Source organism: Gymnoscopelus microlampas, assembly GCF_963454915.1.
Source record: "Gymnoscopelus microlampas genome assembly, chromosome: 8".
NCBI lineage: Eukaryota > Metazoa > Chordata > Actinopteri > Myctophiformes > Myctophidae > Gymnoscopelus > Gymnoscopelus microlampas.
Genome location: NC_139945.1, coordinates 41,022,274 through 41,144,169, shown reverse-complemented (window position 1 = coordinate 41,144,169; position 121,896 = coordinate 41,022,274). Strand labels below are relative to the sequence as shown.

The 121,896-nt window shown below is 40.7% G+C and overlaps 3 protein-coding genes across 3 annotated transcripts; 2 read left to right on the top strand and 1 right to left on the bottom strand.

Annotated features, from left to right (window-relative positions):
* Positions 1–16,551: 16,551 nt before the first annotated feature.
* Positions 16,552–75,075, top strand: LOC311050591 (roundabout homolog 2; the record flags this gene model as incomplete). The annotated part of the gene is made up of 26 exons (XM_084064676.1): positions 16,552–16,609; positions 27,898–28,224; positions 37,628–37,785; positions 37,995–38,115; positions 38,838–38,976; positions 40,516–40,643; positions 45,079–45,203; positions 47,192–47,363; positions 49,283–49,488; positions 51,835–51,916; positions 52,120–52,288; positions 55,163–55,329; positions 55,859–55,980; positions 56,573–56,789; positions 57,498–57,616; positions 60,358–60,529; positions 61,244–61,462; positions 64,385–64,430; positions 65,002–65,132; positions 66,867–67,136; positions 67,334–67,472; positions 68,380–68,702; positions 68,986–69,102; positions 70,592–70,771; positions 74,087–74,214; positions 74,643–75,075. The coding sequence occupies 26 exons, from the start codon at positions 16,552–16,554 to the stop codon at positions 74,652–74,654; spliced, it is 4,047 nt and encodes a 1,348-aa protein (XP_083920802.1). The 3' UTR covers positions 74,655–75,075.
* A 36,500-nt stretch (positions 75,076–111,575) lies between these two features.
* LOC311049820 (lens fiber membrane intrinsic protein-like) lies at positions 111,576–113,736 on the top strand (the record flags this gene model as incomplete). The annotated part of the gene is made up of 4 exons (XM_084063683.1): positions 111,576–111,750; positions 112,961–113,110; positions 113,198–113,332; positions 113,465–113,736. The coding sequence occupies 4 exons, from the start codon at positions 111,576–111,578 to the stop codon at positions 113,518–113,520; spliced, it is 516 nt and encodes a 171-aa protein (XP_083919809.1). The 3' UTR covers positions 113,521–113,736.
* Positions 113,737–113,861: 125 nt separating this feature from the next.
* LOC311049819 (heat shock cognate 70 kDa protein-like) lies at positions 113,862–121,018 on the bottom strand. The gene is made up of 9 exons (XM_084063682.1): positions 120,887–121,018; positions 119,108–119,318; positions 118,816–119,021; positions 117,456–117,608; positions 116,396–116,951; positions 116,075–116,277; positions 115,624–115,822; positions 114,819–115,051; positions 113,862–114,376 (listed from the first exon to the last, which is right to left on the bottom strand). Exons 2-9 carry the CDS (start codon positions 119,310–119,312, stop codon positions 114,167–114,169), a joined length of 1,965 nt encoding a protein of 654 aa, XP_083919808.1. The 5' UTR covers positions 119,313–119,318; positions 120,887–121,018; the 3' UTR covers positions 113,862–114,166.
* Between the last annotated feature and the right edge of the window lie 878 nt (positions 121,019–121,896).

The window sequence follows — 121,896 nt, the reverse complement described above, 5'->3', positions numbered from 1 at the left end:
GTCGCATGACGCAACTATCTTTAACAGCCTTGCTGAAAACTGAAACAAAAGCTGGTCTCCAACTTTCCATCAAACCTTACGTTGTTTTGTGACTTTTGATAAATCGTGCCGTAATTAGCTTCTGAATACAAGAACACTCTCCCCAAAACACCCTCGCCCCGGATCAAATCCGGCGACCTCAGAACGGTGAAAGAAAACGTGGGGGCCTCACTGGTATGTCACGGTTCTATATGGGTCTCGTCCGACAGCTCTCGGTACTGTTTGGGTCCGGACCTCAGATTTCTAATAATAGCTCAGGTCCATTCGGCTCCGGGAAAAATGTCACGGGTCCATTTGGGTACGGGTCCGTGAAGACCTCTACTTCAGACCTCTCAAAACAAACTGGTCAGGTTACTTCTTGGCCTCACACCTAGAACTCACCTAACCCTTGCTCATTATGCTAGGGTGGGGATGGCTCAGGGTAGAGGACAGAGTACAGCAACTTGCAATGGGGTATGGTCTTAAAGATACTCAAGACTACAGGGACACCTATGTACCTGTCAAACTACTTCAATAACGTAAAAGACAGACACAAATTCATTCTACTGCTATGCCACCAAAATGTGGAATGCCGTACCAACAGACATCAAAAAGTGTGACGAAGGACCCTCCTTCAGAACCGCCATAAAAGAGCACCTGTAATTCTGTAAAGTCTAAGCGTAACACCAGAAATGACCCCCCCCCCCCCCCCCAACTGTTTACTGTAGCCTACACGCTTTATCGCTACTAGTGTTGATGATGTCTTGTATATTATTGTATATTATGATGTGTCTTTATATGTCTCGATGCACACAGGACCACAATGGAAACAAGCCCTTAGGGCTTTTTGTGTTATCCTTTACAACATTGTATAATTTTACCACTGTACTAATTGCAAATCTGTAAATAAAATAAAAGAATACAAGAACCGAATGGGGGCGACTGTGTTTTGGGGCGAGCGTTCCGGTTACCCTTCTGTGCATTCAGGATTTTATTCTCCACACAGTTTCACCACGGAGCTTGACAAGTCTGGATATTTATTTTTTACAAGTTATCTTCCATTTATTTATTAACTTTTATAAAGGTCGTGCACAACAAGCTCTCCAAATCAGTCACTCTCAATGGGAAAATATAAGTCGTGCACTATTGTCTCCCTCACGGCAAGTCGGCAACCGACTACAATGGCACTGGCAGTGTTTCAGTTTCACAAACATTTTATTTGCCTACCTTGAAAAACCCATAACAATGTCAGGATGATGACGCGAAGTCGTCTCCGTATCTCCATTGCGCAACATCCACCGCCTGATCTCTGGGAGATCCACGGGATCCACAGCTCAGCTTCGAAGTTGACAGCAGCTGCAGCTCAACGCGCTATTTAACTTCAGGTAGCTGAACTTTAGGAGCAAAAGCAGTTCTTATGTTTTTCTAATTCGGCCATGAAGATGGTTGTAATAAATGTTTACTGTCCCTTTCCTACAAACAATAGATGGCATTGCAAAGCAATCGTACGACCGCCTACACTAAAAAAGTCACTTCGACACATGACTCGTATAAAGTAAACAGTGAATTTACTGCTTCAACAACAACCAATTAATTTGGTCTGTAGCCTACCTACTGTAACTAGTAGTCAGTGTCAGTGGTTCGCAGAAGCTCCAGCCCTGCCGTGCGCTGCGCATGGAGTTTATCCACCTGGATGTGTTCAGGAACGCCCCCTTGCACGCTGATTGACAGCTTGCCACCCAACACCCAAACACATGGCACTCAGGACCACAATGAAATTAAGCTCTTGAGGGTTATTGTGTTTTATTATCCTTTATGGTTTTATCCTTTTAACAGATCTGTATAACATAAGTTAACGTATGCATTTGAATAACAAACCGGTCGCCCCAAAACACCCTCGCCCTCGACGCCCTGAAGGAAATCCGGCGACCCCCGAACGGTCGCCCCAAGCCAAGCCACTTATATGGCCGTCACCCCAGAGGTTCGGTCCCATCGCCCCCGCAAACCTTTCCATGTCTTTCTACACAGAGGGTAATTATAATAATGTGCTTTTCTGTCTTTTTCTTCTTCTGTGCAGTTTGTGTTTTTCCCCCCCTTTATTGCACTGCTGGTCCCCTTGTATTAGCCCCTTGTATTATAAGCTTGTATTATTTTGTATTGTCCTTATTGAACGTTTAATGTGTGCTATTTAATGACCCCTTCCATTAAGGAAAGGGTTCCAAATAGTGCTTGGCAACGTGTTGTCACCACGGGGAGGCGGGGGGTGTGGCATAGTAGCTGCAGACATAAGGGGGTAAGAGCGGGTAAGAGTCAATTATGACCCCCCAAGATGGCTGCCGCTACCAAGTGACACTTGTTGACGCCCCCTTCAGGATTTTTTGCTACGCACTATAAGCCTATTGGCATACAATCAAAACCTAAAGTAAAACTTTTAAGCAGATGCGGTGTTACCCGTGGTGTTACCATGAGGAAAATGTCATTTGCCTAACAGACGTAACTCGAGGGGGAAAATACCTTGGGCCCTATTCTCGCCGGTGCCTTACCCATTATCCCTAAACTTTTTTTTCTATTTTTTACTATTTTTAAAAGCAATTTCAAATTGCCAATCTACAAGCTCATAACGTGTCAATGTATATCGGCTAGTTGAACTATTTGAAAATGTTTTTAAAAATATAAAAAAATTGCAAAGAAGTTTAGTGATAATGGGTAAGGCACTGGCGAAAATAAGGCCCATTGTGTATTAACCTCAGAAAGTTGAGGGCAAACTGCGAGGATTTCGCAGTGAAATTATTAGGTACATTATTCAATGATTAACAAGTGGACTAACAACAACAGAGGTGACGGCATCGGTCGATCTGCGATAACATTAAAGTACAGAGGATAATTTCACAGCTTTCCTGGAGCAGATGCACAGGTTAGCCCTAGAATGTCTGTCATCTTACATACATTTCATGTATCCAAATACACAGCAATAGATCGGTCCTATCACTGCCGACTGATCTCCGCTGCATAAATCTTCTCTGCACTGCGTGTCACGTAATAATAATTTCCTAAGACTTGGATTCAGATATTGTCCTCTAGTTTCATATCCATTTGAAAGTTGTGCCAGAAAACATGTGTTTGGTAAAATACCTCCACTTTTTGTACGAGATTCATAGGGACAATTTTCTCTCCAGGTGACGAGGACGGACCCGAATTTTTACAAAAAAACAAATTTAAAAAAAAAAGTTGATGTTAATAGTCCATTCTTACACCTACGTTATCAATACACATGGTTAGTTTTTTTTTTGCTTTTAACAAAAAAAGTTGTGAATCCTTGTCTTAGACAAGGGTGTTTTCTGGCAGAGTGTAAGTTTAGATATAATAAAATAGTATAGATACATAGTATAAATCTTATGTAATTCATATATATAAATCCTTTAAGAATATATTTTCACAAAACTTTTTTTTAAATTTGTGTGTTAATAAATAATAATTTGAAATGTTTTGGTAGGACATGATTTGTCCCAATTCTCAAGAATTGGTGGGTGGGCGCACACACACACACACACACGGTATGTACGTTTATTTTATTATTTTAATCATGGTGATGCAGCAGACTACCACACCTCCTACATTAACATTGGATATGTGCACTTTGCACTAGGCCTAGCTGTCACTAAATTTAAATATGTGGATAAAGCCTTGTGTTGCAAGCAGACTAGGGTTTCTGTTTCAAGTTTCAACATGAAAACACAACACACTCTGATTCTTGTAAATAATTAAATAAGTTAATAACTCACATTATACTTGGGGTGGTCCTCTCTTTGCATATAGCCCCTGTGCCAGTCTGCCAGAGTAGTTTGGAAGGGTGGGAAATTAATAACTTGTGTAATATCGGTAATACAGTAATGTTGTATTAAAAAATATCTTTAATTCTTTGTTTTATAATGTGTCTAATGACTTCACTCTATAATAAAACACTGTGAGCTAGATTTAAGGGCATATTATGCCTGTGCCATTTAGCCAGATTAAATAATAAAACGATGAAGCACTCACCGTAGAACAACATTCAAAGACACTTAAGTAAAAAGTATTGTCAACCAAATTATCATGCATTACCTGATACATTGCAAAGTTGAATTTAAAAGACTAGGAACAGGTAAAGGTCCCCATGGGAATTTGCAGACTGTTTCACAAGAGAACAAGGATTTTACATTGTAATGTTGCATGCATTAGGTCCTGCTCACAGCTCATAAATGGGTTGTCAGGTGAAATATTTATGTCTGAGTCCATGTGTTTTTTCCCCGTAATGGAATGTAATGGATTTATAACATGGTATTGAAACTGTCGCATTCCCTGGCAGGTCTGCTCTCACCTTAACCTCAAACAACCGTCAGGTCTGCCACAAAACCTCGATTCAGCTGCCTCATCAAAACACAAGAGTAGGTTTAATAACTCCCTGGCACAATCCTGACTTATTCATGTTGTTCTCTTGCTTTCCTATGTTTGTGGGCGGCAGTGGCTCAGGGGTAGAGTGGCCGGGTAGAGTGAACTGGAAAACAGCAAGGTTCCCAGTTCGATCCCGGGCTGGGGCACTCCCCTAGAGTTAGTGTCGAAGTGTCCTTGAGCAAGGCGCTGAACCCCTAATTGCTCCCGATGAGCAGGTTGGTGCCTTGCATGGTTTCCTCCGCCATTGGTGTATGAATGTGTGTGTGAATGGGTTAATGGCACAATCAATGTAAAGCGCTTTGGATAGAAGCGCTATATAAATGCACCATTTACCATTTGTTGTGTGTTTGCTGTTCTTTCTTCTTCTTCTTCTTTATCCATAGTACACCCTGGAGGTGCATTTGGGTCAATTACTACACTCTTCGGGTTAAATTAATACTGAGGATTTTACTGTATAGCAGAAGTATTAATTTTATGCAAAGGCAGAATAGAGGTCAAATTCGAACACCATGGTGCAGATTAACTGAGCCTGACTGAATTTTGTAACTAATTTGTAATTGTAACTAATATCACTCTTGTCAAATCACAAGACAAAACAAAGTGCAGATGGGCCTGCTGGACATGTTCTTATTGTCATAATTTAATATCCTTGATTCTCCTTTAGCATTAAGAAATTGATTAATAGTGCCACAGTGTAAGTATGAATTATTGAACAACTCATGTTGTTAAATAGCCAAAGTAATTTATTGTTAAATAATATGGCTGCATAATTATTCATATTGCATAATAAGACATGCACGCCAAATATTCCTTCAGCTGCTGGGAAAGATTTCAATTCAGATCCTCATGAATTACTCACAATCAAATCCCCTCTGCTGTTATAATTTAGTTGTTGACATTTCAGTAGTAAATACCTTTCTTAAGACAATTGCTTAAGATTCTCTAGATTTTCCAATTAAATCAATGGTTATTAACATGATTAAAAAAACAAATAATTAGGATACTGGTCTAAGAATTGCTGTGTTCTGTGCCCATTTTGACTTATCTGAAGATAATTATGTGGCATACACTCCCTGATTACTTCCTGAACACAGCAATTGTTAAAGTTTTGGACAGTAGTTCAACTTATCTCAAAGTCAGGTTGTAGAATATGGACCTTGACAGCCCACTCCATGATGGTGGCTGGCCTTCTGTCTGATGATACCTCTTTGTGTGTTGCTCTAGCATCTGCTTTTACTGTTTAAAAACGACGTATAGCCTACTATGCAGTAGCATTACAACCTACAATTTAGGCATTTAGCGTATGTTCTTATGCAGAGTGACTTAGAAAGTGCAATGTTGGAGTAAAGCACCCTGTACCCTAAGTAGGCCTATGTCATAAAAGTGACAAAAATGCGCACCGCTTCCTAGTCAAATCGAAGACAATAATAATGACTACTTTGCCTAGTCCAGAGAAGCTCTACTTTTAACAACATGGCACAGCTACAGAGTACAGACTACAGTACTAAGTATAGCCTACTTAAGTACTAAATTGATAGACTGAGTACAATACATTGGATCTACCGGTATACATTAATGCCATCTAGTGGTCAACATCTTAAATTACTGTTTAGAGGGCATTAGTTGTTATAAAAAATAATAGGTTAAATAAATAAAAATACACAGAACCTTTGTTCGTTAAGCAACCTTTATCCTGCATATTTGACTTCTTGTTTCTCCTTTTGCCCTTGTGCTGTGATTGACCAGGTGTTCTTTTTTCTTTTTAAGATTTCTTTTTGGGCTTTTGTGCATTTATTTATAGGACAGTAGACTGACAGGAAATGGGGAGAGAGATGAGGAGTAACATGCAGCAAAGGTCGTTGGGATCAGGACTCGAACCCGTGACACGCTGTCAGGCTGGGTGCCTGGACCTCCACGCCACGGCCCAGGCCGACCAGGTGTTCTTCTAATCTAACTTTATCACTCTGCATTTTTATAGGTTTGGATGAAATCACGAGAAGTGGACTATGGGACATAATCCTTTAGGCAGCCAAAAAAACTATTGCTTGTATTCCCTCTGTGTGGAGGCTCTAATTTAAAACTACTGTAATACAAACAGCTTTCTTCGCCGGTCAGTACCTTATAGCTATAATTGACCCTTGAGTGATAAATGGATGTACCTGCAATAATCAGCATACAGCTGATTCATAATTGACTTCAGTATTATTACCAGGTATAGTTCATAGTAAATACAGTCAAACAGTATACATTCAGTGAAAGCTTTGACTCAAATGGGCAGCGGTGGCCTAAAGATTAGAGGAGTGACAGTGCTTTGGACCAGAAGGAAAAGTGACCCTTCCCGCAATACCCACTGCTTAAATGCTCTTGAGCAAGGCACGTAACCAAAGCACTTCCAATGGAGTTGCTTCAGTAGGCCAATAGTATACAACTGATTGTACTGGGCAGCTCTGTGGGAATGTGTTCGCTGTGTCTTTGGGGCTATTTGGAGGCATAGCCATTTTCATGAATGTACCACTCACCTGGTCTGAGAAAAGGGGGGTGGACAGTTCCTGGCAAGCAAATCGGTATGGCCGAAAACAGTCCGCCTCCTTTAGTTTCTGTTTTCGGAATCAGTTGGGTCAAATAGTGCTGGCATCATGTCTTTGGGGCTGTTTGGAATTGGCATTGCCATTTTTATTAATTTACCACTCACCTGGTCTGAGCAAGTCTTCCTGGCATGCAAATCAGGAGCTGGAGCTGGTATCGCTGAATACATTCTGCCTCCATTCCTTTTCGGAATCAGTGGGGTCAAATAGTGCTGGCATCGTGTCCTTGGGCTGTTTGGAGTTGGCATAGACATTTTCATTCATTTACCACTCACTTGGTCTGAGAAAACGGGGGCGGGCAGTCCTGGCAAGAAAATCTGTATTGCCGAAAACAGGACTGGTAGCCAACTACGTCACCTAGATAGTTGCACTATTGGAAATACGTATAATATTTCAACTAAGATACCTGATTACATATGTGACTCGTTTCGTTGCACAACGGTTCGTTGTGCAGATAAGAATAAAGGCAGAAACGGGTATTAGCAAAAGTACAAAAGATATATGTAATTAATATCTCGGAATCGTCATCATCCTCAATCATAAGAGGATGCTTCCAAAGACGATAAAAGTACGATAGTGGATTAACAACTCTCTGCCAAAAGTAACTAGTGTGATATCTTTTTATGGATTTTAGTATCTACCAACAGCAAGATGCATCCACCACACCGTTCCATCCACCGTCCACACAGGCTGTTGAGATTTTGCAAATGACTGAGAGCCCAACTGACTGATAAATGAATGGGTCCTTTCAGGAAGTGATTTTGTTTCTTTTGTTCAACCTACAGTAACAAACTAGTTATTTTGAACAAATTGCCCAATTCCAACAGTACCACCAAGGCTCGTCAAAATAGTAACAAGTTACTTTTGGAAAATAGTAACTGTATATTACTCAAAACGTGAAAGTAATAAGTTATATTACTAGTTACTGGAAAACTTTTTTTTTTTTTTTTTTCTCCGTTAAACTACTTTAGTTACTTTCCAACACTGCTGTGTATACATATGGGCCAGTGCTGGGGTAAGGGGGAGATGGGCAGGCCGAACGGCCCAGGGCAGTGGCACCCCCATAAATCACAGCACACCAAAGCAAAATAACAAAAAGGGAATTAGCAACACAAATGAAAAAGGAGGTTACCACTACCACTGGGGCGGCCGTCACCTGTCCCCAGCACCAGCCCTGAAATGTTAACAGTAGTTAGTAACGCACAGTGCAATATACAGTATTGAAATGACAATTCAGTTACCAGAGGTAAAGGATGGCCTCTGCTATAGGGAACGGGCTTAGTGACGTCAGAATTAAGATTTGCGGTTAACTCCGCCCACTTTCGACGCCATTTCGCAGTCTGACCAGTTTGACGTGCAGCAACGTCAGACTGTTAGTTCTATGCTTCTTGTCTAACAAGCAGCAAATACTTGTGACAGTGGTGTATAGACTGTGTACATTATCTTACATCTCTCTTCTATCTCTAACTTGTCTGTCACTCTAATTTAGCAATGGGACGACGGTGCTGAGTTGTCGGATGCAATAGCAAGTGTTCAGACGTTGGAGTTAAAATGTACACATTTCTAACTTGAAAGCAAAACTACTGAGATCAGATGTCGGAGATATCAAATTAATGTCATATGGCTGATGAAATAACATAACCTTCAACAACATTCCAAAACACATATAAGCATATAAACATCTGTTGTGTTGATGAGACTCGCAGAGCTTGCTAGTGGCCAGTGGCTAGGCTAGCAACATGGGAAGTTTGCGGACGTAGTAGTTAAATCTGGCATTAAAAATGTTTTAATTTCTATCGAATATCGTAAATACAAGGAGATTGAGATAACAGTTGAGTTTTGTTTCTATGTGTCCAGTCTTAGAAAAGTTGTCTAACGTAGCTCACGGTGGCTGAGTATAATAGAGATTCTTGTCTGTCTGTCAGACGGACCCCAGGATAGAGATAACACTTGCAGAAAGGTTGTTATTTTGAGAGAGAAATGTCCCGCAATATGAATACATTTTGATATGTTTTATTTTTATGGTAACTGTATAATCAGAATATTACACTCAAGGTTTATCATATTATTGACACAGTGCTTCCTTATGTCGTCACAGTGAGTGAAGACTGCAAAATGGCGACCGGAACTACGCAATTCTGGGCGAGTCTCCGCCCTACGCCCGTTCCCTATTCACCTGTTTCCTAGGCTGTGTGTTTTCCACTTCCTGTCGATTTCATTGGATATCATTGGTCATCTGACCAGTTTCATTGGATTTCATTGGATCAAATCGACAGGAAGTGGAAAACACAGCCTAGGAAACAGGTGAATAGGCCTATATGCCCGGTAGTCTCCACAAAATAACACTAAAACATAATAAAGAAATGATAAACCTAACCAAACACTCTGGCCGTTAAGCCAGAGCTTGTAGACCCAGGCGACAAGGGATGGACAACCATTAAACCACATTAGGCAATATCAAGCAACACAGTTGCTTGATATTGCCTAATGGTGGTCACAGTTGTCTCACGTCAAGGTAGGCCGTTTGTGAATGGGAGGAATGTGTCTTTGGGGCTGTTTGGAGTTGGTATAGCCCTTTTCATTAATCATTACTTTACCACTCACCTGGTCTGAAAAAATTGGGGCGGACACTTCCTGGCAAGCAAATCTGTATTGCTTTCGGAATCAGTGCGGTCAAATAATGCTGGCACCATGTCTTTGGGGGCTGTTTGGAGTTGCCAACTTGGCATAGACATTTTCATTAATATAGCCTACCACTCACCTGGTCTGAGAAAAGGGGGGCGGATACATCCTGGCAAGCAAATCTGTATAAAGTAGGAAACATTCAGCTACACCAGCTCATATGTTGGCTCTATATGATTCTCCATCTGTCTACACTTCCAGCTTTTGAAACACCACTCTTCTCTTTTTCACCAGCAGTCTAACCCCCCCCCTTTGGCTATGACCAAAGTTTGCGGGCACTGGGTAGGCAACGCGGCTGGTGGAGACCTGTGCGAGGAGCACACTTTTGTAGGTGTGTGTGTGTGTGTGTGTGTGTGTGCGTGTGCGTGTGCGTGTGCGTGTGCGTGTGCGTGTGCGTGTGCATGTGCATGTGTGCGTGTGGGTGAGACAAATCTTTTGTCTGATCCACAATCCAAAGCGGAAGGTGGTGGTGCACCCATAAGCTGGACATCAACTGTGGTAATACTCCAAGAATAAGAAGGAGAAGAAGTCTGCTGTTCAGGTATGTCATGCATATTATACCTCTATGATGTCATGTAGTTTAAGCTGAATGATTCCCTTGGACTGGCTTGTCCACATTGTAGACTACATATATTGAGTTCATTTGTCAAGGTCCTATGGGCTTTGTTCGTTGGTCTTCAATAAAATTCTACTTTTCAAAAAGCATGTATTCATTCACTTATGTGATATTAATTATAATGTTTACATGCAAGAGAGTCCATTGTGCCCTGGAAAGGCCTTCATTTATGTGAATGGGCCAGTAGAGGGAGCCAGCATCCTGAACATGCTGTAAAGTAGGTAACATTCAGCTACACCAGCTCATAATGTTGGCTCTATATGATTCTCCATCTGTCTACACTTCCAGCTTTTGAAACACCACTCTTCTCATTTTCACCAACAGTCTAACCCCCCCCCCCCCCCCCCCCCCCCTTCTCTCTCTTTTCAAGATGTCTATCTTTTCCAATAATTTTTTGACAACACCCAAATGGTTGCTTATGGTGCTACACACAGCTGAGCTTAGTCCATCAGACCAGGACATGGATTTACAAAATGCCTTGACTGCAAGCCACGATGACATAGGGATCACAGTAAATAAACCAGAGCTTTCACCCCATTATTTGATTGTTTGTTTTGTCTAACTCAGACATGTCCAAAGTCCGGCCCCGGGGCCAGTCGTGGCACGGGAGCAGATTTTATATAGCCCACGGCTTCCTTCCTAAAATGTATTATTTAGGGCCCGCCAGTAATAGTCATGTGAAATTCATACATTGATGTTTCTGAGTGCTTTTAAATTACCGTGGGCAGATAGGCTTTCTCAGTAGGATTTGTAATGATTCCTAACTGTTTGTTCCTTGGTTACATTTGGCTACACTATCGTTTTGACAAAAGACAATTTATTGGACTGTTAATATAATAGCAATGCATTGAATGCAGTGGAATGCTGGAATTGTTTTTGCTTTTGTTTAGTTCACAGCACAGATGAGTGGCTTACATTTGGCTACACTGCCGACAAAATACTTGATTGATTGATTGATGTACTTTATTTAGTAAGACATGAGAACAGTACATGACAGTACATAACAGTACATGGAAGTACAAATTCGCAATACAAGGTCTACTAAACTGGATAGCTCAGTTAAGCACGTAGCTTGTTTAAGATGAGATCCCCACGCACACAAATCATGATGACATATAAGAGACCGACAGATATACACACTACTATACAGAATGTCATACAATCAGTTTACAGGTTACTGGTATGAAGGGTGAAAAATATGTACAAAAAAAGAAAGAGAGAGGGGGGGGGGGGGGGGGTAGGTTAGGTTAGGACATGGGGTAGGTTAGGACTTGGACAGGGGCCATTTTTGAATTGCAGCCTCCTGAAGGTGTATCTTTAGGGCATTTTTGAAAGTGAGTAGGGTTTTACACTCCTTTTCTCCTTTTGGTAGGGCATTCCACATTTTAGATGAATAGCATGAGAAAGAGTTCATTCCCTTTGTTGTGCCAAATCTGGGTTGAACATGGTTTGTGGAGCTGCCTATGGTGTTATGATCATGGACTTGATTAACATTTTGGAAGTATTTTGACAAATACAGGGGGATCCCAATGTTGTGGTGTATCTTGAAGACCAGGCCCATAGCAAGTTGCTGTACTCTGTCCTCAACCCTAAGCCATCCAATCCTAGCAAAATGGGCATGGGTTAGATGGGTTTTGTAATTGAGGCCAAGAAGTAGCCTTACAAGTTTGTTTTGGGATGTTTGGAGCCTTGTTTTTAGGGCCTTGGAGGTGTTGTGATACCATGAAGTGCATGCATAATCATAATGACCTTGTATGAGGGCCCCTACAAGAATCTTCAGAGTATTCTTACTGACTTTACGAACAAGCCTCCACATCCTCCGTGTTATTTTGTGGACCTTTTTGATCGTCTTTTCAGCGTTTTTGTCACCTGAGAGGTTTGCCTCCAAGATGGAACCCAGGTAGGTAATTTCCTCCTTTCTTGTGATAACATTTTCACCCACTTTGATCGTGAAACTCTCAGCCTTTCTAAGGTTAGGGTTGGACCAGGTGTAATGAGAGTTTGTTGTCGGAGAGCCAGATGCAGATCTTGTTGAGTTCAGTGCTGAGAGTTTTCTCAACCTGCAGCCTGTCCCTGTCCGAGACCAGCAGAGCCGAGTCATCTGCGAACAGGAACAGTTTGCAGTCGCAAGCTGAAGACATATCATTCACATATATCAGGAACAGTAGTGGTCCTAGTATGCTTCCTTGAGGAACACCACAAGTCACTGGGAGGGGAGGGGACTGGGTGCCGTTTACTTCCACCACTTGCTCCCTCCCTTCCAGGTAGGATCTCATCCATTTCACCGACGTGTCATCAAAGCCTATTGCTTTGAGCTTATTGATCATGATTGGGTGATTAACGGTGTCAAAAGCCTTCTGGAGGTCCAGCATGACCATGCCGCAATATTTGCCCTTGTCGACATCTTGTTTGATAGAGTCGTTCAAATAGAGAAGGCATGTGTCAGTGGAGTGGTTTGTTCTGAAACCAGATTGGAATTCGTAAATTAGATTTTTTTCGGCAAGGTACTTATCAACCTGTTCGTAGACTATTTTTTCCATGACTTTCGAGATGGAGCTAAGAATAGAAATAGGGCGGTAGTTGCCAGGGTCTAATTGGTTTCCTTTTTTGTACAGAGGGGTCACTCTTGCTTTTTTGAAGTCAACTGTAGTCAAATAAAATTGTTGTATGCAATGCTATGGTCCAAAGGCACAGTATAACAGCAGATACCGTCGGACCTAAGGTATTTACTATTTTCTCAAAGATGGCCAGATCTTCATGAAATGTAGACTGCCCTTAAGATATATCTAAAAGGTCAAGGGCCATAATATCTGAGATTGCCATATCTTGTTACCTTAGCATAGTTTGAAAAGATTGTTTGAAAGATTGCACTCAGCAGGGTGCACTGATATTTCTCACAGCAATAAAGTATAGAGGAAGACAAATGAGCTCTCTAACATAAGTGGCAATTACTGCCAGATCTAGCCTATCTGCACCAAGCAATCAGTTATTGAATGTGTGGAGACTGAGATGTCATTCAAAAGTTCTATAAAAAAATCTATAAAGGTGTACATTTTTCTCTTAGGATGACTCAGAAGCAAAATATCAGCTTATTTTTGCAATATAAAAAACAATACATGCAGACTCATTAAATATTTGTGTTCAGTGTATTAGTTGAAGCAGAAGCCTGGCCTCCTCCAAGGCTAGCAAGGTGGACTCATCAGTACGGCAAATTGAATATAGTCCTATGAAATTAGAAATTATGCAAATCTCCTCACAGATCTGTGTGTTACTATGCAAAACACAAACTCAACCTGTCTAAACTTTGTGATTAGAGTGTGAGGTTTAAGAACATGACAAGAGAGGATGTGCATAATTGCCAAATATTTCTCCTTCCACTGCCAAGTCTTCTGAAATGAAAAAACCTGGGCTCCAAGCCAAATGTTGCTGTGCTATTTGTTGCTTACCTTAGCACTCTAGTGTATTTGATGTAAATGACCTGCTGTTTAGCTGTGTGCTGCAGTGACACTAAACCTAAAAATATAACTCCTGGAGTCCTCGAGGCTAACTGAAGGTCCTTTACACTTGCACAGACAGAAGACACAAAAACATGCACATAAACATGCAGAGATAGCAGGATGACAAAGACTATGTTCTTGTGAATAAGAAATCGGAGAAAGTGGCTACCAGGTCAACAGCCAAGACCCTTATACATTCAGACCTACAGTATGTGTGAGATGATAAGAGCTCAGTGGAGGCAATTCGTTTACAAACAAGAATTCAAAGACTCGACTTGAAATCAATGCCATTGATAGGGTTAACTTTAGAGGTTAATTGTTTTGTCAATGAATTTGTTTATTTTTACTTTGGTGTTATGAGATGAAGCCTGGTGGTAGAAGTCAGGACTGGAGGGAAAGGGGGGGGGGGGTAAACTTAAATAAAACACTCCTTCATCTGGCTAAAGTTTGCTTTCACATCTCATAAGTAATGAGTTACATTCTTCATCTGAGAAGACTTATATGGATGTGTACTCAGTTTCAACGAGTCCGCTGTGGTCAACAACAGCGGCATCCTGTTGCCAATGATTCTTGGGTCACACTTCTGCGAGACACCTCTATTCTTACACTGATTTTGCTTTTGTAGTCCTTAATAAGGTCCACTCTTCCAATGGCGGGTGAGATTAATGCCATTGTGGCCTCTATCTCAATGTCACGCCCTGCAAGGCTGCGACAGGCATCTGGACCCCTTCTTCTGTTCCCCAATTTCCACTCCCATTCCAAGTGAACAAAGGAAGAGCAGGCGCTGGGAGCCCCGCAGCCACTCTCCATCATGTTGGACTCTCAGAGAGATTGACACAGAGACAATACAGGGAGGAGAGACAGAGGGCAGTAGTGCAGGAGAACTGGTCTGGGATGGGGGTGATGAGGGGGTGAGGGTGGAAGCATGGCAGAGTGGGTGAAATGGAGCCCATACCCCTGGGGAGCAATGTGTCCGTCTCCCCAGAGCCAGCCCAGGCACCGGAGACCCCACCGGAGCCAGATTGTGGATCAATGGGAGAGAGGAGATGGTGTGAAACAACAGCTGCTTAATAAATCACCACAGGATCTGACAGCGGATGTTCAGAAGCGAGAGTGTCGAGGCACAGGAAGACTGTTGACGTACAATATGATCTTCCCTTGGTAGCAACACACTGAACGAACAACAAACATGAATAGGGATGAGGCCGGTCATTATGTTGATTACATTAAGGATTTTTAGTGTTATATATTTCAATGTTTTGCCACCCTCTGCAAGCCTCTGATAATCAAGTGAGGTGGTGAAGGGTGCTAGAAGACCTGTATATTTCAAATGGCTCCCAATATACGTATGTATGGTGGTAGCGTATATGAATATATGTATGTGCTTGTACTGTATGTGTGTACGCTGTGTGTATAATGTATGTGCATACATAATTTATCATTTCATGCTGACTAATTGACTAACCTATCCCCCCAACCTATCCTAACCTACCCCCCCACAATAAATGACATTAATGATGATAATATGAGTATCTTCAGGTTGCAATAGACAACAAGAGCAGGCACAAGCCAAATATAGCCAGTTGATTGAACAGTCTATAGTCTTTAGTTTTGTAGAATATTACTTGTTATTGTTGTTGTTGATTGTGTCTATGCCCCCCCCCATCTCTCTCTCTCATAAAAGTACTCACATTTTGTACTTAAATAAAAGTATCAATACTGCCATGTAGAAATACTCTGTTACAAGTAAAAGTGCAGAATTCAAAATTCAATACTTCAGTAGAAGTACAAAAGTATTGGCATCAAAATATACTTAAAGTATCAAAAGTAAAAGTACCCGTTGTGTAGAATGTCCCATTTCAGGTTTCAAATATACATCTTACAGCAGATCTACAAGCTCACAACGTGTGTGATGCAGCGTGTTGTGAGCTTGTAGATTGCTATTTTAAAATGGCCAAAGTTTAAATAGGGCTGAAGTGGTTAATGTAGGCTGTGTGTTGTAATAATCCAAATCCAAAAATGTTTTTCTAATAATTGTAGGCTACTGGAGTAAAAAGTACACTATTTGACTCTGAGATGTAGTGGAGTAGAAGTGTAAAAAAAAGAAAAGAAAATACTCCAGTAAAGTAAAAGTACCTCAAAATTATACTTAAGTACATTTAGTTAATTACTTTCCACCACCGCTGTCTCTCACAGATGTCTATGTCTCTTTAAAAATAAATTGTCTCCTGTAAATTGGCGAGGATTTGTTGCGGATAGCTTGTGCTCAGCAGTGTGGCTGGTGCTCAGCTCAGCTCAGCATGTGCATCGGTTGCTACTGAGGCGCAGCCTACAACAGACACATGGGAGGAGGGTGGACAACCTGGATCACCGCGACTTTTTCGGCGTCTCTGAAAAGATCGGCTCATTATTTTGATCTCAATGCTCTTGTTCATTAGTAGGCTAATGTTGTTTTATTTCCCCCCCCGTGATTTAAGGACGTCCTCAAGGATGCGATCGATGTGATGCTGTGTCTGCAGATCATAGGCTACGGAATTCTTTTGGGCGATATTTCCATGGGGTCTGTGCTGAAGTTTTGTGTTGAGTGATTTCATCCGCTTTATAGATTGAGGCATCAAGGCAATATATTTGGCAACACATTTGAAACATAAGACAGTTTGATTCGTGTGGGCTGTGGATGGAAACCCATTGAAACGCAGTGGATTTGACACCCGGCAGTACTATGGAGATGAAGTTTGGAGTTTTTCTGGTGTTTCTCCCATTCATCCCTATCGCCTCAGGTAAAGTATGATTAAACATCTACTGAAACTTTAGTCTTGACATATATGCCCTAAAAACAATTATATGTTTAAATGTCAATTAAAATTAAAATGTGCTTTGGAAACACTCTCTCTCTCTCTCTCTCTCTCTCTCTCTCTGTGTGTGTGTGTGTGTGTGTGTGTGTGTGTGTGTGTGTGTGTGTGTGTGTGTGTGTGTGTGTGTGTGTGTGTGTGTGTGTGTGTGTGTGTGTGTGAGAGAGAGAGTGTGAGAGAGAGAGAGAGAGAGAGAGAGAGAGAGAGAGAGAGAGAGAGAGAGAGAGAGAGAGAGAGAGAGAGAGAGAGAGTGTGTGTGTGTGTGTGTGAGAGAGAGAGAGAGAGAGAGAGAGAGAGAGAGAGAGAGAGAGAGTGTGTGTGTGTGTGTGTGTGTGTGTGTGAGAGAGAGAGGGAATAGCCTAATGGGCTATGTAGGAAATTGGACAGTCAAATACAGTAGCCTATACATTTGTCCTATACATAAATGTCACTATAGCCTTGGATCAAGACTATATCTTAGATGTATTTTATTGATTTTGACATTTGCATATCATAGATATGAAAGTAAAAGTCAGACTCGATAAAATACATCTATGATAGTCTTGATGCAAGGCTAAATGTCAGACAGTATCAACAAGTCTAATTGGTATTGAATGTATGGCATGCAGTGCACACACACCTCCTGGAGCATGGTAGAGCCTGCACTTCACTAATAATAATGATATGAATGCTGGAATACCAGGATATGTGTGCCTGGGATTTACTGAAATTTGGGGTTTAAACCCTAATTTCCGTTTACTTTTGAAGGATTATACTATGTAACCATTATTTTAATAACAGCTTAAAAGCACAAGCCCTAATCCAAGCACAAATGGAAGGATATAGTCCATATGAGATGTTTTATGTTCAAATTAATTTTAAAGATTGAAATGTCACAAATTATGCATTATGAAATTGAATTCTCAGATATAAAAGTGCTAGTTCATAATGTTAAATTGAATTGACCAAAATGTATATTTATTTTGTACTAGTGAAAAATAAATAAACAGAATACCTTTTAGCTACCCTTCCAACAAGGATTGTCAATTAAGGAAAACTAATCTTGATTGGAACTTGAAGATACATTTGGACTGTAAACATCTATTACAGTACATAAATGTATGTAAATGGTGCATGTTACCGTGTTTTTTAATGAATGGTGAAATTAGTCCACTGAATAGCAAGGCCAGTTATCACATCATCATGTGCATTCTCCATGTTTAGAGATTTGTATTCCCTTGATGTGCGCTTTTGAGGTGAATGAATAAAACAAAGTATAGAAAAATAAGATGTTCGCCTAATTAAGAGGGGTGTTCGAGTGCAGTACTGTATGTGCTTCTGTAAATGAGTCTGTGTGAGTCATTGCGAAATAGTTGGTCAGAGGTGTGTGTGTGTGTGTGTGTGTGTGTGTGTGTGTGTGTGTGTGTGTGTGTGTGTGTGTGTGTGTGTGTGTGTGTGTGTGTGTGTGTGTGTGTGCGAGAGAGAGAGAGAGAGAGAGGGGGGGGGGTGTCTTTCGATAAAACTCCTCCACATGGGAAAAGGACAATTGCCTGGCTTCATTGAGAGTCACACAGCAGTTCTCAGGCGTGATATTTGAGCATTTCAATGCAATCATCTGGACCCTGTAGCTCATACAGCACACACACACACACACACACACACACACACATACACACACACACACACACACACACACACACACACACACACACACACACACACACACACACACACACACACACACACACACACACACACAGATACATTCATGTCTGAATTGTGATACAAACAGGCTTATCTGAATAATTGAAATCAAATTAAAACAGCAGATGTGCTTGATGTTGTTCAAATCAGTGCTAAACAGCCGTAAACAATGGTCCAGCCTCTTCTCCTCCATCACTTAGTGATAAACATGGCTGTAGGGTGACTAAAGCCTCCAACGACCTAGTTGATGACATCGCCTGTAAAACCACAGCAGAGACCATTCAAACCATGCCTGATGAACAGGCAGGGGCTTGAGTCATATCGTGGAAATGAGTCGTGTTACTTCTGGTACAGAAGGACATGGCATCATCAGATTAGAATTAGATGATGAGCAAGAATGCTTACCAAACACAGGCTGCAAGTCTTTCTTTCTCCAGCACATACGTACGTTGTATGTTTATGTTTATGTTTATGTTTATGTTTATGTTTATGTTTATTAAAGGATCCCCATTAGAGTCACATGAATGAGCCTCTAGTCTTCCTGGGGTCCTGAACAGTACAGTAGTAATGCAACGAAATCTAAAGAGAACACTTATGAAAGTCACAGTACTGTAGTAGATCTCATGTTGAAAGCTTTCTGGCACTTCTAATTCCAGAAACCTCTGTCCCGGTGGTGAGGCCAAAATCTCTTCTGCCCGGTTCTCCTCAGTGCCTGGAGCAATTGATCTGAATTTGCACACAGCCATTGACCATTACCATGTGCACGGAACAGCGGAACCCGTTTTTCAATTTCCCCAACTGTCAGCTGTTTATTAGCGTTTTTCTGTAAAAGAATGTCGCCATGGTAACGGCTGCTCAGCTGTGGGATGGCCCTGCAAGCTATGGGATGAATGGCTCCCGGGTTGCCAGATCATGTGCGCATATCCCCCCACGGGTATGGACTAGTTATATAAATTAACTGAATTTGAAAAGAAAATAATAAATCCCACTGGACAGATACCACTACTAAAGCCAAAGTATAAATTAGGTTTAAGATAAGTGGTCCACAACTCATGCATGGTAACTCAGGTGAATAAATGGGATATTTCACTTTCAAAACAAATGTGGGTCATTTTATCGTCTACTCATGCTTTTGGGAGCACCCCGGACAGTTTTTAAGTTGTTTGATTCAGTATTTAGATATTTGATATTCATTTTAGCAGACACGCCCCCTTCCTATACAAACCCATTGTAACTTCAAACTCCATTTTAACCATGTTAGATTCATCGGAAACACCCGCCCTTGGTTTTGGTGACTGATATTGCCCTTCTAATACGTGAGGAGACGGTGTTTTTTCAATTATTTTTTTAAAATGTTTTTTGGCGGAAAGTAACAAATTAAATATGTTTTTTTTCAAATTAATAAATGAAAAAAGTTATCAAAAAAACACGGCCCCTCACGTATTAGGAGGGCAGGATGAGTCACCAGAACCAAGGACGGGTGTTTTTGATGAATCTAACTCTAACATGTTAAAAATGGAGTTTGAAGTTATAATGCGTTTGTATAGGAAGGGGGTGTGTCTGATAAAATGTATGTCAAATATCTAAATACTGAATCAAGCAACTTAAAAACTGTCTGGGGTGCTCACAAAAGCCTGAGTAGAAGATAAAATAAATTGTGTGTGAAAGTGAAATATCCCTATAGTAAGCTTAGCTTCTGAGTCTCACAATCACTGGTGGACCTGATGATTGTATCATCAGGTAGCAACTTATGAGGAGAAATAAGCTCAGGATCGGTTCCAGAGAGTTCATCTTCATCTCCCAGTCAACAGTTGACAAAGCGGCAGTCCATCCCTGGCCCATGGTGGTCAACAACATGATTTGAAGCAAAGCAGGTCGCTCACCCTGTGTTTTTAATGTTTTCACGCATTAGCATGACTACAGTACACTTCTGCCCCTTGGGAGGAGGAGACTGACACTGGGTTAATATTTGTAAATATTAATTAATAAAAGTGCCCTCATTATGTAATGTCATAGCTGAGAGCTATACACCAAATATAGCCTAAGTCAACTGGGCTGTAAAGATGCGATCTTGATTTTCCCCTTAACTCCAACCCCCCCAACTCTCCATGTTAAATAAAGCAGAAATATAGGAAAAGCCACGAGCAAATTATGTGGGTGTTCGTCAGGGTTTGCAATTAAGGCCAATGTAATAACTTGTCTATCAGCGCGACATGCGCACTAATAGGCTTTCACATGACAGTTATTGCTTGCTAGCTGTGGCTTTTTCATTTTCTCCTTAGTTAAATATTATGTTTTGTTTTGTTTTTCAAATTGTTATAATCATTAAAATGGATGCTATTCATCATTCAACAGTATGCCACATAGTCATGAGATACAGTGATTGACAGAGTTATCACAATTTTTGTAAACAATATGGTTTGTGAAAGGCAGAGGTAAATGAGTCAAATTGTTTCACTGAAAAAGTTTCAGCGTGTTATTAACCCTTTCAATCCAGGAACGTATCTGTGTCATTTTAGATTTATTTGGCTATTCAAAAATAGCAGATATACAAGCTCATAGCGTGGCACGAGTGCCGCGCAATGAGCTTGTAGAACTGCTATTTTTGAAAAATCGTTGAATCTTTGAATATATATATATATATTTTTTTTTCTTTTAAAGCGAACATTTTTTACTCAAATCTTTGCTTCTGGGGATTCCTTCTAAATCCTTTTTTTTTTTAAACTTATGTTCTATATATCATTGGTTCTCAAACGTTTTCATGTCAAGGACCACCCAAAATGATATGTATTTGGCCGCCGACCCCACCCCCAGAAGCAAAGATTTCATACGTTCGCTTAAAAAAATATATATATATATATATTCAAATGTTTGCACAAGTTTTTGCACAATTCTTTAAAAAAAAATGCAGATCATAGCTCTATGACTATGAGCTTTGAACTATGAGCTTGTATATCTGCTATTTTTGAATAGCCCAAAGACATCTAAAATGACACAGATCCGTTCCCGGATAGAATGGGTTAAGCTGATAAAACAAGAAACTATGTTGCTTTTGAAGAAGGAACACACATCTATAATTTGCAAGGATCACTGACAGATAGTTATATAGTTAGTTGTATGATCATTTCACATATTCCTCCAAGAACATTGGCTCAGCTTCACAATATCTTTTAGACGTATTCTTTTTTACACAACCTGAATCTTCAGCGGCTGACATATCCTTGAGAGTGTGGTAGAGAGTAATCACTTTGTGTGAGGCGACGGCACTCATTCACAGTGCTCCTCCACAGCGGGCGACAGTTCAAGGTTGCCTGCTATTAAGCCTTATGGATGATCGTGACTACTGCTCCCTTTTGCTCAATACTGAGAGTATCTATCAGACCTGTGGCAGTGATTTGATGTGTGCAGTGCTTTACGTTCTAACCTAAAGGAAGTACTGTAGGCATTATGTTATTACATTTATCCCCAATGAAGACAGGCATGTCTTGCTGCCTAAAGGTTAGAGGAGCGCCCTTGTTGCCGGAAGGTTAGATTTCGGTTCGGTTCGATTCCCCGGACCGGTGGGAAAATCTGGGTGGGGAAGTGAATGGTCACCACTCACCATTCCCCCAACACCGCTGAAGTGCCCTTGAGCAAAGCACTGAACCCCGAACTGCTCCAGTGGAGCTTCTTAGTGGCCAACAGCATAAGACTGTGGTTGTACTAGTCAGCTCCCAGGTTTTTAGCCGCATGCTTGCAGCGGCTCTGTAAACAGCACTAGTCCTAGTCCGACACCCGAGTGACATTTAGTGACACCTAAGTGTCATTGGCTGTCCTGGCTGTCCTTCACACTTCACGCCAATGGGGAGACGGTACTTTGAAGCACCCGCCTCTCCTCCTTTGACACCTATTTGTCATTGGCTGTCCTGCCTGTCCTTCACACTTCCCCCCCTTTAAGCCAATGGGGAGACGGCGCTTTGCAGCACCCGGAGACGGCGCTTTGCAGCACCTGCCTCTCCTTCTTTGCAGCAGAGACAGAGAAAGGGAGATAGCCTCAGGCCGGAGGGTTAGCCTAAATGCTAGCGTGCTTCATTACACCTAGTTTGCCTATTAAGTTATTATTTGGCCATGTTCACACTGACTTCAATCTTAGCTATTGTTGGGAAGACCCGTGTGATGTTGCCACCACTTATATAAAAAACATTAGAGCTAGGGTTGCCACCCGTCCCAAAACATTAGAGCTAGGGTTGCCACCCGTCCCTTACAATACGGAATCGTCCCGTAATTGGAAACTAAAAGACGCGTCCCGTATTGAACTGATACGGGACGCACTTTGTCCCGTATTTTAAGGTCGGGGAATCAATTTGCTTTTCATTTGAATGACAGGGCGATTTATGAGCTGTCCTGTTTCTCTGCTGTGTTACTGGGAGACTGGGAGCGCAGTTAGTCAATGTTGCCAAGTATAGTGAGAGAAATGAGCCAGGCGACCTACAAAAACAAGCCAAAAACTAGCCAAAAACAAGGCAAAATTTGTCCACAAGTTGCAGGAAATAAGCAGACTTGGCAACGCTGGCTATAATGCCATTGTCTGGGAGTGTGCTCAGCAGCTCATTACTCAAAACACGACCAATGACAATAGCGCTTTCACGTTGCTAAGATACGGTCTGTGCGCAGCTGTGCCTTGCGGACAGCGTCAGTGGAGATGTTTACAAAGCAAACTGTAAACTTTTTAAAGTATGTCGATAATGTCGGCGTATGTTTTCTGTGGTCCATGGTGGACTGGCTGACATCAGACAAACAGCATGCCTCATGAGAACAACATATCAAAAATATAAGAACCCAAAGGACCCAAGCACAAGTGTCACAGTTCTTCATGAATGAAACATCTCCTGAGATCGATTCGGTATGGGATATTACATCTTATTTATCTGGTTGTGTTTTTAACAAGATGTCAGTATTTCTATTTACCTGCCCTAGCAGGCTACATATTGGCTGCTGATATGGGCATAGTCTAGGCTATTTCAGTAGACTAATAGTAATATGGTTGATTGTTTATTAATGTTGAGTTTTTAAAGTCTAATAAATAAACATGTATTTAATATATATTAATCAATATAATTAAATAGTGTGCCCATTTAAAGAACAACTTTTATGTTGTTGTTATGCTCATCTGGAAAAAGGAATTCTTCACAATGGATTATTATTATAACAGCTAATAAATACATAAATAATATAATTCATAAATACATAAATGCATTTAAATACTTAAATACTTAAACACAAATACATAAATAATATAATTCTTAAATGCATAAATACATAAATAAATACTTAAACACAAATAAATAAATAGTGTTCAGACAACAATATAACGATTTCTATGTATTTTAGGGGTTTGGGGTGCTGTTTTTTTTATTATAAATTTCATAGATTTCTATGGATTTCAGGAATGCTCCCCCAAAATAATTAAAATAACATAACCCTAACCTTAACCCTAACCTAACCCTAAAACCGAAATAAAGTAACCCCAAAAATGTTCAAAATCCGCGCAAATCCGCGAAAAACGACACATGCGAAAATCCGCAAAAAACGACACATGCCGCTATGTTGTTATGTGTGTGTCTGTCTGTGTGTTTCTATGTTGCTCAAAATGAGCTCTTGTGCTCAGCTACTACCCTGGGTAAATAAAGAACAAAAATAAGTAAATACTGTACCTCAGCTTTTTAATCACACCTTCTTTTTAAACTTTAAAACCAAATTTAAATCAGAATTACCCAGAATCTTATTTTTGGACAAATCATGTCACACCATTACTTGAATATCTTCAAGGACCTACTATGCTAAGCTATTTATTTCATTCTATTGAGCATATGAAGAACAAATGGGTCGTGATCATTTGTAGCTTTGTAGAGGTCTCTGTGATCACCAGTGACATGTTTTTTTTCCTGGGTTTTTCTCTCTTTCACACGCATGGTTCATAATGATTCTGTCACTGACAGGTTTTTTCAACCACAGCACTGTAATCTTCCTGTCATGAATCAAACATGCTCCTGAATATACATTAAAGCATCCATGCACAGGGAAGGTGTTCTTGTTATATAGAGATTTCAATGATTGCACACTCACAGGGGAGTTGTCATATCGCAACCTAGAGGGGCTTAGTTTTCCTGGAAACGACAGCTTTCTATCTCTCGCCATTAAAAACAAAAACAAAACAAGCTTTTTGCCCCATTTCTAGTGTGGTTTAACCCACTGTATTGTATTAACCTTCATAAGCAGCCCTCCAACATTGGTACTACAGGGACGTGGACACCTTTCTTCACCCTTAGCAGTTGTGTGTACCTTTCCAGGTACAGAATAGGCTTTGCATAATTCTGTTAGAATAGCCAGGCTTTGTTTGTAGGTTATACAATTCCTTTTGAATCTGAGACTCCAAGGACTCCAACCATATCATTATGTTGTCCTATTTTAGCAGAATTAGAATAGAATAAAAATCCCTTTTGATTACCAAGGTACAATGATTGTACTGAAATTTGTCTTGGTGACAGTGATGCGGACAGAAATATTGACAACTTAAATAGTTTAGTACATATTACAGACACATTACACAATGGTGCAAGGATAACGTGATGTCATTTATCCTGGTAAACAAACAAGACAATTCTGAGGATAATAGCAGAAAGATGTTTTTAATGAACATCTTTCTGCCAATTTCTATTAATCTTGTGTCAGTGTGAATACATTTCTTCAATTAATGTATTCTTAACCCCCCATTTTCAATGCCGCAGAGGTATAGCAAAACAACATAATTGCCACCAGAAAGACTGCTTTCAGTCAGACTGCTTACCTCTGCCAATGCTTTGCAATTCGTAAGGCTAATGAGACCACAGCTTTTTACTGAGGTATCACAGAAAAGGTTGGTAAAATGATCCATATGTTGGTCTGAGATTTGAGGTTAGCAATCGATAAGTTGGAGTTTGATGGGGGTCGACACTGACATTTCTGACCTGGGAATACTGGTGGTCTCTAAGTAGATGTAGGCAGAGACTTCCCCTGTGTGAGAAACCAGAGGAGAAAGGAGAGAGGGAGATTTAATTTGTGCATCCAGGAGAGAGAGAGATGTGTGCATCAGCAAAAGGCTGATGCACATATGGGAGTAGATCCTGACTGTAAGTATGGAACTTGAAATTGGTCCTTCCTCCTGAACATCAGGTATGCCATATTCAGAACTCCATTTCCTGAGGCTATACTCTAAAAAGACCACAACTTAATATCAGTTGAGTTAGGACAGTGTTGGTCCAGGGTGTGAATGGGGGTAGACTCTTGAGTGTGGTCCTTCCTGTTATATCCAAAATAGCAGACACTACCACAGAAGTGTGTTGAATAGATCCTTACTTTACTCATTACATAGCAGTGCTCAACTACGTCAGCATGCATTGCCATAAACAAAAGTCACAAAATTAGAAAAGGGCACTCCTCTGAGCTCAAATCGCCAATATGTGAGGTTGTGTCATGATGCAAGGGGAAAGAGTTTTTTTTTTATTGTACGACCTTTGATTCAAGAGTTACATTATAGGCCAAAACATAAAGTGGTTATAGCGCCACCATGAGGCTGATTAGAAAATTGCCTACTGGGAATGTGCATGCAAGATTTCATGGCGATCAGTCCAGTCCAAGATTAAATCAAATCAATTCACAGAATACATAAATCTGCTTATAGCTAAAAGTGAGGATTACTCCAGTTCCAGATTTAAGTAATGCGCCAGCAGCATGCACAACATGTAGCCTACATGTATGTCATTAGGTTAGTACTGGCGTTGGTTTCTCCTCACCATACGATTCTCATAATGGAGTATTTTCATCTAGTCTAGATTATATACTTTAAAAAAGACCAATGCCATAATCTGTGACATGGTGACATTTGACAATAGTTTTGCTGTCTGCCCATCTGTTCTTTGAAATCAGACAGAAAGCAGCATTTTTCGCCTATTTGAATAATTCATTTTCTGACCTTAGCAGATTGTTAGAGACATTCACTCTTGCTCTCTAAAAGCTTAGCTGAGGCCTTCAGCTTGACATAGTGCTTCTTTCCCCTCATAGCAGAGGGGAGCAGTAATGGATCCCCAGAGAAATGTATATGGAAGCTATTTGGATCTTGCTATCTCATTCTCTCAACTTAGATCTTTCCTCTCTCATATGTATCAGTCATATCTCTCTGCCCATCTCATTCTTGGCTTCCCACTACGCTTCATGTCCACTGTGCAGAAATCTTGACGGGCAAAGACTGGTCATTACCATTTCATATGGGTAGTTGAATCCCCTGCTGAAACCTCTATCTACTGTGGAAATAGCTTTATGAGGATTGTTACTATTGCATACCTTGAATAAGAAATGGTATAATGCTATGAGTTCAAAGCTGTACAAAAATATGACATTTTAACTTGATGGAACTAACAGTAATCTCACTTACAGTATGTTTTACTTTGCCAGTAGTAGCCAAATCCACCCAATGTGTTTCCACTAGTTACTCCTGCATGGCACAAGGGGCGTTCCCGTGCAAAAGTTGCTATCTTCGGACACAGCCTTATCCCTAAAACACCTGCGCTACCCGTTACATTATGCATAGGTGCCGTGGTTTGGGCGTTACATTAATAAAACCATGCCACATGCCGTTGCCTTTAAGAGAAGACTGTGCAAGCCATTATCCCCAGTGCAATGTTACTCTCTCTCCCTCTCTGCCCATGGAAGAGCGACGTTGCCTTGGAATACATTTATATTTGATACACAGAATTATCACTAACACATTGGTGGCTAAAGAGAACTTTAAATTACAGCAATCGCTTGTGTTCTGGATTAATTAAACAAAATGGTCTGGTGTGGTTATAGCAAACACAGATCATACGACATTTTATTTGTCTTTGATAAGCTTAACTGGCAACTGCTGATAAAAACAATTTATTGACACACATTTGTAGTATCGCCATCCAGAACCTTTTCATGCTGTTCTGTGAGCATCCATGTTTAGGCCAAGTACAGCCGTACTGATTCTACTGTAGCCACAAACTGCCGCATCTTGAGGTCATCTCCCATCACAGATTTCCACAGGCGACCAGGGGCAGGTTGTGAGTTTGTTAATCTGGGAGAAGTGAACATGAGCACAGATTCTTTTGCCCCATAATTACATAAGTAAATAAATATTGGACTCATGTGTCACAAGCCAGATATCTTCCAAATATTCTGACAGACAAATGAGGAGGAAATTAACTTTGTTAAATACCTGTCTCAACACAGTCTTGTGAGATCTGACAACACTAATCACAGGACGTTTGTGAGATACTTAGGAGACCAGAAGTGCATACCATTTCATACCATTGGTGAGATTTGAATTAAATAATTTAGCAACTGAGGACCTTTTATATGGTCAATGAGCTGCAAGGGTGGCTGTCGCCCCCACCCATTGCAGTGGGAAAGCAGTAAGTAATGAGTCTGTATTCATGAATGACATGCAGTCAGCCAGATAGCTAATATGTGTCTCTATCTCTACCTCCTCACAGCATCCCGGACAAGGTTTGAGGACAGCCCACCCCGGATTGTGGAGGATCCCTCAGACCTGATTGTATCCAAAGGGGAGCCTGCAACCCTCAACTGTAAGGCAGAGGGACGTCCCATGCCTAATATAGAGTGGTACAAGGATGGAGAACGAGTGGACACAGACAAGGATGACCCACGTTCCCATCGTATGCTTCTGCCCAGTGGCTCTCTGTTCTTCCTACGCATCGTACACGGACGGCGGAGCAAACCGGATGAGGGCATCTACACTTGTGTTGCCCGCAATTACTTGGGAGAAGCCATCAGTCGCAATGCTTCCCTAGAAGTTGCCAGTAAGGCATTGTCTTTTCTTGTCTGTAATCAAAATCTGTGACTATTGGTCATATTCACACTGTGGCCATTTATATTTTATCGGGGTGGGTGGGAAATCTGGTTTCTCACCTACTGTACCTATGACGCGAGAGCAAAATGGCCACCATGTGAATATGGCCAATGTGTGATGATTTCTATGACTGTGTGTGTATGTGATGAGAGATCATTCATGTGTGCATTTACAGTATATTAATGTGTTTATTCTTCAGCACTTTGCTTTTGTGAATATTGTATTGTTGACAAAAGAAACTATAGTACAGCAAGTAAATGTGTATCTAAATGGAAGAAAACAGGGCTCTTATTTGTTGTTTTTGTCGCGCAGTCCAAGACACGTGCCACTGTCTTCCTTCCCTCTAATTGTGCCAGTGTGGCGTGACCCTAGGCAGAACATGCAGCTCTATCTGGCATTGGGAAATGGATTAGTCACTGTGATGATTGGGAAAAGGAGCATAACAGATTAGTGAGGCAGAACTGTCCCTGTTTAAAAACACAAAATAGCTAATTGAACATGCCTTATTTTCCACAAGAGTGAGAACCCACCCACCCACTGGCTGTGCTGTGTAAGTGCTCATGGCTGGCTGACCTCATCTGTTCAAAAATAGGGGCAGACTCCTCAGTGATGTATTGAGATTTGTAAGCGGCTGCAGCTACCTCCAGTATTGCAGCTGGGAGAAGAAATGAAGCATCCCTTCCCTTCTAATACTGCTCCTTCAAAGTCTGACTGATGGATTCTCCTTCATGTGCAGCAACTGAAGACTACAGTGTCACATCAGTAAAAGGTTGATTCGCCTGCAGGCACAGAGTGACGAACAGCGATAACGAGAGCTTGTTGTGGCCTAATCTTGATGACTATGGCTAGTTGGGGCATATGCTGAGACAGTATGGTGTTGGTCTTAGACCCCCCACCCCCCCTGCCCTTTGTGTGTGGTTGTGCTGACTGTGGGGTAATTAGTTCATGCTGCCAATCAGTCTTGCAAAAAGGCAGAGGGGTGGGTTGAAGTTACTGTGTGTGTGTGTGTGTGTGTGTGTGTGTGTGTGTGTGTGTGTGTGTGTGTGTGTGTGTGTGTGTGTGTGTGTGTGTGTGTGTGTGTGTGTGCGTGCGTGCGTGTGTACGCGCGCGTGTGTACGTGTGTGCATGTGCGTGTGTGAGAGTGTGTGTTCAATGAGAGTGTGAGTGACAACAGGTGGACAACTGCCCCATCCCCTCTGCTGACTAGTAATTAATACCATTGCATCCGTTAGACTTTGTGTGGCTTAGAATACTGAGTAGGAAATAGCTTTGCCAACAATACTTTTACTTTAACCAGCTTATAAGACCTTTAATGCCAAGACACAATGACTAATTATGTGTTCTGGATGCATGTATCACTTAAATGTTCATCTATGAGAATGTTTACATTCTCTGACATGCTTTTCCAGTTTGATACTTACCCTTAAATGGTTTGGTCTCATGCTGTATAATACTGTGTATGGTCATGAAAGATGTTGACCCCTGAAACATGCCCCCCCACACATACGCACACGCACACGTGCACGTGCACACGCACACGCACACACACACACACACACACACACACACACACACACACACACACATGCTCGTTATAGAGGTCAGTTAATTTAGCCTCTCAAATACGTTTGAGAAATTCAATTTAGATTGATTATGATTTCAGCAGAGCTCCACTCAATCACTTTGAATCATTAGTGAGCATTAGTCCACAATTGCATTTCAAGTGATGTTTTGGTCCTGTGTGGGTCCTCAACATGCGTTCTTTGCATGGTCATTGTTGCTCTCTTCTGCAGTACCTCACAAATAATATCAGAATCAGAATCAGAATTGTCAACCTTTATTGCCAGTGATATTTATATTTTTAAGTGGCTGCAGCTACTCCAGTGTTGCAGCTGGGAGAAGACATGAAGCACAGTGTCACTTCAGTAAAAGAGTAAGAGGAAAGTATAGGAGGGAAAGTCTAGGAGGAAAGTACAGGAACATTTCAATTACGTACAACTATCAACTCACAATATAAAGATAAGCATCAAGGTTCAAGTTCAGAAATAGCTAGAAACTATAAAACTTCTAAGACCCGTTGACTTACCCAGGGCTGCTTAAGTTATGTTTCCGCTTCCTACATCAGGTGGTTAAACTTTGTGCATTTGTGGAGCCCTATGGGTCTAAGTGAAATCACCTTTGACTCTGCATTGTGTAGAGATCGGATGATGCATCCATCATTTTTGGCAGTTTTTGAAACAAAATAAGCCCATCCAGCTAACTTTAGAAGTCAATTGTAGCCAGTCAGAATGGATTTTTCTACGTCTATGTGGGGTTGTGGTGTGTGTTGTATAGGGGCACGCATTAATTATTATGAGTACATCAAGTGTACTCACACAGACGGTAACAGTATACTGTACATCCATAATGGAGCTAACTTCACTTAGGAATGCCACCAACTTATTTCTATATCTATGTTATTATTCTACTTCTCTGTATGCTGCCAGTGACCAGCTGATCGGCTTGGTTGTTGAAAAGCTCAAAATAATGAGATATAGGGAGTGGATGGAAATCCTGTACTCTTCCTAAAACATTTTTGCGCCCTGTGTTTTGACTTTTACATAAATGGTAATAGTATCTATTTCAAAGACAGGAATGCCTTTATTCGATAAGAAATAGGCACATGCATTGGCTGGATTAGAATAAAGTAGAAAGAATAATTGCTTTAAAATGCTTTGGAGCCAATGTTTTACTTTCTCTTCATCTGGGATTAGGAACTAATAGCTGCTCTGCTATAGATTGTTTCTTAATTGGATCTCTTCTTCTTTACTGTCTCCTTTTACTGGGTACACAGAAAACTCTGAAGAACTTCTGCAGACATTATCCATGATGGAGGAACAATAAGCATCAGGAGTAGCAAATATTGGGCCCTTCGCTGTATGTGACGTGTTTGTGTCTAACCCCTTTGGAAAGCCAAGGCACTGAGAAAAATTGCCCTGTAGTCTCCCTTCAGACCTCCATCAACACAATCAGACAATGACTGGATTAAAGCAATTTCTCTCCTTTGCAGGCAAAGCCTTCATTTGCTGTGGCAGTATCACATCAATGGCATTAGAACAGCTCTCTAATGGTGTTACTCTTACTGCTCCGGGAAGACAAAAGAACAATAGATGCCCAGCGGCAGGTTCACCTTGAGTTCTCAGAATGTGTACTTCTAATGTCCCGGCCATGCTCTCAGCCATGTGCACACAATGCCTGGGACCCTTCAATTTATTCGATCTATCCTTATTAGCTCTTTGCCTCCCACACTCGCTGTCACTTCTCCATGAGCACTGTTCCGTTTTCTCTGTCCAGTTATACGCTTGTGCCCTGTCATTCATGCCTCATCAGCAGTCTGCTAATTGTTCAGTACACTTAACTGGCTCTTTGGATGTCAGGGTTCAGCACATTTCGTGCCCGATGAAGGTCTTGCGACTGAAACATTGCACACAAATTAAAGCCATAGTAGAAGAGAGGACAGTGTGTGGGATTCTGTTCTTTTTTCACATTGAGACTTTTATAGAAAATGCCATTGTTTCAGTGTATAATAAGTGTACTGTGCACTCTCTTACAACACTCAGACATGGCACTGCAGTTCGGCCGTGGCTGCCAAAAGAAGACAATTGTATTATTATGATTACTCTTTCCCTCTCTCTACCTACTCTTCTAAAAACACCAACAGATGGCCTTTTCACAGTCCTAAAGCTGTGCTTTGCTTAACACTTTATAGAGATAAATGTCAACTTGAAAATGGTGCGATGAATATTCTGAGTGAGATTAAATCTTTTAATCTGTATATCCCTGTAATATCAAAGTTATGGAAATTAATGGCTGTGCTCAGAATAGTGCTGCTGTACAACAGACAGAACCATTACAATTGTAATGATGAAACCATCTTTGGGATTAATTTAGATTCGCCTCGCCATTATTAAAACTCACAGGCGAGGAGGTTATGGAAATATGAGTATTAGTCCTTGTCTCCATAGAGCACTCATCAGACCTCAGCCCTGCATTATGGACACGTTTAACTGGCCATTTTGGCAGGTATGCAGAGCTGATGATGATACAGGATACTTGGCTACTTTAAAAGCATGGTTTTTCATACCAAAATACTTGATCTTACATAAATAGTAACAGTAATAGTAATAAATAGACCCAAACTGCACACGACACGACACAGGCATCTTTCTTGCAGGAGTTATGGCAAGTTGCCAGGACCAATATGGCAACAACGTTGATGTAGGATCCAGCGGCCAATGCAGTGTCTATGTATATTGATTATGTCTATGGTTACAAAGTAGGAGGGAAAACACATGGTATGACTGAGATGATTTCTCACCAGTTTTGAGGCTATACTCCCTCGCCGAAAACACGCTTTGCTTACTGTCCCCTTATGTCTGAGAAGTGGCTGTTAGAGATAGCCACTCTTAGAGTCTACTATTTCTGACAACATTAGTAACATTAGTATAGATAGGGTGACCATAATTAAAAAAAAATGACCCTTAATAGCTTAAAAAAATAAAATAGCTGATCTACAAGTTGTGAACTTGTACATGATCTATTTTAGCAATTTTTGACAATTTCTTTAACATTGTTTTTATTGTACTTTTATTTTCACCTAGTGTTTTCATCAGGATGGGGGACAGTTATTTTAGCACTTAGCACACCTAGTGACTGCATCATTCAACAGAACAGAATATGATAAACATCTATAAACACTCAAAACAATTGTTGTTATTAACTGCGGGGAAAACCAGGACTATTTGGTTGTGAATGTTGAAAACCATGTCATTTTAGTGTTATAGAGCTTGTCGGGACTAGGGACACCCAGTTTGAAATCAGTACAATCCAGGACAATCCCGGGACATCTGGTCACTCTACAATTGTGGTGGAATAATTGTGTCACAACACCACCTGACTATAACTTTCTTTAGTATGACAAGCGTTGAGGGAGTGGGCCGGAGTGCGTCACGTTTACATCACAGTGAGTCACACTGCTTCAAAAGAGTTTTGCTGCTGGTATTGCGCAGTGTTTGGGATAGGGTGATCTGAGCCATAACTCTGCTCTGTGTCACGTGTTTCAACCCTCAAATGTCCCACTTTCTGCAAGACTCCCTGCCCTGGGAGACTGGGACTTTGGAATTCAGCATTAAAGGCCTGTGTGTGTGTGTGTGTGTGTGTGTGTGTGTGTGTGTGTGTGTGTGTGTGTGTGTGTGTGTGTGTGTGTGTGTGTGTGTGTGTGTGTGTGTGTGTGTGTGTGTGTGTGTGTGTGTGTGTGTGTGTGTGTGTGTGTGTGTGTGTGTGTGTGTGTGTGTGTGCGCGTGCGTGTGTGTAATTTGTATCCCTGGTTCTTATAATGTTGATGGCAGGTTCAGGGATTAGCTGGCTGTGCCCATAACTTCACTCCAGTCACTATGAGTAAGAAATAAAGGTATTTTTGCGCTTATCTCACCAGGCCTTGCAGACAGAGGTCTAAAAATAATGTAGCTCTTTCAATTAGCTCCTCTCTTGCTCTGGGAAGCATTTGACATGAGCAGCCAAGTGGACAGGGTCAGGGTGTTCGGCGAGACTTAAGGGAGGACTGTCCCGTCCCCTGACTCTGAGAGTGTAAAAATGTACCCGTAATTCACTCTGAAGCATAATTTATACTCCATTGTATAATGGTGTCCCTTGCCGGCAATAACTGATTTTAAAGCTAACTACATACTGTAAAGCATTGCAACAATTATTTTCAGCAATACACACGGTGGTCCAATACATGATAAATTAAGCTTCAGAGTTTGGACACTCTGGAATCTGTGCACCTTTCCAGGGGCCCCTTTTATTGCATGATGTCCTTTTGTTGCGATGTTTGAGGGTGATTGAGACGGGGTGTGGTGGTCGGTTGAGGGGTGCTGTTTTACCCTTTAGATCAGTGGTTTTCAACCCTTTTTATATCAAGGTCCATTATTTATTCGGCATTTGAGCCACAGACCACCGTTTGATGAGATACGATTTTGTCCACAATTCCATGCTGTATTGATATTGGTACCATAGGCCAACGGTAATCAAAATAACAATTCTTTAATTAAGTAATGCAGTAATACTTTAACTCTTGGGAGCGTAACATGAAACCAAATGGACCCGTAAGGGTTCATTTGGTTTAATTTTACACTCTCAAGAGTTAGAGATCTATAAGGGTCCATTTGGTTACCAACTCTCCATCATCTAGCCGGGGACCACCTGGAACCCTCTCAAGGACCACTGGTGGTCCCTGGACCACTGGTTGAGAACCACTGCTTTAGATAGATGGACAGATGTCCAGGGAGTAACTGCCTGTGCTGTGAGCCTTTTCCCAAAACAAAGCCTCTCTACCCCAGGGACTACTAAATCCTAATTCATACCCCTATTTCCATATGTGGACATATTAAAAGTAATTGAAATATTGATGTTGTTTTAATAAGAAGTGGGTGTATGCGCAAGTGGTAACATCTTCTGAGTATACTATAAATAGGTTGGATCCTAGACTTCATAGGCTAGTAGGCTCAAGTAGATATTACACTTGAGCCACTAAAGTCCTATACTTTGTTGTACTTCAAATAACAAAGATAGCTGATCTACAAACTCACAACGTGTCACAATGTTTGATGCGTTGTAAGATAGTAAATCTGCTGTTTAAATCTGTTTTTGAAAATCTAAAAAAAAATATGTTTGGAAAATGTTGGCTCCGTATCAGAGGGGCAAGCTGAAGGGGAAGGAGGAGGAAGAACTGGCGGATGATCACCTCAGTCCTCCTGGGCTGAGTGAAATCTATTTGAAATATTCATGTGTGTTTACCCGAGATAAGGTGACTCTCTACTAAATGACAGCCCTCAAACAAGGCAGGAACATCTTTTTTTCTTGCTAGACAATATGATGAATTCAGTCCTTGTGGAGGCTAATTCATGCAACCATGTCGCTCGCCTAAATTGAAATATTAACAATTGAAGTATGCCATTTTTATCAGGCGAGGCTTTTGGAAAGGGTTCTTGTGTGACAAAGTCTAAATTAAACCTGAGTGTGAATATGGGTGCTGTGTTAAAGACGCACTGAAGTGACATTTTCGGTCATTTTATTTTGAAGGTTCAGCCTGAAACGTCGGCTCAACGACTCTAAACCAATCAGAAGGTCCCATCCCTTCAGGCTATTGGACGTTGGATCTCAATCACTTCAGCCGTGTGCAACACGGCTAGTGTTTGTTTACAAGTGAGAGAGAGACGGCCAGTGAAGTACGTTTGCTACTACCTGGCTTATTTCTAACCTATAATGTTTTCAGATACATATTTTAGTGTGCAGATGAAGTTTAAAATGAGTAATACACTCTTCTTCAATGAGATTCAAAACGGAGTATCTCTGTAATTCGATTGTTAAGACGTGACGTTGCGCCCCGCTAGAATAACTTCCGGGTCCAAGTGTTTTAATGTTAATAATAATAATGTTAAATCATAATAATAAATAAATACTTTGTACTTCTATGATATTAGCATTAAGACCCTTATTAACCCTCAATGGTTCATTTCTGAAAAAGGAGGTTATTGTAAAAAGATTTACGGGTTCCAACATGTTGTTTACAATGAAGAGTGGACGGCGCTGGTGCCTTTTGGACCCGGACGTGACATCGGACTACAAAATTACGTCAGACTTAAGAACCGAATTAAAATCAGCTGTGTTTGAAGAACGTGCAGCTACAGTATGGGAATCAAACAGGTGCATGTAATCAAGATTCATTTATTTTCATGAAGGCTGCGTTATCACGCAGCACGTTTTCGTTTACAGGAAGTAATTAAGATTGGCTTTTTAGGGACTTTAGATGTAAAAATACACAAAAATGGGTTTTTTTCATTTTTTTGGGCATCTATTGTTAGGTATGCCCATATGATGACCACGGATATGCTCTAAAAGTGTGAAAAACATATTTTTCATTTCACTACACCTTTAAGCTGTGGATAATTGAGTGGATAGATAGTACAGTTTAGAGATAGATGACACATAAAAGGCTACAAAGAACTTAGCATGGGCTAACCATGATGATGATTGACATAGCACTAATGTACAGCATACATTGAGTGACAAATATACAAAAAATACTGAGTCCAGGTGTGTTGATTGACAGGCAAGCACTTAAGTTGCTCTAACATGTACGTTGCAAAGTAGCCTGTCACTAAAATATTCATGAAGGTATAAAGGGGAATTTACTGTACATTGATCTGTTATCCTGGAATACTGCATTCTGCCAAAGGAAAAATCTAATTTTGTGACACACACACACACACACACACACACACACACACACACACACACACACACACACACACACACACACACACACACACACACACACACACACACGTACGTGTGTACGTGCGAGAGAGAGTTTGAATGAACGAGCAACATTTTTGTCGAGTTCCGCTCAGTCTGCTAGAGTTTCGAGTTCATAGTTTGGCTTTCATCTGCACTTTGGCTCAGTGTCAATCAGCACAGCAGATGAAAACATTTCAAAGGTCATCGAGCAAAGCATCTCATTCTGTCTTCATTTCCAGAGAGTGAAACGTTCAGGGATGACATGAGAATACAGAGCACCTAGCATTTATGCCTACCTGCCGGCTGCTGCATCTGTATTTTGCAGCTGTGTGAGGTTGTGTTGTTTTTTAGATGCAAAACCTTTCATTAAAGCACTGGGAAGCCTTTTCTCTCTCTCTCGCACAGGTTGAATTATGAATGCTGCGTTATTTGTTTACTCTGTCGGACTGAGAGGTGTGAATTATTCATTTGACAGAAGCGACAGCAGGGTAGGACATAGGCATACTGTAGGAAACATTAAAACAGCGCAGTGCAACATCACCATGGATATGAGAACTCATGTGCATGCAAATAATAATTGACCCTCAGTCAGTGAGATTATTTTAGTCATCTAACTCAAGAAAAGAAAAAGCTATGGAACCAATCCTTCTCTTATGAGTCAATTTGGTTCCATTTATACACCCTTCGGAGTTAAATGAAAGGGATATCTCACTTTCAAACATGTTTGGGGTCTACTCAGGCTTTTGTGTGCACGCCCAGACAGTTTTTAAATTGCTTGATTCAATATTTAGATATTGGATATTTATTATATCAGACACACCCGTTTCCTCTATAAACCCACTGTAACTTCAAACTCCATTTTATAACCATGTTAGACTCATTTAAGTCTAACATTAAAATAACCCCAAACATGAAAGCGAAATATCCCTTTAACACCGACTGTGTTGGTGTAAAGGCAGTGTTGGACAATGTGTGTTACATTTGTCTCTGTTTCTTACCATTTGTTTTATCGCCAGTCCTGAGAGACGACTTCCGACAGGCTCCAGTTGATGTGGTGGTGGCAGCGGGTGAGCCTGCTGTGCTGGAGTGCGTCCCCCCACGTGGTCATCCCGAGCCCACCGTCTCCTGGAAGAGGAATAATGCCCGCGTCAGCGCCAAGGATGAACGGATCTCTGTGAGTTCACGTCGGACATGGCCTGAAAATAAAGTTCCGCATTTTGAATACATGCCATTGTGATTAGAGAAAAGCTACACAAGCTGACACCCAGAAAAAGTCAAGCCAAATGTTTTTTTGAAAACCTCTACAAATATATATTTATCTGACGGTTACTGTAGGATAGCCTATAGGCTGATGGGCTTAATTCACTCACTGCCGCTTTTCAGATGCGTGGGGGCAAACTGATGATCTCTCACACCAGGAAAAGTGATGCTGGCATGTATGTTTGTGTGGGCACTAATATGGTGGGAGAAAGAGACAGTGATCCTGCAGAGCTGGTGGTGTATGGTGAGTCATATCTTCTATACCTCGACCTTACTGTCGGGCAGAAACCAGCTAACTCATTTTTTTTCATAAATCAGTGCTATTGACCAAGCTAACTCCACCAAAGGGGGGTGGAGTTAGCTGGTTTTGCTGAGTCCAGGCTCCACCCCCTTTTGATCTCAAACCTCACTGTGAGCTTGAGGTCCATTCAGCTGTTCTTATCAATGATGAACAAAACCTCCTAACTCCAAACATTTTGGAGTTAGCTGGTTTCTGCCCGACAGGAGAGATATGTTTTGTTATTTAGATTAGATTTTGCTTGACCACAAGAATGTTGTTTAGATTGTTTAGATGTTATTTTGCTAAATACCTAATTGCAAATTGTCCTTCACGCCTTACCTTGTTGGTTGACTGAGGTTCATGCTTACTCTGACCTTGCACTTTTGCAAGTCGCCCCAAATATGAGATTTAGATTTTAATTGTAAATTGAAATGTATATGTAGATATGTTAAATCGATGCAATGTATTGTGCATTACATTATTGTTTGTTCGTATTGTGTACAACTGTAGTTTTTCAGTGTAATTGTGTGTGTGTGTGTGTGTGCGTGTGTGTGGGTGAGTGCGTGCGTGCGTGCGTGCGTGCGTGTGTGAGAGCGTATACGTATCTCCAAATGTAATCATGCATGTGCACATTCAGTATGCACATCTATTTGTGCATCTGGTAAATCATGTTTCCATTACTGCAGAGCGTCCCGTGTTGCTACGGAGACCAGTGAACCAAGTGGTAATGGAGGAAGACACCGTTGACTTTGTGTGCGACGTCCATGGAGATCCCGCCCCGACAGTGCGGTGGCGCAGAGAGGAAGGAGAGCTACCCCGGGCGAGGTAATATTGGCATACATACCATATGTATCTGTGGTGTCTGATGTGTCATCAAACTGACGCAAGTAGGGATATATACTGTATACTAATGCAAAAATCATGAGTGTTCATTTAACTCTGGGAGTGTACAAATGTAACCAAATGGACCTGTAAGGGCCCATTTGGTTACATTTGTTTTGTGATATAATCACACTCTACAAAGTAACTAGTAACTAAAGTGTTCAAATAATTGTAGTGGAGTAAAAATACAATATTTACCTCTGAAATGTAGTGGAGTAGAAGTAAAAGTGTCGGAAATTGGAAATACTCCAGAAAGTACAAATACCTCACAATTGTATTTAAGTACAATACTTAAGTAAATGTACTTAGTTACTTTCCACCACTGACTCACTGAGGACTTTTCTGCATATAGTATTCACCAGAGATGAATTCTGTGTCAGAGTAAAGGATGTGGCCTAGAAAGCGTAGAGTAATTACCTAATAATTCATGTCTGTCTACCAGTTAGGCGATGCAGATTCACTAATGAAAGACTAGAGAGGATTCATTAGTTAGCAGGACCCTCCTGAGACTAAGCAACTTTGTGGTCAGTGTTTAAATGTGAACATAACATTTTAATGTAGGCTAAATTCTTAAAGTTAGTTTGAGCTCTTTGGTGATCCCCGAGAAGCCTTAATCTAGGTGTGTGTTGGTGCAAGGATGTCAAAATTAGAGAAACCTGCACACTCAGAGAAAAGGAGCATTTCCAAAGATGTCTACCGATGCAAAAAAAAAAAATGTGGATACGGTACAGTACATGTACTGTACAAACATTACACGCTAAAGATGAATTGCTTGCTATGGTTCTGATCTTGATGTATACTCAGTAAGAGGGCACTCTGTATGTATTTTGTTATTTATTTTTCTATATATGTATATATGTTATCTGGGTCAAACCCCTGTAGACTATTGGTTAATTGCCTAATGATGAAGTCGATAAATTCATATAACTGAGGGTGTGCAGCTTGTCACTAGAACTGATGATGGTATAATATACCGAAACATTTTCTTTCTCTCACTTTTGTGTTACAGCTTTTTTTTGTTTTATTACACGTGTTGTAATGACATTTCTTCTTTTTATCGTTAGACTTAACCCGGAAATTCTCTCATTTTGACATACAGTATATATGACCATATGACCATATAATGTGCTAGATTGCCATATGAATAGTCATACAAACATGGAAATGAATGCGCTTCTGGCTTTGTGTACATACAGTGTATTGAGATTTGGAAATGATTGTATTTACATTCCAACATCAGAATATCAAAATCAGCATCAGTTGTGTAACAATCTGGGAACCCATTGGTAAAAGAAAAGGAAAAAAAGATTGAAAACCTGTCTTGAGAGATGACTGTGTTATAACACAATACAGGCGACAAAGAACAAGACCATGTATCTTTTTAACATGTAACGTGTCAACGTGCACTTTTCAAGACATTGTTGAACACAAATTCTTGTAAATATACAGGATTGTTCTTGACGATCACTTTCTGCCTCCCAGATTTGAGATCCGGAATGACAATAGCCTGCGCCTGTTCAAAGTACGACAGGAAGATGAGGGCACGTACATGTGCACGTCTGAAAACAGTGTCGGCAAGACCGAGGCTTCAGCCATGCTGCAGGTCCATGGTAAGAAGCACATAATACATATTGTATTGCCTAAATTGTACTCCGTCCTCCTAAGACACCGTCCCGTGCAGCAAAGAGCAGATCTACAAGCTCACAATGTGCCACCATTACAAAGCGTTGGGATTCTCCAGATTGGCAATTGTCGGCGCGGGACACTGTCGTACGCCAAAGTGTAAACCAACCTTATGTGAAATGCAAAGCATGTACAGCAGCGAGCACAGGCACAAATACCCTGAGATAGGCAGAAATGTCCTTGTTTAGATGAAGGCAAGTTCATGCATAAGTCAATGCCAAATTACACTGAAACACTAATATGCTTCTACCGATTTCCTGGTCAAGGCTGGCTTTGTTTGTGTGTGTGTGTGTGTGTGTGTGTGTGTGTGTGTGTGTGTGTGTGTGTGTGTGTGTGTGTGTGTGTGTGTGTGTGTGTGTGTGTGTGTGTGTGTGTGTGTGTGTGTGTGTGTGTGTGTGTGTGTGTGTGTGTGTGTGTGTGTGTGTTTGTGTGATTCTCTGGGCAGCGGTTCCACCAGGAGCTTAATGCTAAACCGTATGGATTACTCTATCTGACAGATGTTTGGAAGATAGTGTGCTTTAACAAACTGCCAGAGAGCAGTCACAGTATTAATAAGAAAAGTCTCTGTCTCTTTCTTTCTTTCTGTCTGTCTGTCTGTCTGTCTGTCTGTCTGTCTGTCTGTCTGTCTCTGTGTCTGTCTCTCTCTCTCTCTCTCTCTCTGTGTGTCTGTCTGTCTGTCTGTCTGTCTGTCTGTCTGTCTGTCTGTCTGTCTGTCTGTCTCTTCCTCATGCTCGCGCGAACACGCATACACACACAAGTCTGTTTCTGCAGTATGTCTGTTTCCTTTGCTGTAGTGGTCTGGGCTGACCTCATCCTCCATTGCTTTTATCACTCCATCCATCTTCCATCCATCATCTTCCGCTCATCCGCTGTCCGGTTGCGGAGGCAGCAGTTCCAGCAGCGAATCCCAGACTTCCCTTTCTCTGGCCACATCAGGCAGCTCGGCCTGGGGGATCCTGAGGCGTTCCCAGGCCAGCATGGGTATATAATCTCCCCACCTGGTCCTCGGTCTGCCCTGTGACCTTGAAAAAAACCTTCTCAGCTCACAGAACTATAAACCCTCTCTGCTCTAGTTATAATACATGACTAGCACAGAAGTGCAAATAGCAAAGCACTGCCCGGGTTCAGATCAGGGAGACCGTTCGTTCCTCCCAATCACACCCCTACAAGTGTCCCGATCATTAACCATGTTTAATAAGAATAGGATCGAACCCCTCCATGAGTTTGGTTCCAGAGCCCCTGCTGTGCATAAAGATAAGCCCCACCAGATCTAGCTGGTAGCGCTCCACCTCTCACACAATATCAGACTCCTTCACCCACAAAGAAGTGACGCTCCACATCCGCAAGGCCAGCCTCTGCCACCCAGGTCTGGCCCGTCGAGGCCCCCCCGCCTTCACTGCCACCTGTCTGGCTGCGCACCGGACCCCAACGGTTCCTCCCATAGGAGGTGGACACACAGGATGGAGAAACGTCCACTTCGCTTTTTCGGGCTGTGCCTGGCTGAGCTCCGTGGCTGACCCGGCCACCAGACGCTTTCTGGCGGACGCTCCTTCTGGCTCTGGCATCAAATGAGGGCCCTGGGCTTCCTCCGGGCAGGGTAGCTTTGCTCCTTTGTTGGTTGTCTATGGAGTATTTTTGATCCATTCTTAGTCTGGCCATGGGAGACTCCACCAGGAGTACCGGGCTCCAGACAACACAGCTCTCAGGTTCATAGGGACACACAAAACTCTGATAATGTGATGCTTTCCCGAAGAGTTTTTCCCTTTTCTTTTTTAAGTCAGTGTGTAAATTAAATCTGTACGTGTACATTAACAAGTGCTTTGCTGTTCTTTGTGTTTAATTCCATTCCACGCTGTTCCAGCTGTTACAGCTTTGTTGTTGCGTGTTTTACACAGAATTTTCACCCCTCACCATAATGTTTCTCATTGTGGAAGTACAAAATAAACCAAACATGAAAATATATAATAAAAATTAAACAAAATTACAAATGTTATTTTATATTATTATTTGTTAAATAAATAAATAAATAATCAAATATATCAGACCAACCACAAGGTTGGATTTCCCACCAGTTATTGAGTTCTTGACAGAGTAAGGCACTAGGCTTCAGACACTTTAGACTTAATGTGCACCAGATTAAGCTTGGGTATCAAACACATCTGGTGTATTTACACGTATTAAAAGGAAGAGTTTGATACCCTGTAAATCCCTGTCCAGTTTGTAAGCAGTTAAATGCAGCTGGTAGGCTGGAGAATTACATTTAAATGTGTGAATCCTTTTCAATTTAACAATTGTATATTTAATAAAAAGTCTGACTACATTACAGTATATTTTACTTATAAAAAAATATACATATATATATATATATATAATTACAGATTTTGATTTTGCAGTGAGATTACACTGCAAAATCATGTGTACATTTAACTGTGTGTGTGTGTGTGTGGGGGGGGGGGTGGATGCACAAAAGTAACCGCAAAGGGTGAAATGCTCCCTTAACTGCACTTCCAAGCAAATAACACCTGGGTGCTACCGTGCCATTTGCATGTATTTATATGAGGTAATATGCAATTATGAATACATTTGGTGCCAAACTGGCCCCTCTCTATGCAAATGAGCTTCAACGCAAAAGAAAAGTCTAATCATGCAGTAAGAGTGAAAAGTATTAGCATCTTCAGAGAGATGGTGGTAGCTGAACTGAAGGGTATCATGGCTAGACTTTCCAGTGATCATGGCAGCAGTGATTGTAACCGCAGGTGACGGCATCGTCAAGCCAGCCGTACTGAGTAGAGGGGTGTCAAGCTCGTTTTAGGTTGCAGGCCGGATTGGTCAAAAAAGGATTCCTTTGTCTGTGTGTGCGTGCTGCACAGACTGAAAGGCACAACATTTCAATTTGTGGTGTGTAGTGGTGTGTGTAGTTCGTTTGACTTACGTTGGAGTGATTGCCTCACTGAGAAAAACTACCAGCAAAATGCCTGCCAAGTGGGGTCAACCACGGCACTTCTTTCCTATTGGCTGACGCCCAGTCAAAGTTCGCCAATGTCTTCAGACGTGTTGAAAGCATTGCGTCAAAACGCTGCAACCGGATGCTCCACCTTCTTGCTCACATAGAATGGAAGTGAACGGGAAGTTGATGCTTCTAAAGCCGTGCCCTAATTGAAATAAATATATACAGTAAGAGTATAGCCCCTCTTCTCAACCAGCGTGTATCAGGTTAGGCGTTGTAAAACATTGTTTTTAGACTAATATTGCCAATGACTATTGACTAATAAAGTGTACAGTTTTGATTACTACACTGGCATTGTCCATTTTCAGGCTTTTGCTAGGGCTACGTAACACCTAGGAACCAGGTCCACAAACAGCATTTCTGCTTACCTCATGGATAATTGCAATCATATGAAAAACAAAGGCAAATTGCACTCAGCTGCTGGTCATTGAGATAGGGCAGATAGATGCAAGTGATGCACAAGGACAAGGTGTTATCAGCGACTGCTCTTCTTTGCAAATGTGCCCCTTAGAGTGGCACAATGGACTTGTGAGGGTCTGAGTTCAAAACAAAAACAAATCCTGTATACTTTAAAAAAAGAACAGATGTCTCCTGAGGTGACCGGATGGCCAAGTGGTCAGGACGGATATCATATACAGTAACAAAATGCCTTGATCAGCGACTCCCTGGTTCGATTCCCGGATGGACCATTTGGGGCATGTCATTCCCCTTCTCTCTCCACATTTCCTGTCTCTCTCTACTATCACTGTCAAATAAAGGCTTAAGAATCCCCCCAAAAAGAACACGTCTCTTCATATCAAGCTGACAGTCTGCAGCTCTACTCAGACCGTAACTCAAAATAACTAAGTAAATGTCATGAGAATGGCATTGCATTGAAGTGTGATGATGTGCAGGCTCAGGGAAAAGGAGATGCACCATTGCACTACTCAATAACGTGACGATGAGCAGGCAGATTTATCACACTATATGGTCATAGATCAGCCATTCAGGAAGGCTAGCAGTGTGTTTCATCAATAAAGATATGGTGTAACTGAGTGGTTATTGATCAAGCAATGGAATGATTATGCATTTAAAATGCTGGACCCTATGCCAGCTCCAAACAAAGGTGATGATGATGATGATGGTGGTGGTGATGATGACGATGTACTTAATTAATCCCCGAAGAGGAAATTCACATTGTTTCCAGCACAGCACATTACATCCAAATAGAACCTCTTTGTTGCACCTACATAATGTAAAATGCTCCGTTTAAAAGACCTGTGCAGAGGATGTACTGTAATTGTAGTATAGTACACAGTTTGATTCTTTCTGCAAGTAAAAGCATCTCACTGATGTGTTTTGTTTTTTGTCTCTAGTACCACCACAGATTACTATTAAGCCCCGTGATCAGATTGCCACCCAAGGGCGAAGCATCACCTTCGAGTGTGGGACCACAGGAAACCCACCACCAGCCATCTTTTGGCAGAAAGAGGGAAGCCAGGTAAGAGGGAGTGCATGCATTAGCGCATTGGTGACCTAAAGATTAGAGGAGCGCGCTCTTGACCAGAAGGCTGCCGGTTCAGGAAAAATGAAAAGAGTAATGGGGAAGTGAATGAGCAACACCCCCTCAATGCCCACCTTTGAAGTGCCCTTGAGCAAGGAACTTGACCCCAACTGCTCCAGTGGTTAATAAGACTGTGGTTGTACTGTACTGGGCAGCTCCCTGGGGTAAATGTGTGTAATTGCACAAGTGTGACTGTTGCTGAAAAAAACATTTGTGCCCAGCGGGGGGGAAAAATAAAAACATTCTAAAGCAGGGATTCCCAACTCTAGTTCTGAAGCTCTGGTTTTCTGATCACAGTCTAATTTAGACATGATACACCCAATTAATCAAATTAATGGCAATTAAATACATGGTAGAATAGAACATTTGCCAGCTAGGACTGGAAATGAGGTATTTAGGTTAAGGCCTAACTATAATCACTGCACTAATAAATGAGTAGAAAAGCATGAATTATAGAAAGAAAAAAGAATCCTGTCCACAAATGAATTTATCATGTGAATGATGTCATTGAACATCAAGGTCACAATTTCTGTTTTGTTTTTGTTATTCTCAGTTTATGTTCCAACCTTGTTTATGTTCTTTTTGGCAGCATTTTTCACACTTTTCACCTTTTGTGGGGAATTATGCAAACACACAGCACAGCTTTAAAAACACATTTTTGTAAGGGTTTAATAGAACCTTTTCCAACATTCTTCATTGCCCACAGCTTGAGGACACAATATGTGAACATACTGTTGGAGGGCAGCATATTTGCATTTGGCTCTGAGAAACAAGTACAAATAAGTGTTCAAGGGTTTCGTGAGAAAGCGTTGGCAATTTTTACCTGCCTGCAGACACAGAGGAGGAGAGAAAGAAGGAAGAGAAGGATGGCATGAAAGAAGAGGGGGGGGGGGGCAGAGACTTGAAGAAAGAACACCAGGTGTGGAGCCTGCTTCCTAAGGGCAAAGACACACACACAAAATGCCTTCATCTAACATTGTACCCAACTATAAATATCCTGTTGATAAAAGCATACAAATAAACAGGTGAGATCTCGCACACTGTGAAGAAACTTAAGATACTCTAGAAGCTTTGCAAGCCCACAAGTCAGACAGGAAACAGGAAGCTTAAGTTAAGATTTAGTCTGCTAGACAATTGAGGTGCTGCCCTCCCCCCTGTTTGTAGAGCTTTATGATGGATGTTTTTGGATTATCTGTAGCCTTATAACCTTGGCTCCTCCAATCCAGTCTAAGCCTCTTGACTTAGAGGAATGAAATGGATGGCTGAATGGACTGATGTGCCTCGCCTCCCTCATCACTTACTGAGACTGAGATGGCCATAAATCGTCTGCCAATCTGGATCAACCCAAAACACAAAAGCATGTCATTTTCACTGGTGGTTTCTTCTTAGTGTTTAAAAGGTAATGGGGTCCTTCAGTCTTGAATTACAAGACGATTGAAGATCTCCTTCATCACCTGCCGATACATCTGATGAAATCTACATTCAATGTACAATAATCACTAGAACCTTTGATGATACTGTAAACCTACGCTTCGCTTACTGCTTTGAAAACCAATACCGATACCGTCCCATTATGAAGGACCGCCCTAACGTCTTTGCAGTGGCTTTGCAATGCAGTTTTCCCCGCAAATACTTTCCACCCAGTTTCAGCAATGAAGGCTGTTTGAATCTCACAAGCCTCTACTTGAGCGAAGCATTTAGAGAATGGCTTCAGCGTACAGGGTTTTTGAACAATTTATATATTTTTTGTTCCTGCATGTACTTGGTGTGTGTGCGTGTTTGTGTGTGTTTGTGTGTGTGTGTGTGTGTGTGTGTGTGTGTGTGTGTGTGTGTGTGTGTGTGTGTGTGTGTGTGTGTGTGTGTGTGTGTGTGTGTGTGTGTGTGTGTGTGTGTGTGTGTGTGTGTGTGTGTGTGTGTTTGTCTAGATTTTATTATTTCCTGGACAGCCACCCTCACAGTCTGGAAGGTACTCTGTGTCCATGAGTGGAGAGTTGACCATTGCTGACATCCACCCTGAGGACTCTGGTTTCTACATCTGTCAGGCCATCAGTGTAGCAGGAAGTGTGCTGACCAAAGCCCTGCTGGAGGTGGAGGGGGGTGAGTTTCATGAGAATATCTGGGACATTAATAATTCTGGTGCTGTCAGCTAATGGGGAGAAAAAACACCATTAGCAAAGACGATTTGTATCACTGCCACAGGATCAACTTTCATAATATTCTGCTCCTCCATCATCTAATTCATAGGCAACGTGCCGCTCTAGGCCCTCTCCTTTGGCTCCCAGTCTTTTATGAAAAGGAATAAACCTTTTTTCTTTTATTTTAATAATCATTTATTCTTCTTCTAGGCATAAAGTTCTTAACATTCTCCTATTGTAAAAACAAATGTGTAGCCTATACACCAAATAAAAACTAGACGCGTCGCAATTGGCAATTGCAAAGTGTGGTTGCGCCGACGCCGGTCGGGACTCGAGCAATACGGCGGGAGGAATACCGTCGGAGACTGCGCCAATTACATTGTCACGTCACTCCTGAGATCGCTTGCGTTTCATTTTGAGAGGATCGATCCCCCCAAAATAAGGTTTTTGCATCAAACGGTTACATTTTGAGCATTCGTGGCGCCCCCTATGGATCAAAGTGGAAATGCTTTTGGGGATTGGTTCAGTATACCACTCTCGACATGTGATTCAAATTTGGGATTGACCGGACGTTTCGTTCGTGATTTATGGCATTTTTGGTCAAACGGGCCCCTCCCGCTAACTTTGGAAGCCATTTACGGACGGACGGTACGGACTATCAAAATTCCGCTTGGATAGGTTTATCGCATGGGTCCATAGATCACGTGTACCGATTTGTGTGAGATTTGGAAAAAAATTGAAGGAAAAGGAGCAAAAAGTGTGTTTTGAAGAAAATTCAAAATGGCGGAAAATCTATCCTGACGCAAATGGGCGTGGCCTATATGGGAAGATGCGTCGTGACCCAAGGAATCCAGGGAAAAATACATTTTGATTTTACGACCTACGGTTCAAGAGTTATAGGCCAAAAGGTAAAGGGGGCTGTTATAGCGCCACCATGTGGCCGACTGGTGTGATTATTTTCTTAATAATTTTTCAAAAAACTATTAACCTCCCCTCCAAGTTTTGTAACTGTAGCCCTTACGGTTTCCGAGAAAAAAATACTTGAATGGGAGTTTTTGCAATTCCCATTAAAGTGGATGGGGAAATTTAATGCACTAATAAATCAATATCAAAAAATCTATCCTGACGCAAATGGGCGTGGCCTATATGGGGAGATGCGTCGTGACCCAAGGAATCCAGGTGAAAAGAAATTTTGATTTTAGGACCTACGGTTCAAGAGTTACGGGCCAAAACGTAAAGGGGGCTGTTATAGCGCCACCATGAGGCCGAATGGTGTGATATTTTGTTAAATAATTTGGGACTTAATTATGAATTATCCCTCCAAATCTGATAACTCTAGCTGTTAAGGTTTCTGAGAAAAAAATACTTGAATTTGAGTTTTTTCACTTTTCCATTAAAGTGGATGGGGACATTTAATGGCACTAATAAATTAATATCAATTAAAGTATTCAACCAATCTCTTAGCAAAATACAAGCACACGATTCCCGTTCAAGACGGTCATTTTGATATATGGCACAACATTAGGGTATGAAAACTGTGGGAGGAGTAGCGGTTTGAAATAAAGTTAATCTATAAATAAATAAAGAAAGCTATAGAGTACTATAGTCTGGTTGCCCTGTTGGGCAACCACACTAATAAAAATAGTCTTGAAGGAAAATGGATAATTTAATAATGTGTGGATAGATTACTGGTTTGCTGGCTCTGCATTGAGAAATGAGCAAACATAAGAAATAATATTGTAAGACATTTGCAGGGAAAGCACATTTCATTTGCAGAAAAGCAATAGATTTTGCGACTCCAGACAGATTTTATTTATTTATTTTGGGGCAAAAATTGCTCTTTTAATACTAAAAGTTGTCAATTCCTGATCTAACTTGTAGGTCCTTCAGGCCAGTTCCCACCTATCATTCGCCAAGGCCCGGCCAATCAGACTGCATCCTTGGGGTCAGTGGCACAACTTCTGTGTCATGTGATTGGTGGACCCTCAATCAAGATTTCATGGGAGAAGGATGGAGAGAGTATTCAGGGAGATAACCCTCGAATGACCTTGATGGAGAATGGTGGATTGAAGATCACCAACATAAAGGTGTGTGTGTGTGTGTGTGTGTGTGTGTGTGTGTGTGTGTGTGTGTGTGTGTGTGTGTGTGTGTGTGTGTGTGTGTGTGTGTGTGTGTGTGTGTGTGTGTGTGTGTGTGTGTGTGTGTGTGTGTGTGTGTGTGTGTGCGTGCGTTTGTGTGCTTGTGCGTTTTGTGCTTTATATGTGATGTGATTTATTGGAAAGGGTTTCAAAAAATACCTGAAAAGATAGAAATGCCTTTGTTCCTGAAATGAAGGAACGTACACAGCAACATATACATACATTATATTTGATCTTCAACCTTCATTGAGTTTCTCCCCATCGGATATTTCTCTGCTGCCCAGAGGCCCCAGATGGCAAAACCTTATTTTCCTTTTCATTCTAAATCAATTTTCCATTATTTAAGATTAAGGTGAAACAAGTTTTCAACAGCCAATCTCTGTCTCGCAGGACATATTTCCAGTGCAATTATGTGCCCACGCAGTGTGTAATTGTAATGTTAATGAAGGAGTTTGTTTGCAAATGCTAATGCTTTCTTTCTTTGGTGAAAGAGCAGCCACTGAGCCCTTTGTGCTGTAACCCCACCTGGAGGTCATTGAGTGCACAGAGAGGAGAGCATAGCAACGTTGTTTGCATTAATTGACCAGCAGTAGATGATTAATGATCTCCTAGATTTTAATTACATCTCCTGCCCGGACGATGCTCATTCACTTCTGCTCTCATGCCTTCCTCTGACTGCATAATGCACTGCAGCAGTGCAGAGTGAACTTGGAGCATTAAGGTTTGGTCCAATGCACCGCTGAGGCGGAGGGGAAATCTACCATACCACAGTGCTCAATGGAACAGAAGGGATACATTAGTTGGACATCATGACGATGACAAAAAGAGATATGAGGTAGAGACAACGAGTGAGGAACTAAAAATATTTCCCCTGCCGACGCCCCTTCCCGTCATCAATATTTCAGTAGTCAGTAGAGTCACCTAAAAGAAAGACTCATCACCTGCCCACACGCTGGCCAGCCTGTCAGCCAGAGGTCAATACTGTGCTGGATGATCTCATAGCCCAATGATAATTCCAGCTGCACACTGGCTCTCTGCCATGCCGAGTTTACCGTGCCAGCTACAGTAACACCATTAGTGGCAGCCAAGCCTGTGGACACGCATGGAGCTCAGTGTAAACAGAAGGCAGGTAGAGTTTGGTGCAGTGCCTCAGGGTGGTGGTGATGGAAGTGAAGTTGTTGCTCCTCTGAGGTCTGCTGCTTCTGATAGTTGACAGCTAAAAAGCGCCATGTGAAGTTTAGAGTGCATGTGCGTCCCTATTCGCGGAGGCCAGCAGCAATGGGAAACTGAAATACACTGAGAGGTGAAGATTGACACCCAGACAGAATTTCTCTGCTAAAAATAGATAAATATGAATCAGTATACAAGTACTATCAAAGTACTTACATGGTTAGTACTCTAGTACTAAGTTCTATTCAAGGATACCGTCAGTGTTTTTTCATGATGGCTTGAGCCCGACGGATGTATCGTTTGGCTGATATATTGGCCATTATTTGACTGTTTTGGTGACATTGGGATTACCAGTTATGCAGCCAACATGTCATGATTTTTTAAATAGTATAAGTATAATAAATAAAAACATTGGTGACTGAGCTGCCATTTCTGAGGTGCACCTCAGAGGTGGGCTGTGTGGATAGTTCAGAAATCTCCCTACCAGTGACATCATCAGCCCCCTTCTGAGACAAAGAGCGAGTAGACAGAAATGGTACCATCTTATAATGAGCAGTAGTGAGGACCAATTATATGAAGATAGGTTGAAAATGGGTGAAGTGTTCCTGTAAGTGTTCTTTTCATATATTAGTTTAATATATTTTATCTAAAAATAATTATCTGTTAAAAAGTTATTTATAATAATTTTTATTTATTTGTTTGCTTATATGTGAAATGTTCTCAAATACAGAAATATTAATAAATTAAGTTTTTCAAATTGATGAGAACATTTTGCATTTAAAGAAATTATATCGGTCAAAACATCAGTAATCTGTGGTCTAGGACTCTCCAAAATCAGGATTGGTATCAGACCCAAAAATGTAATCTATCAATGTCAGAGCTTGGATAAATAAAGAATATATTAAACAATACTTTATAGTGTCTAAAAAGGAAAATAAAGTAATTTTGCACTGCATTAAAGTAGACACATGTTGTGAGTATAGTATCAAACATGTATTTGCTTTGTGAAACTTGCCAAAGTATTAAGTTACAATTTAAAGAAACTCTGAAACCTTTGTCAAACATTTGATGATCTAAAATGGCATTTTTTTCTAGACCTTTTGGGACTAACTGCTGTTTTTACAGGAGACAGATGCTGGGATGTACACTTGCATTGTGTCTAGTGCCACGGGGGAGTCGAGCTGGAGTGGAATGCTGACTGTCAGAGGTATATTGCATAGTCTGCACACACTGCCGCTCCTATACTGTACATCTCTGCATTTAAGAGAAAACTGATCTTGCAACTGTTTTTTATGCTTTATCATGCATGGTGGTAGTTTTTTTCCCTCGACACAAAACCGTCCTCCACCCATTGTTTTTTCCTCATCGTCATGGCATCTTTCTTGTTTTTTCTGGTTCTTTCTGTAACAGAGGGTGGAGGGTCATCAGTGCCTCGGCTGTCTGAGTCCATCCAGCTTCCAGGGCCTCCTCAGAAACCTGTAGTTACTGAAGTGACCAAGAACACAGTTACTCTCACTTGGCAGTCTAATCCCCATGAGGGCGGGGCCGCAGTCACTTCCTACATTATCGAGGCTTTCAGGTACCTATAGAAGCACAAATGAAGATTTCTAGTGTGGCGGTAATCTTAACCAGGATGTTAAACAACCATACCGCCGGTCTGACATGTTTAGCCCATTAACCTACGACTCACGGTACATTTCAGTACAGTATGAAAATCAACTTGCAGAGTCTTGCGGTTATTGTCAGTTACGTTGTTGCTTTTTAATGTCATTGAAAGTGCAGATTGATTTGAAAAGTAAAAATAGTCCCTTGATTTATCCTTGTCCTTATGGCTTATGCGTTTATGTTTTTCCAACATTGATTAATTACTTGAGTAAGTGCGGTAATATTTGGAGAACATTTGAGAACATTTGAACAAACGCGAAATCAAGAATCAAGCCATGATCGGGAAAATGGTCTGTCTCTATGTACGATATATGGTTGAAGCTGTAAATAGACAATGACATGCGTTGACGGTGGTGCAGTATGATCCTTTAAGCCAGCCTCAGCTACTGTACTGTATATGATTCAGCTATGTCTATTTTTGTCCATACATTCTAATCTTATGAGCAAGGGTACATTATTCACTTAGCATCATTACATCTTGGAGGTGATTCATGAGTGCCAGAGGGAGAGCAAGAGTTGTGAGGTGATGCAAAGTGAAACAGAGTAATGTAACAGTCACTGCACTAGTATACAGCCACTATATCACCCAAAGAAAACAAGGAACAGCATGGTAAATAAAACCCTAGACCACAGAGCGAGAGAGGACAGATATTGCAGTGGTCAGCTCAGCAGCTCTGTCTTGTCCTCGGGCAATGGAGGGGCGCACTAGACCAGTTGTAGAATTCACTCATTATAGAATCAGAGTGAGGATATAGGCCATGGGCAGCCACACACACGCACACACACACACACACACACACACACACACACACACACACACACACACACACACACACACACACACGCACACGCACACGCATGTGTGCACGCGCACACATAGTACAGTGCAGTACACTCAGTCCAAAATCCTCTGTATAACAGGAAACCATAAGGATCACATTTGAACAGTCTGAACAGTTAGAGAGTCGGTGGTGTTCCCATTATAAAATCCACATTCATTTCCATACACACTACCTGCAGTTATTTTTTTTGATTATTTTTTTCAGCCTTCAGCTGCATAAACAAGGAAATATCTTTTGACAGACATGGTTCATGTTACCTTGTGTCTTGTCATTTCTACTTTACAATTACATGGCAACAAATGGGTTAAAGAATAGTTGGATAGATGGAGGATGGAGGACTTATGCAACACTTCCCACTGCTCCTCGTTATGGTGTTGTCTTTATATAGTGCTGGCTGGATATCAAAGCTGTTTCTCTAGAAGACAACAGTTATATATTAGAGGGGGAGGTAAAATGGATAATAGGAAAAGTTTGTGGTTCTATGACACTACACCAACATTATCTGTGTGTACGTATGTTTAAAGGTATGTTTAAAGGGGATCATTCGGGCAATTAGTGTCCAAGTGTTCAGCTGTTCACCTGGTCTGTGGTTTCCTCACTAGATTCATTCAAAATTCGTCTTCATGGGCTGTGGCCAAAGCTGTCATTTTTGTCTTCTAGAGCTAGGGTTCTCAACCTGTGGGTTGGAACCCCCAGGTGGGTCCCCACATGATTTTGGGGAGGTCCCCAGATGACAGTAAAGTAACTTTAAGGACTTTTAATACCTAATTCCAAGACATTTATGAAATGCAAAAAAGACCATTACTGCATTAAAAGCAATGGTCAAACATTGGCCAAATTGTCAAATAATATAAGAAAGATTCATTTGTAGACCTGGCATCCTTTAATGTGTTTAGTTTCAATGTACAGATTATTTTTTAAATATATATTATACTGTTTAGACTGATGATAGGTTCTTGGTTTACCTATGATCCTAGATTACCATTTCTATGCATTTGATGTATTACTTTGTGTTTACCTCGCTTACAGTAAATCGCTCTAGATTAAGAGCGTTTGACAAATTCTTAAATGATTTACATTTACCTATCTTATAATTGGTCGTCACTCCTCACTAATGCTGATGATAATAAGGTACCATTTTATTCTAGGTTTTAATTTTTTCCCAAACAAGATTTCACACTTGTTATAAAAGTGTGAAGTGGGCGGTGTGGTCACAGTGGTGGAAGTTCACTTAAAGAAAAGTAATATTTCTGAAGTGTGGAAGGGTGGAAGGGGTGAATCACCACAATGGATGAATCACCACAATGGGTGATTCACTTAAAAAAAAACATAAATGTGTTTTTTTGTGCATAGTCATATTTATAGGGCTATGCACATGTGTCATGTGTTTCACTAGCCAATCACAGTCCTGAATAGAGTCAGCCAATAAAGTCAGCCAATCATATTACAGCTAGTGGTCATCACAGTGATGGAAGCTCACTTTAAGAAAAGTATAGATTTGCATTGAATGTGTAGGGGTTAGGGGTGTACAATGGTGGCCAATCACGGTGCAGGGTTAGGGGTGTACAATGGTGGCCAATCACGGTGCAGGGTTAGGGGTGTACAATGGTGGCCAATCACGGTGCAGGGTTAGGGGGGTACAATGGTGGCCAATCACAGTGCAGCGAATGTCGATGTCCAAACCTCACATATAGGGGCGGTTACACCGCCCAAAAATGTATTAACGCGAGAACAATAGCTCCCATTATAGCATGCTAACTTTCCAGGAATAGAAAGCCTGCAGTTTCTATTAGCTTGGATTCCCCATTGATGATGTCACTGGTAGACAGGTTTCTGAACTGTCCACAGCCCTAGTGAGGACCAATTATATGAAGATAGGTTTAAAATGAGTGAAGTCGTCCTTTAAGCGACGACCACCGTTTTTTTTTTCTTTTCTTGTTTTTCAGCCAATCAGTGGGCAGCGCCTGGCAGACCGTAGCAGACCATGTAAAGCAGGAGAAGCACACCGTTATCGGACTCCTCCCCAACACGGTTTATCTGTTCATTGTCCGTGCAGTCAATTCCTATGGCCTTAGTGACCCCAGCCCAATCTCCGAGCCTGTCAGAACGCAGGGTGAGTTTGCAAATCATCCACCTTATAAAAGTAATTGAATTTAATGTTGAGTGCTTAAATTCCATGTTCAAAGAAACTGACGTGGTGTGATTGTACGGTTTAGTTATTTTAAGAAGCTGCCACTTGTTTGTAGGAAATGTTAGAACCAGGCAACCAGCTGAATTGTACTGATGCAAGTGAAATTCTGTCAACAACATAGGCAGATACTTTAACTTGGTTAAAATTAATACAATTTTTAGACTCCATGCAAGACACCATTGTTGAGATGGACATTTTTGCAGGGTAATTTCAATGTTGCTGCAGGTACTGTATGCAAAGCTGAAGGCAGGATGTCTTATAAGGCAACATGGTTTGAAAAACCTGCAGCACAATGCATTTACAATGCATGTGTAAAAACTAATTGCTTCCCCAGTATGACACCTCACTATGCTGAGCGTTGTTGGAATTGATTCAAAAGCTCTATGCTAAACAGCTCCTATTTGCAGCTCTTTTTTTGGCCTAGTTTGCAGTTCTTTGTTATTTTTTTCAGATGGGAGTCCTACAGAGCAAGGTGTGGACCACAGACAGGTACAAAGGGAACTAGGGGCAGTTTCTGTCTATCTGCAGAAGCCCATGGTCCTCTCGCCATCCAGTGCCAAGATTTCTTGGACAGTGAGTTGAACGAACAGCTTGTGAGAATATTACACTTTTGAAGGATTGCTTACTCCATTCTTCAAATATGAACTTCAGAAAATGATTCTAAGCAAGATATGAAACTAACAGAACAATTAACCCATTGAGACCTGAAGTCGATTCTACATGTCTCCTAAATCTCAGCAGTATTCTTAAAAACCTATGTTTCTATATCAGTGGTGCTCAATCTTTTTCATGTCAAGGACCCCCAAAATGATATGTATTTGGCCATGGACCCCCATCAAAATATTTTGTTTCAGGGACCCCCAGAAGCAAATATTTGAGTTAAAAATGTTCGCTTTAAAAATATATATATTCAAAGATTTGCACACATTTTCAAGATTTTTCAAAAATAGCAGATCTACTGTACAAGCTCGTAGCGCGGCACTCGGTGCCGCGCTATGAGCTTGTATATCTGCTATTTTTTAATAGCCCAAAGTGTAAAATAATGCTTTTTAGCTCAAATCTAAAAATGACAGTTCCAGGTCTTAATGGGTTAAAGGGCACAGATGGAATCAAATTTCAGTTGTAAATATTTCTACACTTCGTCTTGTGTTTTACCATCCATTAGGTGGTCCATCAGTCTCAGTATATTCAGGGCTATCGTCTGATGTACCGGACGGTTGGCAGTTCCTGGCTGGTTCAGGACGTAAAGGCCACTCCTGAACTCGGTACCATCCTAACAGACCTGCGTAGCAGTACAGAATATGAGGTTAAGATGCGGCCTTACTTCAACGAGTTGCAGGGACTTGACAGTCCTATGGTCCTGCTGCGGACAGCAGAGGAGGGTAAGAACCCCATGGCAAAGTTCCTGTGTGTAGCACACGGTGGTGGGGAAAGTACTCAAATGTTTTACTTAAGTAAAAGTATCAATACTGCAATGTAGAAGTACTCCGTTACAAGTGAAAGTCTGGAATTAAAAATGTACTTGAGTAAAACTACAAAAGTATTGGTATCAAAATGTACTTAAAGTACCAAAAGTAAAAGTACTAAAATGTTTGAAAATAGCAGATCTACAAGCTCACAACGCGTCGCGATGCAGCGCGTTGTGAGCTTGTAGACCGGCTATTTTCAAATAGCCTATGTAGAAAATAGGGCTGAAGTGGTTAATGTATGTTTTATAATGTAATAATTTATATCTGCAAAGTAACTAGTTACTAAAGTTTTCAAATAATTGTAGTGGAGTAAAAGTACAATATTTGCCTCTGAGATGTAGTGGAGTAGAAGTAAAAGTATAGACAATTGGAAATACTCCAGTAAAGTAAAAGTACCTCAAATTGTACTTAAGTACAGTACTTAAGTGAGTAAATGTACTTTACACCACTGGTAGCACAGTACTATATACAGTATATCATTACTATCATTCCTGTTCTGAATATTCATCTGATGACCTGATGACCAGCAGTATTGGTCACAGTATTGGAAAAAACAATGGGTGGAGGACGGTTGCTCATCCTGGCCCCTGTAAAATCTTGTTTCTATCATTGTTTGTGCAGTACTGAGTTCATCCCCCCAGGCTGTGTCGGTAGTACAGCTCAGCAACAGCTCCAGCATCAGTGTATCCTGGGAGCCTCCCCCTCATAACATTCAGAGTGGCGTCGTCCAAGAGTACAAGGTAAGACTGTAGTCTGGACGCTCTTGTCGTCCAAGAGTACAAGGTAAGACTGTAGTCTGGACGCTCTTATGCCTGATATATACTTTACTTTATAGTTGCGTGCCAGTGTCGCAAATGACAATAGCCAATCTACAAGCTCACAAAGTGTCACAGCATTGGGAGCTTGTAGATCTGTTATTTTCAGTGCAAGACACCGGCGTAACTAAGTATAAATCAGGCTTTACTTCGTTGCGCGGCGGCGGCAGTGGCTCAGGAGGTAAAGGTGTCTGGTGAACTGACAGGTTCCTATGGTTCAATCTGCGGCTTGTTCTGGCTGTATGTCAAAGTGTTCTTGAGCAAAACCGTGAACCCACAACTGTTCCCGGTGAGCGGGTTGGCTGGTGCCTTGCATGGTTGCCTCCACCGTTGGTGTGTGAATGTGTGTTTATGGGTGAATGTAACGCACATTTTATAGCACTTTGGATGAAGGCACTATAGAAATGCAGACCATTTACCCTTTTACCACCTATGTCAGTATTGCTTGGCAAATATAACTGATAACTGAAGCCAAAAAAAAACTACTTGCCTTCTTCTCCAGCCTTTCTTTATTTTAAGTAATTGCTTGGCTTATCCTTGGCCTCTATTTGACAGATATACAGTGTAAAGACACAGGAAACACGGAGAGAGAGCAGGGGAGTGACATGCAGCAAATGGCCGAGCTGGCCCAGAACCGAACCAGGGACCCGCAGTCAGGCAGTAAAGCTCATGTGGTATGCGGCCCAACCATTCAGCTATCGGGTCACCTCCCTAGTGTTTATTGCTGACAGTAAAATGGAAGTAAGTAAGGGCAGAGGAAATATCCTCTGAGAAGCAAACAGCACATTTTAATCTATTCCAAGGACAGCTTGTCCAATGCTGTCAATACTGCTTCGTTACACTCGGAAGACGACAATCAATAATTAGCTATTCCATTATACCTGCTGTCAAGACAGGCACTTGTTTTTGAGAGGGAATATATTTTTGTCAGCTGAACATTTATGCCCAGCTCATTACCCAGCTAAATCCCTACATCTTAGCTAAAGTTATTTAGCCGGGTAGTGATGTTCTAATAGCATTTGGAGGAAGTGTGCAAGCTCATTTGTATGTTTGGCCAACTGTTCAATAAATTTCACCATATGAACAGACCGCTCTGACCATCATCTGTCAGCCGTTGTTCCAGTGAAACATCCAAAATAAAACTGTCCTCTCTCTTTGTCAGCAGTACAAACTAGTTGTCAGGACACGAGGAAGCTGCGGGGGAAATAGAGTTTGTATGACAGACGGCTCATTTTTGTGGCACCCCCTTTAGGCAGAAGTGAAAACGGCTTTTGAGGTTCGCTAGTGGCCCCTTAGGCTGCACCAGCGCTCCTGTTTTCTGACCTAAAGGGGCGTGTTTAACATCTCCGGCGAGAGAATCTGTGTGATCCCATTGGTTCACCGATCTGTCCGTCAGCCCCCGCCCCGTCAACACAACATTACGAGCGACGCCCACTGCACTCTGGTTGGTTGGGGAAATGAAACACTTCCTATATCGGGTACACCGACGCGCTGCTCCAGGCTTTTATTTTTTAGCAAAACTAAACAAAAAAAAAGCCTGGAGATCGAGGCTAGTGGCCCCTCAACATGTGATTCAAATTTGGGCATTGAAATAGGCTCTGCCTGCAAATTTATGAAGGCAATTGCAGTTAAAGCATATGGAGTATCAAAACCCTATTTGATGGTCATTGTCATTGTCTCATGAGGCTATTTGTTCCTAATTTGGGGGAAAAGAGTTGCATCATGATCCAAGGAATCCAGGGGGAAATTGTTTTGATAGTATGACAAGAATTATAGGCCAAAATGTGAATCAGCCTGTTATAGCACTAACTAAGAAGCCGATTAAAAAAATCTAGGGTGGGCCCGGACGGCTGGCGTAGAGGTCCGTTCCCGAAAAGCTTTGCTGCATGTCTCTCCCCATCTCTCTCCCCTACTGTAAAAATATAAATAAAGCCCAAAAATCCAGCAAAAATATCTTTAAAAAATAAATAAATCTAGAGTCGCGGTTCTTCCTTGGCCTAGTGGGAATGCGTGTGCAAAGTTTCACGGCAATCGGCTGCTGCATTCACGATTCGTGGCATTTTTTGCAGAACGGGCCACTCCCTCAATCAGAACGGAATCTGAAAAATCTGACAGATACGTCATGATCACATGACTACAGAGATGATATGTACAGATTTGCGTGAGTTTTGGACAACATCTGTAGGAGTAGTAGCAAAAAGTGTCAAATGCAAGAGATGCACAGATAGACTCTAGGTGATGCTAGAGCACCTGCCCTTTGCCCTCTTGACCAGAAGTGCCCTTTCGAATAAAAGAAAAAAAAAGATTTTTTTTTCCAGTTTACAGCAGGGGTCTTCAACAGGGGGTCCGAGACCCCTAGGGGGTCCTCAGAGTTACTACAGGGGGTCCGCCAAATCTTTATGTGATATGATTTTTCTTTTTACCATAACCACTCGAAACCTAGCATCCCTTTTCAGAGGAGAACTTTAGCCAAAAATAGCAGATCTACAAGCCCACAACGCCTCGATCGGCTATTTTTGGCAAAGAGGTATAGGTGTAGAGGGAAAAAAGAGCAGACCAAGTAAACAAAAAAATGTATAATTTACTTGAGCACCTGCCCCTCAAAATGTCTGTGCACGCCACTGAATAACACCAAACACTTAATGTCACTGTTTGATAATTCCCAGGTTTGGTGTCTAGGAAGTGACCCACAGAGCCAGATCAACAGGACAGTGGACGGGGCAGTGCTGTCCATCCTGTTGACAGGCCTGCTACCCGACATCCACTACAGTGTTGTGGTGGCTGCTGTCACCAGCCTGGGTGTGGGTGCCCACAGCATGCCTGTCAACCTCCTTCTCAGTAAGTCACTATAACGTTAGAGAAATATGGCTTGATACAATCTGAATAGACTTGAGTGTGTACTACTGTGGAATCTTCATGCGAATTATGTCTGAAAATTTATATTGGCACTCAGAAAATGTGTTTGTAGAGTATGATTGCAAATTGCTGTAAAAGACGTCAAAAGTGGCACACTTAAGGGGCCGTATGTCCACACAAAATGTTTTATGCGCAGTGGAGTGCTTTGGATATCGTGTCCACAGCGCTCGCACATAGCATTTATTGACACCTGCAGCGTTCAAACCGATCAACCATTGCTGTGCTCCAATAATGACCTGTCATCTGTGTTATTAGCACAAATAGCCTAGCTGAAATAACGGTAAACATGGACTTCTCATGGTTGGGGTAACGATTCAACGTCGGGTTGTAAATTACTGGGTTGTCCGACACAATCAGGAGGATCAAATGAGTGGTGCTCCGGTGTGGACCAACGTGTCTTTACCATAGACATGCATGGCAGACAGGCGCTGCCTGTCTGAAAGCGTTTAAAAAAAAAAAAACCTTTGTGTGGACAGCCCGAAATTAGTTAAATAACTTCTTGTTGCTACTGAATTTCTGTCAATGAAAGTTGTACCATGATGATGATGATGATGATGGTGGTGGTAAGTGGATGCTATATGATAATGCTACATCATGAAATTGGCATTAATTATTTTCTCTTCGTAATCCTGTCAGCCCTGCCATTGGACAAATCTTCTGTTCCTGTAAAGAAAGACAGCAAACTCAGCTTATCAGAGCAGATCACAGGTGTTCTTCGCCAGCCTGCCTTTATGGCAGGACTGGGCGTGGCTTCATGGTTGGTCCTAATGGGCATCAGTGGTTGGCTTTATTGTCGTCATCGCAGGAGGAAGCAGCTTGGACACTATACCACTTCCTTCGCATATACACCTGCAGGTGGGTTATTCCTTTTTTTTCTTAATTTATTTATTAGGTGCGTTATTCCTAAACACCATAGCACCATTTACAACACCACCACACCATATACACCTGCAGGTGTGTTACTCCTAAACACCATAGCACCATTTACAACACCACAACATCATATACACCTGCAGGTGTGCTATTCCTAAACACCAGAGCCCAGTGACTCCCAACCTGTGGGGCTGGGCCCACCGGGGGCCGTGAGGATATTGCAAGTGGGCTCCCAAATTATTGTCAAAACGCCAAGATTTTTATGATAATATAACATAAAAACATTATGTAAAACAATTGACGTGGTCATTTTTTTTTTCATTGTAATACTGATAAATAGGAACTTAACCCATTAAGACCTGGAACGCATCTGTGTCATTTTTTTATTTGAGCTATCATTTTTTTATTTGGACCCCCTGGAACCCCCTCAAGGACCCCTGAGGATCCCCAGACCCCACTTTGAGAACCACTGGCCTAGGATGCCTGTACACCCAGAAACGCCACTGCCGAGAACCATTAAAAAAGAAATCTTCCATGCCAATGAATGACCTGATTTTAACAGTTTCACAGGATGAGAGCTGGGTTTCCAAAATGCTCATTGACATTAACACTCTAATAAAAACACTGCCAGACAGGTATTCAAACCTTGTTAAACCAGGTACCCAACAGTGGCGGATATACAGAACATGCATGCCTAATGACTGGGCCTGGAAAAATCTGTCTGAGCCCTGTCTGTTTTTAAAAAGCTTCGATTTTATAATGACCGGTGAATGATGTCAATATGACAATTCTTTTCACTGTCTCTGATTGTCTTTAATGCTTTGTTCAAAGCAATCAGTGAATCACTATAGAAAGTGAAGAAAGTGAATTTAAGTAGAAAGTAGCCAGAGGAAATAATAACATGGAAATAATAATAGTAATACACTTGACTTTTAAAGCAATTTTTGAAACAGGGTTATAAATTGCTCTATCTACGCCTTCCCTCTCAGCTTTCCACTTAATAAAATAAAATAAAGTACAAAGGGATGAGGAACCACTCCCCCTCTTTAAAAACACAGTCTGTGTTCTCCATCATCTCTACTGGACTAGTATATTCGTATTTATGGTAATATTATTGACCACTCATTTTGTAGTCTGTGGCAAAAATTCTGTTTGAGGAAAATGTCCATCACAAGCCGGCATGTTGATGACCCCTGGCCGCAACACAGTCGATTGATCATTAAAATTACCATGCTCTGAAAATGCATGCAGCCCACCCATCTGACCACTTAACACGGCAGCAGCTGTCAGGCTGTAATGTAGCCTGACAGTGCATTGCGGGTTTGAGTCCCGCTCCCGACGATCTTTGCTGCATGTCTCTCCCCATCTCTCTCTCCCTGTTTCCTGTCCATCTCCACTTAGACCAGTGGTTCTCAACCTGGGGGTCGCGACCCCCAGGGGGGTCGCCAAATAATTTGGGGGGGTCGCCAGATTTTTTGGTGAATTTGAAAAAAAAAAAAGTTTTTTTTTTTTTTTTTTTTTACAAAATATTTTTTCATGTTATCATTAATTCATGTTTTATCAGTTAATTTACTCAATTTACCCACTTTTTGCAAAAATGTTTTGATAATAAACAATTATCAAATAACCTATTATAATTAAATAACCTTTGCGCGCGCGAACGGGACCGCACGCGTGCACGCGGGGGGTCGTGGGAAATAATATCATTATTTTGGGGGTCGCGGCCTGAAAAGGTTGAGAACCCCTGACTTAGACTATAAAATAAGACCCCAAAAATATCTTTTAAAAAAGATGGGTGGGTCGCGAACACTTTTGAGGTTTCCCAGTGGGCTCTGATCCAGGAAAAGTTTGGGAATCGGTGCCACAGCCCAAAACAGCACCAGTAGGCCTACTCCATTATAGTGTATCTACATTAGATTTATGATTTTGGAGATGAGTATTAAAATATGAAATGGGTTACTAAATTTCTGTCTTCATACAGTACATTTAAAAATATTTGTAATGTACAGTACATTTTACAGTATACTTTCATAGTAATTAGATATACAATGGGTTGCGGCTCTATTTTTTATCGGTCGCAAGTAAATATACCTTTTATTTTGTTTCCTACTTTTTTTAAAAATTGTTATTAGATAAATAAAAAAAAAGGAAAACATTTAAATAAATAATGATAAATAAATTGTCATGCATTAAAAAAAGAATTCAAAAAAGAATTTCAAAATAATTTCTTAAATTAAATCAAATAAATCGAAGACTTTCTACAAGCATCGCGACACGTTGTGAACTTGTAGATCTGCTATTTTCACTATTTGGGTCCTGGGGAGACATCAGATTTTTTCTCTTTTGGGTCCAGAGCTAAAATGTTTGGGAACCACTGGATTATAACATATAATCCATAACCACATGAGAGAACTTTGAGAGAAGTTTATTCATTTAAAGAAAGAATATTGGACTGTCAGTGTCCATCAAAATATGATTCTTGATTTTCCTCCTTGGCTTGTTATAATAGTGTAGCCTAGATTTCTACTACTGACTAATAAGACATTAGTCTTATTATGGATAGCAGAGGCTCTAAATAGTGCAACTTGAAACTACATTTTGAGATTCCATTTCCGTAATCCAAAATGATATCTTCATTATTTTGCATCACTTGTGAGCTTTTCTACTCTATGTAGATCACCAACTTGGCCTTGATAGAATGGTAATTAAAACCTGGATACTCTGAGACCACAAGGGAAAGACTGTTTGTGTACCCTTGAGTGTGACACGTTGTTGCATCCTAGTAGTCTCAGAGGAAAGCTTGTGCTCAATAACTAAAGAACACTTACTGTCTGAAATCTATGTAATTGATCTTCGTTAAATGAGATTCTAAACTAATTGATTTTTCTTGTTGTCCACTTCCAGTTGGCTATATTCAAAGTGAAGGGTCTGGTCTCATCATCAATGGAGGGTACTGTATAAATCACTTTTTTTTCCTCATTCAGATGTAATTTAGACAGTTTACTGTATGTTATAAGCAGTGGTGGAAAGTAAATGGTCTCATGTACTGTACTGTACTCAAGTACAAATTTGACGTATTTGTACTTTACTTGAGGCTATTTCCTTTTTTCATTACTTTTACTTTTTTTTTTACTTGTACTCCACCAACACCTCAGAGGCAAAAAATAAATAAAACTATAGTAACTATTTACTTTTCAGATTCAATTAAGACTTGTTTTATACATTCTTGGCTATTAGAAAATAGCTGATCTACAAGCTCACAACACGTTGTATTGCGAGGCGTTGAGAGCATGTAGATCTGCTATTTTCATTTCATTCAAACATTTAATTTAATTAAGTATATTTTGATGCCAATACATTTGTAAGTTTACTCCAGTAAAAGTTTGAATACAGGCCTTTTACTTTGTAAGAGAGTATTTTTATATTGTGGTATTGCTACTTTTACTTAAGTAAAAGATCTGAGTACTTCTTCCACCACTGGTTATGAGAGGCATTGCTATACTTTCCCCTGTTGTTTCCAGGACTGGTTTGTTGGGATCGAACATGGGTAATTACCCCTGGCTGGCAGACTCATGGCCAGCTCCAAACCTTTCCCATAATAGTAGAGAATCTGTCGACTGCAAGCTAGACTCCACAGAGAGATACTATAATGGTAAGTGATCATAAAGCAGATCACGGAGTAATGCATTTGATATTATAGAATAGTTAAGGACTGAAAATGTTATTTTGTGACATTAGATGCTTCTACTTTGGTTTTCAAGTGAAGCTTCTGATTGAGATTAAATCCTCAAAGAAATTTGAATAGTGATTCAACTGATTTAAGGAGTTTGTCTTAAATTAATTCATTACTTCCCTTGCACTTTTCTTTTTTACTTCAGTTTACACACACGCAAGCACGCACGCACGCAAGCACGCACACACACACACACACACACACACACACACACACACACACACACACACACACACACACACACAGTTTTCACACCCCTGTGATCACACTGTAGAATAATAGTAAAGATATCAAAATTATTAATATTTGGAATTATGTTGTAACAACAAATTTAAATCAAAAATATATTTTAGATTTTTAGATTCTTTAGCCACCGCTTGTCACTTGGAAGATAAAATAATCACCTGGAATACTTTTCAATTCACACATGTACCTTGTAAAATGATGTGGAATTTATTTCCTTCTTAATTTGTTTGTTTGAGTTAAAAAAATCCCTATTTTGTAAAAGACCACTATTTTGTCTGCACATAATATGTTAATCATAATCATATATTATATTATGTCAAGAACAGCTCACCAGAGCAAAAAGAAACAACAGTCCATCATTACTGTAAGACATGAAGGTCAGTCAATCCAGAACAGAACTTTGAAAAGTAACGTCAAGTGCAGTTGCGAAAGCCATCAATCACTATGAGGAAATTGGCTCTCATGAGGACCACCACAGGATAGGAATACCCAGAGTTATATCTGCAGCAGAAGATCAATATGTTAAAATTACCAACCCCAGAAATTGCATGACAAAGTATTTTTGTTAAAAAGTTAAAGAGTCTTGTTCAGTAACAGGGGTCTCTCCAGCTCTATAATAATTGAAAGTACATTTTCAGGTGGGTTGCCAATTTCATCCAATCAGGAGAGAGTAACCATTTATCAGCTTCAATTTTATAGTGGTCCAGTTCCAATTTTGTCCTCTCATTTCTTTGTGTCGTCACTTCCAATTTCACTTGTTTATCCTGTATCCTGTATGAGTTTTCTCTCCTGATTGGATATAATTGGTATCCTGACCTGAAAATGCATTTTCTGTTTACTAAGGAGCTGGAGAGTCAGACTCCTGTTACTGAACAAATACTCTGCTTATTTTAACAAACAAATATCACTTGCTGCACCTCAGATTATAGCCCAAATAAATGTTTCACAGAGAAGTAACAGACATATCCCAGCATAAACTGCTCAGAGGAGATTGTGTAAATCAGGCCTTCATTTTCGAATTGCTGCAAAGAAACCACTACTGAATAAGACCAATAAGAAGAAGAGAATTGCTTGAAGCGTTTTTGTCTGAGTAGTCCAAATCTGAGATTTATAAACACCTTCTGAGACGCAGAGAAGGTGAACGGATGATCTCTCTTTGTGTGGTCCCTACCGTGAACCACGGGGGAAGAGGTGTGGTGATTGTGTGGCAATGCCTGCAATTTATTTAGAATTCAAGGCCCTCTTAACCAATAGTAAAAATACCAAAAATCAAGAAAAAGTAGAGGTGTGTCTAAACCTTTAACTAACACTGAATGTCACCCACTTCTTTACAATAATAAAGTTGATTGTTGATTCTTGAACAAAGCTCGTAACTATTCACAGAAGTCCTCCACTGTCCTGCTGTAGGTATCAGCAACTATCAGAACCAGCCGGAGAAGTACAGTATGACATCCAATGACAGTCCCATCTACAGCACCATTAACACAGCTGAGGAGGACTTGCTGGCCTACTACGACACTTACTCCAACACGCCCTACACCCAGGGTCCTGACCCATACGGCAGCAGCATGAGCAGTGGCCTAGTTGGTCTGGAGCAGGATTTAGACCAATGGACACTCCAGTCTGGTCAGTCTGGGTCTGAATACGTCAAACTTCCTTATACCATGGCAGCCAGTGGTAAATGGTTCCTTCATATAATCATACATATTTCTATATCATAATACAGAAAGAAAAAAAGGTTTTATGATTTCATCTGGTCAAGCTGACATTAGATTGTGTATTGCGTTGATTTGGTGTTTTGTACGTTAATGTCTATGTTTGAGGCTAATGAATGAATACTAAGATTTAATTGAATTTAATAACTCTCTTCATAGCCAAGCTGGGTGAGCAAAGATCTATTGGTTCTCTGCCCAAACCTGCTACTCTCAACTGGATGGATGTCCTTTCTCTGCCACTTCCAGCCAATAAAGACAGCGGTCATACAAAGATGGACCAGAATAAGAAGAGACAGAGGTATAGGGCTTATCACTGTAACCCCCAACTACTTTCCTATGGGACAGCAGTTGAGTAGTCTCAAAATACACATTAGGGCCATCTATCACCATAAGCGCATGTCCTCCAGCAGTGTTCCTCTATGTTCTTTCTGAGTATTCAGGAAGTTCTGTAGCTTATAATTAGATTAGTTATGGCTTCTGTTCTATTTACTGGATAATGGATTAAAAACAAATTGCTGTATCTATTGTTGCATGGTTTATTGTTGTATTTATTGTTTATTATTGTGCACTTTTTGACTCTTTGCTGAACAGGGTTATCCTATCTTATCTTATGCTATACTATCCTATAGAAGCCTGCCCTTACATCTTTCGACAAGAATGTCAAACGTGGGGGAAGGTTTGAGCATGGGGAGTTTTTTAAATTATGGAATTATTATTAGTTATGTCTGCGGGCAGCGGGTTGATTGGACAAGTCATACACGCATTACGGTTGTTGAAATGTATGTGTCTAACTATTTCTGACAGATTATATTGTGGACAGAACAAGGTGGGGGTGGGCGCCGGGGTTTGGGGCACTGTTTCTGACTGAGCTCTGTCTTTTGTAATGACATTAGCCGTCATCTGACAGTCTGGATTAGTAGTTTCCCCTTTCAATGACACGTCCTCCATTAAATAAGGCCTGACAGTATCACAGCTGACATCATAAATCACTGGAGTTGTTCATGTCCTCTGTAGATTTCTATTGGTCTTTTTTTGTACCACTTAAATCCAGATGGAATTTTGTCACTTGGCGGTAAAATCACTCTAATGGCTGTTAATGTTGTATGTGACCGTTAATATTTATAACGGTCTGGATACATAATATCTGGTTGATATTCATCCTTCTAATATACGTACTCATAGGACTGCTTCTATCTGTCCTCCAGCTCTGATGAAGATGATGAGGACTGGTGTCCGCCCCTTCCTGTCAGGACTTATCTAATAGACAGCTCCAGGGAGGAGGTCTCCAGCCTTGCCTGCCAAGGAGATGAACTAAGCTACATGTATAGGCTAGAGTCCACAGCCACGCTACCACCTCACCTCCCGAAGGACTCGCACAAGCCCAGCGATGACCCTCAAATCTACCACTCTCAGGACACCAAGTCCAACCCTGAACTGTTTGCCAACGAGGATGTCAGTGAGCTCTACCACATGGGCCAATGGGCAGATGATATCAAGGGAGAGGTGTTTGTGTTGAACAATGGGAAAGGTAGGTTGTTGTGCCATGGCATTATTCAGTTGTCGGCTCACTGGTTTGCGCAACATATTTTTAAAGAAACTTTCTGAAAGTCACAACCATGTCATGTCACATACAGAAATCCTCTTTGATCGTTTTGAGTTTAATTTCTTCTTTGATAAATTTCTGTTTGATAACATAATATGTTATCAAACAGAAATGGTTTCAACATGGTTTTACTAATATTCACTGAGCGTTCTTTAGTATAGTACCGTTGTCTTCTAGGAGGGTGACATTCCCTGTTCTTTCCTGTTAGGACATTCTCCTGTTTTGGCAGTAGAGTCCCTCCCTGCAGCTCTGGCACACAGATCCAGAAGTAAGAAGAAAAACCCCAAGGATGGACAACTCAGGCGAGAACTACACAGCCAAGCAGGTCTGACATAATATAGCTTGTAGTGCGTCCAACTCACAGCCTGCCTGAGAAAGACATGCAGAAAGACATGCAGTACATGTCTTCATAATAAAACTTTTCAAACGATGTTGACCTTTGGTTGAACCTCAAGTTGTGTAGCTACCTGAATCCTATATTAAAATTAGCTTAAGGGAGGGCTGGCCGGCCGGCTGGCAGGCGGGCAGGCTGGCGGACTACGACATCATGCTCATGTCACTATGACTCAGCCATAACCATGCAAGGAGTTCCCAATGCAGCTACGCCCAAATATGGAGTGTGTTGTTTAACCTCAATGTGTCTTCATCAGGCGCAAACAAATCAGTCAGGTCCAATTTTCACAAAAGGGGGCATGCCCATACAGTATATGGGCATATACTGATGACATCAGGATTCTCCATAATAGGCATAAAAGGGACACGCACTGACAGATACATATATCTCCATATATCGGTCGAATTTGTGGTAAGACATAGGTGTGAGGGCTGCGTAGCGGCCGGAACTCTAGATGTGCTTGAACCTCTAGTATGATATAAATCCATATTATACTGTTGAACGTCAGTGGTGAGTACAGTGGTGATTCCATTCACTCTCTTTGTGGTGAAAGCCGCCACAAAATCCCACTTTTAGCACATAAATAAAGTGAGTTCTGCCAATATATAAAAATATGCATCCTGGTATGTAACTTGGGGACATTTAAATGGCTGCATTCATCTTATATTATCATGGATGGAAGTGGAAAGTGGATACTACGGACAGACGGACAGACAGACAGACAGACAGACAGACAGACGTGAAAACATAATTCCTCGCCTTCGGCCTTCCTGCCTGGCGGGGATAATGATCAACAATATTTGAACTTACATAAGGACCAGTGGTGGAAAGTACTTTAGTACCATTTTGAGGTACTTTTACTTTACTTGAGATTTCAATTTTTAATTACTTCTACTCCTCTACACCTCAGAGGCAAATATTGTCCATTTTACTCCACTGCAATTATTTGAAAACTTTAGTTACTAGTTAGGCTACTTAGCAGATTTAGATTATTTTATTTGCATCGGGATGCATTGTGAGCTTATTAATTTTTGAAAAGGTTGGATAGATTTTGAAAGATTTTGAAAAAATGTGTCAACTGAGACATTCTGCATAATGTGTAGGCCTACTTTTGCTTTTGGTTCTGTATATTAAGTAAGTATATTTTGTTAAGTATATTTTGGTGCCAATACTTTGGTACTTTCACTCAAATCAATTGAATACAGAACTTTTACTTGTAACAGAGTATTGCTACTTTTACTTAAAGAAACTGAGTACATCTTCCACCTCTGATCAGGCAACATTTCTTCAACATTGCTTTTAAGCTCCTAATTTTTGCATGGTCATAGTTCATCCTGTGCATGAACTTGCAATGTTGCTGCAGTCAACATTTAGTGCAGTACATTTTGCAGAATTACTAATCAACAACTTTCAATCACAGATCTGCCCCCTCCACCAACCCCTCCCCCTACAGAAGACTCCCTGCAGCTCTTGGCTGATATGTTGGGTTGCAGACAAAAAGATAGTGAAGGAAGCGAAGGGAGTGACTCCCACCACATTGAGAGGAGGGAAGAATACTTCTCATCCAAGAGGAGAGGGCAATCAAAGTGGTTATCACAGGGTGTGTACAGTCTCAGATATCATTATACATGGACTTTGGTAGTTAATTAGAGTATTATCCCACATCTGCAAACAACAAAAACATACTGCAAGTTCTATATGAAGTTCAAGTCGTCTGTCTATGTGTGGGTCTGCATGTCTGGACAAAGGATTATGCCCAAATTTGGAGATACCGACATCAGCACAGGCAATGGTTTCTATGGTGCGTGACATCAGACCAGAGCTTGATCAGCGAGAGAGAGAGAGAGACAGAGAGGGATAGAGGGATACAGAGAGGGAGCCAGTTAATTCAGTTGTTTGGGATATTTTATCAAAACAACAACAACCATTGCCAACAACCATTTTTTTTGGTGGAGCGGTCTGGTCTCAAGCAGAATGTAGTTAAACTTTGGTTTTGGAGGAGCACTGCTCATCAATGTGCATGTGTAGCGCCCTGGACATGATATCCAAAGTGCTGTCGCTTAAAAATGCTTTCTGTGGACATGGCCTCTAACAGTCCAACCCGTTGTCACTCCCAAGGCGTCACATTTGCCGCTCTGTCAGTAGCCATGAAACGTCAAGTTTTGACATGACGGGACGCCATGGCAACTTCACATGTTGACAAAACTTGAAAACTATGCCTAAACCTAAGCCTAATCCTAACCCTAACCTCACAAAAATATGCCTAAACCTAACCTTAATCCTAACCCTAACCTCACAAAAACTATGCGGACAGAGAGAAAAAAAAGGCGCAGCAACGGTGGCCTTTGATCATGGGAAGTTGCGGTTACTAGTCAAGCATTGCTACCAGGTGTGCCACCTAGGCAGCTGTCTGTGCCCTCTAGTGTTTGAAGCTACAATGCGTGTATTTTAGTTTTTGTAGTCCTATAGTGACGCATTATGGAGTGAAAATGACAGAGCGGCAATAACTGACACCTATCTGTGAGAATGTGTTGAACAGTTATGTGCTGTAGATAATATTAGAAACCATATCATTTGGGGATCTTAGTATATGACAAACATTAGAGGACATTCGTTATTTTATAAACATTGGATTGACTATAATTTGTATTAAAGATATGTCTTATAAAGATAAGCCAAAGCTTCTGGATAAAAAGGAACTGGATAAGTGAATTATTTACTATTAGAAAGGCAATTCCAAAATTGGCTCCAACTTCTATTTAACAGGTTAAAAACCAGGATACTGTTTGTACACATGGCTCTGACAGGATATACAAGCAAAACAATCTGTTGTTAAAAGGAAAAACGACATCATACTGCACATGCAGGTATATTGGGAATATGTGCTTTTTGACCAAGGAAACATCGAGTTGAGTAACGTATGACAGCTACAAATAACAAAACTCTCTCCAGAGAGAAAATGAAATATGAAATATGACATGATATCCACTCAAATATGTCAACGCTGCACAAATGGAAGCTTGGTAACAGGACACAGAACATGTTTGTTTCATGTAAAACCTTGGGTAAAGTTTGGGACCACCGGACCAGTTGTACTCCCTTATGTAGGCTTTCAGTTGAACGTGGAATTTATTTAGCAAAACTGTCATCTATGAATTCTGGCTGAGATTCAAAGATGACCACTGGGAAAATATTTAGAAGTGAATTAAAACACCTAAATTATAATGTGTGTGTATACAGAATACATATATCATCATCACCTTTATTTATACTCGGGAGTACAGTTGAGGGGCAAGCCCTCATTTCCAATGTAGCCGAGGTAACAAATTAGACACAATCCAAATCCATTGCATCCATTACATTACATTTTACAATCAGAGTAAATTACAAAAAATAACTTAAACAGAACAAACAACTCAATCAAAACAAAATAACTAATTTTAATTAAAACAGGTGCAATAGTATGTGTGTGTGTGTGTGTGTGTGTGTGTGTGTGTGTGTGTGTGTGTGTGTGTGTGTGTGTGTGTGTGTGTGTGTGTGTGTGTGTGTGTGTGTGTGTGTGTGTGTGTGTGTGTGTGTGTGTGTTTAAATATATATATATATATATATATATATATATATATATATATATATATATATATATATATATATATATAAAAATAAATATAAATAAATATATTTGCTGTCCGGCAGGAACCAGCTAACTTCAAAATGTTCATTTTTCAGGAAATGAAAAAAACAAAACGAAAATGGAATTAGGAGGTTTTGTTCATCATTGATTAGAACAGCTGAATGGACCTCCAAGCTCACAATGAGGTTGGAGGTCAAAAGGGGGTGGAGCCTTGAGTCAGCAAAACCAGCTAACTCCACCCCCCTTTGTTGGAGTTAGCTGGTTTAGCAGAACGTTTGAGGATCCAATGGAGTTAGCAGCTTTTGTCAGAAGCACTTTTTAATACTTTTCATTGGTTCAATATTTTTTTTACCAACACACAGACGTAAAGGGTGTTCAATAGCACTGATTTATGGGAAAACAATGCAAAAGCGGAAAAATGGAGTTAGCTGGTTCCTGCCGGACAGCAACGTATATATCATTTACTGTACTGTACTGATTCGCATATGTAAATCCTCCTGGGCCGTCCACACATCAAGCAGGAATTCCCTGTTCCATCTCCTCCATCACTTAAAGGGATTCTAGGCAACATTAAGCCTAAATTTAAAAAATATTTATATATATATGTTTTTTCCCCCCCTCTATCAGCCACTATATAATGATGCTGGTGTGTTTTCCTGCATTGAAACAGTGCTCTTTCTGAAATCCGTATTTTCCATACTATTTATGTTTTGACATCCGGGTGTCCGGGACGTAAATGAAACGCACGCATGTGCGCGTCCGTGTCCGTGTGAACTGTTCGAGTGAAACCGAATGGATCCAAGTGCAGCCGACAAAAATGGAACGAGACGCTATTGTTTTCTGCTACGCTGTTTTTACCTTTTACTTTCGGTTTTAAAAGGCTCTCAAAATTATTTTTTGAGGCACGGAATTTACTTTTAAGATATCGTTTGGATAGAATTTAGTTGTTTAACTTCATATATGTGGTCAATTTATCATGACAGAGCCTATTTAAAAATAAAAATTCAGAGTGCCGGCAGGGGCGGGCAGTGACACGCATTGTATCCGAATAAAGCAACCTATTTTCGGCATGGCGCGTTCAGAAGTCCCCCCTGCATCACCCCCTGGTGGTCGGGGAAACGAACTGCTGATGAGGATGGGGGGGGGGGGGGAGTGGAGGGGCAGTGTTTGACAACATTTTTTTTATTTTTTTTATCTCTGAACTTGCCAAGAATCCCTTTAAGGTTTGACCCATATAATTACAGCTGCCATTTGAAGTAATTGGTGTTACATTGTCATCTACAGATGCGAGTATAATCCCATACGGTCAGTCCAGTTTCCCGCAGGGAGTCCAGATGTCAGGCTATGGGTCCCTTGGTGGAAGGGCTTTCTCTGAGTCCAGGGACCCCAGAGCTCTGCAGAGAAGAGACCAGGTATGCCTAGATTTAGGAGGAGGAGTAATCTTGTCAAAATGTAAATTTCTGCAACGTTGGATTGAAGCAAATCTGTACTATAATAGAGAACAAAATGCCCCAATTTGAACAGGAGAAAGTATACTTAACAACTGCACTTCTGTAGCTACTGTATTAACCAAGTTGTAAGCTTGAGATAAATGACACATTCCGAATCATGATTAAAACTCAGAGCTCAGAAACATTATATTGCCTGTATGCATACTGAAACACACAGGAATTTGTTTTGGTCAAAGTGCAAGAAAATGATACATAGGACAAAAATATGTACAAGGCAAGGAACAATGTGCTAACAACAATGTGTGTTTGAGCACATTATTCTGTCAGCAATTCACATTAAATGTAGCCTCCAGTTCTTTTAATGCAGTGTTGTGCTTGTTTGATTTCAGAACCTGATATAGATTTGAGCAGATTATATGATGTGGCATTCCGTTCCTGATTTCTGCAGCTTTGTGAACCTTTAGACTGTTGCCATGGCATCTCAGAAAAACTGAAGACTGAAGGAAACACAAAAATTAAGTCTTGTCTCCTGCCTTTTCACTGTCTATTAATATTTCTATTCACTTTTTAAATTTGATAATTTATTCTTTATTTTTGTGATTTCCTGCCCTGCCTCCAGGTGTATATAGAGATCATTGCCAATTTTAAAAGATGTGATATAATATGGAACTAAATGATCTAGGATTAATATAATGCATATTTTTAGGAAGGAGAATGGATATTGAATAATGTACAGCAGATTATTGAATGTAACTTATGTTTACTCTTCACCATGAATCCATGATTATGTCAGCTTGATGAAAGATAAAGTGAGATACTGTGCTGATAAGCCACTGTGTGTGTGTGTGTGTGTGTGTGTGTGTGTGTGTGTGTGTGTGTGTGTGTGTGTGTGTGTGTGTGTGTGTGTGTGTGTGTGTGTGTGTGTGTGTGTGTGTGTGTGTGTGTGTGTGTGTGTGTGTGTGTGTTTGTGTGTGTGTGTGTGTGTGTGTCTGGTGTGTCTGGTGTGTGTGGTGTGGTGTGCGTGCGTGCGTGCACATTTATTCCTATCTTTCTGTGATTCAGTACTGTACCCCTGCAGATCACCAGTGTGTTAGTTGTCAAGATTTGATCATTTTTTAACATTTGTCAATAAAACATTTGATACAAAAGACTTTTTTTTTCATACTGTAAAATGATAGCTATTTACTGTATAGTTATTTAACATATTTTAAATTAAATTTTTTTTTTTTTCTTCATACCTATTGCAACACAATTTACTGTAAACTGCAGGCAAAGACCATGCAGCACAACAGCTAATAAATACGTTTTGTTACAGAATAGCTACTAGGGAGCAAAGTGAACTCTGCAACAGAAAATAGAGTGGATATGTGGTGGAGCATAATTGCCGCTGTTGGGTGTAAGCCTTGTATGTCCAAAACTGTTACTTTTCATGAAATGGAAAAAGGCCTGTGTTAATCACTCATCGATTTCCAAATTTTGCATTAAACTGTTAGTACGTGATTTTTATGTAATTAATAGCCTTCTTCCCAGGGAGAGAAAAAAATGCCACGTTGCTATAGTATCACGGTCAGTATAATGTCAGCATCATGTCAGTATCATGCTCAATAACATGTCAGTAGCATGGTCTATACTCTATATCATATCATCAGTATCATCAGTACCTTATTGAAACAAACTGAGCGTTGTGAGCTTGTAGATCAGCTATACTTGCTAGTATGACAAAATTGGGCATTCATTTACAAAGGAGAAAGAAAGCCTGCCTGACACCAACAATATAAGGAAGAAGAAGTGTGAATGAATGAATGAATGAAACAAGCCACATACAGTGCATACATTTATATATACCTGCACATAGAATACATACACATTTATAAAGAAATTCATCTATTATAAGTCACCCTTCTTCTATCCCACGCTTTATAAAGATATTCTGAAAATGCAAAAATATGAAGAAAAAGAAATTCAATTAGTGTGAGTTTCCTTTGTTGCACCTGACCTGAGTCATGCTACCCTGAGGGAATGAACTTTGAGCTCATAGCTGAGTGAGTAGAGAGGCCTTCTGGGAATCAGATCGGTCACCGGTTGGACCCGAGGCTCACCCAGTTGAAGTGTCCCTGAGCAAGACACTATAGCACTAGCCTAATAAAATAAAAATATTGAAAATGATGGCCTGCCCCTCAACTGTACTCCAAGCTGAAATAAAGGCTACGATGATGATGATATAGGTGTCTATATTGTAAAAGAAATTCCAACGATATAAAACGCAATTCCAATTGGTATTAATGAAGGGGGGAAATAATTGACCTAAATAACGTTTAAGTTTTACTATCCACACGTTTCCCAGGGCGTTGTGGGCATCACTTCCTGTCAATTTGATCCAATCAAATCCATGAGAAGGATTTGTGTTTAAAACTTTAAAATAATGATCTGTTATCTATGGAGTTTGAACACAGGACCTTTGGACATGTAGAGACTATAGAGAGCATCTAAACACAGTGAGCTATTATTGTGCTTGCTGTGTGTCTAAAGTCAAATAGATTAATCACACACACAAAAAAGCCTATAGAAGCTTGTTTCCATAGTGCTGTCTCCATATTCAAGCATCTAAACAAGGAACAAAAACAAAAAGAAATTAACTGCATATCTTGATATATCTAGTTTGTTGTTAGTTAAGCCATTAAGACCGGGATTGCATGTGTGTCATTTTTAGATGTCTTTGGCTATTCAAAAATAGAAGATCTACAAGCTCATAGCATGGCTATGAGCTTGTAGATCTGCTATTTTTAAAAATCATGACCATCTTTGAATATACATTTTTTAAAGCAAACATTTGTAAAATATGTTGTTCCAGAGGCCAAATAAATCTAAAAATGACACAGATGTGTTCCCGGTCTTGATGGGTCAGGGTGGCTCACGGTGATAGGACACTGTCTACATAATCCAAAACTTGTGTGTTCAAATCCTCCTCCTGCATCTTTACTCTGAAGCATGTGTTGAACACTGACATCCAGGAACCACACCTAAATGTGTCGAGGTGCCGTAAGGCAGTGGATAGTTGGTGGACACCTCTGTGGACTTTGGCACAGAAAGCCACACGGCGACCAGGGCCACAGGTTCAATTCCCATCTCTGCAAGCAAGGCCACAAGTTCAAGTCCAGCCTAGCACCGGCACCGAAGCCAATACTCATGGATGTAGTGGGGGCGTTGTTTCCACACAGTAAAAGTGGGTGTTATGGCAAAATAAATAACACCCGCTTGAACTTTTATAAAAAACAGTGACTTGTCATCATGGACAGACTGGAAAACTGCTGTTTGGACGCCATCTAGTGTCCATCATCAGACACTACATGTGTATGGAGATTATTATGGATCTATAAATCAGTTCTCAAACTTCTTCATGTCAAGGACCCCCACATTAATGTATGCATTTGGCCACGGACCCCCATCTGAGAATATGTTGTGCCAGGGACCCCAGAAGAGAAGATTTATGTTAAGAAATTCAACATTATTCAAACATTTTCGAGATTTTTCAAAACATTTCAAAAATGTCAGATCTACAAGCTCACAGCAAGCCACGAAGTGACGCTGTGAGCTTGTAGATCTGCTATTTTTGAAAAGCCAAAGTATAAAATGTGGAGCTTTCTGACTCCACACAGGTGTAGATGGTTTAGTGTTGATGATGACTGTCTGATAGCAGTCTGGGGATCAACATCCGGTCAGAAAACGGAAACGGAAATGGTGCGTCTATGTCTTGTTCAGCGCACCGGATCCAGTAGGCGGGGCTTTGGACCGGATGTGAATACAGGTTTAAATTGGACGCAGGCGCGCAACGCCTGCTTGATTCGAAAAGTTTGGTGTGAACTGTGCCACTGTGTAGAAGGTAACTAATGTTTGATTTATATCAACATGACACGTTTTTATCCACTAATATTTAACACAATTATTATTTAAGCATTCGAGGTGTTGTACTGTGAATTATTATGACACCAAACATGGACAAATAGGCCTATAAGAAATATTGTGTTTTATAACCGGGGGAGAAAATGCATCAAACTAGTCATTTTTATCGAGTCTTGACTTTTACTTCATAGATATAATATGCAAATGTCTAAATCGATTAATTCATCTATTATAGTCTTGATTCAAGGATATAGCATCAAACATACATATTTGTTCCAAATGATCACAACTAAATTGTCACCTAAAGTTTAAACGTTAAACCACACTCACTGTGAGGTTTGTAGATTTAACCCCGCCATATATACATTAATGTGCGATAATCTATTTTAGCCTTGGAAGACGGTCAGGGATTGTATTGATGGTGATCGAGTCTGATGTTTGTTAGTAGTTTTTAACTGCTCATAAATCCCCATAAATGAACCCAATCCAACACATAAAGTGTTTAAACAAAGACACGGATGTAACTCGTCCATACGGGTCTGTTGTGTGTGTTCCGTAATATTACGTAAGGTTGAATAAAGACGCGTTTCAATCCCGTGTGTCGGAACGCAGTTCTATTTCCACATTTACATGGAGTGTAATACCTGCGTTCACCTGCTGCAACAGCCACACTTTACCAAATATTTTGTGGTTCTGTGTTTAAGGCTCGTGCGTCTACATTTATGTATGCATTGTAAATATAAAGTAATTATCTGAAAGCCACAGATGTTATCCTTACACACGGGCTGTTAGTGTTCAGTTAATATTCAGTATAGTTTAATAAAGAAGTGTTTTAATCCCGTATGTGGATGAACGTCATTGTATTTCCTGGATTACATGGGGTGTAATACCGGCGTTCACCTGCTGCAACAGCTACAGTGATGTTCAGACAGACCAGATTGAAACATTTATTCATTGAATAATACGGAATATTACTGAACGTAAAGGGTCCGTATGGTGGGATAACATCTGTGCCTTTGAGATAAACACTTTATATTTAGAATTGATACATTTATGGAGATGTTTGAGACTTTAACATGGAACTAACTACAAACACCATTTTGGAGAGTTCAAGAATGTCATAGATGAGATCATAATAATAATAATGTTTTATTTGTGCAGCACTTTTCACATTTCATACTTGTCATAAAATATCTAGAACAAAACAAATATAAAAGCCTAAGGATAGGATAGATAACGGAGCTAAGTTGTAACATAACATAACACTCAGGCAGGAGAATAAGTAATCTAAACTAAATATCGATAAGAAGAAATCTGAGTCTTGATCCAATGCTAAAATGAAACTATAATATAGTCTTTATCGGCAGGAAACCTCAGAATGTTCAAAACTGTTACTTTTCAGGATTCAAAAATGGCAAAAGTAGCAGATCTACAAGCTCAAACCGTGTTTTGTGCGTTTCAAGCTTGTAGATCTGCTACTGTGGATGCTTTTATGCGACGCTGTAGTATGATAAAGTAGGACGAGAGGTTGAACCACTTTAACCATTATCTTATGCTTTGGGCCATTCAAAAAATAGCAGATCTACAAGCTTGTAGATCTGCTATTTAAAAAAATAAATCATGAACATTTTTGCACATTTTTCAAAATATGTTTTAAAGATTTACATTTTTAACTCTAATATTTGCTTCTGGGGGGATTCTACAAATGTCTTCTAAATCATAACAGTTTTTTGAAAATAACTTATGTTGCTATAATCAAACTTTTTCATGTCAAGGACAAGGACCACCCAAAATGATATGTATTTGGCCGCGGACCCCATCTCAAAATGTTGTTCCAGGGACCCCCCAGAAGCAAAGATTTGAATAAAATAAATATGCACATTTTCACGATAAAAAAAAAAATAGCAGATCTACAAGCTCATAGCGCGGCACTCGGTGCCTCGCTATGAGCTTGTAGATCTGCTATTTTTGAATAGCCAAAGTGTAAGATAATGGTTAAAGTGGTTACACTGATGCGTTCCCGGTCTTAAAGGGTTAACACTATAGCATACATGGGCAACTGGCAGCCCGGGGGCCACATGCGGCCCTCACCTTCACTTAGTGCGGATGCAGGTTAATAGTGATATATTATTGATTTCAGCTGTTCCAATTCCAAACATGCAATCATGACCCGCTTTAATTACTTCAGTCTGATATTATTAGTTTAATGACTGTCCAATGTATTTGTATTTAAGTTCATAAAGTTAACTTAAGTATAACTAAATGTATTTGAAATTAAATAAAAAAATATACGTTTCAGGATTCCAATTAGAAAATACCAAAAAATAATTAAGGATTCCGAAATAGCAAAAATAGCAGATCTACAAGCTCTGAGCTTGTAGATCAGCTATTTTTTTTTCTGTCCGACAGTAACAGTATGCAATGTGTCCCTCTGGAGTGAGTGTGGAAATATAGTGGCCCTCTAGTCTACATCATCAAAGTTGCATCACCCCTGCACTATAGCCTACTTAAAAACTCGATTTTCTATTATTGTTTTTATTATTATAAAATATATTAAATGTAATGTTGGTGTATATCTGTGTCTTGCAGGTTAATCATGTGGTGACCTTCTGCAGAGTGGACTAAATCTACTTCATACAGTGAGTTGAAAACGCTGAGTCATGGCTTCTAGCTATGACTCAGCGTTTGACTCGCTGTATGAATGCTTCAGGGAAGGTTCAAAGGATGGATGGAGTCATCAGGAGATAGCTGGTAATAGAGTGTCTGTAACTCAGGACAAGGGGCAGGAAGATGGAACCTCGACAACGCAGCAACGAGCCCTGAGAGCTGAAACGTATAACGGTGCCAACGAACGCTCTCCGTTGGAGATACAAGGCGTACGGTGCTCGGGACGTGGTGCCATACAACCTACGCGGCTCTATTAATACCAGCTATCTTCAACCGAGCGGCGGGAGACCCCACACGGTACGTACCTGGATCACACTTGAGTATTTCAATACTTTTACTTTTACTCCACTACATCTCGGATCCAAATATTGTACTTATTACCTCACTACATTTATTTGAAAACTTTATTTTAGTTACTTTGTAGATTTTTGCTATAATTAAGAAAAACAATTATTAACCACTTCAGCCCTATATACATTTTGGCCATTTGAAATTAGCCGATCTACAAGCTCACAATGCGATGCGACGCATTGTGAGCTTGTAGATCGGCTTTTTTAAAAGATTTTAATATATTTTGAAAACCTTTTGAAACGGGATATTCTACATAATGAGTACTTTTTATTTTTGGTACTTCAAGTACATTTTGATACCTGTACCTTTGTACTTTTACTCAAGTGAATTTTGAATTCTGGACTTTAACTTGTAACAGAGTATTTCTACATTGCAGTAGTGATACTTTTACTTAAGTAAAAATAAATCAGTATTTTCTTCCACCACTGCTGGCCATTATAAACTAGGGCTGTGTCACCATTACAAAATGGAAGTTGACGATTCATTGTCACATGATTGATTGCGATCAAAGATTTAATTGTGTTTGACTCTTGAGCATGGGAACATTATGAATACAAATGTAATTTATTTTTGGCTTTTAGGGCTTCGTAAACAAAAGTTGCACAAGGTAGATATGACACATAATATACATCATTTAATTACAACAAATACATTCATAGTGGGATTAGCAGAGTGGAAATAGCCAATCTACAAGCTCAGAACGTGTCGCATCGCAACACGTTTTGAGCTGGTAGATCTGCTATTTCCACAAAATGTTTGAAAATATATGAACATTATTAACATGGTAATGATTATGACGATTATGCAAAACATAATTGCAAATTCAAATAATTGTAATTAGGCTATTGCGTAATAATTGTGACCGGTCTAGTATAAACCCTAGGGTTTATACTCATGGTAACTGATGACTGGTATCAGCCACTGGTCTAGCGGCTGAGAGCTGAACCAAGACGTCTGTGGTTTTATTTTCAAGCCGAATCCCAACCCTCAACATTCTGCCTCCTCCAGTGTTATGGAGAAATTGGTGACCTGGCAAAAGATGTGTCCATCGTGTCCATCACATGTCAAACATCCAAAGTAAATCACTGCTGTTAGTTCATGAACAGAGTTGCTCTGTTCATAAACAAACGGTTGTTATTTACATTTGGACGTGGTGATGTTTTTGTGAAGTCCACGAGATGGTCGCATGTTTTCTGAAGGTCACCAATTTCACTGTAACACACAACCATGCTGGAGGTAGGAGGCACAAACTGGAGTTTTGGAATCAGCGGCCATATTGGAAATAAATCGGGCCTCTTCCTCATTTCCCTTCACAGGTGTTACCAATGATGCTAATGAAGGCTCTGTTCCAAATGGACCCTTACGGGTGTGTAACTCTTGAGTGTACAGATGGAAACAAATTACAGTCCATTTGGTTCCATTTGTACACTCAGAGTTATGGGTGTCCTTTGAGAACCACTGTGCTACACTAAATAGAACAGAGCCTTCATTTGTATCATTGGTAACGTGGTAATGTGAAGGAAGTAAGGAAGAGGCCCAATCCTTGGCCAAATGAATATTCATGTGGGGGTCCTTGATATGAAAACATTTGAGAGCCACTGTCTTTAGTTGTTTCTGAAACTTGATGAAATGATAAGCATTGTAGACTTTACTTGAACATGGTGTTTGATACAGGAATAGACGGCACCTGTTTGCTAAATTGGCAATGTTTCTCCCAAAATGTAAAGCAAATGAAGAATTTGCAAAATGTTCTTAAAGCAGGGGTCTTCAACAGGGGGTCCGGGACCCAGAGTTACTACAGGGGGTCCGCCAAATCTTTTTTTACATTAACCACTTGAACCCTAGCATCCCTTTGCTGAGGAGAACTTAAGCCAAAAATAGCAGATCTACAAGCTCACAACGCCTCGCGCTGCAAGGGGTAGTGAGCTTGTAGATCGGCTATTTTTTAGCAAAGAGTTATAGGTGTAGAGGGAAAAAAGAGCAGCAAAAGTTTATCCCAAACACAATTTTATACAATATAGAGGGGGTCCCTGCTTCATCTCTCTCTCAGCTAGGGGGACCTTGGCCTGAAAACGTTGAAGACCCCTGTCTTAAAGGGATAGTTTAAAACAGTGGTTCTCAAACTTTTTCATGTCAAGGACCCCCTAATTGACACTTATCATTTGAAAAGATAAGCCAGGGACCCCAATAAGAGAAGGTTTTTACGGCTCTCTAGCAGTGATTCTGAACCATTTTCATTTCAAGGACCCCCCAGTTTGACATGCATTAGGCTACGGACCCCCATCTAGTGGCATTTATACCTCTGGGACCCCAATTCACATTGTAAAACCAATGTCAATTTAACTCTGAGAGTGTACAAATGGAACGGGTCCATTTGGTTCCATTTGTACACTCTCTGAGTTGCAGACCCATAAGGGTCCATTTGGTTCCTGTCCATCATTTAGCTGGGGACCCCCTGGAACCCCCTCAAGTACCCCTGGGGGTCCCCGGACCCCACTTTGAGAACCAACGGTTTAAAACACTTTCTCCTATGGATTAGTCACCCCATGGAGACATGAATTCATGAATATGTTTTTGTTTTTGTCTCATTCCTAAACCAATAATTTGATGACCGGCAGCGGTTCCGGTAGGAGACACAAAGAGTCTCCTTTGTGCCTACCGGTCCATAATTCAAGGCTCCGTGGGGTGACTAATCGAAAAAAAGTATGTTTTTGGGTGAACTATCCCTTTTTAAGTAATGTAAAGTATACATGATGTGAACATGTACGGGTGGGTACATCATTATCAGACCTAAAACGTATTGTTTTATGCCCACAGTGGCTGTAGGCCAGTCAAGCATCTTCAAAGCATGTACTTAAAGGAGTAGTTCACCCAAAAAATCACTTATTTTCTATAAATTGCACACCCCATGAACCCTTGAATTCATGATTTAGTTTTTGTCTCATTACTAAGCCAATCATTTGATGACCGGGTGTATTTCCAGTAGGAGACACAAATAATTTACTTTGTGTCTCCTACCGGATACATTAGCCGGTAGGAGATGGGAATCTAATTATTGGCATAGGAATGCGACAAAAACAAATCCATGAATTAAGGCTTCATGGCGTGTGCAATTGATAGAAAATAAGTCATTTTGTGGGTGAACTACTCCTTTAAGTTACTTAATTACTTACTTTGAGGAATAGAAATGGCCAATTACACATTGAAGTGCCCACTTTTCCCGGGTGCCCACTCTTCTAGTTACAAAAATTTTGATTTATTTTCAAACATGTTCAATGTTCATGTACAATACAATTAAATCCTTAATCACAATTATTTGTGACAATTACTCAAGTAAAATGCCATAATGGTGACACAGCCCTGTCAGTGACCAGCTTATGGCTCTACAGACCATCTTGGCTTCCAAAATGTCACCCTGTAAGGCCTGCTCAACTCAACGTTTTTGTTTTCTTTTTTGTGTCTTTACAGAACACGAAGATGACAAGAAGTAGACGTCCGTAAGTGAAGATGGCAGGAAGGTAGGAACCTTTTGATTGCAGCTGCTGCTTGTTAAGGGGGCTACATGCTACATGCTACCATACCATGTATGTGGTAATTTGCGTCGTCTATCGTTTCACGTCATTTGCATCGCGTCATTTGTGGGTAAAGCTTCATCACGTCGGTCCACATCACATAGGACCATGTGCCTTTCTGTGATGTGGATTAATGTGATTTTATTTATTGTTTCACGTCATTTGCGCCCAAAACTTTGATCACATCGGTCCACATCACATATGACCATATGTGGTCGTAACTTCTCCTCTTTTTCTCTATTCTTTGCTTTAATAAAGCAATAACAAGATTATTTGTTTTTATTTACTTTTGTGTCTGAGTTATTTGATCGATTTTTTATTTTTGTCTATCTTTCTTTTCACAAACACATTTCTTTCTTCTTGCCTGTCTATTGCACTAGTTCTTCACTAGTGGTTTGTGTGTACAAATATATGTGATGTGGAGCTATGTGATTTATGTCTGGTATCATTATGGTAGCATGTAGCCCCATTAACACTGTGTTAACAGTCATCTATGCTGTAGGTCTGTGCAAACTAAAAGAGAAAGCAAATGATGTCCGTGGTGTCAATTGCTTCTTTCTTAGTGTTTTTTTTTTATTTCATCTGCTGTTTGAGTCGTGGCTGCTGTTCAAGGTAAGTGATAGTAGTGACACGGTCTATCATTGGTTGTCGGGCAGAAACCATATATATATATATATATATATATATATATATATATATATATATATATATATATATATATTTGTCGTAAAGACATTTCTTTACTTGGTCATACCGTGTGACAGTGTCACATACTAAAGCAGTACAAACAGCCGATCTACATGCTCACAACGCAAAGATCATGATAATTATATTGGATCCATTGGAACACAGGTTATTTTGTGTCCATTTTAAAAAGTAACAATTTTGGACATACAAGGTTTCTGCCTGACCTCCATACTTTAACTTCCCCTCTTTTCTCTTCATTATTTGCTTGAATAAAGTTATAACTTTTTTTCCTTCTATTGTGTCTTTGAGTTTTTTACAAATGGAACCAAATGGACCCGTCACTGGTCCATTTGGTTCTATTCGTAGTACTGACAGTATACGTATCCAGGCTGTTTATGTAATGACAGGGTACAGTATATGTAGGCCTACGCTAAGCTGTATAATATAGTGACAGGGTACAGTAGATGTATACTAGGTTGTATAATATAGTGACAGGGTATAGTATATGTATACTAGGTTGTATAATATAGTGACAGGGTACAGTATATGTATACTAGGTTGTATAATATAGTGACAGGGTATAGTATATGTGGCTCTTGGTCACAGCAAACTCACATAGTTAAACCTATTTGTGCTTTATCTATTTTTGATAAAGTTAAAAATATAGCTTTTTTTTTTGCCCTGTCATAGTATCAACTAAACATTTTTTTAGCTTTAACTGTAAAATGTGCACTATCAGCGCCGCTTGCGTTGCGTCATTTAACGGGTGGCGGGCCAGCGGTTTGCGTCGTTTGCGTTCAATGCCCGTCATTCCTGAAGAATATGTAAGGGACTGGACCATTTTTTCTTATTATTGGGTCACGGCCAGCGTTTGTGTGATTTATGTCTCGTAGCATTTCGCGTCATTTGCGTTAAGTAATTTGATTTGCGTCGCGTCTCAGGATTTCACGTCATATCCGTGCAGGTGAGTCTTCATCACGTCAGCCCACATCACATAAGTCCATGGTGTAGTGTAGTGTAGTATGTGATGTGGATTGATGTGATGTATGTGTTGTCATTTCACAACACATGCGGGTAAAAATTACATTTGATTTCACGTCGCTTCCGTCATATGCAGGTAAGTCTTCATCACGTCAGCCCACATCACATATGACCGTACACGGGGGCCGTATGTGATGTGCATTGATGTGATGTATGTCTTGTGTTGTGTCATTTCACAACATATGCGGGTAAAACATCATCACGTTAGTCCACGTCACATATGAACATATGTGGAGGTATGTGATGCATGTCGTCCTTTACGTCGTGTGTCGTTTCGCGTAATTTTATTGCCGTTGTACCGTTTCAGGCTATTTGCGAGTAAAGCTTCATCACGTCAATCCACATCACATAATAATAATAATAATAATAATAATAATAATAACATCACATTACTGGTCGTAGGGTTAGGGTTATATGTGATGTGGATTTATGTGATTTTGTGATTATTTCACGACATTTGCGGATAGCTCGTCATTCACATCGGTCGGCATTTTTTTCTTTTAGGCGAGGTACACGCCGTTGTTTACAGTAGGTCAGAACAGGGAGAGATGTAGGGCCATCATTCATATCATATGCATTTCACCCATTAAGACCTGGAACTGTGTCATTTTTAGATTTGAGCTAAAAAGCTTTATTTTACACTTTGGCTATTCAAAAATAGCAGATATGCAAGCTCATAGCGCAGCACCGAGTGCCGCGCTATGAGCTTGTAGATCTGTTGTTTTTGAAAATTCGTGAAAATGTGTGCAAATCTTTGAATATATTTAAAGCAAATATTTTTTAACTCAAATCTTTGCTTCTGCGGGGGGGAGGGGGGTCCCTGGAACAAAATATTTTGATGGGTGTCCGCGGCCAAATACATATCATTTTGGGGGTCCTTGACATGAATAAGTTTGAGAACCACTGATATAGAAACTTATGTTTTTCAGAAAACTGTTGGGATTTAGGAGACATGTAGAATCGGCTTCAGGTCTTAAAGGGTTAATGACTTTGGTTATTCCTGTTGCTTGTGTTGTATGTTGTGTATTAATGTCATTCATATTGTTGTATATTGTGTACTAATGTCATTCATAGTGTTGTGTACTAATGCCATTCATGCTGTTGCTGTATTGCTGACAAATATTGGCACAATTGATTTTGCGTTGCGTCATTTGCGGTAAAGCTTAATCACGCCACTCCACATCGCATATGACCAGTATGTGATGTGAAGGTGTTTGACGGATGTCGGCATGTGCATCACGTATAGTTACTCGTTATTTGTGCCGTCATTTGCGAGTAAAGCTTCATCACGTCAATCCACATCACATAATAATAATAATAATAATAATAATAATAATAATAATAATATAATAATATAATATAAACGATACATACAACCATATGACCAGTATGTGATGTGGACTTCGTTTCACGTTGTTTGCGTACAATGCTCGTCATTTGGCCGGAGAATAATGAAGAAAATGGACTGATGCTGGACTGAGACTGATGCAGAGAACATGAAACAAAGAATGCTGCTGCCATTGCGTCATATGCGCCTCGTATGATTTATGTCAATCGTTCACAAATGATGGAAATTATACGAGTCTCTATCTATCCCTCTCTCTGTCTCTTCATCCCTCATCTCTCTATCTCTCCCCCTGCTAAGTATGTTGGTGAATGTAATGCACATTACAAAGTGCTTTGGTTAAAGGTACTATAGATAAATGCACCATTTAAATTGAAACTTTGAATTGAACTCATAGGCATCAGCTAGCAGCCACTGTGACACTGTGTAAGAGGCAGTTCAGTCACTGTAGACTGTATTACTTCTGTAAAATAAAATAAACATTAGTCATAACTGTGTGATTGCATTCTAAACATTACAGTCATAACTGATGTCATTCAAAATGTGTAAGCTCTATATTTAACAGCTACCAGGCATTGTGCCACTGCAGAGGTTCCCAAACCTTTTAGCTCAGGACCCAAACTAGTGAAGATAATAGATTTGCAAGCTCACAACGAGCATGTAAATCTATTTTCACAACCTCTTTTTTTTGTTTTGTTTCTAATTTATTGCTTAGATTTGTTGTTTTCACGAAATAGCACATGTTCTATTTTGCTTGCTTCTTATATGTGCTTTTAATTCATTTTCATTTTACTATTTGACCCCAGAAAAAATAGTCACTGTTTGAATCTGGATCTGAAATTATCAATAAACAAGCAATGGCAAAAACACACTGGAATGTAAACATTTCAGTGTAAAGATTTTCATAACGTTTTAGCTCGAGACCCAAAAGAGAAATGTGATGTCTCCCTGTGACCTAGTGAGAATAGCAGATCTACAAGCTCGGCTTGTAGATGTGCTATTTTCATTACTCTTATTTTAATATTTTAAATTGAATTTCTTTGATTTTTGTTTTTAAATGTATCGGGTTCTTTTGAAACATAAGAACGTTTTACTACTCTAAGAACATATATTTTTATTTTATTTTTTCTATGTTCATAAAGTGCTCCAAGTGCTCAAAGTGAAAAGTGCAGCGACACACATTTAGGTCGTAGGACCATCGTCAGTGCAATTAAAGCTTCATCACGTCAGTCCACATCACATAATGACCGTAGTGTAGTGTAGTGTAGTGTAGTATGTGATGTGGATTTCTGTGTTGTCATTTGTGGGTAAAGCTTCATTATTCATGCCGGTCAATAGGCGAGGCACTGACGATGGTCCTTTGACCCAAACGTTTGCTGCTGCACTTTTCACTTTTAGCACTTGGAGCTCTTTATGAGCATGAACAAATAAAACACTAATATATTTTTTTAGTCTCTGTCTAAGGTGTTTTTCTTAAGGTTTTTGTGGAGTGAGTCTTTTCTTCAACCGGTTTTCCTTTTGTATAAAGATGTTAACATGGCTTCACATTTATGGTCTGTAATGATTAAATTATTACAAATTTCTAAATGTTTTTGTTTGGAAGAGTCAAGATTGTATTTCACACTTGTAAGTTCTGTGGATATTTTTGCTTTGTTTTTTTGATAAAAATATGATGTATTGTTTACCCGATGATTAAATGCATTATCAGGTTGTCATTCAAAAAAAAAAAGTTTAAAAAAAAAATCCACAGAGCTTTAAAAAGTGTTGAATAAAATAGTTTTTCCTTTAAAAACAATCTTAATTGTGAACTACATTTTGCTCATGTACAGAGCGTTAATCGATAGGGTTATGTTTTGATGTTGTAGATCTTTGATTTGATTGAATACTTTATTAACAGGTTTGGGGGGGGGAGGGGGTATTTACTCATGACTCAAGAAAATGTGTCCACGACCCACCATTGAGTCCCGACCCATAACTTGGGAAACAGCGGACCAGGGTCCAAATATATTTACTTAGTCTCTGTCTAAGGAGTTTTCCATAAGGTTTTTGTGGAGTGAGTCTTTTCTTCAATCGGTTTTTATTGTTTTTAAAGATGTTAACATAGCTACCCATTTATGGTCTGTAAATGATTACATTATTACAAATTTTAAAAATATAAAATTGGTTGGAGGAGTCAAGATTTTATTTCACACTTGTAAGTTTTGTGGACATTTTTGTTTTTTGATAACAAATATGATCTATATGTCATTTACCCGATTAAAAGCATTATCAGGTTTTTATTAAAACAAAGTAAAACAATGTCCACAGAGCTTTAAAAAGTGTTAAATAAAATAAAGTTCCTCTAAAAATGTCAATCTTAATTGTGAAACTTAATTACATGTTGCTCATGTACTTAATCCATAGGGTTAGGTTTTCATCTGCCGTAGTTGTAGATCTTTAATTAAATGTTCATGTACAGAGTGTTAATCCATAGGGTTATGTTTTCATCTGCTGTAGTTGTAGATCTTTGAAATGTGTAAATCAGTGGTTCTCAACCTTATTCTGGATCTGACCACTTAACATGGCAGCCGTGTTAAGTGGACAGATGGGTGGGCCTTTTCAGATCATGCTTTAAAGACCAATCAATCCATTGGTACTAACTTAGTATAAATTATTTATTTATTTAAATATTTTTTTTTATATTAAATCTTAATGTTTTTGCCAAATATTTAGGAGGAGAACCACTGGTTTAAATTTCAACTAAATGTAAGTTGTATGTTAAACAAATGATTCCCCTACTTTATGGAATTGCTTCTTTTTTAATTTACTTTATTTTAGTTTTACTTTAAATTAGTTTGAGCTTGTAGATCTTCACTCTTGTAGATTTTCATTATTTTCTTTTCTTTATGGAATTTCTTATTTAGCATTTTCCTAAATTACATTATTTTGAATGTTTTTCTTTATTTTTGTGACATTGATCTTGTAGATCGGCTATTTTCACATTGTATAATGTTTTTTGGACATCAACAATATTCCAATATGTCATATCTGCTCTATTCAGAACAAACCAATGTCATTTTCAAATGTATTTAATACATTACAATGTTCAATGAACCGTAATCCACAGGCCAATCACCTGCTGGAAGCTTTGATTGAATACTTTATTAACAGGTTCGGGGGAGGGGGGGGGGGTTATTTACTCATGACCCAAGAAAATGTGTCCACGACCCATTATTGAGTCCCGACCCATAACATGGGAAACAGTGGACCAGGGTCCATTTGTTGCCTTAAATGTATGAGGTTCTTTTGAAATATGAGAACTTTTTATTTCTGTAAATGTTTTATTTAAAAAAAATGTAGGAAACTAAAAGGAAAAAGAGGAAGATTTATAGACGGAGATTAAGAAAATCTATTTTTGTTTTATTTGTTTCATGATCATAAAGTGATCCAAGTGCTCAAAGTGAAAAGTGCAGCAACACACATTTAGGTCATAGGACCATCGTCAGTGCTATATCATCAGATCTAATCATTTGCGGTTAAAGCTTCATTACGTCAGTCCACATCACATAATGACCATAGTGTATGTCTGGTGTAGTGTAGTGTAGTGTAGTATGTGATGTGGATTTATGTCTTGTATCATTTTGCGTAATTTGATTTGCGTCTCGTCATATCATTTCACGTCACTTATAATTCATTTGCAGGTAAGTCTTCATGTCAGTCCACATCACATATGACCATAGGCGCTGTATGTGATGTGGATTTATGTGTTGTCATTTGCGGGTAAAGCTTCATTATTCACAGCGGTCAGTAGGCGATGCACTGACGATGGTCCTTTGACCCAAACGTTTGCTGCTGCACTTTTCACTTTTAGCACTTGGAGCTCTTTATGAGCATAAAAAAATAAAACACTAATATATTTACTTAGTCTTTGTCTAAGGAGTTTCCATAAGGTTTTTGTGGAGTGAGTCTTTTCTTCAACCGTTTTTTATTTTTTATAAAGATGTTAACATGGCTACCCATTTATGGTCTGTAAATGATTACATTATTACAATTTTCAAAAATATAAAATTGGTTGGAGGAGTCAAGATTTTATTTCACACTTGTAAGTTTTGTGGACATTTTTGTTTTTTGATAACAAATATGATCTATATGTCGTTTACCTGATTAAAAGCATTATCAGGTTTTTATTAAAACAATGTCCACAGAGCTTTAAAAAAGTGTTAAATAAAATGAAGTTTGTCTAAAAATGTCAATCTTAATTGTGAAACTTAATTACATGTTGCTCATGTACTTAATCCATAGGGTTAGGTTTTCATCTGCCGTAGTTGTAGATCTTTAATTAAATGTTCATTTCTGCTGTAGTTGTAGATCTTTGAAATGTGTAAATCAGTGGTTCTCAACCTTATTCTGGATCTGACCACTTAACATGGCAGCCGTGTTAAGTGGACAGATGGGTGGGCCTTTCCAGAGCATGCTTTAAAGACCAATCAATCCATTGGTACTAACTTAGTATAAATTATTTATTTATTATAACTTTTTTATATTAAATCTTAATGTTTTTGCCAAATATTTAGGAGGAGAACCACTGGTTTAAATTTCAACTAAATGTAAGTTGTATGTTAAACAAATGATTCCCCTACTTTATGGAATTGCTTTTCTTTTTTTAATTTACTTTATGAAATTAGTTTGAGCTTGTAGATCTTCACTCTTGTAGATTTTCATTATTTTCTTTTCTTCATGGAATTTCTTATTTAGCATTTTCTTAAATTACATTATTTTGAATGTTTTTCTTTATTTTGTGACATTGATCTTGTAGATCGGCTATTTTCACTTTTTATAATGTTTTTTGGACATCAACAATATTCCAATATGTCATATCTAATCCATTCAGAACAAACCAATGTCATTTCAAATGTATTTAATACATTACAATGTTCAATGAACCGTAATCCACAGGCCAATAACCTGCTGGAAGCTTTGATTGAATACTTAATTAACAGGTTGGGGGGGGGGGGGGGTTATTTACTCATGACCCAAGAAAATGTATCCACGACCCATTATTGAGTCCCGACCCATAACTTGGGAAACAGTGGACAAGGGTCCATTTTGTTCCATGTTTCCTTAAATATATGAGGTTCCTTTGAAAAATAACGTTTTATTTCTGTACATTTCTTTCTTTTTTTTTATTGTAGGAAACTAAAAGGAAAAAGAGGAATATTTACTGACTGTAGCTGGTCTCAAAAACAAAGCAAAACTGGCAGAAAAAAAGACTCCTTCCACAAACTCCTTAGACGGAGACAAAGAAAAGCTATTTTTATTTTATTCGTTTCATGATCATAAAGTGCTCCAAGGGATCAAAGTGAAAAGTGCAGTAGCAAACATTTAGGTCATAGGACCATCGTCAGTGCTATATCATCAGATCTAATCATTTGCGGTTAAAGCTTCATTACGTCAGTCCACATCACATAATGACCATAGTGTATGTCTGGTGTAGTGTAGTGTAGTGTAGTATGTGATGTGGATTTATGTCTCGTTTCATTTTGCGTAATTTGATTTGCGTCTCGTCTTATCATTTCACGTCAATTCAGTCATGTGCAGGTAAGTCTTCATCACGTCAGTCCACATCACATATGACCATAGGCGCTGTATGTGATGTGGATTTATGTGTTGTCATTTGCGGGTAAAGCTTCATTATTCACGGCGGTCAGTAGGCGAGGCACTGACGATGGTCCTTTGACCCAAAAGTTTGCTGCTGCACTTTTCACTTAGCTCTTGGAGCGCTTTATGAGCATGAACAAATAAAATGCAAATATATTTTCTTAATCTCTGTCTAAGGAGTTTTCCTTAAAGTTTGTGTGGAGTGAAAACATGGCTACCTATTTATGGCCTGTTCATGAATTTTCCATGGCCAGTCATTTGGGATCAATAAAAGTAGGACAAAAGTCTGTTGTTCTAGTCCGGACTTGTCCTTTAACATGGCAACCTTGTTAAGTGGATAAACTAAATTGGTAAATGGATGAACTGTGACGGGATAGATGAGGGACGTCAGCAAGAGTTTTTTGTTGTGCAAATATTAATTTGAATATCTGTTAGTTTATTGTATCTTATCTGTATTTTGTTTTAGTTTTTCTCCTTTTTTATTGTAATGTTAATTATTGACATGTATTTTGGGTTATTGTTTTCCTGTTTTCTTCTTGGTCGTCATGACTTCATAGGCTTGTCAAAATTACATAATAGCATTAGTCTTGGATATGGATGATATCATTGGAAATTATGTAATATTTGCACAAAAACTATTTCAGTTGTAATGTATGTTTTGTTTTAACTTCCATTTACTGTATTTGAATGTGATTGTATTCTATGTATGTGTTTACCTTGTTTATTGTGAGTCACTCTGGACAAAGAGTATAGATGAATATCTACATTGAAAATTGTGAAGTGACTTTACTGTTGAAATGTAAATGAGTGAATGTTACCATGATTTGTAAATAACAACATAAAAACAAAGGCTCTGGTGTGGTTCTCCTGGTTTACCGGGATGGGGTTCAATTCCCTGCAGTGCCCTACTCATAGTGTTGTATTTACCATTTTATATTGTCTGTTTTATTTATGTTCATAGTGTTGTATTTACCCTTTATGGTTTTATGTTTTATTCTTTATGTTCATTGTGTTGTATTTACCCTTACATGGTTTGTTTAATTCTTTGTTCATAGTGTTGTATTTCCCCTTATGTGGTTTATTTTATCTTTATGTTCATAATGTTGTATTTACCCTTACATGGTTTGTTTTATTCTTTATGTTCATTGTGTAGGGTTGGGATCCTTCATTATCATTATAATTGTTGATGACCAAATGGACCATTACAGGTCTGTAACTCTAGTGTACAAAGGTCTGTAACTTGTGTACAAATGGAACCAAATGGACCCGTTATGGTGGTCCTTGAAACGTACAAGTGTGAGGACCACTGGTATTGTAATGGTTTATCAGACGCAGGGGCGGCCATAGCTGAATGGTTAGTGAGCCCGCCTAGGGGGCCAGAGGCCCTGGTTGCCCCAGGTTCGATTCCAGGTCATGTCAGCATATGTGTCGATGAAATGAAATTTGTCCCTGAGCAAGACTCTTAACCCCTAATTGCTCACAGGTTCTCATTGGAAACAAGACCGCAAGGACTTTCATGAACGACCTGTTAAAAGGAATTATCCTTATCCTTATCCTTATCCTAACGTGAAGTCCACACACCAGCTCTTACAGTGTGATGGATACGGTTCCAAATGCTAACGCAGCTACAAGCTCTTAGCCTGTCTCAAAGTGGGGTCCTTGGGGGGATTTCAGGGGGTTCCCAGCTAGAGTAGTTAAGGTAGCATCATAAGCATTTTAACCACTTTACCCATTTACTAGAGTCTCGGGGGACTACGCCCCCCGAGACCCCAGCCGTTGTGCGGGGCTTTGCGTTCGGTGGCGCCTACGTGTGTCTGTCTTTGTGTTAGTGTCGCTGTAGCACAGAGTGGGCATTAAGATGGGATGTATGCTCCTTTAAGGGAGGTGGATCGTGGGATTCTGTTGTTTGCAAAGAGGCGTTGTGAATATTGGCTCATTGCAGACTCACCTTATTGCCACCTGATCGTGTGAGTGAGTGTTGTGTGTACGTAGGGCGGAATAGCTTGCGAGGTTGTGTGCTTTTTTGTTTGCTACTGGGCCTTGCATAGGAATGGATATTTTGAAAAGATGTGTTGTGATGACATGTGAAAAGGAAGTGCAATAATGTGAGATAAATGACATAGACGGAATTGCATGTGACGAAGTGAGGAGTTTATTTGCATGAGATTTTGTATTTGTAGAAAATGATGTAGGAGTGAGCAGGTGTTGCAGACAGTGGCAACGTTCTGAGGACGACAGCTTGTCATGGCTGGGCCTGCGGAATGGGAGAGAAGGAGAAGGCAGGAGTCAAGCACGCAGTCTGGCATGTCCATCAGGGAACAGGTGAAACGTAAGCTAGTGGTGTATTAGTGAAGTGGTGAGCATGAAGTGGTCTGCATCGGTGATGTAGGTCAATGAGATATGGCACAGGTGACAATGCAACAGATGTACCTAATTTGTGAAGGAGTACTTCCCCATGAAGGAATGTTGTGAGGGATGCAGTTTCCATTGATGGCATTCATGGCAGAGCCTGCAGAATGGGAGAAAGGCAGGAAGAAGGACATAATGTGGATGGCCAGCATAGAGTATGTAACAGTAAAGGAAGCGTCTTTTGTGTGAAGTGGTAGGCCTTGACAATTATGTAGTGCAAGCATAAATGACACATGGAAGAATGCAACAGATGTACCTCAATGGAGAAGAAGCAGATGTCCATGATGAAAGGAAGTTGGCACGTCATCAGGTTCCAGAGATTGGCAACGCAGGGCCTGCAGAATGGGAGTGAAAGAGCAGCCAGTAATCAACCACACAATGTGACATGTTGAAGAGGGATTATGTGAAAGGAAAGGCAGTGATATGTGTGTGTGAAGTGTTAAGCAGCAGCACTGTTAGTTATGTGGATTTATGAGAAAGGAATGTAACAATGCATGAACCTTGCCTCAAGGGGGACGAAGCAGTAGTCCAGGAAAGAAGCTGCAAGGCCGGCAGGTGGCGCAGGTTGTCATGAGAGGCTCTGCAGAATGGCTGAATGGCAGCGGTGACTTTGATGACAGCGGTTGTGGTGCTGTGTGATGAGCAGAAGGGGGTTGTGACCTATGTGGTGCCAGAAGTTGTTGGAACAGTGCGGGATAAAAGTGTATCCCTGTATCACAACGACTTTGGCAACCACCAATTAGTCAGCTCATCGTCACGTTGATTAGGGGGGAAAACTGTAGTAATAGTAGTGTTTTCAAGTGGATTGTTTGTTTGACGGGGGGCCACTGCAGGTGGTGGAGGACTGCTGTGAGATGGTCTCTGGAACGGGCGCTGGTGTGCGGGCAAGGCAGTGAAATGTCTGTGAAGTGGTAATTTGCGTCATTGTCAGCAGCACTTATGTAGATGAATGAGAAATGGCACATGTGACAATGCAGCAGACGTACCTCTTTGTGAAGGAGCACTTGACCATGAAGGGAAGTTGCAACGGGCTGAGGTTACACAGATAGTCATCCATGACAGAGGCTGCAGAATGGGAGAAATGGAGAAGGCGGGAAGGAAGCACACAATGTGAGACGTCCACTATGGATCATGTGACAGTGAAGACAGTGATTTGTGTTTGAAGCGGTAGGTATTGTCAATTATGTAGAGCAATTACAAATGGCACATGGAAGAATGCAAGACTTTTACCTCAATGTGGAAGAAGCACTTGTTTGAAAACCACATTTTCAGTGTGGTATGTCTGGTGCGGAATGGCAAACGTCATGGCTGCTGGGTCACCCGTCCTTGAACTGGCAACATAAAGCTGTCCGTGGCTGAAGACAGGGGACTGTAGCCAGACTCCCACTCTTCTGAGGGTCTGCCCTTGGGACTTGTTGATGGTGGTGGCAAAAGCAGTGCGGATCGGAAACTGTCGTCTGGCCCAGTCAAAAGGGAACTGTCCAGCTTCAGGAAGGAACTTGATGCGAGGGATCAAGACTTCCTTTTGTGTGGCTGCGATTGTGCACAGCAGGAGCTTGTTGTTGAGGGACCTCTGGAAGAAGAGTTTGGTGCCATTGCACAGTCCGTCTTTAGGGCTGATGTTGCGGAGTAGCATCAAGGGCATTCCAGGCTTGAGGGTGATGATGTGGCGGGGAAATCCACTGGGGCAGAGGGTGTTGAGATATTCGATGGTGAAGCGCATAACATCTTGGTAGTCCACCAGGGTGTCAGCACTGGTGAGCTTGGTAGCCATACCTGGCATCCAGGTCTGCATGATGTCATTGATGGTGTCCACCTCTTTGTTGGTAGGGGCAAGCAGTGATCTGCCGTGCAGCCAGTCAGTGCGTGCGTAGTTGGTAGGCAAGTCTGGAAACACTGTGTTGCAAAATTCTTTCATGGATGTGGCCTCTGCGACGTTGTTGCGATCTGTGTTAGGTTGAATGTGGAAACGCATGCTTTCAGGGATGGAGACGAAGTCGTTGGCATCATTTGCTGTGCCATCGCCATGGCTGAGGGTCCACGTGTCGAAGTTCTCCAGACGTGGGTCTCCACTGGCCTTGACGCGCATGTTTTCTGTGAGGGAGAAGATGGAGAATTTTTCCCAGAGTGTGGAATTGTTCAGGCAGCTGTCTATAATCTGGCCCTCATTGGCCCCTCGAATCACTGGGAGACACTGTCGGAAGTCACCTGCCAAGACAATAATTTTGCCACCAAATGGAGTGTTTGGCTTCTGGAGTAGGTCTTGCAGTGAGCGGTCAAGTGCCTCTAGCAGGTGGCGGTGCATCATGGTGGCTTCATCAATCAGCAGGAGGCGTGAGCGGCGTAGTAGTTTGGCCAGGCTGCTCTGTGCTGTGATGTTCAAGGTAGTGTTCTTTGTGAGGTGGAGAGGAGCTTTCAGGCGCGAATGGAGTGTTCTGCCGAGGTGAAGGAGTTGGGCTGCAATGCCAGTGGTGGCCATGGCAAGGGCAATGCAGCCACCTGGTTCCAGACTCCGCACTGCATCTAGGAGGGCATTGAGCAGGAAGGTTTTACCGCAGCCTCCACGTGCAGATATGAAGACTTGTAGGCTTTGTTGTTGTGTGATAGCTGACATGACTGTGTCGTAAATCTGTTGTTGTGCTGTAGTGAACTTTGGTATTGTTGCCTCCACAGTGGCGGAGATCTCGCGCACATCTCCCATGGACAGTGGCCTTTTCAGCATCAGTCATTGGTTCCAGGAAAACGTCGTGGAGGTCCTGGTGATGTGACTGGAGTGAGGCTTGTAGATCCACTCGGACCATGGTTTTCAGCTGGTCCTCAGTGAAGGAGAGATTCCTACGCTGTGCGCTTGAGATCATCAGTCCACTGTGACCAGTTGTCGTTGAACAGTGTTTTGGGGTCAGCTGGTTGGCAGAAGAGGAGGATGATTACGAATAAGAGACGAATCTGTGGGCACAGCTGTGTGATTGCAGCCTCAGTGAGGACAGTGGCCCACTCGTTGTCATCATCCAATAGGCCGAGCTCCCTGCACACTTCCTTGTAGGTTTCCAGGGTCCTGCCATTGAGGGAGTAGAGGTCGTCAAAACTTGTTTTCCCTCTGCAGTGGTCATGGTGGAGTAGCATTCTCAAGTAGAAGACGTCGCCTGCCACGGGGTTGACGGTGTGGACCCGACTGCCTTTTTTTTCTGAGCTTCCATTTTTTGGTTTGTGGTAGGTAGGTGTATTTCTGAGGCATGTCAACATAGCGCGGCATGGTTGTAGGCTCGAAGTGTGGACCTGCGAGGGCTTTCTGTTTGTCATTGTTGTCGAAGAAAGCAGTCAACTCTGTGGCCCTCTCCTGCTGCACCACAGTCTCCTCATGACCATGGGCAAAATAGACTTGCTGCTGCTCTTTCAGATGCAGGCGGAGGGCTTTGACAGGAGGGTGGTTCTTTGATATGTTGAAGGAGAAGAGTTTCCAGCAGGCCTCACTGGATCCAACTGACCGCATGTCCACATACTCGCGAATCTCATCACGTGCCGGTTGGACGCCATCCGCTTCAGCAGATACCATTGCACGGCCAGGCCCTTTGGCAGGCAAATGTAGATAGGGGTGTGGGTGGAGAGAGTAGTACAGTACATGCAGGCGTTGCATGTTGGTGTGTATGTAGTGTGGTGTGCTGTTTGTGGAGGGGGAAGCAGTGTATTAGTTATAGGGCATGTGTGAAATGACTCTGCCGTCATGTGGAATGTGAAGTGCATGGAAGTGCAGATGAGGGGCAACTGAGGAGCAGAGATAAGGGCAAAGAGGGCTGTGTGTTGCAGACAGAACATGCACACACACACACACGCACACACGCAATGCACAGGGAGACACATACCCAGACTGTGTGCATGTATGTGGTGTGTGAGTATAGGGTGTATGACAGTGCAGTGGAGAGAATGTGTGCAAGAGTGGAGAAGAGCATAAGTGTTTGTTTTGGAGACAGCTGCAAGGAAGGTTGTGCTGTGGCTGCAGCCTGGCGCAAAAGTCTCAAGGAGCGTCTCGGTGTGTTGGGCTGCGGATGGTGCTGCTGGCAGCGTGTGTTCTTTGCGAGGAGTTGAGCTGAGAAGTGAAGACAGTTGGCTATGAAGTAGTGTGAGGAGCAATTATGCAGTGTGGATGAGAGGTGCGTGAATTGGCAGTAAGGCAGTCTGTGTGATGTAAGTGATAGATATTGGGGGCTGGTGTAGTAGGTAGCTAGTGTTCAGTGTGAAGATGTACATAGGAATGAGGGGTGGAGACGGAAAGAATTGCACACACATGTATGTTGCGGTGTATATAGTGTGTGGTGCTGTTTGTGGAGGTGAAGCAATGTGAAGGTGAAAGGCAATGAGGGCAAAGAGTGTGATGTGAAGGCCAATGCAACAGCAGAGGACGTCCACCTGAGGACAACAGATGTGCGCAAGGACGTCTGTGTCGTGCAGACAATAGAGTGGAACACAGACACTCTGTGTGACAGAGAGACACAGACACACACACACACACACACACACACACACACACACACACACACACACACACACACACACACACACACACTGCCACACAGACAGACACACACACACACACACACACACACACACACACACACACACACACACACACACACACACACACACACACACACACACACACACACACACACACACACAGAGACACACACACGCGCACACACAGACACACAGGCTGTAGTTGTGTGTGCATGGTGGTGATGTGAAAGAGTAGGTAGTACATGGATGACAGTGGACTGCATGAGTGGAAGTAATGAGAATTGCATTAGGCAGTACCTTGCTTGTGAGGCAGCTGCAAGGAAGGGCCTGCTGTGTGTGCAGCGTGCTCCGGTGTGTGGTGACTGTGTTGATGGTGTTGGTGTTGTTCTGTGCCAGTAGGCAGGTGTGTGCTGAGGCGATTGGGTTGATGGTCTGCACCTAATAATGGAAGACAGTTGAGGTGGATATATTTGTTGCATTGGAAAGGCAAGTAAAGGCATCAATGAGCAATGTGTTTTTGACACGGTAGGTGTACTGTGGAAGAGAAGTAGGTGAGGGTGATGTGGTGAGGATGTGAAATAAAGAGGTCCCTGAAGTGAAGAGAATGTGTTGGAGGTCAATGTAATAGCATGAGTCATCACCTGTGGCATGGGGCTGGGTGAATGTGCGTGTCCGTGTGTCTGGCGGCTGTTGCTGGTCGTGCGGGTGTGTGTCCTTTGCGAGGAGTTGAGCTGGGAAGTGAAGATAGTTAGAGATGAGGTAGTGGAATGAGCAGTAATGGCATGTGGATGTGCTTATTGCAAGGGCGGCTGCGTGTTGCAGACGATAAAGGGCCACGCACATAGACAGACACACAGACTGGCAGTGTTCCTCTGTGTGCATGTTGGTGATGTGAGGGAAAAGGTTGTACATATGCTTTTGCGAAGAGAATGGCTGGAAGTTTGGGAATGCAGTAAAGTCTACCTTGGCTGTCAGGCAGCTACAATGAAGGGGTGTGAAGCTGGCGTTGTGGTGTGGCATCATGACCGGCATCTGAGAAGTGATGTGGCATGTACAGTATATGAGGTACACATTGGATGAAAAGGATTAAGTGCAGGTGGGAGACGTGGCGTGCTTTGGGTGGACATAGAATGTGCGAGAAGGTGAGTGTAGTCATGATGGGAAAGTGTGCGCCAGTAATGAGCAGTAATGCGATATATGTGAATCAGTGAGACAAAAGAAGTGGTGGTGTGTTGTTGTGCTGGGCAGAGCATATGTTGGTGATGAGAGATTATAGGTGGGAAATAGTGTAGAGTGGAAAGACTGCATGGAAGGGATGAGGACAACAGAAGTCATCACCTTGGCTGTCAGGCTGCTGCGGTGAAGGTGTGGGAGGTAGGGCTGGTGATGTGGACTCACTTCGTGCTTGTCAGCTGAGAAGTGAGGTATGCATGTTAATAGTTGTTGAATAGGATTGACTGCATGTGTGGTGACACACACACACACACATATGTATGCATAGTGGCTGTGGCATGATGTGTAATGCTATGCGCAAGGGAAGAGCTAAGGACATGCAATGGAGGGGACTGCATAGTGAAAGAGACGTACAGAGAAGGTGGTGAAATGGAAGTACTGCATTACCTGATGTGTGTGGCAAGTGTGGCCGCTTGCGTCGTCTAGCCAATGCAGGCCTTTTCCTTTTCATGACTGCCAGACAATGTGACGGTCTCAAGCAGGAGTGGGGTGGTTGTAGGTAAACTGTGAAATAGGGAACATTGTGAGGCAGTGTAAGTGTGGTGTGACACCTTGTGAGGGCAAATGAAAATGTAATAACGGTGTGTACAATACAGCTGCGTTCCTCATTTGCTGTGCAAAGTGCTGTGGCCAACGAGAAGCAGCAAAAGGCACAATAGGATTGACAACGTAAAAGAGGGCCGAAGAAAACAATGTCTTGAAAGTAATGGGTCCAAGACAACATAACAGGCAGTGAGGCAAAGAGTGAAGAGATGAATTAGAACATAGAGAGTGGGAAGAGAGGAATGGAACTGAGTGCTAGACTGAAGGAAGAAGTGTTGGCGTGTGCTTAGAAACACACGTGCAGTAAGTGGGGCCACAGACAGCGTGTGAGGTGATGGGTGTGTATGGCGTTGTTGTGATTCAGTTAGATGGAGACATGGTGGCAGTTGTGGTGCGCAACGGCTCCTTAGTATAGTTTTGTGTGTGAAGAAGTTGTATTGAATGATGTACTGCCTTGGCATGAGATGACATTACATTGTTGGTATGTGAAGGCGTGATAGCATGTGAAACATGTGTAGTGGCAGTGTGTTAAAGAGCAGTGTGCTGAGGTGGTTTGTAAACATGTTATGGCATTAATGTTAGCAGTCATGAAATACAGGGGAAAAAAGCAGCATCCGTTTAGAAAACAATCATACATGTGCATAGAAAGAGTGTGAATTAGCATGGAGAAAATGCGAGGTTGTGAAAAGCATGGAGATAAGATGGGAAGATGAAAGAAAGAGGTGAAAACGTGAGTGTTAAAAAGGCATTACACATTACATTGTTGGTTTGTGAAGGCGTGATAGCATGGGAAAAATTTGTTGTGGCGTTGTGTGAAAGTGGTGTGTGCTGTGGTGCTTTGTAAACATGTTATGGCATGAATGTGAAGAGGCATGAAATAGAGGCAAAAGAACGTGCATCCGTTGTAAAGACAATCGTACATGTGCAATAGAAAGGGTGTGAATTAGCATGGGGAAAAGGCAGCGTTGTAAAAAGCATACACATAAAGCGAAGATGAAAGAAAGAGGTGAAAACATGTGTTAAAAAAGCATTGCAAAGTGCATTGTGTATGTGAGTGTAAAGAAAGGCTCCATACTAGAGAGTGGGCTCAACTGGGGAGATCTTGAAAGAACCGCTAAGAACCGAGTGAAATGGAGGACACTTAAGTCAAGTAAGTCAAGACTTATGTTGTAAACGAAAGTGGTAGCACTTTACAATAATGACCCGTTATAAAGCATTTATAAACGTTTATAAGTAGTTTGTAGGCTATTAACAAATCATTAACAACCTGTTTGTTGACATTCGGAAATGATTACTAAAACCTTTATAACTACAGTTACAAATCATTTGTAAAGTATTAGTAAGTAGTGAACTATTCATGAATAAGCCATTTATATACATCTGTAAAAGATTATTAAATAATTTGTAACGACCCATTCTAAAGCATTTATAAACGTTTATAAGCAGTTTGTAGACTATTAACAAATCATTAACAACCTGTTTATTGACATTCGTAAATGATTACTAAAACCTTTATAACTACGGTTACAAATCATCTATAAAGGTATTAGTAACTATTCATGAATAAGCCATGTATAATACATCTGTAAATGATTATTAAATCATTTGTAACTGATGTTACATAATATATACAAGCTATTGGTAGCTTGTTCATGTTTAACATATGCTTTGTTAAACATTCCTAAAGTATCTATAAATCCTTAGTACATGTTATTATGTGCCCTATAGTAAAGTGAAGACAGTTCATCATTTACAACCGTCTGTTAATGTGTTTGTTCATGTTTAACATGCTTTGTAAAACATTCCTAAAATATCTATAAATCCTTTGTACATGTTATTATGTGCCCTACAGTAAAGTGAAGACAGTTCATCATTTATGACTGTCTGTTAATGTGGACTTTCTCCTTACCTGTTGCAAACTACCTGGCTTTCATGAATGCAGACACCAAACAATTACTAGAATTATCATTCATGTTAAGCAAATGATGCGTAAGACATTCGTAAAGAGTATGTAAACCATTTGTGGTGTTAGGGACCAAAAACGTCACTACAAAGTACTACCAATCAACTCTAAATTGCCTGAAACGTACTCCTAACAGGTTTTTGGGGGGACGATTTTGGCCTCCACACTTAGTGATTATTTCGGATTTAACTTTCGTTTCGGTGGTGACCAACTTTCGTTTCGTTTCGTTAGTTTGATTACAAAATGTAAGTTGTGTAAAAAATAATCTGACTATACTAAGTTGTTATTTGTTTGTTTAAGTCAGGCTATACTCTACTCAGAGTCATAAGTTTACAAAATGTACTAAAGTACAGTGAACGTCTGTGCGGTTTGTCTTCATCACTGAAAATAACGTACATGTAAACTGATGTCATGTGCAGTTGGGGTGAAGAAACACAACCATTTCACTCCTAATAATACCTATTTGATTTGACATCCTGACTTGCTGCTGGAGCTGAGGCTTGAACCTGTTACCTGCGGCTCACTAGTCAGTGACTCTATCCATTCACCTACAGCTGTTTCCTTGGAATCTGTGGTTCTGAAACGTTTTGTTGTCAACCCCCCAAATTGACATGTATTTGGGCAGTGGACCCCAATGTGAAAAGATGTAGTGTCAGGGCCCCCCATGAAAAAGATTTATATTTATGCTGTAACACATTTTTTAAAAGTTATTTGTCTTGTTTGTTGTTCAAGTCAAAGCACCAGGAAGGCTGTACTTGTCAGCCATCTGTTAGCTCAATGGGTTGAGACGCAGTATTCATGATCCAGAGGCCATGAGTTCAAATCCCATTGATGTCTTTCCTATGATTCTTTCCTTTGCAGACTGGCTTCCAGAAGATCAACTGAAAACTACCAGGAAGGCTATATTTGTCATCCAACTGTTAGCTCAATGGGTTGAGACGCAGTATACATGATCCAGAGGCCATGAGTTCAAATCCCATTGATGTCTTTCCTATGATTCTTTCCTTTGCAGACTGGCTTCCAGAAGATCAACTGAAAACTACCAGGAAGGCTGTACTTATCAGCCATCTGTTAGCTCAATGGGTTGAGACGCAGTATTCATGATCCAGAGGCCATGAGTTCAAATCCCATTGATGTCTTTCCTTTGCAGACTGGCTTCCAGAAGATCAACTGAAAACTACCAGGAAGGCTGTACTTGTCAGCCATCTGTTAGCTCAATGGGTTGAGACGCAGTATACATGATCCAGAGGCCATGAGTTCAAATCCCACTGGTGTCTTTACTGTGATGCTTTCCTTTGCAGACTAACTTCTAGAAAAAAAAGTTAAAACCACCCGGAAACCTGTAACTCTCATCCAACAGCTTAGCTCAACTGGTAGAGCGTCTGTCCAATAACATGACTTGACTTGAGTGGGTTCGATTCCCACTCGAGTCAAGTGTCCCCGGTAACTTGAGGCAACGGATAAATTGACTGATATCCTTAGAGATGCTTCCCTTTGCAGACTAACTTCTAGAAAAACAAGTTAAAACCACCAGGAAACCTGTAACTCTCAGCCAACAGCTTAGCTCAACTGGTAGAGCGTCTGTCCAATAACATGACTTGACCTGACTTGAGTGGGTTCGATTCCCACTCCGAGTCATGTGTCCCCGGTAACTTGGGGCAACGGATAAATTGACTGATATTCTTCGTGATGCTTCCCTTTGCAGAATAACTTCTAGAAAAACACGTTAAAACCACCAGGAAACCTGTAACTCTCAGCCAACAGCATAGCTCAACTGGTAGAGCGTCTGTCCAATAACATGACTTGACTGGGTTCGATTCCCACTCGAGGCAAGTGTCCCCGGTAACTTGGGGCAACGGATAAATTGACTGATATCCGTAGAATAACTTGTAGGCTCCAATATACCGGGGACTTGACGTTAGTGGGAATCGAACCCAGGACCGCTCGGTCCTGGGTTGAACTGGATTTGAACCAGCACACTCCTACAAGTTATTCTACGGATATCAGTCAATTTATCCGTTGCCCCAAGTTACCGGGGACACTTGACTCGAGTGGGAATCGAACCCACTCAAGTCAAGTCAAGTCATGTTATTGGACAGACGCTCTACCAGTTGAGCTATGCTGTTGGCTGAGAGTTACAGGTTTCCTGGTGGGTTTAACTTGTTTTTCTAGAAGTTATTCTGCAAAGGGAAGCATCACGAAGGATATCAGTCAATTTATCCGTTGCCCCAAGTTACCGGGGACACATGACTCGGAGTGGGAATCGAACCCACTCAAGGAAAGAATCATAGGAAAGACATCAATGGGATTTGAACTCATGGCCTCTGGATCATGAATACTGCGTCTCAACCCATTGAGCTAACAGATGGCTGACAAGTACAGCCTTCCTGGTAGTTTTCAGTTGATCTTCTGGAAGCCAGTCTGCAAAGGAAAGAATCATAGGAAAGACATCAATGGGATTTGAACTCATAGCCTCTGGATCATGTATACTGCGTCTCAACCCATTGAGCTAACAGTTGGATGACAAATATAGCCTTCCTGGTAGTTTTCAGTTGATCTTCTGGAAGCCAGTCTGCAAAGGAAAGAATCATAGGAAAGACATCAATGGGATTTGAACTCATGGCCTCTGGATCATGAATACTGCGTCTCAACCCATTGAGCTAACAGATGGCTGACAAGTACAGCCTTCCTGGTGCTTTGACTTGAACAACAAACAAGACAAATAACTTTTAAAAAATGTGTTAGAGCATAAACATAAATCTTTTTCATGGGGGGCCCTGACACTACATCTTTTCACATTGGGGTCCACTGCCCAAATACATGTCAATTTGGGGGGTTGACAACAAAACGTTTCAGAACCACAGATTCCAAGGAAACAGCTGTAGGTGAATGGATAGAGTCACTGACTAGTGAGCCGCAGGTAACAGGTTCAAGCCTCAGCTACAGCAGCAAGTCAGGATGTCAAATCAAATAGGTATTATTAGGAGTGAAATGGTTCTGTTTCTTCACCCCAACTGCACATGACAGCAGTTTTATATCAGTTTACATATACGTTATTTTCAGTGATGAAGACAAACCGCACAGACGTTCACTGTACTTTAGTACATTTTGTAAACTTATGACTCTGAGTAGAGTAAAATATCTATAAATCCTTAGTACATGTTATTATGTGCCCTATAGTAAAGTGAAGACAGTTCATCATTTACAACTGTCTGTTAATGTGACTTTCTCCTTACCTGTTGCAAACTACCTGGCTTTCATGAATGCAGATGCCAAACAATTACTAGAATTATCTTTCATGTTTAATGTATGATTCGTAAGACATTCGTAAAGAGTGTGTTGACCATTTGCTAACGTTATCATGGGCCTTGTTGTAAAGTGAAGACTATGCATTATTATTTCATGTTTAACAGTGATTAGTAAAACATGTGACATCAAAAAGTGGCAAAAGTAACGTTATATAGTATACAAGTATACAACAATTTATTAAGATATAAAATGTAGCAACTCTTGGCCACAGTACACACACTGACATTTAAACAAAGAAATTAATCACAACAGAATCACAGAGTAGCAGCTTGGAGCCTCTGCAGTCACCACCTCCCAGTGCAAGTTAGCTTTAGCTGCTAAGCTAAACTGCTAAGCATGGAGGACATTATTAGCCTACACATCAAAACAAACATTGTGGATACAAACAGCCACCATCAAAATACCCCCTAGTCATAATGCTACTTCATGTGTGTAAGATTAGCCATTTTATGTTACCTCGATCACCTGCAACAAAAAACACATAAAACATGAATTAGACATATTTCTGTCCAGTCTGCAACTGCATCACTGTTCACTTCCTCCCTAGTAGGCTACTGCAGGTGTAATGCAGGTAATCAGTGTGTTGCCAGATTTTGCAAAAGAAACAAGCGGACAGGTCTATGAAAACAAGCCCAAAAGAAGCAACTAGGCTCAGGCTCATGATAACGTCTGCAAATGGTTTACATACTCTTTACGAATGTCTTACGCATCATTTGCTTAACATGAATGATAATTCTAGTAATTGTTTGGTGTCTGAATTCATGAAAGCCAGGTAGTTTGCAACAGGTAAGGAGAAAGTCCACATTAGCAGACAGTCATAAATGATGAACTGTCTTCACTTTACTGTAGGGCACATAATAACATGTACAAAGGATTTATAGATATTTTAGGAATTTTTTACAAAGCATGTTAAACATGAACAAACACATTAACAGACAGTTGTAAATGATGAACTGTCTTCACTTTACTATAGGGCACATAATAACATGTACTAAGGATTTATAGATACTTTAGGAATGTTTAACAAAGCATATGTTAAACATGAACAAGCTACCAATAGCTTGTATATATTATGTAACATCAGTTACAAATGATTTAATAATCATTTACAGATGTATTATACATGGCTTATTCATGAATAGTTACTAATACCTTTATAGATGATTTGTAACCGTAGTTATAAAGGTTTTAGTAATCATTTACGAATGTCAATAAACAGGTTGTTAATGATTTGTTAATAGTCTACAAACTGCTTATAAATGTTTATAAATGCTTTAGAATGGGTCGTTACAAATGATTTAATAATCTTTTACAGATTTATATAAATGGCTTATTCATGAATAGTTCACTACTTACTAATACTTTACAAATGATGTGTAACTGTAGTTATAAAGGTTTTAGTAATCATTTACAAATGTCAACAAACAGGTTGTTAATGATTTGTTAATAGCCTACAAACTACTTATAAACGTTTATAAATGCTTTATAACGGGTCATTATTGTAAAGTGCTACCGACTTTTTTTTTGGTCCCTAACATTCATCGAGCTCTGGACTTAGTAATTTTTTTTCCGTTTCGGTAGTGACACAATGGTGTCACTACCGAAACGAAAAAAAAAATGTTCCCCCAAAAACCTGTTAAGAGTACGTTTCAGGCAATTTAAAGTTGATTGGTAGTGACTTTTTTTTTGGGCCCTAACATTCATCGAGCTCTGGACTTAGTAATTTTTTTTCCGTTTCGGTAGTGACACCATTGTGTCACTACCGAAACGAAGTTAAATCCGAAAAAATCACTAAGTGTGGAGGCCAAAATTGTTCCCCCAAAAACCTGTTAGGAGTACGTTTCAGGCAATTTAAAGTTGATTGGTAGTGACTTTTTTTTTGGTCCCTAACATTCATCAAGCTCTGGACTTAGTAAGTAGGGAACAAATCCTATCACAGACACATTTGGCGGCCACCCTGTAGTAACTCTGAGGACCCCCTAGGGGTCCTGGACCCTCTTTTGAAGACCTCTGGATTAAGACATTAAGACACAAAATAAACACATTATAAAAGGAGATTTAAATACAGTTAAATTGGAAGTTAAAACAGAAAGATAAGATAATAAAATAACAGTGGATAAGGATAATTCCTTTTAACAGGTCGTTCATGAAAGTCCTTGCGGGCTTGTTTCCAATGAGAACCTGTGAGCAATTAAGGGTTATGAGTCTTGCTCAGGGACGAATTTCATTTCATCGACACAAATGCTGACGTGGCCTGGAACCGAACCTGGGGCAACCAGGGCCTCGGGCTCCCTAGGCGGGCTCATTAACCATTCAGCTATGGCCGCCCCTGAAATTATAAATGAAATTAGAACTCAGTAAAAGCATAATGTTGCTCCTTCTTTCAAATCTGTTCACCCTCTTCCACACCAATGCTTTATACTAAGTTATAGGAGGATTTCTAGTGCAAGAGGGCTTCTAATTGCACTTTGGCTGAAGGACCATTACCCTTGAAATAATAACCAATTTCTTTGCTAGTTACATTTTAAACTATATCTACCTCTTCACATGAGATAACAAAGCTGAAGCAGCCTCCCATTGCAAAACTCACTATCAATCCAAAACAAAATCCTATACCAATTAAGTATTATTATCTGGTCGAGCTCACTTTTTATACAGTACAAAATCACACAGAAACTTCTGTCACTCTGGATGTGAGCGCCAGCAAACTGAATACACAATCAATAAATTAATTTATTAAATTAGTCAAAACCATCAAAGGAACAAATAAATGCTGTTTAATATCGCTGCTGTTGTACAGGAACCTTGTATCTCCATATATAAACTTTTTATGTTTTTCGTTAATTGATGCCCTATGACACAAGAGTGTCACACAAAAGTAGTGTAATTAGCAGATCTACAAACTCACAATAAGTTGTGAATCAACGTGTTGTGAGATTGTATTTTAGTCTATTTTCAAAATGTTTAAATGTTTTCATAAAAGAATAAAAAACAAACGGTTTTGGACATTCCACCCGACAGCAACGATTTACAGTATCAGCTATCAGGCAGCATCCAAAATAATTTGACACCTAGATCATAGTCTCTTTAAGCATCCTTGTGAGGAAACTGTTGAACTGTTGACTTGAATATGCATGGTAGCGTTACTGTTTGTTCTATTCCGTTTTTTTTCCCCAGAATTTGAGTTTTATGTGCAAGCACAACATGAAAATAAATACTGTATAGCAGCAATATTTGAGAGCCATGGGGGTACAAATTCATGGAAAATCAGGAATGATTTTTTTTATCGTTAATGTGATCTTCAGTGAAGTTGCATGTTGCATGAACGATATACATATCCAAAGTGATACACACCACAAATGTTAAAAGCACCTGTTTTTCTTTCCTTTTTTCCTCATCAAGTAATTTCAATTCTGAGATAAGTTCTGTTAACTTTCACAGTAATAGTGTGGTGCCTATTTCAGACTATTGGGACACAGTGGATAGTTGTGCAGCATTGTGAAATGAAAACCCTGTGTCATCAGTATTACTGAGACTTGCACAGCGCTTTAACAGTTTTGTATTTTCAGCAGATTCCCTAAAACACAAAACTCATCCTCTGTGATTGGTTGTGGCTCAGCATGCTCCATTGTTCCATCAGGTCCTCTGTTTGCTTGGTTTCCTATGCACAAACAAAACTTTCCTGCCACCCAGGGCAATATTGGGCTCCTCTGTGCTTTGACAACCTAGTTATATTGGAATCTCTGACTTTTTCTGGGGAAAAAAAGATAAAGGTAAGCAATTCATGTAAAATCAGTCTAATCAGTGTGTATACGTATTCAAATACCTTCAAACTGATGCCTTTTTTTTGCTCGGAGACTTACGCAGCACTGAGTTTATGAGTTAATGACGTGAACTTGTGCAAGGCATCTTACAAATTAATGTTTGTCTTATTATTGCAAGGTTTGTCCTGTTAAATTTAAATGTATAGCACTTTATATCCTCCTAATTATACCAAATGTATTTGTATTTTATTTTATTCTCATAGCTGCAGTTGAACAATGCTCTGTCTGTATCAATCATTATTATTGTTACAGTATAATAACTGGCAGAGGCAGATGTATTAAGATCTTGACTTCCTTCTGTCTCTTTGTGTTAGTCAGTGTTTGGCAGGATGTACAGCTTCATGGGAGGTGGGTTGTTCTGTGCTGGAGTTGGAAATATACTCCTTATTGTCTCCACGGCAACCGACTACTGGATGCAGTACAGACACTCCAACAATTACATGCACCAGGGCCTTTGGCGGTACTGTGTGCCTGGAAAATGCATGACACACACAGACAGCATTGGTAAGACAGTACAACTCCATGTATGGCTTCCACCACTGCTAGAATGCTGACAGACGCTCATATTGCTTTTGACCATTTCCCTGTGCCCATGCAACTAACCTGAACAAGGTGTCTGCTGTGTGGTGGATGGTTGATAGTACAAAATATAACAATGCGATTCAGTGGAAAAGGTTGATAACGCCATCTATCTTTCAAATACCCGAATGATGGATGTCTTTTATGAAGCCAAAAGATCAATTGGTGAGCTTATGTTCATGATATATGTATCCATGAGACTGCTATTTGTACACGTCCACCTACCAAAGGCGGGGTGTGTACAATATCTAATATGTGCAATATCTAAAATTGACAGTATCTGTAACATGCAATTATTGTACATCATAACATAACTGGTTTGTCTCAGCCCAGTACTGTTCATGTTGCTCATATACTGCTCACACCTGGTCTTAGCTAATAGTCAGTTTTTATAACGTTTTACTTTCATACTTGTATTTTAAAGGTAGGGTAAGTGATTTTCTTTGGTTAAAATAAGTGTTAAATAGCTCTATATTCTGATAGTACTCATTGCTATAGAGTGTTTGTTCAGTAACAGGAGTCTCCGTGTCTCTCCACATCTTTATTAAACAGAAAATGCATTTTCGTTTCAGTTTCATTTCCAATTTTATCCAACCAGGACAGAGAACTCAATCAGGATACAGATTAAACAAGTGAAATCGGAAGTGATGACACTAAGAAATGAGCAGACAAAATTGGAACTGGAACACTACACAAATTAAGCTTAAAAATGGGTACTTTCTCCTGATTGGCTGAGATTTTGACACCTACCGGAAAATGTATTTTCTGTTTATTAAAGAGCTAGAGAGACAGGGAGACATCGGTTACTGAAAAAACACTATAGCAATGATTACTATCAGAATATAGTGTTTTAACAAAATACTTTATTTTAACCAAAAAATATCGCGTACCCTACCTTTAACATTTGCAGGCCTGACTATTATATTTTATTCTTTCCCCCCTTTTTTCTTTTTGAGAGCAATACACCAAGTCCAATTCCTTAACATATGGGACAATAAAAGTTATCTTCCAATGAATAAGCTACAGTTTCACTTCTATAATTCTTTGTAAATCTTCTGGAATATATTTGTAATGGAAATGCTTGCTAATAGTCTCTCCCAAGTCTCAGCCTTGCCCTGTGTTCTCGTCTCCTCAGCATATTGGGATGCCACCCGGGCTTTCATGATCCTTTCCCTGCTAGCCTGTTTCATCGGCATTGTGATCGGTGTCATGGCCTTCATCCACTATTCGTCCTTTGATGGGTTTGACAAGACATTTGCAGCCGGCATCCTCTTCTTCATCTCCTGTGAGTACATCCTCCTGTTAGCCTCTCTGATGTAGCATTGACTATGTAAACAACAGTTCCATGACTTCACTACCTTGTCATCTGCAGGCTTCTTTGTGTTGCTAGCAATGGCGGTCTACACAGGAGTGACAGTGAACTACTATGGTAAACGTTATGGCAACTGGCGATTCTCATGGTCCTATATAATGGGTTGGGTAGCTGTGGTGCTCACATTCTTCTCAGGTATGTGTACTGTGATTGTTTTAAACCTCAGAGAGATCCAGTCTAAATGATCACTCTTTGAGAATGAATCACTTATTGAGAATGCAGCAAATTTTGTTCAATAATTTGGATCTCCTCCCCCCCCCCCCCCAGGTATATTCTACATGTGTGCCTACCGGATGCATGAATGCCCAAGAAACTCACGCTGATCTGCCAACACATTCGCACATGACCACGGGCCATGATGAACCATTATCCCAGCAAATCTTCCCATACAAGATATTTATTTCTTGTTGACCTGACCATTGAAAAAAATAAATGGTAATATCAAAATATTTGTCTGTGATGGGTCCATTTGGTTCCATTTGTACACTCCAGTTAAAAAAACACATATGTATATTTATATATAAAAGAATTTGTCTGATCAGTAAAAAAATCTATATATATTAAAATATTTGTCTGTGATTGTGGTAATAAAAGCAATTAGTACAATATAAAACACCAAAAATAAAGTAACAGTATTGAAATAAAAGACATGATATCAACTAAATAAGCAAAATCGTATATTTTAATGTAAATTCTTTGTGGTGCCATACATAACTGAAACATTAAATAGTGCAACCGAACAAAGTCCAAAAGTGCCCACCGCATCGACCAAATGCCAAGGAAGTTGTTGCTCTTACAATAGCATCAGACAGTCCATGAGACAGCATACAGAACAAACGGCATACACTAAAAACAAAACTAAAACAAACAAGACAAATGTAAATTCTGAAGATTTAGTTTTACCCTCCCGACTATATAATAATTGCTTGAACGGAAACCGAATAACAAGAGTGGTATGGAATGTTCCTGTTAGTCGACCTCCTCAATGGTTGGGCCAGAGGATCCTCCTCCTCCGGGGGCACCACCAGCCCCTGGGAAGCCACCTGGCATTCCACCGGGCATGCCACCAGGCATTCCACCAGGCATGCCACCAGCACTCTGGTACAGATTAGTAATGATGGGATTGCACACCTTCTCCAACTCCTTCTGCTGATGCTCAAACTCATCTTTCTCTGCAGACTAAGAGAGAAAAGACATGTAATTCTTCAGTCTTATACTAGATCAGAGTTTCTAAAAGAAATTCCTACGTGTTTAATGATAACATTGACAAACTTTGTGTGAACCTACCGATGTTTTAATTGTTAAACAAATGAATTGCAGGGCTCCATTTCTTGTAAGGTTATATTCTTCAAAAGGTGGTTTATCATCATATGCTAGCTATGGCTTTCTCATGCAGTTTTCTAAGCAAAACGGGTACTTGGATTCAGAAATCAGGGAAAGGGGGTACTGAAGCCAAAACAATTTGAGAAACACTGTACAAGATCACTGACAACTGTCAATAAGGTTGACAACAGTAGCCAAATTACAAATTGAGCTGAAATCTAGCAACTGATCTAGATTATTCAGAGCCATGCTTTTGTTGAAGACCGATCCCAGTCTGACCAGGCAAGTTAATTCATACCTGATTTTTATCCAGCCAGCTGATAACGTCAGAGCACTTCTCCAGGATCTTCTGTTTGTCCTCATCGCTGATCTTGCCCTGCAGCTTCTCATCCTCCACAGTGGACTTCATGTTGAAGGCGTAAGCCTCCAGGCCATTCTTGGCTGAAACGGTGTCTCTCTGGACGTCATCCTCAGCCTTGTACTTCTCAGCCTCCTGGACCATACGCTCAATGTCCTCCTTGGTTAAGCGACCTGGTGAGAGGGCACCACAAGTTAACAGATATGTTAGAATGCTGCTAAGGAAAGTTAGTTAATTCCGTTTAGTTACAGCTTCACCCTGCTGTTGGCTGCCATGATGAGTGCTTGTGGGAGAGCAGTTAGGAGTGTGTCTTGCTCAGGGACGCGTGATTTGGGACCGCACTGGGGAATTTGGGAAACCACGCCCCCAGAACAAGCTTACAATGAGTCACAAGGCATTGTGAGCTTGCAGATCTGCCATTTTCAAATGGCCAAAATGTATATAGGGCTAGACTACCGTTTTTTCACAATAACAGTTGACAGCGAACAGATGCACAAGACCATAGATGTACATCTATAATGCACAAGACCGCCATCTCCATTTATTTCTCTGCGGTTTCCCCAAATCCCCAGTGCGGTCCCAAATCACACCTCAACACTTAGACCAGGGCCAGGAAGCAAACCAGTGACCTTCTAGATTACCAGACCAATAAGCTACGGCCACCCCAGAAAAGAAGAGGAAAGAAGACACCGTGCCAAAGACTCTTTAACACGGTGTTGTAATTCTGTACTTCTGTTAGGTGTACCTTTGTCGTTGGTGATGGTGATCTTATTCTCCTTGCCAGTGCTCTTATCAGCAGCAGAGACGTTCATGATGCCATTGGCGTCGATGTCAAATGTCACCTCGATCTGCGGAACACCCCGGGGGGCTGGGGGGATTCCAGTCAGCTCAAACTTTCCCAAAAGGTTGTTATCTTTGGTCATGGCTCTTTCACCCTCGTACACCTGTGGGTTAAATGTTAGGTCAGTCAATCAACGTATACCAATTAATCATCGAGGGGTTTTATACACTGACAGACATTTCTTTTCATTAGTGCAAAATGTAATTACAAACTGCAATTCACAATTTCATGTTGGTGGATGAGAACAGTTCAATATTTAACTGAGAACCGTTGCATCCCTAACATAAATGTACTGAACACCAATTTCATTCACAGACGAGAACCTCAACTCATCTGAGACCATTAGCTGTAATACCTGGATAAGCACACCCGGCTGGTTGTCTGAATAGGTGGTGAATGTCTGAGTCTGCTTGGTAGGGATGGTGGTGTTCCTCTTGATGAGTGCCGTCATGACTCCTCCAGCTGTCTCGATGCCCAAGGACAGGGGGGTGACATCTAGCAGCAGTAGGTCCTGCACATTCTCAGACTTGTCACCTGACAAAATGGCCGCCTGCACAGCTGCAAAACATTTTACAAGTTAAATCCACAGCTACACATTACATATTTTAGATCATTTCTTGGTTTAGAAATTTAAGATGTTAGTCATTATAGGCAAACAGCATAGTCGGAACCATACCTGCACCATAGGCCACTGCTTCATCGGGGTTAATGCTCTTATTAAGTTCTTTTCCATTGAAGAAGTCCTGCAGAAGCTTCTGGATCTTGGGGATACGAATGGAGCCTCCCACCAGAACAATCTCATGGATCTGGGCCTTGTCCATCTTTGCGTCACGGAGAGACTTCTCCACAGGGTCCAGGGTGCCACGGAACAGGTCAGCGTTAAGCTCCTCAAAGCGGGCCCTGGTGATGGAGGTGTAGAAGTCGATGCCCTCATACAGAGAGTCGATCTCGATACTAGCCTGTGTGCTGGAGGACAAGGTACGCTTGGCCCTCTCACAGGCTGTTCGCAGACGACGAACGGCCCTCTTGTTGTCGCTGATGTCTTTCTTGTACTTGCGCTTGAACTCTGCAATGAAGTGATTAACCATGCGGTTGTCAAAGTCTTCTCCTCCCAAGTGAGTGTCCCCTGCTGTGGACTTGACCTCAAAGATTCCATCCTCGATGGTCAGGATGGAGACATCGAACGTGCCGCCACCGAGGTCAAAGATAAGAACATTTCTTTCAACTCCAACCTGCAAGGGAAACATTTAAAATCATTTAAATCAAGTAAAATTATAGGACTAGTCTTTCGGGTGAATTCAGAAATATTCTTGATAAAGTCAGAAATATTCTTGATTTTCCCTTCAATTTAGTCATTATGCCAATTGATTCCTCCGCGCACACATTTCTGTGTCGTCACTGCTGTTGTATTTCACTGACCAGTGAGGAGCCCCCACCGGGAGGACGCAGAGCCCTCATCCTACCGCCCAACACTCCCTGCTGACAGATGCGCCCCAGCCCGGAGGATTACATGCAGTGACATTATCACCCTCCCGCCAGCCTTCCCCGAACACGAGCCAATTGTGTTCGCATAGACGCTCGACAAAGCCGGATGCACCACGGTGGATCTGAACCCACAACCTCCGTGGTGGTGGGCAGGGACTTTTGACACCCGAGCACGACAGGTAGAGGTTTTTAAAATGCTACTACTAATAACACATGCATCGTGAAAAAAAAGCCTATAGGAGGTACTGCACCTTTTTGTCAAGACCATAAGCAATAGCGGCCGCTGTTGGCTCGTTGATGATGCGGAGGACATTGAGTCCAGAAATGGTCCCTGCATCTTTAGTAGCCTGACGCTGAGAATCATTGAAGTAGGCAGGCACTGTTACCACAGCGTTGGACACAGTCTGTGAAAGAAAATGCATCAAATGAATGCCTGATCTGAACACAACATCTCTATACACCATTTGTTCACCAAGATGAATCTTTTGGAAGAGGCGATTATTTCCTAGGAGACGACGACCTCTGTAACAGACATATTTGTAATAGAGTGTAACAACCGTGTCTGTATATCTTTTCTTAATTATTCATTTAGACCATAACATTCTGAACTTAAGGTAGGGTAAGTGATTTGCGTTGGTTAAAATAATTGTTAAATAGCTCTATATTCTGATAGTACTCATTGCCATAGAGTGTTTGTTCAGTATTAGGAGTCTCCTTGTCTCTCCACCTCTTTATTAAACAGAAAATGCATTTTCGTTTCAGTTTCATTTCCAATTTTATCCAACCAGGACAGAGAACTCAATCAGGATACAGTTTAAACAAGTGAAATTGGAAGTGATGACACTAAGAAATGAGCATGCAAAATTGGAACTGGAACACTATACAAATTAAGCTTAAAAATGGGTACTTTCTCCTGATTGGCTGAGCTTTTGACACCTACCGAAAAATGTATTTTCTGTTTATTAAAGAGCTGGAGAGACGGGGAGACTCCTGTTACTGAACAAACACTCTATAGCAATGATTACTATCAGAATATAGTATTTTAACCTTTTAACAAAATACTTTTTGTTTTAACCAAAAAATATCACTTACCCTACCTTTAACACACATCTTTAAATCACTTACGATATCATCTTTATCCAGCAGTTCAAAACTTACTTTACTTACGGTACAAGCATTCACATTGATATTTTAAAATAAATTAGCTCCTTTTAGGCATATTTTACACAAGTGTTTGATTAATAAAATTACAATTTCCTGTTGGTCAATTCACCATTTCAGCCTTCTGCAGTAGTTTTGTGTATAGAGAAGGGGACGAGCTCACAAGACGTACAGCCTCGTGTTTATAGAGTACAATGGATAGATGGCGCCATCTTGTGAGGTGCGCCATCATTACAGCAACAGTGTGTCAATTTTTTAAAATATATTTTTGGGGCTTTTTTTGATAGTATACAGTAGATTGACTAGAAATGGGCAGAGATGGGGAGTTACACGCAGCAAAAGTCGTTGGGATCGGGATTCAAACCCACGACACGCTGTCAGGGTGCCCGGACCGCTACGCCAGTGGTCCAGGCCCACATTCTCTTTCTTTATAGTCTTTTAGCCAATTACCTTGCCAAGGTACGCTTCAGCGATTTCCTTCATTTTGACGAGAACCATGGAAGAGATCTCCTCTGGGTAGAAAGCCTTGGTCTCTCCCTTGAACTCCACCTGTACTTTGGGGCGTGTGGAATCGTCGATTACAGTAAATGGCCAGTGTTTCATGTCTGACTGGACAACACCATCATCAAACCGCCGTCCAATTAGACGCTTTGCATCTGAGAGGAGAGTAAAAAGTAAATTAGCAAAAAACAAAATCAGTGATCGTCAACTTCCATACTTCACTTATAGAATAAAATCTTACCAAATACTGTATTGGTGGGGTTCATGGCCACTTGATTTTTGGCTGCGTCGCCAATCAGCCTCTCTGTGTCTGTGAATGCAACATAACTGGGTGTGGTCCTGTTGCCCTGGTCATTGGCGATGATCTCCACCTTGCCATGCTGAAACACCCCTACACAGGAGTAGGTGGTGCCCAGGTCAATGCCGACTGCTGGTCCCTTTGACATGGTTCCCTGCGGGGGGGAAATATATATTGTTTAACAAGTTGCATCCATTACAAAAAAAAAAGGTTTGACAGTCATATTATACCATTGACATCTTACTACACATAATATATTAAACTCAAGAGTTAACTTAAGGTGCCTTTCACATCTTAAGTTGACTAAGAAGGGTTAAGAGCAAGATTTTCTGATTTGTGTTCACACAGTCCTGTGTTAAGCAAACTAAAGGTTTTTAACCATGACATCTATTGGACAGAACATTTGCGCCACAAGCTGGTAAAAATTGGTACAATGATATAGAGATCTATAGAGAGTAATTCTATAATTAGTTGAGTGACTCATGGTAAATGGATTAAATTGTCCAATGACCACCTTTTTTTAACGCTCTCCATTTTGACTGCTTGACAGCTGTCTCATTATTATGGCAACAGCATGTTAGTGTTACTACAACAGTACATGTGACAAAAGCACGATGCACCCACATGCTGCCAATTCATCCATGGTGGATTTAAGCATTCTATAGTAGAACAATAGACTGTATTTTCATTGTAAAGCTGGTTAGAAATTGGGATAATCCTATCAATCAATGAATCCTATGTTAAAATTGGCCTAAGAGCGGACTGGCGGGCAAGCGGACCACGTGGTCACGCTCATGTCACCATGACTCAGCCATAACCATATACTAGTGACATCAGGAAACCCCATAAACGTGTAGAAAAGGGACACGGACTGACAGATACAGAGATCTCCATATATGGGCCTTAAAAGAATAAGGACTGACAGATACAGAGATCTCCATCTATGGGTATGTCAGTCGGATTGGCGGTGCACGTGTGAATGCCGCATAGCGGCCTGGACTCTAGATGTGGCGGCCTCACATCTAGTGATTACTAGCCTTGGATCAAGACTATCATAATTGTATTTGATAGAGTGTGACTTTAGATAGGCAAAAAAAAAGAAAAAAAAGGGAACACAACATTATAGTCGACCCATGATAGTTGATCCAAGGCCAAGTGATTACACAACTAGAGTAGGTCATATATGCTACATGCTATAGCAGATGAGCCACAGAGGACAAAGTCCTACTGGATGTTCTAGAACATTCTGCTCTTACGTCACCGTACCGCATCATCCATCCAGTGCACGTGCGTTACATGTTTAACCCCTTTAAAATAATTACAACGGTCAGAAAACGGTTAAAACAAAAGCAGTCTGGCCGGCGATACCATATGTGCACAAGGCTGATTATTTTACCGTGTGATACTGTAGGATCTCGTTCGCTTACTAAAAAGTAGGCCTAGCCGAGTAGCCGGTAAATGTAGGCTAGGCGCACTGTTAGCCGCAAGCAGCGTACCTTAGATGCTATAATGCTATCTGGACGTGAGATAGCATTATAGCATTAGGTTGCTTGCTCGGGCCTATGCTACCGGGACAGTCAGAGAGCCGGCGTCATTCATCGAACTGCATGTCTTTTACATGTAGTGTAAAAGAGAGAGTTTACAGTTAAGGTTGACGACTAATTGTTGATGAAACGCGCCACACTTTACGCAAGTGTTGTTCTTGAACGAAATTGATCTTACCTGTTTATTGACCTCCGCAAATGTTCTTTGTCGAGGTCTTTCTAATCTTCGGCTCGCCGCTGGCAGATCCTCCTCGGTCAAAGACAGTAAATGGAATGATGCCGCATTTGTGCTCCTCCCACTGCTTTAAAGGCACGAGGAGCCGTTCTGGAATGTTCTTCTGAACCGGGTTCAATTCGCTTCGTAGTTTCGTGGCCCGGTCTGGGTTTAGAGCGGATACGGAAACGGTGTGTGTATCTTTGTGTGGGTCTATATTGCCGGATACAGTAGGAGGGCTTTAGACCGGATCAGAGCACTGAGCAGTAAACCGAAACCAAGCTTTCCACAGGTACTGCGCAAAGACTCGATGACGCTAGTCTCCAGTGTTGCCATATTTTGTTAGAGAAATAAGCAACCAGGTCTAAGAAAGCAAGCCCAAAAGAAACAACTAAGCCACATGATCAGCTCATTAAACCTATGCATCGGCTATTTCAAAATAGCCGATCTACAAGCTCGACCTTGTAGATCGGCTATTTTAAAAAACATTCTACAACACAACACAAATGCTCCCTGGCACAACACATTTTCATATTTGAGAACCACCGGTTTAAATAATACCTTAAAACAATTGGAAAGCAAGCTCAAATAAGCAACTTACACCTCAGAAACAAGCCAAAAAAAACACAACCCGCATGCTACCAATATTTACAAGCAACTTTACAGAAAAACAAGCCCAAAGCTGCTTAAAATAGGTGGACATGGCAACTCTGCTCCATGACGCTAGTCTCGCGTGGCCAGACTGTTGCCTGAACTTGCCTCCTATGTTACCTCCCACAATTTTCAAATGCTTCCGTACATCAAATGGCCTTGTCATACATCCGGTGATTGTGTAAGGAAACTTCATTGAAATTGTGCAAGGAAGGCATCTTCCTTGAGATTGTGTAATAGTTGTCTGGCCAACCGAACATGCTGAAAGTCTCCAGTGTGCGAACGAGATCGCACTCATTTAATACTGAGTATTCATAGTGTCG

Bases quoted from the DNA above. Each gene is read 5' to 3' on its own strand.
- LOC311049819 (XM_084063682.1), bottom strand. From the start codon at position 119,312: ATGTCAAAGGGACCAGCAGTCGGCATTGACCTGGGCACCACCTACTCC. The intron at 117,609-118,815 runs GTAATTGGCTAA...TTTCTTTCACAG, and splicing joins CTGAAGCGTACCTTGGCAAG to ACTGTGTCCAACGCTGTGGT. The intron at 116,278-116,395 runs GTATGGTTCCGA...AATGTTTTGCAG, and splicing joins AGCAGTGGCCTATGGTGCAG to CTGTGCAGGCGGCCATTTTG.